This window comes from Thalassophryne amazonica, chromosome 6 (assembly GCF_902500255.1).
Source record: "Thalassophryne amazonica chromosome 6, fThaAma1.1, whole genome shotgun sequence".
NCBI lineage: Eukaryota > Metazoa > Chordata > Actinopteri > Batrachoidiformes > Batrachoididae > Thalassophryne > Thalassophryne amazonica.
Window position 1 is genome coordinate 13,706,449 of NC_047108.1, and position 134,124 is coordinate 13,840,572.

The following is a 134,124-nucleotide window of genomic DNA, read 5'->3' on the forward strand; positions in this document are numbered from 1 at the left end:
ATTTAATTTTAAAGCATCTGTCTTCCTCAGTGAATGTGAGGTGAGGCAGTCATAAGGTTTTGCTGCCCCCTAGTGGTTACTAGAGCTAATTAATTTTTTTTACTGTGGGTTTGATTTCTGTAAAAACACCCAAACTGCAACATGCATCGAAATCCATCTTAATTACCCCAAAGGACGTCCAACAGGGAGATTACAGCTTTTACACATTGAACATCAAAATATATCATGTGAACTGAAAAGTTGTTTGTCAAAAGCTTTATGCACTAATCATTAAAAAAGCTTAATTATTCCTATGACGCACAGAATCAGTAACCCCCCCATACTTACCCCATAGGTATACCTATACACTTTATATCATGCTATATATTAACACTATGAATATCACTCATTCAATGAGAATTTATTTTTGTGTGCATCCAAAAAGTCATAAATAAAATGATGACCTTAAAACAAACTATTCATCCACTGCAGTTGAGAATGATTCTGATCATTGCACTTTAAGTACAATTTTAAAATATGCATAAACAAATAATCAGAACATTTAATAAAATGTCTAAAGTTATTGCACAAATAATTTATTTCATATACAGTGGGGCCAAAAAGTATTTAGTCAGTCCCTGATTGTGAAAGTTCTCCTACTTAGAAAGATGAGAGAGGTCTGTAATTTTCAACATGGGTACACTTCAATTATGAGAGACAAAATGAGAAAAAAAAATCCAGGAAATCATATTGCAGGATTTTTAAAGAATTTATTTGTAAATTATAGTGGAAAATAAGTATTTGGTCAATAACAAAAATTCCACTCAGTACTTTGTAACATAATCTTTGTTGGCAATGACAGAGGTCAAACCTTTCCTGTAAGTCTTCACCAGGTTTGCACACACTATAGCTGGTATTTTGGCCCATTCCTCCATGCAGATCTCCTCTAGAGCAGTGATGTTTTGGGGCTGTTGCTTAGCAACATAGACTTTCAACTCCCTCAACAAATTTTCTATGGGGTTGAGGTCTGGAGACTGGCTAGGCCACTCCAGGACCTTGAAATGCTTTTTATGGAGCCACTCCTTCGTTGCCCGAGCGGTGTATTTGGGATCATTGTCTTGCTGGAACACCCAGCCACGTTGCATCTTCAATGCTCTCACTGATGGAAGGAGGTTTTGGCTTAAAATCTCACGATACATGGCCACGTTCATTCTTCCCTTAACACTCGTCCTGTCCCGTTTGCAGAAAAACAGCCCCAAAGCATGATGTTTCCACCCCCATGCTTCACAGTAGGTATGGTGTTCTTGGAACGCAACTCTGCATTCTTCTTCCTCCAAACACGACGAGTTGAGTTTTTACCAAAATGTTCTATTTTGGTTTCATCTGAAGACATGATATTCTCCCAATCCTCTTCTGGATCATCCATATGCTCTCTGGCAAACTTCAGACGGGCCTGGACACGTACTGGCTTAAGCAGGGGGACACGCCTAGCACTGCAGGATTTGAGTTCCTCTCTGCGTAGTGTGTAGCCTTTGTTACTTTGGTCCCAGCTCTCTGCAGGTCATTCATCAGGTCCCTCCGTGTAGTGCTGGGATTTTTGTTCATCGTTCTCATGATCATTTTGACCCCACGGTATGAGATCTCGCATGGAGCCCCAGATCGAGGGAGATTATCAGTGGTCTTGTATGTCTTCCATTTTCTTACAATTGCTCCCACAGTTGATTTATTCACACCGACCTGCTTAACTATTGTAGATTCACTCTTCCCAGCCTGGTGCAGGTCTACAATTTTCTTCCTGGTGTCCTTCGACAGCTCTTTGGTCTTGGCCATGGTTGAGTTTGGAGTCTGACTGGTTGAGGCTGTGGACAGGTGTCTTTTATACAGATAACGAGTTCAAACAGGTGCCATTAATACAGGTAACAGGTGGAGGACAGAAGAGCTTCTTAAAGAAGAACTTACAGGTCTCTGAGAGCCAGAACTCTTGCTTGTTTGTGGTTGACCAAATACTTATTTTCCACCATAATTTACAAATAAAGTCTTTAAAAATCCTACAATATGATTTCCTGGATTTTTTTTTTTTTCTCATTTTGTCTCTCACAGTTGAAGTGTACATATGATGAAAATTACAGACCTCTCTCATCTTTCTAAGTAGGAGAACTTGCACAATCAGGGGCTGATTAAATACTTTGTACCCCACTGTAATGAAATTAAAAAAATACTGATAAAATGTCTGCATGTCATAGTCTCTGAATACATCTTGGACTTCAACCTTGAAGACATTCTAACAGTGTGATATAAAGTTCTGCTGATTATCTGGGTCAGGTCACTGTGGCAGCTTGGTCTACACCTCACCATCCCTGACCAAGTCCTCTGACTCTTCTCTGGGATCCCAAAGCATTCCCAAGCCAGCTGGGAAACAAAACAGAGTGGGTCCTGGTTAGTACTTGGATGGAAAACCTCTTTGAAAATCCAGTGTGTGTGTGTGTGTGTGTGTGTGTGTCTGTGTGTCTGTGTTCTTGATACGTTGAAGTCTCTCTGCAACTTCTGTTGAAAAAGGGTTCATTTCTTGAGGATTTGAATACACACTTGAGACCCCTCCCTCCATCACAATAACTATATATTGTAAAATCCAGGCGGCTTTTGATGGCTTTCAGTGGAGTGAGTATATGAGAAATTGTTTATCAGCTGGAGATGTTCCAACTTGTCCTCAAGGCTTCCAACAGAGGTGTTTTTCCTGTGGCGGAGCGTCGCAGCGGCTGCGAGCCGACGCTGCAATCCGCCCGCACGTCTTTCATTAAAAAATCTCCTTTAACAGTGGAATATCCGGATAAAATGCTGAAACCGACTTCTTCTGAAACTTCTCTGTTCTCTCACGACGTCCTGGATCAATAAAGCCTGAAATGTGCACGACGTCTCGCACCGTGAAAAGTCCTTAAAGCGACAGAATCACCTCAAAATCTCTCATCAGCTGTTAAAATTTTCACTGAAGACCAGCTTAATTTTTCGAACCATGTCCACTTCGATGTGTCTCACAGGTTTAGAAAAAATTTTGATCAAACAAAGCTCCAGTCTCTCAGCAACTTCTCAGACAAAGGAATTCCGACAAGGGGCTGGACGACTCCTCCCACAAGGAGTGCTCACAGGCGAATGACGTCACCGACAGGCGTGGAAAAACTCACGCATGCGCACGAGGGTTCAAGCATGTCTGACGTAAAAACATATGAATGAAATCCATATAGTTTTTGAAAAAAATAAAAAGGACCTATACTTTACGGACAGCCCTCGTATATAAGCCGGACTGCAACTCCACCTCCCCGCCGAGAAATCGACTACCGAAGAGGTAATTTCTCTGCTGACTCAAATCTTTGAGTGATAATCTGAACTTCTTTTGCAGCCGTTATCCTGTGGTGTTCGTCCTTATCTGTGGGATTGGCGTTTGGTGTGACAGCGACGGCTTCGCCTCACACCCCAAACCAGATAAGTGGATTAAACAGGAGCTGCACGAGTGTGTGATTGGAGGTGGAGGTGCTCCCTCCTAACTGTGTACAGACTGTGGATTACTGAGTGTGCGGACTCACACTCATTCATCTTGTCTTTGCTTTCTGCCAGCAGTACCAGGGTCGACAGCCAAAGACAGAGGCCACCTGGGGACTCGGGACTTGGCAGCTCCGGTGTTCTTCAGACCGTTGGTGGTGGAAGCCGTGTGGGACGCGGCTTCTCTCTCGTCGGGGGTCTTCTATCTTCGAGCCTGCCCACACGTCACCTGGTGTTAATTGACTTTACAAATTTTGTGTATTTAGTTGTGTGTTGTCACAACATTAAATTGTTACTTTTTGGCTTATTCATTGTCCGTTCTTTAGCGCCCCCTGTTGTGGGTCCGTGCTACGACACCTTCCCAACAGGATTTCTCGGCCAATCATCATGGATTCCGAGGGGCGTCAACCCGAGCTTGAACGGCCAATGGAAGAGCCAGGAGCGCAGGCGTCAGCGGGAGGCGTGTTGAGTGAGCTGCAGCAAATCTTAACCGCCTTCATGGCTCGGCTGGATTTAGTGGCCGAGCAGAATGTTCTCCTTAACCGGAGGGTGGAGGCTCTCACCGCCAGGGTGGAAGCGCGCGATCAGGGCGCTGCTGCAGCCACTCCTCTTGCTGGTCCTGGGCCTGTAACAGACGTTCCACTGGTCGTTCAACGACCCCCCCCCCACCGTCCCCTGAAGCATACATAAGCCCTCCGGAACCGTACGGAGGCTGTGTTGAGACATGCGCAGACTTCCTCATGCAGTGGTCGCTCGTCTTTTCACAGCGTCCTGTCATGTACGAGTCAGACGCCAGCCGGGTGGCTTATGTTATTAATCTGCTTCGAGGAGAGGCACGCGCCTGGGCTACGGCGCTTTGGGAGCAGAATTCACGGCTCCTAACTTCTTATGCTGAGTTTGTACAGGAGTTCAAACAAGTTTTTGACCATCCCAACAGAGGCGAGACCGCTTTGAGCGTGCTGCTGTCAATGAGACAGGGGCGTCGCAGCGCAGCCGAGTATGCAGTCGACTTCCGCATCGCGGCAGCGAGGTCCGGCTGGAATAACGTTGCGCTCCGCGCCGCCTTCATAAATGGACTGTCTCCGGTCCTGAAGGAGCACCTGCTGGCTAAGGAGGAACCGCGGGATTTTGACGGGCTTGTCGATTTGGTTATACGCTTAGACAACCGTTTGAATGATCATCGTCGGGAGCAGGCCGGGGGGCGTGACCGGGCACGAGCCGTCCCTCCCCCTTCCGGTTCCGAAAGGGTGACGTCGTCCCCACGCTTCACTGCCAGAGAGCTCCGTGTGGCTACAGCTCCCCCTGCTGAGGAGGCTATGGACACGAGCAGGGCCAAAGTAAAAACAAACGTCAGACAAAGGAGGCTGGCCCGCGGGGAGTGTTTTGTCTGCAGCTCTTTTGAGCATATGCAGAAGGACTGCCCCAAAACGGTCAAACTACAACGCCCGTCCTTAGAAACTGGGCTAAGGGTGGGTCATAACACGCACGCGGGGAAATCCCGCAAATCTGCACGAATCCCAGTGACGATCCTTTGTGGGGATCTAACCCTTCACGCCCCAGCACTGGTAGACACGGGGTCGGAAGGGAATCTGCTGGATAGCAGATGGGCAAAGGAAGTAGGGCTCCCCCTGGTGACTCTGCCGGCACCATTGCACGTGCGAGCACTAGATGGCACCCTGCTTCCATTAATCACACATCAGACACAGCCAGTGACCTTGGTTGTGTCTGGAAATCACAGGGAGGAGATAGTGTTCCATGTAACACCTTCTATCTCCCGAGTGATTTTGGGATTTCCATGGATGGTGAAGCACAATCCCCGGATAGATTGGCCGTCCGGGGTTGTGACGCAGTGGAGTGAAACCTGCCACCGGGAGTGTTTAGGATCCTCGGTTCCTCCCGGCATGACGGCTAATGAGGAGGTTAAAGTCCCCCCCCAATCTATCGGCGGTGCCAAAGGAGTACCACGCTCTCGCTGACGTCTTCAGCAAAGATCTGGCGCTCACCCTTCCCCCGTACCGACCGTACGATTGTGCCATCGATTTGGTCCCGGGCGCTGAGTACCCGTCCAGTAGGTTGTACAACCTCTCACGTCCGGAACGCGAATCAATGGAGACCTACATCCGGGACTCTTTAGCTGCCGGGCTGATCTGGAACTCCACCTCCCAGATGGGTGCTGGTTTCTTTTTTGTGGGCAAAAAGGACGGCGGACTCCGTCCATGCATTGATTACAGAGGGCTGAACGAAATCACGGTTCGCAACCGATACCCGTTACCTCTGTTGGATTCAGTGTTCACGCCCCTGCATGGAGCCCAAATTTTCACAAAATTGGATCTTAGAAACGCGTACCACCTGGTTCGGATCCGGAAGGGAAATGAGTGGAAGACGGCATTTAACACCCCGTTAGGTCACTTTGAGTACCTGGTCATGCCGTTCGGCCTCACTAACGCCCCCGCGACGTTCCAAGCTTTGGTAATTGATGTCTTGCGGGACTTCCTGCATCGGTTCGTCTTCGTATATCTGGACGATATACTCATCTTTTCCCCGGACCCTGAGACCCATGTCCAGCATGTACGTCAGGTCCTACAGCGGTTGTTGGAGAACCGGCTGTTTGTGAAGGGCGAGAAGTGCGAGTTCCACCGCACTTCTTTGTCCTTCCTGGGGTTCATCATCTCCTCCAACTCCGTCGCCCCTGATCCGGCCAAGGTTGCGGTGGTGAGAGATTGGCCCCAACCAACAAGCCGCAGGAAACTACAGCAGTTCCTCGGCTTTGCAAATTTCTACAGGAGGTTCATTAAAGGCTACAGTCAGGTAGTTAGCCCCCTGACTGCCCTGACCTCCACCAAGGTCCCCTTCACTTGGTCGGATCGGTACAAAGCCGCGTTCAAGGAGTTGAAACGCCGATTCTCGACTGCACCAATTCTGGTGCAGCCTGATCCTGTTCGCCAGTACATAGTGGAGGTGGACGCCTCTGACTCAGGGATAGGAGCCGTGCTGTCCCAGAGTGTGGAGGCTGATAAGGTTCTCCATCCTTGTGCCTATTTTTCCCGCAGGTTGACCCCAGCTGAACGGAACTATGACGTCGGCAATTGGGAGCTCCTCGCGGTGAAGGAGGCTCTTGAAGAGTGGAGACACCTGCTGGAGGGGGCGTCGTTGCCTTTCACGGTTTTCACGGACCATTGGAACCTGGAGTACATCCGGACCGCCAAGCGGCTGAACCCCAGGCAAGCCCGCTGGTCTCTGTTCTTCGGGCGCTTTGACTTCCGGATCACGTACCGCCCCGGGACCAAAAACCAAAAATCGGATGCGCTGTCCCGGGTGCACGAAGAAGAAGCCAAGGCGGGGCTGTCGAACCCCACTGAGACCATCATCCCCGAGTCCACTGTCGTGGCCTCCCTCACCTGGGACGTGGAGAAGACCGTCCGGGAGGCCCTGGCAAGGAGCCCGGACCCGGGGACCGGCCCCAAGAACAAAATGTACGTCCCACCAGAAGCCAGAGCTGCCGTATTGGACTTCTGTCACGGATCCAAGCTCTCCTGTCATCCCGGAGTGCGTAGGACCGTGGCAGTGGTCCAGCAGCGCTTCTGGTGGGCGTCATTGGAAACCGACATTCGGGACTACGTCCAGGCCTGTACCATCTGCGCCAGGGGCAAGGCGGATCATAGGAAGACCTCGGGACTCCTCCAACCCCTGCCGGTGCCTCACCACCCCTGGTCTCACATCGGCCTGGACTTCATCACGGGCCTCCCGCCGTCCCAGGGCAACACCATCATTCTCACGATAATGGACCAGTTCTCCAAGGTGGCCCACTTCGTGGCCCTCCCGAAGCTCCCGACGGCCCAGGAGACGGCAGACCTCCTGGTCCACCACGTCATGCGGCTGCATGGGATACCATCGGACATCGTATCAGATCATGGTCCCCAGTTCTCTTCACAAGTTTGGAGGAGTTTCTGTAAGGAGCTGGGGGCCACCGTGAGCCTCTTGTCCGGGTACCACCCCCAGACAAACGGCCAGGCAGAGCAGGCTAACCAGGAGTTGGAGCAGGCCCTTCGCTGCGTCACCTCCGCACGCCCGGCAGACTGGAGTCACCATCTGGCCTGGATCGAGTATGCCCATAACAGCCAAGTCTCGTCTGCTACCGGCCTCTCCCCTTTTGAGGCATGTTTGGGGTACCAGCCCCATTGTTCCCGCTGGTGGAGGGAGAGGTCGGTGTGCCCTCGGTCCAGGCCCACCTCCGGAGGTGCCGCCGGGTGTGGCGGACCACCCGCTCTGCCCTGTTAAAGGCCCGGATGAGGGCCAAGACCCATGCGGACCGCTGGCGTTCCCCGGCCCCCACATACCAGCCCGGGCAGGAGGTGTGGCTTTCGACAAAGGACATCCCCCTCTGTGTGGACTCCCCGAAGTTGAAAGACCGATACATTGGACCATTCAAAATCGTCAAAATCATCAACCTGGCCGCAGTGAAGCTCCAACTCCCAGCTTCACTGCGGATCCATCCTGTGTTCCATGTGTCCCGCCTCAAGCCACACCACACCTCGCCCCTCTGTGCACCTGGACCTACGCCGCCTCCTGCCCGGCTCATCGACGGGGAGCCTGCTTGGACAGTCCGCAGGCTCCTGGACGTCCGTCGTAAGGGCCGGGGGTTCCAATATCTGGTGGACTGGGAGGGGTATGGACCTGAAGAACGCTCCTGGGTGAAGAGGAGCTTCATCCTGGACCCGGCCCTCCTGGCCGATTTCTACAAGAGACACCCAGACAAGCCAGGTCAGGTGCCAGGAGGTGCCCGTTGAGGGGGGGGGTCCTGTTATGTGGGCCGCTGAAGAGGAGGTACTGCTGGCCCACCACCACCAGAGGGTGCCCTGCTTGGAGTGCGGGTTCCAAGCACGAGAGGGCGCCAGACCCAGAAGAAGTGACAGCTGTCACTCATCGCACCAGCTGTCACTCATCTACAACACTATATAAGCCGGACTGCAACTCCACCTCCCCGCCGAGAAATTGACTACCGAAGAGGTAATTTCTCTGCTGACTCAAATCTTTGAGTGATAATCTGAACTTCTTTTGCAGCCGTTATCCTGTGGTGTTCGTCCTTATCTGTGGGATTGGCGTTTGGTGTGACAGCGACGGCTTCGCCTCACACCCCAAACCAGATAAGTGGATTAAACAGGAGCTGCACGAGTGTGTGATTGGAGGTGGAGGTGCTCCCTCCTAACTGTGTGCAGACTGTGGATTACTGAGTGTGCGGACTCACACTCATTCATCTTGTCTTTGCTTTCTGCCAGCAGTACCAGGGTCGACAGCCGAAGACAGAGGCCACCTGGGGACTCGGGACTTGGCGGCTCCGGTGTTCTTTAGACCGTTGGTGGTGGAAGCCGTGTGGGACGCGGCTTCTCTCTCATCAGGGGTCTTCTATCTTCGAGCCTGCCCACACGTCACCTGGTGTTAATTGACTTTACAAATTTTGTGTATTTAGTTGTGTGTTGTCACAACATTAAATTGTTACTTTTTGGCTTATTCATTGTCCGTTCTTTAGCGCCCCCTGTTGTGGGTCCGTGCTACGACACCTTCCCAACACCAATATTGACATTGGTATGAAAAACTTCAACCTTTCAGCTTTCTATCCAGCCATAAATTTATTTCCAAGACATATGATTTGACCATTTTCTTTGCTGATAAAATGTTGCATATTTTTTTGGGACACCTAATACGTGCTGTCCATTTTCTTGAGCCGCTTGGGTAGGTAGGGAGAGTTCCCATGGGATAAAAAAAGCTTTTCAACCTCCCATCCCTGGTTCTCAAGACCAGGCATCTAGTGGCTCTACTCTACTCTATTCTACTTTTCTATTTTTTATATTTAGTTATACCTTAGTATACACTAGCAGAGTTCTACCTTAGAATTGGAATGCATTATAAAAGACATACCTTACTGAATTTTCATATACTTGTTTTCATGACAACTCAGGACATTTTGATGATAACACACCAATATCAGGACACTCGGAAAAATGAGGACATTTTTCACATCCTCATTTTTCCGAGCACTCTAAAGCATACTAGACCCCCCCCCCCCCCCCGCCCACCCCCAACATGCTCCCAGACCAAAAATCTCTGATGTCCTTAAATATCACAAGTGCGTTTATCATTTTTGCTCTTCAATTTCACTGCCAAGTGGCCAGTTTTGGAACTTAACACACGTTTCACACACTTTCAGTGTGATGTTATTTTACTCATATAAACCTGACAGTGTCCTCATATGTAGCATAAAAATCTGGTTTGACCAAAATACGAGGTCTGTGATGAAAAAAGCGGTCCTTTTTATTTTTTTCAAAAAATAAATGGATTTGATTCATATGTTTTTACGTCAGACAAGCTTGAACCCTCGCGCGCATGCCTGAGTTTTTTCATGCGTCGGTGACGTCATTCGCCTGTGGGCAGGCCTTGAGTGAGGAGTGCTCCACCCCGCCCATCAGAATCTCTTTGTCTGAATAGCCGCTGCGGACGGCGCGCGTTGCTTTATCAATATTTTTTCTGGACCTGTGAGGAATATCCGAGTGGACACTATTCGAGAAATTAAGCTGGTTTTCGGTGAAAAGTTTAACAGCTGATGAGAGATTATGGGGTGTTTCTGTTGCTGTAAGGACTTCCCACGGAGCGGGACGTCGTGCAGCGCTTCCAGGTGCCGTCTTCGGCCTGTTTCGGCCTGAAAACATCCTAATTTAAGGCTTAATTCACCCAGGACGTCGTGAGAGAACAGAGAAGATTCAGAAGAGGCCAGCATGAGGACTTTATGCGGACATTCCACTGTTTAAGGACATTTTGTAATGAAAGACATGCGCGCAAATTCGCCGAGTCGTTTCCGTGATGACTCGGCGAATCTGTGTGTGCCGCGACAGGAAAAACACCTCCGTGTTGAAAACCATTTGTAAAATTCAGGCGGCTTTTGATGGCTTTCAAGTTCTCTGTTCTCTGACGACTTCCTGGGTCAACAGAGCCTGAAATGTGGAAGTTTTCATCTTGAAACGGCGAGACGCTGCCGCCTCGAAGCGCAGATCGCCGTCAGGCGCCGTGGCCGTCCTTACGGCGACACTACCCGGCCAAAATCTCTCATCAGCCATTAAAAGTTTTACCGAAAACCAGCTGAATTTATCGAATGGTGTCCACTCAGTTGTGCCTTACAGTTTTTGAAAAAAAATTTATCAAACAAAGCAGCAGTCTCTGAACCATTCCTAAACAATGTAAAAACGATGAGAGGGTGGGCGACTCCTCACTCAAAGACTGCCCACAGGCGAATGACGTAACCGACAGGCGTGAAAAAACTCTTGCATGCCCACGAGGGTTCAAGCATGTCTGATGTAATCACACATGATTCAAATCCATATGGTTTTTGAAAAAAATAATAAGGTCAGATACTTTTCTAACAGACCTCGTATAGTCCAAGCCAAAATCTCTATAGATGAACATATTCCTGTAAGCCAGGGTCACAATCAGTTTCACTCCCAAGCCTGTAGGACCTTGGGAAAGGCATGTTCCCATTGTTCACATTTCTGTCATATGTCCTGATATGTCATGAAAACAGGTGTGTGTGTGTGTGTGTGTGTGTTTGTGTGTGTGTCCAGGCAAAGCTGGATTTACTTCAGTGTAAAACTTGTGCCAAATCCCTATGCAGATTTGTGCTGGATCTGCTGTGATGACCCCCTACAAACAGGAGCAGACAATAGGACAACAAGACCATGTCCTGCATCTCCTCCCAGCTGGATGTGCCTGGAAGAGACGACCAGACCAGAAGTTCTTTCAGCTTCTCTCTTCTCACTCAGGGGGGGGCTCCAGTGGTTCCGACATGGATCATGGTACCATACGGTAAATGTATCTGGAGTACTGAATGGTCGTACAAGAAGGAACCAACTCTGAAGTGGTTCCAGACGTCTGTGGCTGTGATTGGATAAGCGCTTTATAGTGCAGGTTTTGTCCGTTGTATCAGCAGTTGTACAGTTTCAGGGTGGAACACAGAAGGACTTTCTTCAGAAGATGTGACAGTACAGCTGCAGTTTGCCAGAAGACTCGGGGGAACTCAAGCCTGGACGTTTTGTTTTCTCTGCTGCACTGCACCGTGAAGTTGTGTAACTGGTGATGAAACAGTGGAGCGGTTTGTGCAACTGAATCTACAGTAATGTGGTGGGAAAAAAGAGCCGAATTAGAAGATGAAGCATCAAATTTCCACATTTTCTCTGCACTCAAAGTGTGAAAGTGCAGCAGGACCAGCTGTGGTGAGGGGACACGAGCAGTTATTCAAATAATTAGTGTCTCTGCAGGCGAACGAGGAGGTGAGAGCTTTAAAACACGCCACAAACTGAGAGTCCAGTGAGGAAAAGTGGACTGAACCAGTGTGCCAGAGAGGGAAGAGAGCGCGGGAGGAATTAAGCATTTCCAGGTTCCTGCAGTGCTCAGTAGGATTGTGGTGACTGGTGGAGCTCCCGTGTAGACCTGTTTGTTAATCCGTCAGAAGGTTTTTGCAGTTTGCAGGTCGCTGGATCACATGGAACAAGAACACGTTAAGACTCAGTAAATAAAAGTACAAATCCAACATGAAAGCAAGTGGGTTTGAGCGGAGATCTTAATCCTTAAATCCTCACCGCCTCAGCGTCAGTGTTGACTGTGTGAGCTCCGCTTTCACCAGAAGACTTCTAATCGTCAGACTGCCAGTTTCTGCTTCAAAGTGACTGAAAAACGACTAAATACAAACCTCCTCAGGAGTCTGATTAATGTCGGTAATTATTATGTTTACATTTCCAGTTGATCACAAATTCCGTTAAAGGATTTAGAACATGTATGTGTTTCTATAGTTATTCTGAAATTTTAGAGATTTTAATTTCTATTGGTCACTTCCCTCCTGGACTGGGTCAATGCCAATGTGTCCCCACTATGGGCGTGTCCTCGAGTGACTGAACAAAATGGTCCTTGAGGCACACCAGTCCATCAACCAGAAGACACTTCCAATCCAGCTTCAGTGTACCAGGCCCTACCCAAACAGTATGGTGGCCATCCAGGGTGGTATGTAGCCAGGTAGGGGTCCACCAAAAATTGAAAAATGCACCAATCACTTTGAAAGGTACACTACATTATTTGACTGATCATAAAGACTACAAAAAAGTATAGTTTGTACTATCTTTGACTGAATGTTATGGATTTATGGTGTAAAATCAGCACAAATGGTGACAAAGGTCAGTGTCAGTTTGTACAGGGGTCAAAAGCTGAAGTTGCTCCAATTTTGGTTAAAAAAAAAAAAAAAAAAAAAAAAAAAGTTGTGCAAATCCCAAGCAGAAAAGCCATTTCTGCTTGGGACTTTGGCAAGGGCAGTCACCAAAGTCCTCCTCCTCCTCTCTCCTTTCCTCTGTGTTTTTCTATTTCTGCTCGAACCTTCAAAAGTCCCAACTTCACCAGAATGTGAATTCTTCAAGCTATATTTGGAATAACCATGGAATTGATCATCTGGTCTCTCAACACTATTGACACCATTTTTTCAACAAGAAAATCAGGGCTGGGGGACCCTGCATGCCCAGATGGAACCTATCCTGCAAGTTGGAAAACATGTCGGAGCAAATATGTGCCTTCCAAAGGAAAATGTTAGAGACCAAGGAATATTCATGAATTGGATTTTGACGGTCAGAGGAGCCGCAAATGGAATTTCTGTGTCTCTCTACCTAAACCAAAACATGGCAGCTTTATCAGCTAACCGAAGGTCAAAACGCTGCGCTTGTTGTCCTCCACAAGGATTTTTAGCGGCCTTGGTGAAGCATTCGGCTCTCCTCTTATCTTCCCTCCCTTACAGCCTGCTGTTGTCAAGGCAACTCCAGACAGAGACTGACACGAACTCCTTTGCAAGCATGATGCACACCTCCCACCCCACCCACCCCCCTTGTGTTTCTGTCCCTGTCCCCCCTCCACCACAGCCTCTGCTCTGCCAATCCTGGCTGCGCAGCACAAGCTGCGGCCTACACTCACCTTGCTTCAGTTTGGATGACAGACTGCTCCAAAGTTTAGCGCAGCACACATAAGCAGTATCAAATATATATGTGTGGTTGTTTTAATTCTGATGTGTGCCATTATTATGTTCAACTAGCAATAATTGTGAATTAATTGTTGTATTTTGTCTGAGGTAATTGGTGTGAAGATAATTGTTGTGTGGGCCGCTGAAGAGGAGGTACTGCTGGCCCACCACCACAAGATGGTGCCCTGCTTGAAGTGCGGGCTTCAAGCACGAGAGGGCGTCGGAGCGACCAGGAGTGACAGCTGTCACTCATCATCCGTACCAGCTGTCACTCATCCACTACTCATCACCACCACCATAAAGGCCGGACTGCAACTCCACCTCCCCGCCGAGAAATCAGCTACCATTCAGGTAACCTTCTCTGCTGTAATTATTGTTGTCCAAAACATTGTTCTGTGTGCAGCCGTGTTCCTGCGGGCTCTGTCGGAGGCTGGATTGGCGGACAGTGAGAGGACGACGTTCTTCGCCTCTCACTCCATCCAAGAAAGAGACCAACAGGAGCTGCACGGGTGAAATTGTTGCTGGAGGTGGAGGTTCTCCCTCCTAATTGTGTACAGACTGTGGGATTACTGAGTGTGCGACCTCACACTCATCAGGACTGTCTCTGTTCTCTGCCAGCAGTACCGGGTCTGACTGCTGAAGACAGCGGCCACCTGGGGCGCAGGGCTTGGCGGCTCCGGTGTTCTTCAGCTCCGTTGGCGATGGAAGCTGTGTGGGATCCGGCTCTTCTCTCGCCAGGCGTCTTCTATCGTCGAGCCTGCCCACACGTCACCTGGTGTATGATTGACAGTCACCATATTGTTATTGTCTGTACATCGTTGTGCGGTTCACAACATTAAATTGTTACTTTTGGCTTATCCATTGTCCGTTCATTAACGCCCCCTGTTGTGGGTCCGTGTCACGACACTTTCACAACAATAATTTTGTTGCACTTCTAGGTGTAATGACAATAAATCATCATCATCAAATTATTGATTCAGCTAATCCATTCAGCTGCTCCGTTTTTGTTCGGGGTCGCCACAGCAGATACAGTGAGGAAAATAAGTATTTGAACACCCTGCGATTTTGCAAGTTCTCCCACTTAGAAATCACGGAGGGGTCTGAAATTTTCATCTTAGGTGCACGTCCACTGTGAGAGACATAATCTAAAAAAAAAAGTACAGAAATCACAATGTATGATTTTTTTAATAATTTATTTGTATGTTACTGCTGCAAATAATTATTTGAACACCTGTGAAAATCAATGTTAATATTTGGTACAGTAGCCTTTTTTGCAATTACAGAGGTCAAATGTTTCCTGTAGTTTTTCACCAGGTTTTCACACACTGCGGCAGGGATTTTGGTCCACTCCTCCATACAGATCTTCTCTAGATCTTTCAGGTTTGGAGTTTTAGCTCCCTCCAAGGATTTTCTATTAAGTTCAGGTCTGGAGACTGGCCAGGCCACTCCAGGACCTTGAAATGCTTCTTATGGAGCCCCTCCTTGGTTGCCCTGGCTGTGTGTTTGGGGTCATTGTCATGCTGGAAGACCCAGCCATGACCCATCTTCAATGCTGTTACTGAGGGAAGGAGGTTGTTTGCCAAAATCTCGCAATACATGACCCCATCCATCCTCCCTTCAATACGGTGCAGTCGTCCTGTCCACTTTGCAGAAGAGCACCCCCAGAGTATGATGTTTCCACCCCCATGCTTCACGGTTGAGATGGTTTTCTTGGGGTTGTTCTCATCCTCTAAACATGGTAAGTGGAGTTGATTCCAAAAAGCTCTATTCTGGCCTCATCTGACCACATGACCTTCTCCCATGCCTCCTCTGGATCATCCAGATGGTCACTGGTGAACTTCAAATGGCCTGGACATGTGCTGGCTTGAGCAGGGGGACCTTGCTGCCCTGCAGGATTTTAAACCATGACAGCATCATGTCTTTCTAATGTAATCTTTGTGACTGTGGTCCCAGCTCTCTTCAGGTCATTGACCAGGTCCTCTTGTGTAGTTCTGAGCTTTGCTAGAATCATCCTTAACCCACAAAGTGAGATCTTGCATGGAATCCCAGACTGAGGGAGATTGACAGTCATCTTGTGTTTCTTCCACTTTCTAATAAATAATCATAACAGTTGTTGTCTTCTACCAAGCTGCTTGCCTGTTGTCCTGTAGTCCATCCCAGCCTTGTGCAGGTCTACAGTTTTGTCCCTGGTGTTGTTGTGGCTGGGGTGCCTGGCTGCTTTTTGTTTCTGTCTTCTGTTTCTGTCTTTTGTTTTTCCTTCCAGGTGGCACGCATTTAGGACTGAGTGGCTGTGTGGCTGAGTTATCAGGACCTCACCCTGATCACCTGAGGCTGATCATGTGCAGCTCGTCAGGACTCACAGCTGTGGTGCATCTACACGGATTGGAGCATGGTGGCATTTAAGTCTGGAGTACACAGTGTGTATTTGCCAGAGACTCAACCTTGTGACCAGACGGGTGAGATCGTCGTCTTGAGAGCCATCTCATCATTATGGATGCAGAGAACGTCCACGTTTGATGCCATGGTCTGTGAAAGAGGAGGGGGTGAGGTCTCACGCTCGTCAGCACACTTCCTGAGGTACGTCAGGTTTTGTGACTAACATTTGTACAGTCAGTAAATGTGGTGTCCCTCACACCTTATTATATTGAGCTGTTATGTTAGTCGTTTAATCAGCTTCCACTGCAGTGAGTAATGTGAACGGGGTGTTCCATGCCTGCAGGGTGGGAAGCTGATTAGTGATTAAGCCAGGAAGTGTTTGCTGTTTGTGTACACGTTTGAGCGGTCTCTCTGTGTGTGGAGTGTGGACTCACATGATGATTTCTTCTTTCACAGACTCGGTTTGTCGCGGCCACCTGGGGGGTGTCGGCGGGGTCCTTGGGTCTGAACTGTTTCTGGCTCCGGACCGTTTGTGCAGCTGGGAGCGCACCGTATACTGACCTCGCCAGTCCGCGCACTCATTTGTTATACTTTAGCACGTCACTGTTATGTTTATTAAATTCTGTTATCCTTTGTACCGTGCTCTGCTTATTTCATACTGGGTCCTTCAAACGCTGGTCGGTTCTCCGTCCTGCGTCCAACACATAACAGGTGTCCTTAGACAGGTCTTTGGTCTTGACTATGGTGGACAGGTTGGAGTGTGATTGATTGAGTGTGTGAACAGGTGTCTTTTATACAGGTAACAAGTTCAAACAGGTGCAATTAATACAGGTAAAGAGTGCAGAATAAGTGGGCTTCTTAAAGAAAAATTAACAGGTCTGTGAGAGCCAGAATTCTTGCTGGTTGGTAGGTGTTTTAATACTTATTTGCAGCAGTAACATACAAATAAATTATTTAAAAAATCATACATTGTGATTTCCAGATTTTTTTTTTTTTTTTTTTTTTTAGATTATGTCTCTCACAGTGGACGTGCATCTACGATGAAAATTTCAGATCCCTCCATGATTTCTAAGTGGGAGAACTTGCAAAACCGCAGGGTGTTCAAATATTTATTTTCCTCACTGTAGAGCCAGATCCGCATTGGTATTTGGCACAAGTATGCTCTTCCTGATGCAACTCCAGTTTTGCCTAGAGAAACACACACACAGCCACTGGTGTTCCAAAGAGGTCTCCGTTCCAAGTACTAACCAGATGCCGCACTGCTTAGCTTCTGAGATTGACAGGATCAGGCTAACACAGAGCAAACCAGCTGCTACTGAATGAGCTAATAACATGAATAAATGGAATAATTTTGGATGTGTTAAATATTAATCTCCAAAGTCAAGGTCAAACAAGGTCAACATCCAGTGGACTCTATGACGTGTTATTCTGTAACTTCATAACTAAACATGACAGATGATGCAAACTATTTTGTTCTAAAACCTTATTAACTCAACCAATAATTTGCATCACTTTTTATCATCTTTGGAGCAACTTAAACTTTTGACCCCTGAACAAAATTGACCTTTGTTACCATTTTTGCTGTTTTCACCCCATAACGTCAGCCACTGATGGTCTAAACTATACCTTTTTTGAATGTTTATGATCAGATAAATAATGAGGTGTACTTTTTACCCCTGTGCAATTCTTTATTGACCCCTACCTGGCTACAGCTACCACCCTACAATGGCCACCATACATTTTTGTGCAGGTCATGGAATACTGAGGGTGGATTGTACAACCCCAATTCCAATGAAGTTGGGACATTGTGTGAAATGTAAATAAAACAGAATACAATGACTTGCAAATCCTGTTCAACCTATATTCTATCGAATGTACCACAAAGACAAGATATATAATATGTTCAAACTGATAGACTTTTTTGTTTTTGTGCAAATATTTGCTCATTTTGAAATGGATAACTGCAACACATCAAAAAAGCTGGGACAGGGACAACAAAAGACTGGGAAAGTTGATGAATGCTCAAAGAACACATGTTTGAAACATTCCACAGGTGAACAGGTTAATTGGAAACAGGTGAGTGTCATGATTGGGTATAAAAGGAACATCCACAAAAGCCTCAGCCGTTCACAAGCAAAGATGGGGCGAGGATCACCACTTTGTGAACAACTGCGTGAAAAAAACAGTTTAAGAACGATGTTTCTCAACATTCAATTGCAAGGAATTTAGGGATTCCATCATCTACAGTCCATAATATAATCAGAAGATTCAGAGAATCTGCAGAACTTTCTATATGTAAGCGGCAAGACCGAAAACCAACATTGAATGCCCGTGACCTTTGATGCCTCAGGAGGCAGTGCATTAAAAACCGACATCATTGTGTAAAGGATCTTACCGCGTGGGCTCAGGAATACTTCAGAAAACCATTGTTAGTTGACACAGTTTGTCGCGACATCTACAAGTGCAAGTTAAAACTCTACCATGCAAAGTGAAAGCCATACATCAACAACATCCAGAAATGCCCCCACCTTCTCTGGGCCCGAGCTCATTTGAAATGGACAGACGCAAAGTGGAAAAGTGTGCTGTGGTCTGATGAGTCCACATTTCAAATTGTTTTTGGAAATCATGGACGTCGCGTCCTCTGGATAGGAGGAAAAAGACAATCCAGATTGTTACCAGTGCAAAGTTCAAATGCTGGCATCTGTGATGGTATGGGGGTGTGTTAGTGCCCATGGCATGGGCAACTTACACATCTGTGATGACACCATCAATGCTGAAAGGTACATCCAGGTTTTGGAGCAACACATGCTGCCATCCAACCAACGTCTTTTTCAGGGACGTCCCTGCTTATTTCAGCAAGACAATGCCAAGCCACATTCTGCACGTTACAACAGTGTGGCTTCGTAGTAAAAGAGTGCAGGTACTAGACTGGCCTGACTGCAGTCCAGACCTGTCACCCGTTGAAAATGTGTGGCACATTATGAAGCGCAAAATACGACAACGGAGACCCTGGACTGTTGGACAACTGAAGTCGGATATCAAGCAAGAATGGGAAAGAATTCCACCTACAAAGTTTCAACAATTAGTGACCTCAGTTCCCAAATGCTTATTGAGTGTTGTTTGAAGGAAAGGTGATGTAACACAGTTTTAAACATACCACTGTCCCAGTTTTTTTTTAAATGTGTTGCAGGCATCCATTTCAAAATGAGCAAATATTTGCACAAAAACAACAAAGTTTATCAGTTTGAACATTAAATATCTTGTCTTTGTGGTGTATTCAATTGAATATAGGTTGAAGAGGATTTGTAAATCATTGTATTCTGTTTTTATTTACATTTTACACAACGTCCCAACTTCATTGGAACTGGGGTTGTAAGTGTTGTTTAGTCCCCTTAAGTGGTACCAGAAACCTGCTTGACCTGTGGACGACACTGCCTACCACAAATGGTGCTCGGATAAATGGTGGCATCTTCATGGATGACACCACGCTTCTGTGATAACATTTATCTCTAGCAGGTTTGAAGCTGCCTCTGCTCGAAGGTGCTGACTGCAGACTTCAATGTAGAGCGCCTGTTGTGAAAGTGTAGTGACACAGACCCACAACAGGGGGCGCAAATGAACGGTCAATAGATGAGCCAAAAATTAACAATTTAATGTTGTGAAGGAGCACAACGAACATACAGACAATCTCAGAATAAGATTTCAGTCAATCCACAAAGGTGACGTGTGGGCAGGCTCGAGGATGGAAGACGTCTGTCCTGAGAAGAGCCGGAACCACACGATTTCCGCCGCCACCGAACCTGGTGAATACTGGAGCCGCCAAGTCCCGAATTCCCAGGTGATCACCGTCCCCGACTGTCGGATCTGGTACTGCTGGCGAAGAGCAAAGACAGTCAAGTGTGGGTGTGTGCACACCCAGTAACAACAACGGTGGGAATGCCACCTCCACCTCTCACTCAGAAAACAGGTACGTGCAGCAGCTGAGAGTACTTATCACAGAACAGCGTGGGGAGCGAAGACGTCAGCTCTCCACGTCTCTCACACTCAGCCTCCAGCTGCGAGCACTCACAGAACTGACTGCAAACACTGTGTAACAAACACTTGTCAGAAAAGACAAAAGCAACGGCTGAGAGTTTTACCTCCAATGAAGTACGATATCTCGGCGATGAGGTGGAGATGACGTCTGGGTTTTATGGAGTGCGATGATGAAGAATGAGTGACAGCTGTCACTCCCGGCTGTGTCCGTGGCGGCAGCGCCCTCTCGTGCCTGAAGCCCGCACTTCAGGCAGGGCGCCCTTTGGTGGTGGGCCAGCAGTACCTCCTCTTCTGGCGGCTCACTCAACAGCGCCAGCAAGGCTGGATCACAGCTGAGGTCACCCAGGTCCCGACACGGATGCTTTATGTCTTCTGCTGACCACCTTGATGGTGAATGTCATCCTGCAGCTTCACTGTGATGAAGAAGCACTCGGTGGCCCCACTGCCACCTCTCTCATGGACCTCAGTGTTCTCATGGACCTCAGTGTTGGACACCCAGTCTGGCAGCTGATATATTGATCATGCAGAATATAGACTGACTGGTTGTCTGGCTGGGTGACTGCCATCCAGGACCAAAGGCATGTGGCAAATCATGGCACCCTGAACTTGAGTGCTCATATAGAGCAATGTTATCTGAGGATACATACATTAAGAATACTGTAATTTTTGTGTTACCGTTTATACCTGTTGTCTGTAGGATGTTGTTGTTGTGTTTTTTTCTCTAATTTCATGTGTGTGTGTGTGTAAATTGCCTTCATTATTTGGTGCATGCAGTGTGCAAGTAAACACAACAGCAGCACGTGCACACTCATTTTTGCTCTTACAGTGTTTGTCAAGTGATTAATCACTTAAAGTAATTCAGCATTAAACATGAATAAAACATTTTATTGTAAAAAGAATTGTGAAGATTTTTATCTTGCAGAGACCTTTTCAAAACAAAAATATAAAGAACGCAATGCTGACGTTCCCTCTGCCATATGAGCGTGTAATCAATGAAAGGGTATGTAGAAGGAATGTGACCTTTTGACCTCTTAAAATAGGTCAAGGTGAGCCATCTCTGAACTTGTCCAAGGTCTGTGTCCCGAGAATGTTCCCTGTGAATTTGAAGACCTTGGCAGTAACAGGACTGGAGTTATGCTGAGCACGGATGTACAGATGGGCGGACAGACACAGTCTTCACAACACCCGGTGACCATATTTTGGCCTCAGGTAACAGCAAGAGGCTTAATAACTGCTGGAAACAGTACAGACATGAAGCATGTCTTTGATGTTTCTGTACTTCTTCTCTTCTCCATGTTGTGGCCAGTTGTTGTACTTTTTACTCCACTAACACAAAGTATCATAAGTCTTGATTTACAGATGACAACTGGACAGAAAAAGCGGCAGATCTGAACACAGCTGAAGTGAAGCACGTTTATCACAGACCAGGCGCTGTGCATGTGTTTGTCCGTGTCCGGCAGAGCTGTGTCCGGGGTGGAGTTTGTGCCAAATCCTAATGCCGATCTGCATGAAATCCGCATGCAAGCGGTAGCAGCCTAAAGCAAACAACAAGAATTTCAGGTAAAACCTTAACAGAATCTTCTGAAATATAAGTTCTTCTTATATAATCATCAACTAACAGGAATTAAAACTATTATTCATTGAAAACAGAACATTAAAATGCTGTTTTCCTGTTGATGAATCATTAATAAAGGTGCAGACTTTCACTTTTGATCATTTTTATGAAAGTACTTTCGCACTTTTAATAAAGAACATTTTTAAAAGGTTTTGCATGTAGGGAAAACTGTTTGCTGTATATCAGGGGCGGCCAAGTTCAGTCCTCGAGAGCCACCTTCCTGACACTCTTATTGTCTCCCTGCTCCAACACACCTGAATCCAATGAAAGACTCATTAGCAGACTTTTAATGAGTCTTTCATTGGATTCAGGTGTGTTGGAGCCGGGAGACAATAAGAGTGTCAGGAAGGCGGCTCTCGAGGACCGAACCTGGCCACCCTGCTCTATATATATTCAAGTCTTCCAAAATCACCAGTCATGCTCAAAAGTATTTGGACAGTTGCACTTTTTGTGATTTTGTTTCTGTGCAAGAGCACGTTGGAGCCAAGTTAAAACAATGATGATGTTCTTGTGTTGTTCACGTTTAGCTGTAATTCAGAGGGTTTAACAAAAATATCACATGAACCACTCACACACTCACACAGCCCTTCTGTTTTCAGACTTCATAAGCAATCGGACAAACTACATATCAGGGTTATTTTTTTAAAACAAATCATCACTTTTAGAGCCTGTTTTCTTTAGTTCAGTCAGGGGATGGATACATGAACTTTTCCAAGTCACTGAATGTTTTGGGCTTCATTCACTGCTGTGGTAATGGTGTAGGGCTGAGACAGCAAAAATGTAGGTGAGTGAGTGAGTGAGTGAGTGAGTGAGTGAGTGAGTGAGTGAGTGAGTGAGTGAGTGAGTGAGTGAGTGAGTGAGTGAGTGAGTGAGTGAGTGAGTGAGTGAGTGAGTGAGTGGTTAAATGCTTTCAAATCATGTAGTCTTAACATAACACACAACAACTTAAAAGTTAGCTTGTTCAGCGAACATAAAATTCTAGACAGTATTCCTACCCAAATAAACTGGGTTAACTTAGCCAGAAAAAATTTTGCTTAGCGACCAAAATGTAAATTTGTTGGGTCACCATGGTGAATTTGCGTTACTGTTACTTACTTACCATGGGCCAGGCTAAGTAGATTTGTAAGAGTAAATGGAACAAAAAAAGTAAGACCCTTCGGCTGCTCCCTTGTTTGCACTCAGAGACACCACAGCAAATCCAAGGTGGATCTGCATGTTGATTTGGCACAAGTTTTATGCCAGATGCCTTTCCTGTACTATTTTAACTACCCTAATAATTTTGGTAACTCGTGATCAGTGTTGTCAAAGTAACTTTGAAAAGTTATTTTATTAGTTACTTTTTTAGTTGCTTTATACAGTTACTTTATACAGTTACTTTGTTAACACTCGCAACTAATAAGTAATGGAACTAATAACGTAACTAGTAATGTAACTTGGTTACTCTTAAGATTGAGGAATCAGCAAGGGAACTAATAGTTACTTTTCTGAGTTCTCAATCTTGAAAATAACAAAGTTAGACTATGAGTTACTTTATTACTTACATTCAGCAGCTGCTGACAAGTTGTCCACAGCTGCTAATGAAGCAACTGTATAAAGTAACTAATAAAGTAACTTTTCAAAGTTACTTTGGTAACACTGCTCATAATTATATCAAACAAGTTTAAATGGCTCAAGGAAATTACATCAGTGTGTTATGTTTACTGTTACAGGGGCGGGGTGGTGACTACGTTTCCTGGTTTAAACCCTACCCCTGCCACATTTCTCTGTGTAATGTGGAGTTGTGTCAGGAAGGGCGTCCGGTGTAAAATCTGTGCCAAGTCAATAATGCAGATCCACCTTCAATTTGCTGTCGTGACCCTGAGTATAAACAAGGGAGCAACTGAAGGGACTTACTTTTTGTGGGGGGACTTACTTTTTTTTTTGTTACCCTTACAAATGTAGTTGGACAGTTCCATGGTAATTAAGTAACAGCAATGCAAATTCATCATGTTGACCCAACAAATTTACATTTTGGACACTCAGCAACATTGTTTCTGGCTACGTTAACGCTTTTCACTTGGGTGGAAATACTGTCCATAACTGTATGTTCACTGAGCAAGTTTTTTTATTATTATTTATTTATTTATTTTTGAGTGTGTGTAGACAATATTTCAAAAAACAATTAATCCTGTCAACTTGAACCTCCCCAAATGAATAAGAGCACATAACCATTAATAATTTATGGTTAACTTTGATACACTTTATCAACTGAAAAAACTAAAAACTAAATTTTGTCTTGTCAATGTTCTAAAGCTGTGTCTGCTCCGCCCCTCATGCCCACATCAGCTCACTACAACCATTTAAATAGCCAAAAGTCAAATGAGACAAACACTAAGACTTAATTCTAACTAAGCCAAAACTAAACCTGGACTAACTAACAAGTAAAAATAAAAATCTACTTTTCTGCATTTTGTTTCTTCATATTATGATTGTGGGGAAAACATTTCTAAACTTGTATTTGATGCATTTTAATTTTTTTTTCTACTAATGACACACTATCTTTTCCTCAGTCTACTTAAAACAACTTTACTGTGCAGATTATTAGTCACAAATTTAAATGAAAGTAAAATACTGTGACATGCATTTTTCCTCTGTGGTATTAATATTGTATTTACTGGATGAAATGATGCACAAAAAATTGCAATTTTTGACTCAAACAAAGCGAGTTTAACTTTAAAAAGACATTTCTCATTTTTTTAAACCATTATGTCAGAAATAATTATTCAAAATCTATCTTCAAGTGAAACTTTGATTTGGTAAAGTCGGATTCATACACACTTTACTTACTTATTTGTCATGTTAAAATGACAAAAATCACCACTGTCCAAATAATTATGGGCCTGACTGCCAGCTTTTCAGAGCTAAATATTTCTTGTTTATTCCGCTTTCTTTGCAAACATGAATAATGCAAATAAACTTTGGCACATTTACAAGTGTAACAGTTTCCGGTTTTGTTTATGAGCACATTTACACAGGGGTTTTAATACTATTATTTTCAACATACTTGCAATTGTTAATTTTAGGGATTTAAGTAATAATGTTTCATTTGATTTAATTAATTTCAACTACAATATTGTTTTGCACTTAACTGACAATGTTATGTGGAAAAAGTTACCTTAACTTTATCAATTAAATTCAACGTTTTATTTCTTAGTGTAGAAACACAAATTTCAGAGTTTCACTTACTAACCACGTCAGATTTTTGGTTAAAAAAAATAGGAATGCGAAAATGTGATCATAATTATTTTCAACACTGATTAATCTCTTTATTATAGTTATGTTTAATGAGTTTTTCATTTAATGTTTTTTTATTTTTGGACAAATGTCCTTTTAAAACTGTAGTACAGTATGTTCTGTTATTAATTATTATTATTATTATTATTATTATTATTATTATTATTATTATTATTATTATGCTCTTCTCTGACACCTGCGTCAGAATTCTGATGTGATTAAGTTTTTTTTTTTGTTTTTTAACCAATTATTTAGAACTAGTATTTCTGCTTTATGACGGTTTTAAAAAGTGATCAGGTTTAAAACGTGGTTTATGGTCGTTTTCAACGTTTAATTTTGATGAAAACAAACGTGTTGTTTGTTTGTTTTTTTGTTGTTGTTGTTTTTTTGTTTTTTTGTTTTTTTTCCTTGAGTAAGTCAGTGAATGAGGAAGAATCGTTTAATTGTTTCGGTTCCTCCTCCTCTCCGGAGGTCAGCAGCCGCAGCCTGCAGTTGGAGTTGCGCGCCGCCAAACAAACTTTACGCAGCTCTGCGGATTCTTGCACCGGATTAGCAGCGTTTGCAGGATGGATTAACGTTTTTACCGGGAACAGGGCTGGGATTTTCTAACTGTCTCTGCTGGTCTCCTTGCAAGAGACCCGATCCCACCTGGACGTCCTCCGTTCCGGTTCCGCATTCCCGCTGTGCGCACTGCAGGTGCGGAGGACACAGGTCTATGATCTCAGCAGAAAACCGGTTCCTCCGGCTCGTCTGCCTCGTCGCGGTTGACGTATGTTTCCAGGCAGGAGAGGAGCGAGCAGGAGGCTGGTACTACTGCTGTCCGAGTCCACGACCCGTTCCCGGAGGATTACCGAAGCCCGCAGCGCGTTCTACTGACGCGTCCTTCATGTCCCGGGATGGAGAGCTGCTGCCGCCGCTGTATGCCGTGTTTAAACCGGCTGTGGAACTGGATCTGGCCCGACATTCGCTACCCCAGCCACAACCACGTCATCGCCAACCCCGCGGCGGTGCAGGCGGCGGAGATCCAGACCGTGTCGACCGTCATCCGCGTCCCGTCGCCCAAGAAGCGTCCGGTGCAGCTTTACGCGGCGATCTACGACTTCGTGGCCCGCAGCGACAGCGAGCTGACGGTGAAGGAGGGCGACAAACTGTCGGTGATCGAGAGGCGGGGGGACTACGTGCTGGCCAAGAAGCTCACCGGGTCCCTGGAGTCCGGTTTGATCCCGGCCAACTACGTGGCTCTGCTGCAGGACGAGTTCGCCAAACACAAGTGAGTGCAGAGAGGATTTCCATCAGTCACAAATACCTTGACGGTCAGCGTGCGCTTTAGATCAGGGTTGTGCGGCGGTTAGCACTGTTGCCTCATAGCAAGAAGGGCATGGGTTCGATTCCCATGGGTGGAGTTTGCGTGGATCTCTTTCCACATTTAAAGAGCTTCGGTGAATTGGAAACTTTATTAATGTCCAGATCTCCCTTGTTAAATTAAATTAATCACGCTAGACTCAATGGGGTGCATTTTGTGATGAATTCACTGGGGGAGGATTATAAACGTGACGGGTCACAAAAAGCGTGAGACTGGGCTGATGTCTTCCTTGACCTTTGACCAAACTGCTTGAAAATCCAATTGCCTATAAATAGCCATCCAAGTAATATTCCCACCAGGTTTGAAGGAAATCTGTCCAGTCTTTTCTAAGTTATCTTGTCAGGACAAACTTATTTTGTGTGTTAAGCATAGAGACCCCAAGAAGTCCCTTTTTGGTTTATTTATTAAGGGTCAAAAGGTCAAGGTCGCTGGATTACTTTGTAAAAAATGTGGTGAGTGCAATAGCTTTTTTTTCCTAATTCCTGGACTGTCATCAAAGGTGTGGTGACCTCACAAAGCCAATTCATTTAGGGAGGTTCAAAAGTCAAAAAAATCTTTTCACTGTACTTTTTAAAAGCCTTCTACACTCTAAAACATTGCAGCTGTGTTTAGTTGTCAACTTGTAAAGTTGAGTTGAGTTGCAAAGTTGAGTTCAACATCCAAAACTTGTAAGAGCTCTTTATATTAAAGAGAGGTAGCAAGTGGACATAACTAAACACAGCTGCATGTTTTAGAGTGTGCAGAAAAGCGTCACTTGTCAATGATAAGCTTATCAGCGTTTTCCCAGGGCGGCATGGGCAGCTGGAGTGCTTCACCTTCGACCGATGGCGAGATAAGATGTCTGGCCAATGAGTCAAAGCAGTGTTTTTGTGATGTGTGCTGCTGCTGCACTTCATAGTTAGTTGGTTGAATTTTCCGCCGTAGTTGTGTGACCAGCTTGAGATGCAACAAAATAACTGAGCAGGTGCTCGACGTTTACATCAAGCATCAACAATTACCAATGAATTTCATCACGTACTGTTTTGATGTAGAGGCATCTGGTGCTGCCCCTAATGGTAGTGCAGATTTGTAAAACTGAGCAGCCAACCACCTGTCGGTGAAAGTTTGTCAAGCTATCAGGGCGGACCATTATAGGAATAAACCCCCTCTGCACTCCCCCCCCATCCCTCTGAGCTCAGTTTTGGACTTGAATATGTTCTGCAGCTGCAGCTTGTCCATTATTTATTGGGACTGAAGAGAATCATCATGTTACAGCTCTGTGTCCACACTCACCAAACATGTCCCAATGTCCTCATGTCTCCTGCTGTTCTCAAATGCATGTCATACTGTCACCATATGTCATTGTCTTCCATCTTTCTACTGTCCTCACATGTCCTACTGTTCTTGCACATCTCCTGCTGTGCTCAGACCCACATCCCAACGTCCTCAGACATTCTATTGTCCTGCCTTTGGACTCATGTCTTAATGTTCTTGCATGTCTCATGCTGTCCTCAGAGGCATGTCCAGCTGTCTTCAGACCACTGTCCCAATGTCCTCTGAGGTCCTGATGCTCTGTCTTTGGACATATGTTTCAACATTGTAACGTCTCTCACTGTCCATCAGAAGCATGTCCCGATGACCTCTGATGTGCCATTGTCCAGTCCTTGGACCTCTGTCCCTTAGGTTCTCATGTATTCAGTGTCCTCAGGCCCACATCCTAATGTCCTTAGACATCCCAATGTTTTGCTGCTGGAGTCATGTTCTCACATGACTCACACGGTCCACAGAAGCATGTCTGGCTGTCTTCAGACCAATGTCCCAATGTCCTCATAGGTCCTGCTTCCCTGTCCTTGGGCATTTGTTCCAACATTGTCACGCCTTTCACTGTCCATCAGAAGCATCCTCAGATTTGCCATTTCTTATGTTCTAATGTCTCCCAGTGTCCTCAGACTCATTTCCTTAGTCCTCAGATGTCCCATTTTCCTGTGCTTGGACACACGTCTCTGTGTTCTCACATAATTCCCACAGTCCTTAGAGAAGCCTCCCCCATCCTGAGACCCACATCTTAATGTCCTATTGTCCTCTTCTTGGACACAAGGCCTGATCTCTCCATGTTCTGTGCTTGTGTAATCATGTCCCGTTGTCCTCAGAATACAACACTAAAACTGTCCAGTGTCTGTTTGTCCAGCAAACTGCTGAGAGCAGATGGACAAACAGGGTTTTCTCGTTTGAAGACAATCTGCTGAGTTGAGCTTAAAATTTGAGTGTTGGTCACATTTTCTCGTCTTTATCAGGTGACAACATTTGAATGGACAATGTATTCTCAGACAGTAGCAGATGAACGAATCCTTGTGACTCCCGGAAGAGAATGACTCTACTGCACTTGTGTAGTAGTACACAAATGTGTAGTATTGTAGTTACGATTTCAATGAAAGTGCATCAAGCTGCAGAGTTTAGAGATTCCTCCACAGGCTCATATCTGATGTTTTCTGCTTGTTGATAGTTTCAGTGAAATCTGAACGTTGTGGATCTGACCCGCCCTCCTGACAGTAAATACAGGTCCGTCTCAGATCATCTCAGCAAACAGCAGCACTCCCATCTCAAAACAAACATTTTCTTTGTGCATTTTAACAGTTGCAAAGTTGTTTGTGGATGATTTTACTCGGGTCTGCCGAGGTGTCATCATCCATGTGGATCCAAGCAGGATCACCCTGTTGATCATCAGTAAACCAGTATTGATCAGTATGTGTATTTATATTGCAAACTGTTTTTTCTTTTTTTCACTTTCACTTTTGATACTCTGTGGGCTTCTTACCCTGTGTGTTGCTGGAACCCCAATTTCCCTGAGGGAGTCTTCCCAAGGGATCAATAAAATTCTATCTAATCTAATCTAATTGTGTGTTCATGAAAAGTAAAGGGACTTTGTTGCCTGACATGATCTAGAGGACAAAAGCAGATATTCTGTTTGTACACGGGGCTAAATGGAAGAGAAGGAAGCCCAGAAACATGGGAGGTGGGTTCAAAGTGTTGTATCATGGTGGATACCACAAGAAATTGTGTCAGGTGAAGCAAGTCATGGAAATTTTAGGAGAGTTTTGCAGTGGAGTGTCTAACCAGATTTTCATAAAATCTTGGAAAGTGAAAGGATGCCTGAGGAGTGGAGACAAAGTGTGCCGGTTCCTATTTTTAAGAACAAGAGTGATGTATAGAGCTGTAGTAACTACAGAGGCATACAATTGATTAGCCACAGCATGAAGTTATGGGCAGTAGTAGAAGTGAAGAGGTGAAGCTCTGTGAGCAGAAATATGGTGTGCCAATAAATAGCACTACAGATGCAATGTTTGCTGTGGGGGTGCTGATGGAGAAGTATAAAGTCAGAAGGCGTTACATTGTGTGTTTTGTGGATTTGGAGAAAGCCAGTGTTGTATAAAGTACCGGAAAATCAGACGAAAGTAAAAGTACAGATACCCATTAAAAAACATGACTTTGGTAGAAGTTCAAGTCACTGATTGAAATGCTACTCAAGTAAAAGTCTTAAAGTATCTAGTATTTATTGTACTTAAGTATGACAAGTAATGTACAACTAAATGTACTCAAGTAAAGTAAAAGTACAAGTAAATGTTAATAATCAAAAACGGACTGATTTTTTTAATATTACAAAGTTTATCTAGGCTTGTAAAGGTTTCAAAACCTAAATGAGAGTAGGCTACTCACAGGAAACAGTTATTTATTTCTATTTATTTCTATATGTATTTATTTATTTTCATTGTTACATGGTTTTATCTTTTCGGTTGTGTTTTGTTTCATTAGGTTCTTTTTGTCTCTTTCTCTAAAATTGTATTGTAACATTATTATTATGTAGGCTATTATTGTTGTTGCTATTATTATTAATATATTAATAAAAATTAATTACAAAAATTACAATTTGACTCTTTTACAACAACAAATGCTGAGCCATTAATTATACAGAAAACAAATTAACACAAACGTGCTGATCTGAACAGCTTAATGCTAACTTTAACATTGAAAACGCTATACACATGCTAACGTGTTAGCATCGGTCCCGTTTTTAAGTTATAAAATACATCTATCAACTGTTTCAGAAGACCATAACAGGTCGGTTTAACATAAAAATATGAAATATTACTCACAGACATATGCTCTTCAGGGTTTTAGCAGGGAAAAATTAGGATAAAGCGAAATAAAACAATGACTCCATGAATCATAGTTTAAAGCACTGCTTCGACCTGCGAATCACTGCTTCAGTTGGTTCAAGGTTCAAAGCAAAGCCGCGCTGCAGAAAAGTTGATTACAGGCCTGCTGCAGGTCTGTAATCAATGTAGAGAAATGATCATTTTCCTGACAAACACCCCCCAAGTGCGCAACTGCAAAAAAGCCTACTGGACATGCCTCATGACAATCGGCCTGACTCCTTGCAGTCACTAGTAATCAGTGGTGTCTCTGGGTGAAAACACAAAGTTTTTTCATGTGTGTGTGTTTGTTGTTTGTTTGTTTGTTTGTTTGTTGTTTTTTTTTTGTAACGAGTAACGGCATGGCGCATAGAAAATGTATCGGAGTAGAAGTATGCAATTAAGGTTGGAAATGTAGTGAAGTAAAAGTGAAAGTAAGCTGAATTAAAAAAAAAACTCAAGTAAAGTACAAAGTCTCCCAAAATGTACTTAAGTACAGTAGTGAAATATTTTTACTTCATTACTATACAACACTGGACAAATTTAATGATAAGACAGTCTAAAAAAGTGGGTCTTCAGTCTTGATTTAAAAGTCTCCACCGTGTCAGACTGCCTAATAACTGCAGGTAGATCGTTCCAAAGAGTAGGACCACGGTAGGAGAAGGTTCTGTACCCCACAGACTTCTTGTTCACTTCTTGTTAACAGATTCATTCAAGGTGGAAGTGGGATTACACCAAGGATCAGTTCTGAGTCCTTTCTTATTTGCAATGGTGATGGACAGGTTGACAGACGGAGCAGGTTGAGTCTAGCCTGGAAATGTGGAGATATGCTCTGGAGAGAAGGGAAATGAAGTTCAATAGGAGCAAGACTGAGTCCATGTGTGTGAATGAGAAGGAGTTTGGTGGAATAGTGTGTTACAAGGAGTAGAAGTTTTGAAAGTAGATGAGTTTAAATATTGGGGTCAACAGTCCAAGTAATGGAGAATGTGGTTAGAGAGGTGAAGAAGAGAGTGCAGGCAGGGTGGAGTGGTGGAGACAGGTGGCAGGAGGGATTTGTGACAGAAGAATGTCTGCAAGAGTGAAGAGGAAAGTCTACAAGACAGTAGTGAGACCAGCTATGTTGTATGGCTTAGAGACGGTGGCACTGACAAAAAGACAGGAGGCAGAGCTGAAGATGTTGCGATTCTCTTTGTGAGTGATGAGGATGGACAAGATTAGGAATGAACATATCAGAGGGACAGCTCAGATGGGACTGTTTGGAGACAAAGTCAGAGAGGCGAGATTAAGATGGTTTGGGCATGTGCAGAGGAGGGACCCAGGGTATATAGGGAGAAGGATGCTGAGGATGGAGCTACCAGGTAGGAGGAGAAGAGGGAACAGCTGAAAGTAGTCAAAGAATTCGTTATGACAGGATTTCATGTCCTGTTATGCAGAACAGGCTCTGGATCTGTTATATTTTTAAAGGAGGTGATGTTTATGAAGTTACTGTGCTGGAAAAAAACAGAAATAAAACATGAAATAATCTTCATCTGAAAGCAAATTTGCAGGATTGTTTGGCAGAGATATGCACTCTAAGAAGGTGCCTCTTTATTTTTGTCTTATTATTTCATTGACTGTCCTGTTCCATCATTCTTTCATCTGTATTTATTTTGTTGTATTTGCACACAGGTGGTATTATGGCAACATAAACCGTATGAAAGCTGAGAAGCTGCTGCTCGCCTCCCAAAACAAAGATGGCTCCTTCTTGGTTCGCATCAGTGAGAGTCACAGTGACGAGTACACCATCTCTGGTAAGGACCACTGTTCTCCATCCATCCATCCATCCATCCATCCATCCATCCATCCATCCATCCATCCATCCATCCATCCACCCATCCATCGATTCTTCAGGTCTATTATCCATCTCATTCATCCACTCCTCAGTCTCTCTCTGCTGTTGTAATTTTTAACAACATAAAATGTTGTTTGTGAGGTGAAGACTATGAAAAATACATGAAATTGGGGTTAAATTATTTATTAATCCCCACCCCCCTTTAATTTTACAGCTAAGTTTAATAAATAAAGGCATAATTGACACTTTTGGAATGTTGATTTTTGTATGTTTTATTAATGTGAAATCAAAAATAAACTCTGCTCATTAAATAGTGAGATAATAATGTACCTCTGAAGCCGTATTCGTCAGTGGTTTTTAGTTCTGTGCAAATGTGTCGTTTCAGTCAGTTTTCATTTTTATGTTATTTACGTATTTTTATTTATTTATTTATTTATTTATGGAGTGCATGTTCATGAGTCAGTAAAGATTCCAGCGCCTTTTATCTTCTGTAAAATGACCTGCAGAAATGACTTTAGGTTATATTAATCCTGTGCAAATAGACACATGAGTAATATTCTCTGGAAAAATACTTTTCTGCTGTTTATTTCATGCATGGAAGCGCATAAGAGGTGTTTTGAAGATGATTGCTGTGCCAGCAACAGAGATTTTACATTTATGTTTGAGCTTGAATAAGCAAATAAATATGACAGATGTCCTGTGGTAAAATTACAATAATGCACCTGTGTCAATGAAAATTTCATCTTATATTCCCACTTATAAACTAAATGTTTTAATGATGAACCTTCACATTGTGTTTTGTGCTTTTGTCTGTGGGAAATGATAAAAGTATGTAGTTCAACACAAAGTAACCTCCCCTCCCCCTGTTGACAGTCCGGAGCGAGGGGAAGGTGTACCACTACCGAATCCAGCGCTCCATCATTGGCGCATACTTTGTGTCAGATAAGATCTCCTTTGCCACGTTGGGAGAGCTGATCTCCTACTACCAGAAAAACTCTCACAACCTGGGCGTCCTGCTGGGGGAGCCGTGTGCACAGCAGGTAGGTCTCGGGTTTGGTTTGGGTTTTTTTTTTATGATCCCATGTGGACATCTTTGTTTCAACCCAATGGCTGAGTTCCTTGAGGAGGTCATTGGTTCGACAGTCCTGCATCAGTCACAGAACAGTGGTATTGAGAGTCCGAGGCTAAAAACTGCATTTTGAACATCAGTCACTGAAGTCTCTGATGGTGTTAGAGTGAGGCTACTGGAACTGTTGGCGGGGGGGCTACAGCCCGTTAATGCCCACCCTAGAGCCGTCAACATTCAGTGTATTTTAGTTACTGTCTGAGCGATATGATAAAAGGTGGAGGGAAGGGTAGAGGAGGTGAACGACAACAGGTGGTTTTTCTTTTTCTGTTTCTGGATGAGTTTCGGGCACCTTTGCTCTCTATCACCACCAAAAGGTGATACTGTGGTGCGCAGTCTTCATGAAGGAATGCAAAAACAATGAGCACCATGGCACATCAGGGGCGCATCTGGATTGCACCTCTACTCGGGGTATTCATGCCCCCCCCCCCCAACTCAAAAATATTGAAAACCTCTATCATTTTTTTTAATCTGCATTTTGAGGCTGTCTGATAAGCTGAATACAGCCTCTGGAGTTATCGTTTTAAATGCACAATTTTTATTTAAAATACTGGAAATCGTCAGTTTCATCTGTGAGCGTTTGATTGTGTTAGACTGCTACCGTATTTGATCACAGCTCTTTTGTTCCTAATGGTGTCAGTGCTGATACTTGGGAACAGGGTGTCTTCAGTACTAAAAGGGGGAGGAGCTTGATATTTGAAACGGGTAAACATTGAAGACAAAACTAAAGTGACACAGATGAACAGTTTACTGCTAATCTGACCTCGTGATCTTCACCTTTTGGAGCCTAATGCAGCAACTATTGGACTTCTCACACCACACTAGATATTTCAGGAACCCAGGAAAGTCTCCAGAACCAGAGTACTCCAGGCTCAGTATTCTGACAGTCCAGAAACTATTGCTGACTGGTCAGATGCAGCCTTCCATCAGTTTGAGCAGAACAGTGTTGCAGTGGTTAGCACAGAGGTTGTGGGTTCGATCATACGGCCTTTCCATATATTCTCTGTGCCAGTGCAGGTTCTCTGGGTTCCTCTAATGTATGTGGAGCTCCGCTCTGCTGGTGATATGATGTACTTGTGGGTAAGTGTTGTAGCTGGGGTTGTCAAAAAAAATGGCAATGTTCAGACACTTAAAATTGGGATCATATTTAATACTCATTTGCAACAGTGTCGATATCAACATCATACACACAACTGCACAGAGCACCTCCCCTCGCTCATTTAACTGCTGTAAAATTCCAAACACACACACGGGTCTGACAGGGCTCCTATTGGTTCAAAGTGGAAGAAGAACCAATGCTTTGTAGCACCCGTAATATCTCAGTAGCCCGTACAGTGGCTTCAGACACAACCAGCCGCAATGCAACTATTGTTGGTAATAAAAAAGAAAGCTGGCCAAAGACAAAACATCACAGAGCGACATTAGATATGACAAGGTTGCATTGTCTCCTTTAACCCCTTAACGCCTGAATTTATATAGCTGTATATAAAAAAATGTTTTGTGTGTGTTTTTGCCTTTACGTAGATGGTAAATAATGTTGAGATTATTAATTACACTTTTGCACAAAAAATAAATAGTAATTTTGGTATTTTGGTAATAATTTAAGTTATGTTATAATAATAATAATGGTATGTTGCAAATTTGCGACAACAGGCATACTGGTCAATTTGGTATGTTGCATATTTGAGTCAAATATTGTAGCATATATATGCGACAACAGTCGTTAAGGGGTTAAGTGTCATTTGGCGTTAAAGCCATGACTCACACATCTGCCAACAGCTTCATATTTGTGTTATACTATTGCTGCATTAAAGGCTGCTCAGAAACCCCAAGTTGGTAACTTCTGAAAACTGTTGGCTTGCAAAACTGTGAAAATGGTACGGATGTGTTATGTTTCGGACGCGGTTGGAGCACCGACCCAGCGTTTGAAAGGACCCAGCATAAAATAAGCAGAGCACGGTTCAAAAGATAACAGAATTTAATAAACATAACAGTGAGTGATGATAAACAACCAAAAATGTCCGCGGTCTGGTGAGGTGAAAACACGGCGCGCTCTCAACAGCGCAAACGGTCCGGAGCCACAGCAGTTCGGACCCAGGGACCCCGCCGACACCCCCCAGGTGGCCGCGACAAACCAAGTCTGTGAAGAAAGAAAACATGAGGTGAGTCCAACTCCACACAGAGAGACACAACTCAAAGGTGCACGCAATCAGCAAACACTTCCTGGCTTAATCTATACATCAGCTTCTCACCCTGCAGGCACGGAACAACTCAGTTCAAATCTCCACTGCAGCAGAAGCTGATTAGACAATTAGCATAACGTGACAGCTCACTAACACAAGGTGTGAGGGACACCAAATCCACTGTCATTACTTCATAAAAGTCACCAAAACCAAATTACCTCAGGAAGTGTGCTGAAGAGCATGAGACCTCACCCAATCCTCCTTCACAGACTGTGGCATCAAACCTGGAGCGGTCTCTGCGTCCGTGATGGTGAGATTGTTCTCCTGACGTCGATCTCACACGTCTGCTCACAAGGTCGAGTCTCTGGCCATCACACACTGTGCATTCAAGGTTTAAATGCAGCAATCTCTGATCAAGACAAAATACACCACAGCTGTGAGTCCTGATGACCTGCACGTGAAAACAAGCCTCAGGTGTTCAGGGTGAGGTCCTAATGCCCAGCCACTCAGTCCTGAATGCATACCACCTGGTGGGAGAAACAGAAAACAAAAACCAAGCCAGCCAAACACCCCAGCCCACAACAGGATGTATGAAATAACATATTCAAGCTTTGTTTTCTTTGCAGTGAATATATAAGTTAAAAAGTTATTTTGGGGGATTTTTATGCACTAGCTCATAAAACATAAATACTTTGTTTTGTTTTATAAATTGCATTATAAAAGCTTTGTGGTTTTTCATAGTTATCTATTTTTGTTTTTCACTATGTCAGACACATTAAAATAGCAATGTTATTGTTTGCATTGATGTATATATATATATATATATATATATATATATATATATATATATATATATATATATACAGTGAGGAAAATAAGTATTTGAACACCCTGCGATTTTGCAAGTTCTCCCACTTAGAAATCATGGAGGGGTCTGAAATTTTCATCTTAGGTGCACGTCCACTGTGAGAGACATAATCTAAAAAAAAAATCCGGAAATCACAATGTATGATTTTTTTAATAATTTATTTGTATGTTACTGCTGCAAATAAGTATTTGAACATCTGTGAAAATCAATGTTAATATTTGGTACAGTAGCCTTTGTTTGTAATTACAGAGGTCAAACGTTTCCTGTAGCTCTTGACCACGTTTTCACACACTGCAGCAGGGATTTTGGTCCACTCCTCCATACAGATTTTCTCTAGATCTTTCAGGTTTGGAGTTTCAGCTCCCTCCAAAGATTTTCTATTGGGTTCAGGTCTGGACACTGGCCAGCCCACTCCAGGACCTTGAAATGCTTCTTACGGAGCCCCTCCTTAGTTGCCCTGGCTGTGTGTTTGGGGTCATTGTCATGCTGGAAGACCCAGCCATGACCCATCTTCAGTGCTCTTACTAAGGGAAGGAGGTTGTTTGCCAAAATCTCGCAATCCATGACCTCATCCATCCTCCCTTCAATACGGTGCAGTCGTCCTGTCCCCTTTGCAGAAGAGCACCCCCAGAGTATGATGTTTCCACCCCCATGCTTCAAGGTTGGGATGGTTTTCTTGGGGTTGTTTTCATTCTCTAAACATGGTAAGTGGAGTTGATTCCAAAAAGCTCTATTCTGGTCTCATCTGACCACATGACCTTCTCCCATGCCTCCTCTGGATCATCCAGATGGTCACTGGTGAACTTCAAATGGGCCTGGTCATGTGCTGGCTTGAGCAGGGGGACCTTGCTGCCCTGCAGGATTTTAAACTATGACAGCATCATGTCTTTCGACATGATGCTGACATGACATTTTGAAGAAAATAAGAACAACCCCAGGTTTCTTTTCAGCACTGTAGCCAGGCTGACAAAGAGTCAGAGCTCTATTGAGCTGAGTATTCCATTAACTTTAACTAGTAATGACTTCATGACTTTCTTTGCTAACAAAATTTTGACTATTAGAGAAAAAATTACTCATAACCATCCCAAAGATGTATCGTTATCTTTGGCTGCTTTCAGTGATGCCGGTATTTGGTTAGACTCTTTCTCTCCGATTGTTCTGTCTGAGTTATTTTCATTAGTTACTTCATCCAAACCATCAACATGCTTATTAGACCCCATTCCTGCCAGGCTGCTCAAGGAAGTCCTACCATTATTTAATGCTTCAATCTTAAATATGATCAATCTATCTTTGTTAGTTGGTTATGTACCACAGGCCTTTAAGGTGGCAGTAATTAAACCATTACTTAAAAAGCCATCACTTGACCCAGCTATCTTAGCTAATTATAGGCCAATCTCCAACCTTCCTTTTCTCTCAAAGATTCTTGAGAGGGTAGTTGTAAAACAGCTAACTGATCACCTGCAGAGGAATGGTCTATTTGAAGAGTTTCAGTCAGGTTTTAGAATTCATCATAGTACAGAAACAGCATTAGTGAAGGTTACAAATGATCTTCTTATGGCTTCGGACAGTGGACTTATCTCTGTGCTTGTTCTGTTGGACCTCAGTGCTGCTTTTGATACTGTTGACCATAAAATTTTATTACAGAGATTAGAGCATGTCATAGGTATTAAAGGCATTGCGCTGCGGTGGTTTGAATCATATTTGTCTAATAGATTACAGTTTGTTCATGTAAATGGGGAATCTTCTTCACAGACTAAAGTTAATTATGGAGTTCCACAAGGTTCTGTGCTAGGACCAATTTTATTCACTTTATACATGCTTCCCTTGGGCAGTATTATTAGACGGTATTGCTTAAATTTTCATTGTTACGCAGATGATACCCAGCTTTATCTATCCATGAAGCCAGAGGACACACACCAATTAGCTAAACTGCAGGATTGTCTTACAGACATAAAGACATGGATGACCTCTAATTTCCTGCTTTTAAACTCAGATAAAACTGAAGTTATTGTACTTGGCCCCACAAATCTTAGAAGCATGGTATCTAACCAGATCGTTACTCTGGATGGCATTTCCCTGATCTCTAGTAATACTGTGAGAAATCTTGGAGTTATTTTTGATCAGGATATGTCATTCAAAGCGCATATTAAACAAATATGTAGGACTGCCTTTTTGCATTTACGCAATATCTCTAAAATCAGAAAGGTCTTGTCTCAGAGTGATGCTGAAAAACTAATTCATGCATTTGTTTCCTCTAGGCTGGACTATTGTAATTCATTATTATCAGGTTGTCCTAAAAGTTCCCTAAAAAGCCTTCAGTTGGTTCAGAATGCTGCAGCTAGAGTACTGACGGGGACTAGCAGGAGAGAGCATATCTCACCCGTGTTGGCCTCCCTTCATTGGCTTCCTGTTAATGCTAGAATAGAATTTAAAATTCTTCTTCTTACTTATAAGGTTTTGAATAATCAGGTCCCATCTTATCTTAGGGACCTCATAGTACCATATTACCCCATTAGAGCGCTTCGCTCTCAGACTGCGGGCTTACTTGTAGTTCCTAGGGTTTGTAAGAGTAGAATGGGAGGCAGAGCCTTCAGCTTTCAGGCTCCTCTCCTGTGGAACCAGCTCCCAATTCAGATCAGGGAGACAGATACCCTCTCTACTTTTAAGATTAGGCTTAAAACTTTCCTTTTCGCTAAGGCTTATAGTTAGGGCTGGATCGGGTGACCCTGGACCATCCCTTGGTTATGTTGCTTTAGACGTAGACTGTGTTTCATAATTATTGTATGGCCTTGCCTTGCAATGTGGAGCGCCTTGGGGCAACTGTTTGTTGTGATTTGGCGCTATACAAGAAAAAAGTTGATTGATTGATTGACTGTGGTCCCAGCTCTCTTCAGGTCATTGACCAGGTCCTCCTGTGTAGTTCTGAGCTTTCTCAGAATCATCCTTACTCCACAACGTGAGATCTTGCATGGAATCCCAGACCGAGGGAGAGTGACAGTCATCTTGTGTTTCTTCCACTTTCTAATAAATAATCATAACAGTTGTTGTCTTCTACCAAGCTGCTTGCCTATTGTCCTGTAGTCCATCCCAGCCTTGTGCAGGTCTACAGTTTTGTCCCTGGTGTCCTTAGACATCTCTTTGGTCTTGGCTTTGGTGGACAGGTTGGAGTGTGATTGATTGAGTGTGTGAACAGGTGTCTTTTATACAGGTAACAAGTTCAAACAGGTGCAATTAATACACATAAAGAGTGCAGAATAAAAGGGCTTCTTAAAGAAAAATTAACAGGTCTGTGTGAGCCAGAATTCTTGCTGGTTGGTAGGTGTCCAAATACTTATTTGCAGCAGTAATATACAAATAAATTATTAAAAAATCATACATTGTGATTTCCAGATTTTTTTTTTTTTTACATTATGTCTCTCACAGTGGACGTGCACCTAAGATGAAAATTTCAGACCCCTCCATGATTTCTAAGTGGGAGAACTTGCAAAACCACAGGGTGTTCAAATACGTAATATATATATATATATATATATATATATATATATATATATATATATATATATATATACGGGGTCTGTCCGTAAAGTAATGGTCCTTTTTATTTTTTCAAAAAATATATGGATTTGATTCATATGTTTCTATGTCAGACATGCTTGAACCCTCGTGCGTGTGAGTTTTTCCACGCCTGTCGGTTGCGTCATTCGCCTGTGAGCACACCTTGTGGAAGGAGTGGTCCAGCCCCTTCGTCGGATTTTCATTGTCAGGAAATGGCGGAATGATTTGGTCTTTTTTCCATCAGAATTTTTTCAGAAACTGTTAGAGACTGGCAGCTGGAAACCATTTGAAACATTTATCTGGCTTTCGGTGAAAGTTTTACGGGCTTCACAGAGAATAAGGACTGTTACTGTCGCTTTAAGGACTGCCCACAATGGTGCTCGGTGCGCCATGCTCCGTGCCGCCTTAGAGAGGTATGAATCACCATATTATTTCTAAACTGATGGCTCTATCAATCCGAGACCATCGTGTGCACTGTCTCTGGTTATCACAAGAGCTGGACATCAGCCATTTTCCGGCAGATTTCACTTTTAACGAGATTTTGTCATGGAAAGCCGCGCGGAGGCTTCGTGCGTCACAACCGATTCGCTGATCGAGCGAGACAAAGGAACACCTCTGTTTCGGTGTGTCAGAGGACAAGTTGGGGCATGCCTATCTCGGCTTTCAATGCTTACCAGTCCAGTGAGTATCAGAAAAATTGTGGAGAGATAGGCATGTTCAACGCAGCGCAAGCTCCGAAACCATTACAACACGTTTATATACATTTTATATTTTTACACAATTATACTTTATTGAACGAGTTTCATTCATGAAGTCAGTGGTGTGGATACACGTCTCTATGTGTGGGTGTGACTGTGAGCGGCACAGCATGGGTCATTATAATCTCATTATTTTAAGGTGCAAATTTAAAAAAAAAATCCCGTCTTGTCGAACAATTTTAAACACTAACAAGTATTTTAACTGGAAAATATCAACTAGACATAAGTGAAGAGTTAATGGTCCGTGTCATCGGGCGACACGGCAGGAAACATCAGCTGTTTATCATCCAAATATCACAGACAAAGTGACAAGAAGAACCAAAACCACTTACTTATGGAAGGAAATATTGTCTCCCTTGTTCCTCCGTTTGTGGCTTTGCCAACATGCGGAGCTTTCCGCCATATTCCACCTGTTTCTTGAACTTCTATGCACGCAAATCACTAACTTGCCCGGAATTAAAGTGGCGACCACGCCTCCTTACTGACAGGATTTACTTAATGGTTTTCATTATGCTTTTGTTCTTATTTTGAAAGTTCAATAAGTGGACTGATATGTTAAACATGGTGCAAATGCTACGTGAAAGACTAAAGTAAGATAATTTTATGTTTACTGAACAAGTAGCAGACTTTTTTTGTTTTGTATATTGTTCTGCAAGCCACTTTTAATTACAAATTCATCCACCCACCACCTGAGTTTTCATTATCCTTCATTTGTTTGGCATTTTTTGTTGAAAATTTAGCAGGTGAACGCTGGGTGTGTTTAAAACAATATTGTGGTGCTCTTAATTCATAATGTGAAGTAAAACAGAGCATGCCATGTAAAAGAAACAGTTTTATTTTTGCTTAATAAACTGTACTATGTGGTCAAGACTATTTATATTTAGTTTCTTTTGTCTGTATTAGCATATTTGATATTGGAGTAGAAGTAACTAAAAGTAATCAAGTTACATTACTTTAATATTATGGTACTTGGATTACGTTACTGATTACATTTTTCAACAGGTAACTAGTAACTGTATCGGAATACATTTTTAAAGTAACCCTCCCAACCCTGTGTTTATATATATGTATATATATATATATATATATACATATATATATATATATATATATGTATATATATATATATATATATATATATATATATATGTATATATATATATGTATATATATATGTATATATATATATATATATATATCCCCTGCCCCCCCCCACCACCACCACCACCACCACCACTACCACTAATAGAGTATTTTCCTTGTCACTGGTGTTGAGTAAATTATAGTATCAACACAACCATAGTTGTAACAACAGTAGCATCAAAGTAAAATGTCCACAAGGGGGCAGCATGATTTGGACCCGGAGTCAGCATTTGCTCTTTCAGAGGTCACTCAGTGACTCCTCCCTCTTCTCTCTTCCTTTTCAGAGGAGGCTGTGACCCCACGGACACACTGAGGCAGATCAAACACGGACGAGTACGCGCTAACAGATACGCACTCTCCATGTGCCGTCGTGTTCAGCAGAAACTCGAACCTCATTCGCATTACAGGCTGAAGTGGCTCACATCAGTCTGTTACTACGGCAACAGAGAACAGCTGTGCTTGCAGTTTTTGTAATCAGACTTATCTCGAGATCACAAGTTAATTATTTCATGATCTCAAGATGGCAGAACTTGATTTCTCGTGATAACATCTTTCTCACTGTTTCCAGAAAACAAAAGGCTGATTTTTTTTAAGCTGCAGTGCAGTTTCTGCCTGTTGATGTAGAAACAATGTCTACGTGCAAAAATAACATCCCCCCCCCCCCCCCACACACACACACACACACACACACGTGACCTGGAATTTATGAGGAGGAACATGTTTTGGGAATGTGTGAACGTCACGTGCACTTCAGATCACAAATGCACAATTGATAATGCTCCCATTAAAAAAAAAAAGGGCTTAATTTTTGCAGGCTCTGGTTAGCTGTGTAGACTATTTACCGACACGATCTCTCACATTCACCTTGTCTTCCCTTCTCCACTGGGAACTGAAAAAAACGCACTTCTCACGACTGCTTCGGTGATTGCAGACGAAAACAAAACAATACACCATTTTCCCGATAGAACTGACGCTATTTGTGGAAAGAGACTAATACCCAGGCGGAGTTTGAGAGTGTCGACACAAACCGTTCAGAGGACAGGGGTTCCAGTGGAAACCATTTCAAACCGGTAGGTCCGCTAGGTGACAGCGAGTATGCTTTTTTAAGTTTCCCGAGCGGGGCTGAATGGTTTGTGCTGAAACTCCCACACAGCGCCCGGGATTCTCTGTGGTGTTCATGCCAGCTGTCCCTAGATATGGTTAAATCCCACGATATCACGTAGGGGTTAAAAGAGACTGCACTGCTCTATTGTTTTAGTCCTTGATCAGATCTCTTTACCCAACCCTGAATTGGAATAAGCAGATACAGAACATAAATAAAGGAATGAGAGCTCTTTTGAAACTTAAAGGGAAAATTATTACATTTCAACTTAAAATAAATCTCTTTACACCTTAAACACTTTTATATTACATATTTAATCATTTTTATATTGTAAACTGAAATTGTTTTAATACTTTGAATCATTTATAACATTTTAGTTTAAATTTTTTATGCTTTAAACTGTTACGTATGTATTATTTTTATTTATTTGTAATCATTTTTATTTTGTACCTACTAATTATATTTTACACTTCCAATCATATTTCACATTGCAATGTAAAATATTTTTCTTTACACCTTAAATATTTTGTATTACATATTTAATCCTTTTTAAATTGTAAACTGGAATTGTTTTTATACTTTGAATCATTTATGACATTTCTGTTTAAATTATTTTCTTCATGCCTTAAATGTTATTTATTTATTTATTATTTCATATTCTAATCATTGTGTTTTGTATCTTCTAATTCTGTTTAATACTTCCAAAGATGTTTTACATTTCAACTTTACTTTTACACTTCATGTTTTTATGTTTGGATTTTAAATTATTTTCTCTCTTCCTTATGATTTCTGTGTGTATAAACATTTTCCAGATTTTACACACAACATTGATATTTGGCATTTCTACACTTTTTTTTAATTGTTTAAATGTCTGTTCCGTAAATCAGTTGCTGTTGTTAAAAATGTTATCAGAACATTTTAGGAATCGGAGTTTAAACCAGACTCTTCATGCAGTTTGCAATGGAGGGGTTTTTATTTGTTTGAAGAGCTGCACATCTCAGTGGCATAACATAAATATTCAATGTGATATTTATCAGTTCACATATTTTAAGATTTAGCAGAGTTAGTCATCGACCTGCAGGAGGCGTTCTGTTGCGTTATTTTTCTCTACGCTTGTTGCGTAGAGAAAAATATCATTGACTTTATGATAAGAGCCGTTCTGACGTCATCATGCTCACAAATGTGCCGTTTCCCTCTCAGATGCCACAGCAGCTGTCTCAAGAAACTAATTGTTTGTTTGGATATCAAATAAAAGGAAACTTTTTATGGTTACAAGAATTCTCATTTTATTGACTGAACAGCTGAAATGAAGGTGAACTCAAATATCGTTTATTTTCAAATTAATACTGAGTGTTGTTTGTTTTGACTATAAATTGCCTAACATTTGCTTTTGTGGATTTTTCATTTTTTAGTACAAGTTGGTTTTAGTTGCATCTTTAAGACATGCTGTCAATCAATATTTTGCCTAATTTTATTTATTTTATGATTAAGACAGTGAAGCTGAAGAAACTGAACACTGGCCATTAGTTTAATTTGTGCATCAATAAGTCAACTTTGAGATGCTAACAATATGTGTATACAGTAGTGTTCAGAATAATAGTAGTGCTAACGTGAATAAAAAGATTAATCCAGGTTTTGAGTATATTTCTTATTGTTACATGGGAAACAAGGTACCAGTAGATTCTGTAGATTCTCACAAATCCAACAAGACCAAGCATTCATGATATGCACACTCTTTTTTTTTTTCCAACTTTATTCATTGAACATTTTTAAATTGAACCCAACATATAGCACAGAACAATTTAAACATTCATTCAGTTTACAAAAATTGCTACATGTCAAAACCTACCCACCCACTTCCCCCTTCTAAGGGCCAAATAGACACCCATCGCAAAAAAAAAAAACATCCATTCTAATCATTCTCCAAAACGTATACAATATTCAGTGAGTCAATATATTGTAAAAAAGGATCCCAGGTGTTATGGAAAGTTTTAACAGAGCCATTAATTGAAAACCTGGGGCAATTTCCAATTCAAAAGAATCAGCCTCTGGGCCAGAAGCGTAGTGAACGCCAGGGCCCGTTTAAGTGCTTTTGGCAGGCCCGAAATATGGGGAATATCAAAGATTGCCGAAATGGAATTGGGGGTAATAGTGCAGTGATAGGCCCTACTCAGCACATCAAAAATGTATGTCCAGAATGGTCCCAGCTTGGAACATAGCCAAAACATATGTGTGTGTGATTTGCTGGTGTCATATTGCATTTGTCACAAGTATCGCTAACAGAGTGAAACATTTTTGCTAATCTCGCCTTCGTATAATGAACCCTAAATAGACCTTGCATTGAATCAATCTATGACGGGAACAAATAGATGATGCATGAATAAGAGACAAAGCAGATTTCCACTGTTGCTCAGTAAGTATAATATTAAGGCTTTCCTCCCATGCATTCTTGATTGCATTGAGGGACGCTGAAGATGCTGACCAGATGACTTATATAAAACCGAGATACATCCTGTAGCTATCGGATCTGTAGAGAGTAGGGCTTCTAATAAGGTTTCTGGAGGACGGTTCGGAAATGTGGGAATATTTTTTTAACAAAGGCCCTGATCTGAAAAAAATGGAAAAAATGACTATTTGGGAGGTTATAAGTAGTAGACAGTTGTTCGAATGATGAAAATATATTGCCTATGTATAAGTCATTCACTGAATTTATACCATTACTGTGCCAGGCTCGGAATGCTGGATCAGTTCTAGATGGTTCAAAGACACAATTTCTGTATACAGAAGTTAGAACAGAGGGGCCTACAAGCCCAAATTGTTTCCTTAATTGGTTCCAAATTTTTAAGGAGGTCAACACTACCGGACAGCCAACCAACCGCGAGAGTGGAACTGGAAGTTGAGAACACAAAATCAAGTGCAAAGAAATGGGCATGAGCTCTTCTCCAAATGTATCCAACCAGGCACTTGATCTTTCTCATCGCACATCCAAAACAAAAGCTTCTGCACATTGGCTGCCCAGTAGTAATATCTGAAAACGGGCAAGGCAAAACCCCCTTTGTCCCTTGGAGACTGCAAAACTGACTTTCGAATTCTGGCTGGCTTGCCTCCCCAGAGAAAGGCTGAAATCAGTCTATCCAACTTATCAAAAAAAGATTTATTAAGAAGAATAGGAAGGTGTTGAAATAAATAAAGAAATCTTGGGAAGGTCACCATCTTGACCAAATTTATACAACCCACAAGTGAGAGCGGCAGGGACGACCAGCATGTGAAGTCTCGCTCTGTCTTGTCAATCAAAGGGACAAAGTTGGCACGAAACGGATCAGAAAGAGAAGCAGAAATTTGGATCCCCAAGTATCGAAGTCACTGATTGACCAATGAAATGGGACTATGGTGGGAGAGATGGCTTTAGCAGAATCATTAATAGGGAACAACTCACTTTTTTGATAATTGAGTTTATAGACTGATACTCTACTATATGCATTTAAAATGTTCAAAATTGTGGGAAAAGAGGGTAGTAGGATCCGAAACATAAAGGAGAAGGTCATCCGCATATAAAGAAACCTTATGAACAGTACCTAGCCAGGGGTGGCCAAGTTCGGTCCTCGAGAGCCACATTCCTGACACTCTTAGTTGTCTCCCTGCTCCAACATACCTGAATCCGATGAAAGGCTCATTAAAAGTCTGGTAACGAGTCTTTCATTGGATTCAGGTGTGTTGGAGCAGGGAGACAACTAAGAGTGTCAGGAATGTGGCTCTCGAGGACCGAACTTGGCCACCCCTGACCTAGCCGATTTATACCCTTAAATTTGGCTTTTGAACATAACCAGAGAGCTAAAGGTTCAATCACTAAATAAATAACAAGGGGGAAAGTGGACAACCCTGCCTTGTACTGCGGCCTAGAGGAAAATAAGGTGATAAAGTGTCATTCGTCCGAACTGAAGTCTTGGGGAGGAGTACAACAACTTAACCCAGTCCACAAAAGCCCCGCCGAGTCCAAATCTGGCCAATACATTGTACAGGAACCTCCAATCGACCCTGTCGAAGGCCTTTTCAGCGTCAAGGGGCACAATAAACTCTGATGTTACAGAGTCAGGAGAAGTTATAATATTAAAAAGACGTCTAGTATTAGATGATGATTGGCGACCTGGCATAAAGCCTGTCTGATCCAGTCCGATAATGTCCGGCAGCACATGTTGTAGTCGAGTGGCAAGAATCTTGGAAAGGATTTTTAAGTCTACATTTAAAAGCGAGATAGGCCTATAACTTCGGCAAAGCAGGGAGTCTTTGTTCTTAAGAATCAGAGAAATAGTGGCCTCAGACAGAGTGTCTGGAAGATGGCCAAGAGCAAACGCTTCATTATACATATCCTTTAAAGTGGGACTGAGTAAAGTGGAAAAGGCCTTATAGTATTCGGACGAAAAACTGTCGGGTCCAGGGGGTCCGCTCTGAAGTGCAGCAATAGCCCCCTGGACCTCCACCACTGTGATGGGGGCTCCCAGACCTTCCACCGCCTCATTGCTAATGCAAGGGAAATCAATGTTATCTAATATATCATCAGGAGAATGCGGCGCATCCAAAGTATAAAGAGTTGCATAAAACTCTGCAAAGGTATTGTTTATCTCCACCGGATCTGTCAGGGTTTCGCCTGAGTTAGACTTTATTGCTGGAATCAGTCGAGAGGAAGCCTCAGCCCTAGCTTGATGTGAAAGGAGCTTTCCAGCCTTGTCACCAGATTCATAAAAGCACTGTCTGGACTTTAATAGTAAGGTTCTAACCTTTGTGGTGGAGGCAAGATCAAACTCTAACTGCAAAGAGACATGTTTATTATAAAGTATAGGATCCGCGTTAATGGCATATTGATCATCAACCTTTTTGATATCCCTAAGAAGACCAATAATATGGGAAGCTTCAACATTCTTTCTATTAGAAATAAAGGAAATTAGTTGGCCCCTTATATAAGCCTTGGATGCCTCCCAAAGAATACCTTTGCTAGTACCAGGTAAATCGTTCAATTCAAAAAATAATGAGATCTGAGATTGTATATATTCTTTATAATGTTCCTCTGCTAAAAGGACTGAATTGAACCTCCATATTTTCAGTGGACTGTGTCGAATAAACAGCGCCAGGTCAAGAGAAATCGGAGCATGGTCTGAAATTGCTATACTGTGATAGTCAGCCGTAACAATTTTTGAAAGTAGCCTAACATGCAAAAGAAAAAAATCTATACGGGAGTATGTGCGGTGAACATGTGAAAAAAAAGAAAATGCTCTACCTCCTGGGAATTTATGTCACCAAGGATCTGTAAGGCCATACTGCAGTGAAAGCTTGAGCAAGGTTTTTGCCGAGCAAGTCAGTGGGACACTTTTAGTAGATGAATGATCCAGCACCGGGTCCTGCACAAAGTTGAAATCACCTCCCATAATTATATAATGGTTTTGAATTTCTGGAAAAGACACAAAGTTTTGTGACAAATGCACTATTGTCCCAGTTGGGACCATAAACGCATACAAAGAGAATGGGTATGTCCAGGAGCGATCCAGAAACAATCACATTTCTTCCATTTGGATCTGAAAAAGATCTGTTTGTTGTAAAAGAAATGCCTTTTCTGATAATTATAGCAGCGCCTCTTGCTTTAGTATTAAACGTAGAATGGTAAACCTCCCCAACCCAATTCTTTTTAAGCTGTACAACATGCTTATTAAGCATATGTGTCTCCTGAATGAAATACGAGGTCTGTTAGAAAAGTACCTTATTAAAATCTTATTTTTTTCAAAAAACCATATGGATTTGAATCACGTGTGATTGCATCAGCCAAGCTTGAACCCTCGTGCGCATGCGTGAGTTTTTTCATGCCTGTCGGTTGCTTCATTCGCCTGTGAGCAGGCTTGAGTGAGGTGTGGTCCACCCCTCTCATCTATTTTTTATTGTGAATAAATATCTGAACGATTTGGAGCTTTGCTGCATCAATTTTTTTCCAGAAACTGTAAGAGAACCTCCAGTGTGGACAACCGTTCAAAAAATTAATATGGCTTTCCAGGGACGATTTTATGGGGATTAAACAGATTACGGGTGTTACTGCCCCTTTAAGGACTGCCCACACTGCTGAGAGCGCAGCGCGCTCCCAGCGCCGATGGACAGGCTGACACCCCGCACAAAACAACCAGATCATTTCCAACGTGAAAGCTTGTTGATCTGGGACCATCGTCTGACTTTCACAAAAAGGCAGAAGATGTGGACATCAGCACTTTTTCCAGCACATTCCACCATTACAGGAGGTTTTTTTCATGGAAAAAGAAGCCGAGGGACGCGCCACGGAGCCGTTCATTACGCGGGAACAAAACCACCTCAGTGTTTGTCTCACAGGACGGCTTAAAGGTGGATTCAGAGGGATTCCGGTTGCTTTCCAGTCGTGTGAATATCCGATTGTGATTGTGCATGAGCTGGACATGCCAGAACATGTCCTGTGAGGCTTCATCACGGTGTTTCTTTTCGCCATGCAGCTCCGCCACGACGCGCGGAATTCCTCCGCCTTTGTTCCTCTTTCCATGACAGAAACTCCTGTAACAGTGAAATGTGCCGTTCATTTCTAAACTGGATGCTGTCTTGATCTGGTATGTCCTCTGACTAGCACAGGAATTGTGAAAAGACGTGGACATCAGCACTTTTTCAGCACATTAAGACAGACGTGGGGAGGAGTTTGGCGCGTCGTGGTGCAGCTGCTCGGCGCAAAAAAACACCGTGATGAAGCCTCACAGGACATGTTGGGGCTTGTCCAGCTCAAGCTCAATTTCTCGGATATTCACACGACAGAAAAGCCTGAAAGTCTGAAAGCCGTCCTGAGAGACCAACACCGAGGTGGTTTTGTCCCGCGTCAAGAGCGGCACGGTGGCGCGCCCCTCGGCTTCTTTTTCCATGAAAAAAAACTCCTGTAACGGTGGAATGTTCCGGGAAAAGTGCTGATGTCCACGTCTTTTCACAATTCCTGTGCTAGTCAGAGGACATACCGGATCAAGACAGCGTCCAGTTTAGAAATGAACGGCACATTTCACTGTTACAGGAGTTTTTGTCATGGAAAGAGGAACAAAGGCGGAGGAGTTCCGCGTGTCGCTGCGGAGCTGCATGGCGTAAAACACCGTGATGAAGCCTGACATGACATGTTCTGGCATGTCCAGCTCATGCACAATCACAGTCGGATATTCACACGACTGGAAAGCAACCGGAATCCGTCTGAAATCCACCTTTAAGCTGTCCTGTGAGACCAACGCCGAGGTGGTTTTGTCCCGCGTAATGAACGGCTCTGTGGCGCGTCCCTCGGCTTCTTTTTCCATGAAAAAAAAACTCCTGTAATGGTGGAATGTGCCGATAAAGTGCTGATGTCCACATCTTCTGCCTTTTTGTGAAAGTCAGACGAGGTCCCGGATCAACAAAGCTTTCACGTTGGAAATGATCTGGTTGTTCCAGCGGGGTGTCAGCCTGTCGATGGGGGCTGGGAGTGCGCCGCGCTCTCAGCAGTTGTGGGCCATCCTTAAAGCGGCAGTAACACCCTGTAATCTGTTTAATCCCCATAAAATCGTCCCTGAAAGCCATATTAATTTTTCGAACGGTGTCCACCTGCAGGTCTCTTACAGTTTCTGGAAAAAAATTAATGCAGCAAAGCTCCAAATCATTCAGGCATTTATTCACAATAAAAAATAGAAAAAAGGGGTGGACCACACCTCACTGAAAGCCTGCTCACAGGCGAATGACGCAACCGACAGGCATGAAAAAACTCACGCATGCGCACGAGGGTTCAAGCTTGGCTGATGCAATCACACCTGATTCAAATCCATATGGTTTTTGAAAAAAATAATAAGGTCGGATACTTTTCTAACAGACCTCGTATATATCCCCTTTAAGCTGATTCAGGTGAGCCATCACTCGCCCAAATTTTGTAGCACTCCCCGTCTCCTTCACATTCCACGATACAAATCTAACCATACTGTATATGGGTCATACATCAGCTATGAGGTTTTATTAACACTAACTGGATAAACACAGTTGAGATCCTGGGCAACTGAAATTAACAAGGTAGATGAAAAGGGAACAAGAGGAGGGGAAAAAAAAACAACAAAAAGCACACACAAGAGAAAAAAAAAAAAAAAGAACCCTTGGCCTAACAAGAACCCCAAAATATGTTTAAGAACAAAAGTGTCCATTGCACAAAGGTGTCCAAAACACCAACCTAAGGACTTCCATCTTTGGTCCATGGTTCCAAACTCCCACATCGTAAGGTGCTATATTTATGAGCATTCCACCATTACAGTAAAAATTAAAGTAGAATCGGGATATAGAAGTCTATCTAATATGTAAACGTAAACTGAAAAATAACTCAAAATACATTAGTAAATTAACCTGTAAACGTTGTCAGTATTTGTAAACAAAATAACACTGCAAACAAAACAAGTCGTATACGTACATAAAAATGTAAAGGTGTAAAAAAAAAAATAAGTTTTAACTACTAATAATCATTAGTTGCATTTTCAAATGTATCACATGCAAAACGGTCTAATGTATGAAAAAAAAAAAAGAAAGAAAAACTCTGAACAAGGATGAGGTCAAAATAGGTGAATGATCAAAAAGAAGTTATGAAAGTTCCGGAGCACTAACAAACACGTCTACTCCATAGGGCGGGACCGGGCGATATGCACACTCTTAAGGCTATGAAATTGGGCTATTAGTAAAAAAAAAAAAAAGTAGAAAAGGGGGTGTTCACAATAATAGTAGTGTGGCATTCAGTCAGTGAGTTTGTCAATTTTGTGAAACAAACAGGTGTGAATCAGGTGTCCCCTATTTAAGGATGAAGCCAGCACCTGTTGAACATGCTTTTCTCTTTGAAAGCCTGAGGAAAATGGGACGTTCAAGTCATTGTTCAGAAGAACAGCGTAGTTTGATTAAAAAGTTGATTGGAGAGGGGAAAACTTTAAAATGGACAAAAAAAAAAAACAGAGACGCGTGGAAGAAAACTGAATACAACCATCAAAATGGATAGAAGAAAGATAGAAGAAACTCTTCTAAGAGTTTGATAATCCTCTCCTTTGTTTCAATTGACATCTCTCATGTTGGAGCCATGATTCATGTCAGTCCACTTGGTGCAACAGCTCTCCAAGGTGTGATCACTCCTTTTTAGATGCAGACTAACGAGCAGATCTGATTTGATGCAGGTGTTAGTTTTGGGGATGAAAATTTAGAGGGTGATTCCATAATTTATTCCTCAGAATTGAGTGAGTCCATATTTTTTTTCCTCTGCTTGGTCTAAAAAAGTAACCGTTACTGCCACAATTATTTTTCCTGATTTCTTATAGTGTTTTTTAAAGCCAGAAAGTTGCCATTTGAAATGACTTTAGTTTTGTGTCATGTCTGTGATCTGCTTTTTTTTCTACAAAATTAAACAACTGAATGAACATCCTCCGAGGCCGGTGATTCCATAATTATTGCCAGGGGTTGTAGATTATAACTTAAAAGGTCAAAGGTCACATCCGGGTTCAAAAATGTTTAAAAAGGTCAGATTTCCTAAAAGTGGACTTGAAATGTCTCACAAAACAACTAGAAAGTGATTGGTTTGCCCTGTCGAGAATGTCTTGCTGGTGATAGCATGAAAGGGGGTCAACGCCCTTTGGACCAAACTGACTGTGAGCTAGTTTATGATCTTTTACATGTAACAAGTCACAGATGGTGGATAACGTTCTCTTATTGAATCAATCTTGCAAAAATCAACAGTTTTAAACCAGTTTCATCAAAGTCCAAGCATTTTCCCCCCAGATGTTGACCCTGCTGTGACCTTTTCATTTATAACCCAAGAACCGATATTTTTACATGCGCCAAGGATGTAATGAAATCATCTGTGTTTATTTATTATTTGTCTGCCTGTTAGCAGGATTACATCAAAACTACTTCATGGATTTTGACAAAATTTTCACCACAGATACGTATTAGACCACCAATGACTGCTTTATATTTTGGAGATGATCTGGATCTGGATTCTGGATCAAGTTTCACTTTATAGAGGCTTTGAATGATTACTTTTAGCAGAATTATGTCAAAACTACAAAACAGATTTTGACAAAATTTTCACCACGGATACATTAGTGTTCAGAATAATAGTAGTGCTATGTGACTAAAAAGATTAATCCAGGTTTTGAGTATATTTCTTATTGTTACATGGGAAACAAGGTACCAGTAGATTCTCACAAATCCAACAAGACCAAGCATTCATGATATGCACACTCTTAAGGCTATGAAATTGGGCTATTAGTAAAAAAAAAAAAAAAAAGTAGAAAAGGGGGTGTTCACAATAATAGTAGTGTGGCATTCAGTCAGTGAGTTCATCAATTTTGTGGAACAAACAGGTGTGAATCAGGTGTCCCCTATTTAAGGATGAAGCCAGCACCTGTTGAACATGCTTTTCTCTTTGAAAGCCTGAGGAAAATGGGATGTTCAAGACATTGTTCAGAAGAACAGCGTAGTTTGATTAAAAAATTGGAGAGGGAAAACTTATACGGGGGTGCAAAAAATTATAGGCTGTTCATCTACAATGATCTCCAATGCTGTAAAATGGACAAAAAAAAAAAAAAAAAAAACAGAGACACGTGGAACAAAACGGAAAACAACCATCAAAATGGATAGAAGAATAACCAGAATGGAAAGGCTCACCCATTGATCAGCTCCAGGATGATCAAAGACAGTCTGGAGTTACCTGTAAGTGTTGTGACAGTTAGAAGACACCTGTGTGAAGGTAATTTATTTGCAAGAATCCCCAGCAAAGTCCCTCTGTTAAATAAAAGACATGTGCAGAAGAGGTTACAATTTGCCAAAGAACGCATCAACTGGCCTAAAGAGAAATGGAGGAATATTTTGTGGACTGATGGGAGTAAAATTGTTCTTTTTGGGTCCAAGGGCCGCAGACAGTTTGTGAGACAACCCCCAAACTCTGAATTCAAGCCACAGTTCACAGTGAAGACAGTGAAGCATGGTGGTGCAAGCATCATGATATGGGCATGTTTCTCCTACTATGGTGTTGGGCCTATATATCGCATACCAGGTATCATGGATCAGTTTGGATATGTCAAAATACTTGAAGAGGTCATGTTGCCTTATGCTGAAGAGGACATGCCCTTGAAATGGGTGTTTCAACAAGACAATGGCCCCAAGCACACTAGTAAACCAGCAAAATCTTGGTTCCAAACCAACAAAATTAATGCCTCACAGATGTGAAGAAATCATGAAAAACTGTGGTTATACAACTAAATACTAGTTTAGTGATTCATAGGATTGCTAAAAAAAAAAAAAAAAGCAGTTTGAACATAATAGTTTTGAGTTTGTAGCATCAACAGCAGATGCTACTGTTATTGTGAACACCCCCTTTTCTACTTTTTTTTACTAATAGCCCAATTTCATAGCCTTAAGAGTGTGCATATCATGAATGCTTGGTCTTGTTGGATTTGTGAGAATCTACTGAATGTACTGGTACCTTGTTTCCCATGTAACAATAAGAAATATACTCAAAACCTGGACTAATCTTTTTAGTCACATAGCACTACTATTATTCTGAACACTACTGTATATATACAGGTGCTGGTCATTTACTGAGAATATCATGAAAAAGTTGATTTATTTCAGTAATTCCATTCAAAAAGTGAAACTTGTATATTATATTAATTCATTGCACACAGACTGATACATTTCAAATGTTTCTTTCTTTTAATTTTAATGATTATAACCGACAACTAATGAAAATCCCAAATTCAGTATCTCAGAAAATTAGAATATTACTTGAGACCAATACAAAAAAAAGGATTTTTAGAAATGTTGGGCACCTGAAAAGTATGAACATGAAAAGTATGAGCATGTACAGCACTCAGTACATAGTTGGGACTCTTTTTGCCTGAATTCCAGCAGCAATGCGGCGTGGCATGGAGCCGATCAGTCTGTGGCACTGCTCAGGTGGTATGACAGCCCAGGTTGCTCTGATAGTGGCCTTCAGCTCTTCTACATTGTTGGGTCTGGCGTGTTGCATCTTCCTCTTCACAATACACCATAGATTTTCTACGGGGGTTAAGGTCAGGCGAGTTTGCTGGCCAATTAAGAACAGGGACACCATGGTCCTTAGACCAGGTACTGGTAGCTTTGGTACTGTGTGCAGGTGCCACGTCCTTTTGGAAAATGAAATCTGCATCTCCATAAAGTTGGTCAGCAGCAGGAAGCAAGAAGTGCTCTACAACTTCCTGGTAGATGGCTGTGTTGACCTTGGACCTCAGAAATCACAGTGGACCAACACCAGCAGAAGACATGGCCCCAAACCATCACTGACTGTGTAAAATTTACACTGGACCTCAGGCAACGTGGATTCTGTGCCTCTCCTCTCTTCTCCAGACTCTGGGACCTTGATGTCCAAAGGAAATGCAAAATTTACTTTCATCAGAGACCATAACTTTGGACCACTCAGCAGCAGTCCAGTCCTTTTTGTCTTTAGCCCAGACAAGACGTCAAGTCAGCAGTCTTCCCCGTGATTGTGTCGCCTACAGAACTAGACTGAGAGACCAGTTAAAGGCCTTTGCAGGTGTTTTGAGTTAATTAGCTGATTAGAGTGTGACACCAGGTGTCTTCAATATTCAACCTTTTCACAATATTCTAATTTTCTGAGATACTGAATTTGGGATTTTCATTGGTGTCACTTATAATAGTCAAAATTAACAGAAATAAACACTTGAAATATATCAGTCTGTGTGGAATGAATTAATATAATATACAAGTTTCACTTTTTGAATAGAATTACTGAAATAAATCAACTTTTTTGTGATATTCTAATTATATGACCAGCACCTGTATATGCTAAACTGATTTCTTAATAACTAATCTAATTTATACATACATGGCTGATGAACATATTTTTTAATAAATCTTTTTTCTTGATTTATTCCTCTCATTAAGTGTTCAATCATAATAACAAGTGTTTGTTACACATAATTAATGTTGTTTAATACATTTCTTCTACAAATCTGATCATTTTGTCATTCCTTTAAACAAACTCTTTGTTTTCATTTATTCATCTTTCACTCATTCTTTACCACAGTGGCTCAGAGTTGTTGAGTGCTAATTCAGAAAAACCCAAAACCTGTTGGACACGTTCTGGTTCCAGGTTTGGTTTCAGTGTATTTCATTTCTGGCTTGAGGGTTCAGTCTTCATTCAACTATTCCGTGCAGTAAACCTTTACAGTGATCCCTCGCTATAACGCGGTCCACCTTTCGCGGCCTCGCAGTGTCGCAGATTTTTTTTAGTGCAATTTTGCATGCTTTTTTTTTTTAACAGTGCATTGTGTTCTGCATCCTTATCAGGCGGGCCGGTCGCAGCACCGGTCGGGATCACCACGATTGCTCTCACTGCCGATGCGCTTACTGAGTCTACGGGCTCGGTAAACGCAGCAGCGGGCCACTCACACCACCCTCCTGTCTGCTGTGCGGAGCTGCACCAAATCTGGCAACAGGTCCAGAGACTACGCTCACTGTTTTGATGTGGATGTTGATCGCAGCCGCAGAGCTCCGTGGCCATGACTTGGATTCTTTGCGGGTCCCGCATCCGTACCTCCGGAGGCAGTTAGCGAAGGGAGAGCATGCGCATTGTGTTCTGTGTGTGTCTGTTTATAATCTTCTCGCCCAGAAGAAAAAGTGAGTGTTTACACAGGAGAGAAAAGTGAGAAAATGTTCATTCCTGTTTGAGAAAAGTGTATAAAGTGTGTAATGAGGGGTTTTACAGCCTTAAAACATCTATAATAATTGCAAAAAATAGCGCTGACTACTTCGCAGATTTTGCTTATTGCGGGTTATTTTTAGAACGGAACTCCCGCAATAAACGAGGGACCACTGTACATGGAACACTGACAGAAAATCACAAGCTGATGCTACAGAAGGAAATGTGGCGCGCGTGTGGGTGCACCTCGATGGTTGTTATCCAGGGCCCAAGGATGTATATCATTTAACTCCCTTCGGCTGCTCCCTTGGTTTTTGACAGGAACTGTGGTCAGTGTATCACTCGTAAAGCACTTCCGCAACAAGCTGCTCATTTAAACCAAATCACCAGTCGAGCCGCTAGATCTTGTCTGCATCGATTTTCTCTCACTCTGGCCTGACTCTCGAGGTTATGCCAAGATTTTACTAGTGACGGATCACTTTACGTGGTATGCCACAGCAAATCCAAGGTGGACCTGCATGATGATTTGGCACAGGTTTTACACCGGATGCCCTTCCTGACGCAACTCTACATTACACACATGTGGCTGGAGTGGGGTTTGAACCGGGAACCTTCCACACTGACCCAAGCACACTAACCACTTGTCATCTTCAGGATAGTGGGTCCAAGTGAACAATTTAATGGTAATGGATTAAAAAGACAAGTAGCATATTTATCATGAGGCACAATTTGCAACAACATGCCAAACGTGAAATGTTGGTTTAATTTCACAGTTAATGCCTACTTTAAGTACAGGTTCTATCCTTATATTCATTCAGTCTAACTGAAGCTTGCTGGGATATATTTTTTTAAGTAGTCTAAGAATTCCTCAGCAGTAAATGGCCAGTGTTGTGCAGAGTGTTGTCCTTGAATAAATTTGGCCACATTGTCAAATAGGAATTTTGAAAGCCAATAACTTCTGTTTGCACTCCAATATGCCGTCATGCCAGATGAGATGAAAAACTTGTAATTAAGAGCGACGGCATTTATGTTTGTTATCGTGGGAGTTGGTTAAACCAAAGCGTTTGCAACTTGAGGAAACAACATTTTAGACGACGTACAGGCCTTCGGTCTCATCGGGCAGGATGATGATACTGCAGATGTGTTGAGTGAATAATCCAAAACTGCTAAAGCAACAGAGGCTACATCAACATCTGAAGTAGCAAGATCCAAGATCCAGGACTAAATCCAAAGTAGGACCACTGCAGTGGGTCGATACTGAATATTTGTCTTCCTTTACTGTAAAATGTTTTGCCGTTTGGACTGTTCTTGGGGTGGTCATATGATGCAGCATGTTTTTCCTGGACACAGTATTTTGTGCATTCACAGCAGCAAGGTGGTTCAGAGGTTCACGCACTTGCATCACAGGTCTAGGGTTTGATTCCACTCATGCCCAGTTCCTTTCGATGTGGAGTTTGCATGTTCTCCCCATGTCTGAGGTCAAATCCCACCACCATGAAAAACATGCTCCTTTCTCTGCCTCTGACCAACGCAGCGTCTCATCATCTGGAGTTGAGTACCGGGTGCCAGACTGTGGCTGCCCGCCGCTCCTCGTGCTTGGATTGTGTCTAACTGTAATTAGGATGGTTTAAGACAGATGATGCATTTCATTGTGTGTACATTGATGACAAAGGTTGTTCTTTTTGTACCGTGTTGTTTGTGTAGCGGGAACTCTTCGACATGGAGCCGTGGGAAAGACCTCGAGAGGAGTTCAAACTCATCAAGAAACTGGGTGAGGGCCACTTTGGGCAAGTGTGGGAGGCCGAGTGGACCACGGAGAACAGGAGAGTGGCCATAAAGATGCTGAAACAAGGTACAGATCCACGACACAGGATATAGTTTGTGATTTTTACAGATGCATTTAGACTTACTGTGTTTTCTGGACTACAAGTCTTTCTTTTTTTTACTAGTTTGGGAGGTCCTGTGGCCTGCGGCATGACTTATGTACAAAAGTCACATGTTTGTTGTTGTTGTTGTTGTCATTATGGTTGCCGTTATCAAGGGCGTAATTTATAACTAGAAATTGGAGAGGACAAATGCGAGGCCCGCAGGGCTGAAGCCCATAGGCCGGGGGTCTGGGGGCCGCTTTAGGCCCCCAGAAGCCAACAGTTTCTAGATAAGCTCAGATGCATTCTGAGCATCCAGAACAGTAATTTTAATGTTTGAGAAGACCATAAAGTGGACACCATTTGACTTATACAATTTGAAACTGTGGATATAAGTACTTTATTCTGAGAATAGCCAGCATTGATTTTATTAACATCCTGGTGTAAATAAGATATCACCACATGTGTAGAACTCAAAAAGAATGATAGGTTGAATTTTCATTAAAAAAACAACTGTAATGTGGTAAAATGTATTCATAAATATGAAATAACAGGCTCTTAATGATTATTAACTATCACATACTGTATTTTTTCTCAAGATTTGTTTTTGCATAAGTTTGAAAAAACAACAGATCATAAGTTTAGGATAAATTACTTATCATGAATTTAATTTTCGAAGTGGCACTAATGACAACACTCATACTGAACATAATTTCGCTTGCATAGACTGATTTTGGAGATCAAGCAATAATTGCAGATGGGCTTTCTGAGGTTCCAGATAGCTTTTCTGATTTCCTTTTATAACTTTCAGAATTTAGTAAATTAACATATGGTCCATTGATACTTATGTGAAGACACTAGTCCCTAGAGGCAACTATTTTTGGTTTCAAATCTCGACAAATGCAGTCCCAGAAAATTCAGAATGTGACATACAAGAAACAGGTGTTGCAAACAAGTCAATGCTGCTAAAATACAAACTTGCAGAAACAAAGATACTATTCCGACATGGTTTGCACATTAGTCTGGCATAGCATGTTTCAATTACACACATATATGTCAGAAGCTGGAGGGGGGCATACCATATTCTGCTCCCCCTGGTGGAAAAGGTGGGGGGGACATGTCCCCCCCATCCCCCACCAAATTGCACCCATGGCTGTTATTATTACCTCCACCAGCAAAGATGGCAGAGGTTATGTTTTCATCCCTGTTTGTTTGTCTGATTCTGAACGGCCTGGAGCCCACAATTTTTCATATATAGTTATGAGACTTTTACTGAAGATTCATATTGTGATAGGCAAGAACTGATTAAATTTTCAAGGTCATAAGTCAAAGGGTAAAGTCAGGAAAAATCTTGGAAAAATGTAAAAATCCCTCTTTTTAACATTGAACAAATTTTCAAAAATTCATAACTCTGTCAAAAGATCAATTTATTTTATATTTGACACCATTATTTAGGATCATGTCCTTTTTTGACTGACAAAGTCTGATCCAGATTACAGATTTTGTGGCCATTTAAATTTAACATTGAAATTGAATGTATATTTTACATTATATCTTAATCAAAAGTGCCCCAATCACTCTCATATTTGAAAGTGAGGTGCATACTGGTACTCACTATCACCTGACAAAGGTTGATCCAGATCTGATCCGGATTGTGGATTTTGTGAACATTTGAATTTAATATTGAAAAGTCCATCTGGTGTACATTCTACATTATATCTCAATCAAAGTGCCTCAGTCACTCTCATTTGTGAAAGTGAGGTGCAAACTGGCACTCTCGATGAATAGACTAAATTTGATCTGCATCTGATCCTTTTGGTGAATTTAGTGGATATTTGATTTTAACATTGAAAAGCCCTTTTGATCTATATTTTGTATTATATTTTAGTTTATGAAAAGCCACTTCTACCAGGACTTTGACCTTGAACATTTTTTCCAAGGTAAAAATTTGTGGAATTGGAAACTAGTGTTGGCAGAGGTTTGTGCTCTACGAGCACGGAGCTCTACTTATCATCATTATTATTATTATTATTTAAAAGTACACTTACCATTTCACAAAGACTCCAATTAAATTGGAAAAAAAAAATCAAGTGGACTCACATCTTAAATGTAGATTTTCCAACTCTGTGAATCAGCAAGCCATGTCCATCTGTTTCAAATATTATTAATATGTTCTCCTTCACACATTTATTTGTCCCTCTGACTTATTTTGGTAAAATAAAAATTCTTATGTTAAGTAACAGCACATGCTGCAGTGTGCACATGTGCTATACCGAGTTCCTGTCTGATATATTTTTAAAAATAATTTTGGATTGAGCAAGAAGGTGTTTGACCGCTGCCTTTGTCGTCCTCCAGAGGACACCAAGCAGGACGAGTTTGTGAAGGAGGTGCATGCGCTGAAGAGCCTCCATCACCCGAAGCTGATCCAGCTGCTGGCAATGTGCTCCAGAGGAGAACCAGTCTACATCGTCACCGAGCTCATGACCAAAGGAAGCCTCAAGTCCTACCTCGCCTGTGAGTCCTCGCACACGTGTCCAAAAGTATCCAGACACAGCATAAATAAATGACTCTGCTATAACTTTTTTTGCATCAGTGGGTTGACTTTTGGTTTACAGTACTTGTGCTTTGTCCTGTTATTAAGAGGAGAGCAGTAATTGGACAAACTTGTATCATAATTATAGTACTATGACGTAAATAGTTTGCAGTCAGTTTGTAAACTGAAAAGAGCCTGACTGATGTGGATTCTTTTGGGAGGAGCTGATTCTAATTTTTGGGAAACCACTTGCCTCTTCTTGTTGTTGTAAAAACGCCAACTCTGATTGAAAATGAATGACAGCTGGTGCATGGACTCTGTCGCTTGTAACTAAGGTGACCAACCTTTTGGGATTTGGGCACCACTACGGTTCTGGTGCTGCTCGATCTCAGTGCTGCATTTGATACCATGGATCATCATATTGTACTTGATGGGCTGGAAAATCATTTTCGGATTACTGGGAGTCTCCTTGCATGGTTGACATCATACTTGACTAGTCATTCTCACTGTGTTTTGTATAGTAACACTATCTCTAACCTTAGTGACATGAAATTTGCGGTTCCACAGGGGTCCGTCTTAGGCCCCCTGCTTTTCTCCCTTTATATAGCACCCCTTGGGCACATATTGCGGTATTTTGGGATTACCTTTCACTGCTATGCTGATGATACTCAGTTATACATGCCGATAACTGCCGGTAATCTCATTCACATAAAATCATTAAAAGATTGCCTTGCATCAGTGAGAATTTGGATGTCTAGAAACTTCCAACTTTTAAAACTCTGATAAGACTGAAATGATGGTTCTTGGTCCAGTGAGACATCGGCATCAATTTGACTAGTTAACGCTTGGCCTAGGCTCATGTGTCATACATTACACTGACAAAGTGAGGAACCTTGGGGTCATTTTTGATCCTACATTGTCCTTTGACCTCCACATTAGAAATATTATGACTGTTTTATTCCACCTGCGAAATATAGCGAAGATTTGTCCCATCCTGTCTCTGGCTGATGCTGAGACCCTGATCCATGTGCTTATCTCTTCCAGATTGGGCTTATGCATTGTTCTATTTTCTAGTTTACCGCAGTCTAGCATTATAGGGCTCTCCAATTGGTTCAAAATGCTGAAGCCAGACTTTTGACACGAATCAGAAAGTTCGACCACATTGCACCCATTTGACATCCCTTCACTGGCTTCCTGTCCCAGTGAGATCAGATTTTAAGGTTCTGCTACTAGTCTATAAAATTGTTCATGGACTGGCATCTCCCTACCTAGCTGACCTAATTAAACCTTACGTACCGGCCCGGGCTTTGCATTCTCACGGCGCAGGACTACTTTGTGTCCCTAGGGTGAATAAGAAGTCTGCAGGTCATAGAGCTTTCATGCCCCTGTTCTGTGGAATGATCTCCCTGCATCAATAAAACAGTCAGATTCTGTGGAGACTTTCAAGTCCAGACTTAAGACGCACTTATTTTCCCTTTCGTATGGCTAGCATACTGGTACAGTATAGTTCTACGCTTTTTACTCTTTTAATTCATTTTATTAGGAAACGGAGCGTGCCACAGCCTCAACTTTACCTAAATTCTGGGTCTTTTAGTGAAGCTTATGGCTAGTGGCTAGCAATCACCTTAGTATTTCCTGTTTTTCTTGCTGACAAATTATACTGTATTCTTGTCTTTCTGATGCCTAATTCTGTTTTTTTCTCTGTTTAAGGTGCAGCTCCATCCAGAGATAGGGTGTGGTATTTGTGCTGGAGACCCTCCTGTCCTGTGCACCAACAGCATTTCTTGTATATTTGCTTTGTGAATTGTTCTGTAATTTATGTCTGTAGCATGACCCAAGCAGAGGGTCACCCCTTTGAGTCTGGTCTACTTGAGATTTCTTCCTCATAGGGAGTTTTTCCTTACCACTACTGCTCTGGAGGTTAGTAAGGTTAGACTTTACTTGTGTGTGAAGCACCTTGAGGCAACTCTGTTGTGATTTGGCGATATATAAATGAAATAAATTGAAATTGAATTGAACCAACAGGTGATGAGGGTCCCAGCCATGCTTGACAGCATTATAAACAGTGTTGTCAGAGAGCCTCTGCTGCACAAATTATGTAATGACTAAGTTTTTGGTTGTTTGTTTGTTTTGTTTTTTTGTTTTTTGTTTTTTTGCTGCTACTGACATAACCTTTCATGAATATGTCAGTATCAGCTGATACTTTCATGAAAGGGTCATATCGGCCAACACTATCTGCCAACTGTTATATCAGTCGGGGTCTCGAACTGAATCCAGAGACTTAATTAGAGTCGGGGATCCTTCCTCTGTTTGGATTCCGCTGCAGTCATCCTCACTTCTAGTTCGATGATGGCACACTCACAGTGATACTACAGGACATGTTTTTTCATGGTCTTCAAACATCCTGGATTGTTTTTGACAGCAGAGCACGAGATCGAAGAGTTGGTTTTCACACCTCTGGATACAGAACAGTTTCTGGCCTTTTTGTCGTCCCCCCATTATGTCGTTGCTTACTGTGGGCAAATTTTTTCACTGCACGTGCAAGTCCTGCATCTGTAATGGAAGCTGCACAAACATGGCTGGAAGGAGGAGGAATTCAGAATGTTTTTGTGTACAATAAAGCTCTTATGTCATAAACTATTATATTAATAATTAATTATAGCACACATGCGCACACACACACACCACACAGGCTCTATGAGCAATGGAAGGAGGGAGGGAGAGGATTAGTGAGTGTCATATATATATATATATATATATATATATGGAGGGTAGGCTGAAAAGTTCTAAGGCTCCCCATGAAGGAGTAATGCATAACTGCATTATAGTGAGCGTATATATCATCTTCAACCGCTTATCCGCGAGCGGGTCGCGGGGGCAGCAGCTCCAGCAGCAGACCCCAGACTTCCATTTCTTGGGCCACATTAACCACCTCTGACTGGGGGGATCCCGAGGCATTCCCAGGCCAGTGTAGAGATATAATCTCTCCACCTAGTCCTAGGTCGTCCCCGGGGTCTCCTCCTAGCCGGACATGCCTGGAACACCTCCCTCGGGAGGTGCCCAGGGTGCATCCTTACCAGATGCCTGAACCACCTCAGCTGACTTCTTTCAATGTGAAGGAGCTCCCCACGAATGGCCGAGCTTCTCACCTTATCTCTAAGGGAGACACCAGCCACCCTCCTAAGGAAGCCCATTTTGGCTGCTTGTACCTGCGACGTAGTTCTTTTGGTCATGACCCAAACCCTCATGACCATAGTGAGAGTAGGAATGAAGATTGAGCAGTAGATCGAGAGCTTCACCTTTGGGTCAGCTCCTTTCGTCACAACAGTACGGTAGAGCAAATGCAACACCACCCCTGCTGCCACCGATTCTCCGGCCAATCTCACGCTCCATTGTCCTCTCATTCGTGAACAAGACCATGAGGTACTTGATCTCCTTCACTTGGAGCAAGACCTCATTCCCTACCCGGAGTAGGCAATCCATCGGTTTCCTGCTGAGAACCATGGCCTCAGATTTAGAGGTGCTGATCCTCATCCCAGTCGCTTCACACTCGGCTGTGAACCGATCCTGTGAGTGTTGGAGGTCAGAGACCGATGAAGCCATCAGGACCACATCATCTGCAAAAAGCAGTGATGAGACCCTGAGCTCACCAAACTGGAAACCCTCCTCCCTGACTACGCCTTGATATCCTGTCCATGAATATCAAAACAGGATTGGTGACAAAGCGCAGCCCTGGCAGAGCCCAACCCCCATCGGAAACAAGTCTGATTTACTACCGAGCACCTGAACACAGCTCTCGCTGTGTGAGTACAGAGATTGGATGGTCCTGAGAATGGACCCCCTCACTCATAACCTGCAAGCACCTCCCACAGTATATCCCAGGGTACCCGATCATACATTTTCTCCAAGTCCACAAAACACATGTAGACTGGATGGGGTGCTCCCAGGCACCCTCCAGAGCCTTGTGAGAGCGACGAGCTGGTCAGTTGTTCCATGACCAGGACGGAACCCGCATTGTTCCTCTTCAAGCAGAGGATCGACTATCGGCCAAATCCTCCTTTCCAACACCCTGGGGTAGACTTTACCAGCGAGGATAAGTTTGTGTGATGCCCCAGTAATTGGCACACACTCTCTGGTCCCCCTTTTTAAATATGAGGACCAACACCCCAGTTTGCCACTCCTTAGGCACTGTCCCAGCCCTCACTGCAATGTTGAAGAGACGTCTCATCCTAGACAGTCCCTCCATACCTAGAGCCTTCAGAATTTCTGGATGGATCTCATCAACCCCCGGGGCTTTGCCAAGGTGGAGTTGTTTTACTACCTCAGGACTTCCACCAGGGAAATTGATGAGATTCCCCATCAGCTTCCAGCTCTGCCCCTACTATAGAGGGCGCTATGGTCTGATGCAGGACTTCCTCAAGTGTTACCTTCCAGGACATAAGTGATTCAGTCTTGGAGGTGATCTGAAAAAAAAAATTGGAACTGAGATCCAGAAGACACATCACAGCATTGATTAGTTCAAAAGGTTATTCCGCCCACCCAAATCTGAGTTGTGTAAATGGATTACATTTGGAAAATTAAAAAGAGCACATGTAGAAATGTCACTATTACTATTGTAAGGTTAGATTTGGTTGTTTTTACTCACAGATGCGTTTAAGGCACATGAGTAGTTTAAGACCTTTGGAAATTTGGCCATCTGCTGCTAACTTCTATTGTTACATTTGAGCTGTGATAACTGGTGTAGGTTTGTCCTTTTTATAAGGGACATGTAGCACCAAATCATAACAATTAGATTTAGGCTTTTAGTAAACATCCGATGATCCACTGGAATTACTTTGTGCACTTCCATGACCGGTTCAAAGTATACGGCATTCGCAACAAACAGCTATGGAGACATCCAAAAACAAGCACTCGTGAGTACTGGGGTGTTTCAATTGAAGTCGCAAACTAGAAGATCCCAGTGTGTGCTTCAGTGGAATGCAGCTGATAACGTTAAGAACGGAGGCACGGGCCAAAGTTCATGTAAGTGTGATGTCGTGTTATGATGACTTGTTTTTAAGTGATCACTGTTAATTTTGCTGCAGTCATGGTAAAAGCTGCAGCTCCAAGAAAGTTTCTGTGCAACTGCAGCCACGAGTCACAAACACAGCCTGTCGGTAACAATCTCTGCTCCAGGATCAGTTTTGTGCACGATTAATTATGAGTGTTGTCAATAAAATCTAAAAAAATACATCTGCTGCCAGGGAAAAACAAGCATCTCATCAGCTGCACAGTGCACATGCGCACGCGCGCGCACGCACACACGCACACACAGCGAGCTTCTCAGCACACACACATTCCAGCTTCAAATTTACACTCTCAAAGTTAAAAAAAAGATAGAAATCTCGCCACAAAACACAAAAGGGGTAACATTCTGAACATGCCAGACGCACTGTCGTTTTGTGGATTAATTTCCAAATGTAAACTTCACCCAATCAAAGAAGCACGCACGCGTGAGATCGCAGAGGCTCCAGCTCTGCCTCTCTCTCGACCGTGGCATGTAAAATAACATCCATGAACTCCTGGAAATAATGTATTCTGACTTTTTCCAATGTAACAAATCCATCTGTGTGTCCAGGCAGTCTGTTAAAAACAGTGTCAGATATCTGTTATGGATTGGATGCGGGTTTGAAGCCCGACCCAAAGTTTGACCGGATCCAAACGCAACAGAAGCAGAGAAGGAGAAGTGAATAACTGAGATTTAATAACACACAGTGAGCAGAATAAATTATAATGTCAAATGGTCTGTGGAGTGGAGGACACGGCCCGCTCCAGGCAGTTGAACAACAGGAAGCCACAGCGTCAATTGGACCAGGAGAAGAGCCGGCACCAGGTGACCGCGACGGAGCTGAGTCTCTGAGGAGGTGTGCTGTCTGACGGCAGACCTCAAGGATTCCTCAGCAATTTCTCCTCTTCACCAGAGACATAATCGTCAACCACGAGTCGGCTTCAGCATCCATGTAACATCATCAGATCTCAAAATGTCAAGATATCAAGATGTCAAGTCTCTGGCCATGAACAACTGCATAATCAGGCTTTAAATGCAGCAGCTCCTGATCAGGTGGAAACGAGCTGCAGGTGTGGTTCCTGATCAGGAGAAACAAGCTGCACGTGAGGTCTCCAGATGCTCAGCCACCTGGTGGGAAACACAGAAAACACAGCCAGCCAAACAGCCCAGTCCATGACAATATCTCCACGTCCATGTACACATCAGCTTCAGTAACCAGCATCCACACAAACAGTGCATCACTTTCAGCTCCAAAATCCGACACTCTGAAAAAGTTAAGAGTTTCGGGGTGAAGCAGGTTGTCTTCTCTCAGTAAATCTGAGCCATCACTTTCGAACAGCAGCTCAGAAGCTTTGTTTTTGGACAGAGCAGGTTAGTTTCCCTCTGTCTGTCAGTCATTGGGATGCTTCTGTTTTGCTAATAAGGACATCACACAAAAATGCCGAGAATTGAAATGTTTTCCGGAAATGCACCTGCTAACGCTCAGAGTGCGAGGAATAAAATACATCAGAGAGCACTAATTATTAGCACGTGTGCAGAGACACTTACAGTCATGAGTACTTTTATGTTGTCTTACTAACTGGGATGTTAAAAACGTGACATGACCTTTAAAGAATACCCACCTTTCACACTGTCTGCTGGGGGTGTGGGCTGTAGAGTATCTATAGGCCCTCTGTGTATGTGAGCAGGTAACCCTCTGCTGCCACTTCATCCATAAACACAGGTGGAACTGGTTCCACTGGCAGCCGCCCGTGTTCACACTGTAACGTGACGTCCACCAGACATCACAAAGGCGACGGTTGCCTCACCCCATGAGTCGTTCCTTCCATTCACATTCTTTTTCTCTTTGTTTTATCTTTTGCAGGATGTCCCAGAAATGTGCACGGTGTTTGGGTTGTTTTTGTTTGTTTGTTTGTTTTTTAATCAAACTGAGGTTTTTGATTTTCTGAGTTCAGAAGTCTTTATTTTTCCTTTTTTTATGGAGCAGCTGGTTCATTTAGTCACGCCTCTCTGTGACGGGTTCATTTTTGATTTGATGAGGCCTGGCTTCGCTGGATCAGCAACTTTTCAGCAACAAAGGCAAGATAAAATCAGTACTCAATTTTTTTATCATTAAATTCGGGGAGAAGCAAACAGCTGGCAGTCAAAGAGCTTGACAGCAGCCTGTCCCGTTACTTTTGGACCTTTGCACATTGGACACTGGACAAAGTCTTGAGTTCAAACTGTTTATATGTAAATCCCGCCTCCTTGCTCACTCTGATTATTTTGTCAGCATTTAACTCCATTACTGTGGCATCAAGAACAACTCCCAAATACTTATGGACCCCACTTTGAATTTTGAAGAATCCATCAGAAACTCAACATAACATCAGTGTCACTTCAAAATGAGAAAATGCTTCCTGATTCTGACATGCAGACGTATGGTTTTACTTATTATGGGGGGGGGGGGAGCCCTTACTTCAAACATTTTCTGCCTCGGTATTTAAAGCGAGTGACGTTAAACCCGAATGGAATTCTAATCTGTGTTGTGGCAGCGAAGAAACATTCTGACACATTACAGGAGCAACGAGGCTCCAGTCGGATATTTTTCAAAACCGCTGATCTGCGTCTTTATCTGCATTCTGCAGAGAATTAGCAGCACAACTGGAGTGAGACGTTTCTGCACTGAAAGCCACAAAAACAAGACAGAATTATTTTCCACAAGGCATTCCTCTACAGAGGCCACAACAAAGTCACATTTTACAAAATAAACCCTTATTTAGGAATTTCATTAGTAAAAGAAAGACCCTTCGGCTGCTCCCTTGTTTACACTCAGCGTCGCCACAGCAGGTCCGAGGTGGATCTGCATACTGAATTGGCACAAGTTTTACATCAGATGCCCTTCCTGACGCAACTCCACATTGCATGGAGAAATATGTCAGGGGTGGGGTTTGAACCGGGAACCTTCAGCACTGAAACCAAGCCCACCAACTTCTTGGCCCCCACACGTGCAGGAATTTCATTAAATTCTTTAAATTTAAACTGATGCAGTGTTTAGTACTTTTGGGTCACATCAAAAAGGTTCTGAGTTCAGGTTTGCGTGATTTTCCCATGTTTTCCCTCCCACCATCAGGAATGTGCACATTAGGTCTTCGTGGATCCGGAATCTCTTCAGGAAAGGAATCCAGATGCTAACCCACTGCGTGAGTCTGAGTGAAAGGGAGCAGCTCAAAAACAAACTAAACAAATCATTTTAACTAAAATGCTGCATTTACTAAAACATGTATTTGAAGTTCCCACAGTTAACTATTTTTTGAACTATGTGTCACAGCAGAGGATGAGAAGCATCCATCCAGAAATGCATCAGGAAGGGGGAAAAATATAAGTCACACCAGTTTATAAGTCAGATTTATTTTTTAAACATGATGCTGCCACTTCATGCAACTAGAAGCAAACTGAATTTAATCTGTGCATTATTTATTTAAATTGAAAACACTGCATTAGCAAGCAGAAGCTAACAAGCTAGTTCATGTTATGCGGTACAAGGCACAAAACATGAGTAAACTACTACTTGCCAGCAGTGAACAGACAGCCATAGTTGAGGTAAACGTTTAAATAAACGTTTGAAAACCCAGTGCACTATTTCTTTATTATGCAGCACTTTGTTAGATAGCAGATGTTAATGAGCTAATTAATGTTAAAAGTGTTCCGTTTGCACCCACATTTGATTTGGCACAAGTTTTAACCCCGGGATACCCTTCCTGACACAGCTCCAAATCTACACTGAGATGGGCCTGAACCAAGGACCTTCTGTTTTGGAAGCAACAACAAAATAACAATGATGTAAAAGTTTTTCAAAGTATCAGATTAAAAAAAAAAATAGCTGTGTAGTAGTAAAAGTCAAACCAGCTGACTGTGTGGATGTTGAGTCTGTGTTTTTGTTTTTAGCTGCTGAGGGTCAGGCGCTGACGTCGGCTCACCTCATCTACATGGGCAGTCAGGTCGCAGAGGGGATGGCTTACCTGGAGGACAGGAACATCGTGCACAGAGACCTGGCTGCCCGGAACATCCTGGTGGGAGACGATCTGGTCTGCAAGGTGGCGGACTTTGGACTGGCTCGGATTATAAAGGTCAGGGCGGCATCTACACGTCATGGCAAAAACTCTCATGAGGTGGTTTTTCAGGCAATTCAATAAAGTGTAATTTTCTGCTATTATAGGTCACATGGACAACGTTAAACATTATAAGAGATGATGTTACAGTGATATTGCATTTTTTTTTATTTTTCTTACATTGAAATGACTACTTAGTGGGCCTCACCCTTCCATTGAAGTGTCTGTAATTACAGTTCTTACAGGAGAAGAAAACCCAGCACCGGGATTCAATAACTCAGTGGAAATGATGTCATGCTGCAAACAGGTTTTTAATCAACATTCTGAAAATAAACTTTTGTGCAAATTTCAAATGGAAACCCCACCAATGTCAGAGAATCTGTTGGGGGCACCTGAAAATGTGCAAATGAAAAGGCGAGGTTAATGCAAATCAAAAAACAGTGGGCAGGGTTAGTGCAAATGAAAGAAAATCAGTGGCCAGTGTGAGTGCAAATAACTATGGTTAGCAAAAAAAAACAGAGTATGGGATTAGTGCAAACGAGTGACAAACAAACAGAGGGCGGGGTTTGTGCAATAAAACAACAGTGGGTGGGTATAGTGCAAATGAGAAAATCAGTGGCCGGCGTGAGTGCAAATAACTATGGTTAGTACAAATAAAACAGAGTATGGGATTAGTGCGAACGAATGACAAACAGTGGGTGGGGTTTGTGCAAATAAAGCAACAGTGGGCGGGGTTGTGCAAATGAAAGAAAATCAGTGGCCAGCATGAGTGCAAATAACTACAGTTAGCACAAATAAAACAGAGTAAGGGATTACTGACACAGTCACCCAGCAGGCCGACTGGGTGACTGTGAGGAGGAAGCGTAGCCCTAAACAGAAGCCCCGTATACACCGCCAACCCGTTCACATCTCTACCCGTTTTTCCCCACTCGGCGACACACGCCGAGGATCAAGCTCTGGTTATTGGCGACTCTGTTTTGAGAAATGTGAAGTTAGCGACACCAGCAACCATAGTCAATTGTCTTCCGGGGGCCAGAGCAGGCGACATTGAAGGATATTTGAAACTGCTGGCTAAGGCTAAGTGTAAATTTGGTAAGATTGTAATTCACGTCGGCAGTAATGACACCCGGTTACGCCAATCGGAGGTCACTAAAATTAATATTGAATCGGTGTGTAACTTTACAAAAACAATGTCGGACTCTGTAGTTTTCTGGGCCCCTCCCCAATCGGACCGGGAGTGACATGTTTAGCCGCATGTTCTCCTTGAATTGCTGGCTGTCTGAGTGGTGTCCAAAAATGAGGTGGGCTTCATAGATAATTGGCAAAGCTTCTGGGGAAAACCTGGTCTTGTTAGGAGAGACGGCATCCATCCCACTTTGGATGGAGCAGCTCTCATTTCTAGAAATCTGGCCAATTTTCTTAAATCCTCCAAACTGTGACTATCCAGGGTTGGGACCAGGAAGCAGAGTTGTAGTCTTACACACCTCTCTGCAGCTTCTCTCCCCCTGCCATCCCCTCATTACCCCATCCCCGTAGAGACGGTGCCTGCTCCCAGACCACCAATAACCAGTAAAAATCTATTTAATCATAAAAATTCAAAAAGAAAAAATAATATAGCACCTTCAACTGCACCACAGACTAAAACAGTGAAATGTGGTCTATTAAACAATAGATCTCTCTCTTCTAAGTCCCTGTTAGTAAATGATATAAAAATGGATCAACATATTGATTTATTCTGCCTTACAGAAACCTGGTTACAGCAGGATGAATATGTTAGTTTAAATGAGTCAACACCCCCGAGTCACACTAACTGCCAGAATGCTCGTAGCACGGGCCAAGGCGGAGGATTAGCAGCAATCTTCCACTCCAGCTTATTAATTAATCAAAAACCCAGATCAGCCTCTGGCCAGAAGCGTAGTGAACGCCAGGGCCCGTTTAAGTGCTTTTGGCAGGCCCGAAATATGGGGAATATCAAAGATTGCCGAAATGGAATTGGGGGTAATAGTGCAGTGATAGGCCCTACTCAGCACATCAAAAATGTATGTCCAGAATGGTCCCAGCTTGGAACATAGCCAAAACATATGTGTGTGATTTGCTGGTGTCATATTGCATTTGTCACAAGTATCGCTAACAGAGTGAAACATTTTTGCTAATCTCGCCTTCGTATAATGAACCCTAAATAGACCTTGCATTGAATCAATCTATGACGGGAACAAATAGATGATGCATGAATAAGAGACAAAGCAGATTTCCACTGTTGCTCAGTAAGTATAATATTAAGGCTTTCCTCCCATGCATTCTTGATTGCATTGAGGGACGCTGAAGATGCTGACCAGATGACTTATATAAAACCGAGATACATCCTGTAGCTATCGGATCTGTAGAGAGTAGGGCTTCTAATAAGGTTTCTGGAGGACGGTTCGGAAAATGTGGGAATATTTTTTTAACAAAGGCCCTGATCTGAAAAAAATGGAAAAAATGACTATTTGGGAGGTTATAAGTAGTAGACAGTTGTTCGAATGATGAAAATATATTGCCTATGTATAAGTCATTCACTGAATTTATACCATTACTGTGCCAGGCTCGGAATGCTGGATCAGTTCTAGATGGTTCAAAGACACAATTTCTGTATACAGAAGTTAGAACAGAGGGGCCTACAAGCCCAAATTGTTTCCTTAATTGGTTCCAAATTTTTAAGGAGGTCAACACTACCGGACAGCCAACCAACCGCGAGAGTGGAACTGGAAGTTGAGAACACAAAATCAAGTGCAAAGAAAATGGGCATGAGCTCTTCTCCAAATGTATCCAACCAGGCACTTGATCTTTCTCATCGCACATCCAAAACAAAAGCTTCTGCACATTGGCTGCCCAGTAGTAATATCTGAAAACGGGCAAGGCAAAACCCCCTTTGTCCCTTGGAGACTGCAAAACTGACTTTCGAATTCTGGCTGGCTTGCCTCCCCAGAGAAAGGCTGAAATCAGTCTATCCAACTTATCAAAAAAAGATTTATTAAGAGAATAGGAAGGTGTTGAAATAAATAAAGAAATCTTGGGAAGGTCACCATCTTGACCAAATTTATACAACCCACAAGTGAGAGCGGCAGGGACGACCAGCATGTGAAGTCTCGCTCTGTCTTGTCAATCAAAGGGACAAAGTTGGCACGAAACGGATCAGAAAGAGAAGCAGAAATTTGGATCCCCAAGTATCGAAAGTCACTGATTGACCAATGAAATGGGACTATGGTGGGAGAGATGGCTTTAGCAGAATCATTAATAGGGAACAACTCACTTTTTTTGATAATTGAGTTTATAGACTGATACTCTACTATATGCATTTAAAATGTTCAAAATTGTGGGAAAAGAGGTAGTAGGATCCGAAACATAAAGGAGAAGGTCATCCGCATATAAAGAAACCTTATGAACAGTACCTAGCCCAGGGGTGGCCAAGTTCGGTCCTCGAGAGCCACATTCCTGACACTCTTAGTTGTCTCCCTGCTCCAACATACCTGAATCCGATGAAAGGCTCATTAAAAGTCTGGTAACGAGTCTTTCATTGGATTCAGGTGTGTTGGAGCAGGGAGACAACTAAGAGTGTCAGGAATGTGGCTCTCGAGGACCGAACTTGGCCACCCCTGACCTAGCCGATTTATACCCTTAAATTTGGCTTTTGAACATAACCAGAGAGCTAAAGGTTCAATCACTAAAATAAATAACAAGGGGGAAAGTGGACAACCCTGCCTTGTACTGCGGCCTAGAGGAAAATAAGGTGATAAAGTGTCATTCGTCCGAACTGAAGTCTTTGGGGAGGAGTACAACAACTTAACCCAGTCCACAAAAGCCCCGCCGAGTCCAAATCTGGCCAATACATTGTACAGGAACCTCCAATCGACCCTGTCGAAGGCCTTTTCAGCGTCAAGGGGCACAATAAACTCTGATGTTACAGAGTCAGGAGAAGTTATAATATTAAAAAGACGTCTAGTATTAGATGATGATTGGCGACCTGGCATAAAGCCTGTCTGATCCAGTCCGATAATGTCCGGCAGCACATGTTGTAGTCGAGTGGCAAGAATCTTGGAAAGGATTGTTTAAGTCTACATTTAAAAGCGAGATAGGCCTATAACTTCGGCAAAGCAGGGAGTCTTTGTTCTTAAGATCAGAGAATAGTGGCCTCAGACAGAGTGTCTGGAAGATGGCCAAGAGCAAACGCTTCATTATACATATCCTTTAAAGTGGGACTGAGTAAAGTGGAAAAGGCCTTATAGTATTCGGACGAAAAACTGTCGGGTCCAGGGGGTCCGCTCTGAAGTGCAGCAATAGCCCCCTGGACCTCCACCACTGTGATGGGGCTCCAGACCTTCCACCGCCTCATTGCTAATGCAAGGGAAATCAATGTTATCTAATATATCATCAGGAGAATGCGGCGCATCCAAAGTATAAAGAGTTGCATAAAACTCTGCAAAGGTATTGTTTATCTCCACCGGCTCTGTCAGGGTTTCGCCTGAGTTAGACTTTATTGCTGGAATCATCGAGAGGAAGCCTCAGCCCTAGCTTGATGTGAAAGGAGCTTTCCGCCTTGTCACCAGATTCATAAAAGCACTGTCTGGACTTTAATAGTAAGGTTCTAACCTTTGTGGTGGAGGCAAGATCAAACTCTAACTGCAAAGAGACATGTTTATTATAAAGTATAGGATCCGCGTTAATGGCATATTGATCATCAACCTTTTTGATATCCCTAAGAAGACCAATAATATGGGAAGCTTCAACATTCTTTCTATTAGAAATAAAGGAAATTAGTTGGCCCCTTATATAAGCCTTGGATGCCTCCCAAAGAATACCTTGCTAGTACCAGGTAAATCGTTCAATTCAAAAAATAATGAGATCTGAGATTGTATATATTCTTTATAATGTTCCTCTGCTAAAAGGACTGAATTGAACCTCCATATTTTCAGTGACTGTGTCGAATAAACAGCGCCAGGTCAAGAGAAATCGGAGCATGGTCTGAAATTGCTATACTGTGATAGTCAGCCGTAACAATTTTTGAAAGTAGCCTAACATGCAAAAGAAAAAAATCTATACGGGGAGTATGTGCGGTGAACATGTGAAAAAAAAGAAAATGCTCTACCTCCTGGGAATTTATGTCACCAAGGATCTGTAAGGCCATACTGCAGTGAAAGCTGAGCAAGGTTTTGCCGAGCAAGTCAGTGGGACACTTTTAGTAGATGAATGATCCAGCCCCGGGTCCTGCACAAGTTGAAATCACCTCCCATAATTATATAATGGTTTTTGAATTTCTGGAAAAGACACAAGTTTTGTGACAAATGCACTATTGTCCCCAGTTGGACCATAAACGCATACAAAGAGAATGGGTATGTCCAGGAGCGATCCAGAAACAATCACATTTCTTCCATTTGGATCTGAAAAAGATCTGTTTGTTGTAAAAGAAATGCCTTTGCTGATAATTATAGCAGCGCCTCTTGCTTTAGTATTAAACGTAGAATGGTAAACCTCCCCAACCCAATTCTTTTTAAGCTGTACAACATGCTTATTAAGCATATGTGTCTCCTGAATGAAATACGAGGTCTGTTAGAAAAGTACCTTATTAAAATCTTATTTTTTTCAAAAACCATATGGATTTGAATCACGTGTGATTGCATCAGCCAAGCTTGAACCCTCGTGCGCATGCGTGAGTTTTTTCATGCCTGTCGGTTGCTTCATTCGCCTGTGAGCAGGCTTTGAGTGAGGTGTGGTCCACCCCTCTCATCTATTTTTATTGTGAATAAATATCTGAACGATTTGGAGCTTTGCTGCATCAATTTTTTTCCAGAAACTGTAAGAGACCTCCAGGTGGACACCGTTTCAAAAAATTAATATGGCTTTCAGGGACATATTTTAATGGGGATTAAACAGATTACGGGGTGTTACTGCCCCTTTAAGGACTGCCCACAACTGCTGAGAGCGCAGCGCGCTCCCAGCGCCGATGGACAGGCTGACACCCCGCACAAACAACCAGATCATTTCCAACGTGAAAGCTTTGTTGATCTGGGACTCGTCTGACTTTCACAAAAAGGCAGAAGATGTGGACATCAGCACTTTTTCCAGCACATTCCACCATTACAGGAGGTTTTTTTCATGGAAAAAGAAGCCGAGGGACGCGCCACGGAGCCGTTCATTACGCGGGACAAAACCACCTCAGTGTTGGTCTCACAGGACGGCTTAAAGGTGGATTTCAGAGGGATTCCGGTTGCTTTCCAGTCGTGTGAATATCCGATTGTGATTGTGCATGAGCTGGACATGCCAGAACATGTCCTGTGAGGCTTCATCACGGTGTTTCTTTTCGCCATGCAGCTCCGCCACGACGCGCGGAATTCCTCCGCCTTTGTTCCTCTTTCCATGACAGAACTCCTGTAACAGTGAATGTGCCGTTCATTTCTAAACTGGATGCTGTCTTGATCTGGTATGTCCTCTGACTAGCACAGGAATTGGTGAAAAGACGTGGACATCAGCACTTTTTCAGCACATTAAGACAGACGTGGGGAGGAGTTTGGCGCGTCGTGGTGCAGCTGCTCGGCGCAAAAAACACCGTGATGAAGCCTCACAGGACATGTTGGGGCTTGTCCAGCTCAAGCTCAATTTCTCGGATATTCACACGACAGAAAAGCCTGAAAGTCTGAAAGCCGTCCTGAGAGACCAACACCGAGGTGGTTTTGTCCCGCGTCAAGAGCGGCACGGTGGCGCGCACCCTCGGCTTCTTTTCCATGAAAAAAAAACTCCTGTAACGGTGGAATGTTCCGGGAAAAGTGCTGATGTCCACGTCTTTTCACAATTCCTGTGCTAGTCAGAGGACATACCGGATCAAGACAGCGTCCAGTTAGAAATGAACGGCACATTTCACTGTTACAGGAGTTTTTGTCATGGAAAGAGGAACAAAGGCGGAGGAGTTCCGCGTGTCGCTGCGGAGCTGCATGGCGTAAAACACCGTGATGAAGCCTGACATGACATGTTCTGGCATGTCCAGCTCATGCACAATCACAGTCGGATATTCACACGACTGGAAAGCAACCGGAATCCGTCTGAAATCCACCTTTAAGCTGTCCTGTGAGACCAACGCCGAGGTGGTTTGTCCCGCGTAATGAACGGCTCTGTGGCGCGTCCCTCGGCTTCTTTTTCCATGAAAAAAAAACTCCTGTAATGGTGGAATGTGCCGATAAAGTGCTGATGTCCACATCTTCTGCCTTTTTGTGAAAGTCAGACGAGGTCCCGGATCAACAAAGCTTTCACGTTGGAAATGATCTGGTTGTTCCAGCGGGGTGTCAGCCTGTCGATGGGGGCTGGGAGTGCGCCGCGCTCTCAGCAGTTGTGGGCCATCCTTAAAGCGGCAGTAACACCCTGTAATCTGTTTAATCCCCATAAAAATCGTCCCTGAAAGCCATATTAATTTTTCGAACGGTGTCCACCTGCAGGTCTCTTACAGTTTCTGGAAAAAAATTAATGCAGCAAAGCTCCAAATCATTCAGGCATTTATTCACAATAAAAAATAGAAAAAAGGGGTGGACCACACCTCACTGAAAGCCTGCTCACAGGCGAATGACGCAACCGACAGGCATGAAAAAACTCACGCATGCGCACGAGGGTTCAAGCTTGGCTGATGCAATCACACCTGATTCAAATCCATATGGTTTTTGAAAAAAATAATAAGGTCGGATACTTTTCTAACAGACCTCGTATATATCCCCTTTAAGCTGATTCAGGTGAGCCATCTCTCGCCCAAATTTTGTAGCACTCCCCGTCTCCTTCACATTCCACGATACAAATCTAACCATACTGTATATGGGTCATACATCAGCTATGAGGTTTTATTAACACTAACTGGATAAACACAGTTGAGATCCTGGGCAACTGAAATTAACAAGGTAGATGAAAAGGGAACAAGAGGAGGGGAAAAAAAAACAACAAAAAAGCACACACAAGAGAAAAAAAAAAAAAAAGAACCCTTGGCCTAACAAGAACCCCAAAATATGTTTAAGAACAAAAGTGTCCATTGCACAAAGGTGTCCAAAACACCAACCTAAGGACTTCCATCTTTGGTCCATGGTTCCAAACTCCCACATCGTAAGGTGCTATATTTATGAGCATTCCACCATTACAGTAAAAATTAAAGTAGAATCGGGATATAGAAGTCTATCTAATATGTAAACGTAAACTGAAAAATAACTCAAAATACATTAGTAAATTAACCTGTAAACGTTGTCAGTATTTGTAAACAAAATAACACTGCAAACAAAACAAGTCGTATACGTACATAAAAATGTAAAGGTGTAAAAAAAAAAATAAGTTTTAACTACTAATAATCATTAGTTGCATTTTCAAATGTATCACATGCAAACGGTCTAATGTATGAAAAAAAAAAAAGAAAGAAAAACTCTGAACAAGGATGAGGTCAAAATAGGTGAATGATCAAAAAGAAGTTATGAAAGTTCCGGAGCACTAACAAACACGTCTACTCCATAGGGCGGGACCGGGCGATATGCACACTCTTAAGGCTATGAAATTGGGCTATTAGTAAAAAAAAAAAAAAAAGTAGAAAAGGGGGTGTTCACAATAATAGTAGTGTGGCATTCAGTCAGTGAGTTTTGTCAATTTTGTGAAACAAACAGGTGTGAATCAGGTGTCCCCTATTTAAGGATGAAGCCAGCACCTGTTGAACATGCTTTTCTCTTTGAAAGCCTGAGGAAAATGGGACGTTCAAGTCATTGTTCAGAAGAACAGCGTAGTTTGATTAAAAAGTTGATTGGAGAGGGGAAAACTTTAAAATGGACAAAAAAAAAAAAACAGAGACGCGTGGAAGAAAACTGAATACAACCATCAAAATGGATAGAAGAAAGATAGAAGAAACTCTTCTAAGAGTTTGATAATCCTCTCCTTTGTTTCAATTGACATCTCTCATGTTGGAGCCATGATTCATGTCAGTCCACTTGGTGCAACAGCTCTCCAAGGTGTGATCACTCCTTTTTAGATGCAGACTAACGAGCAGATCTGATTTGATGCAGGTGTTAGTTTTGGGGATGAAAATTTAGAGGGTGATTCCATAATTTATTCCTCAGAATTGAGTGAGTCCATATTTTTTTCCTCTGCTTGGTCTAAAAAAGTAACCGTTACTGCCACAATTATTTTTCCTGATTTCTTATAGTGTTTTTTAAAGCCAGAAAGTTGCCATTTGAAATGACTTTAGTTTTGTGTCATGTCTGTGATCTGCTTTTTTTTTCTACAAAATTAAACAACTGAATGAACATCCTCCGAGGCCGGTGATTCCATAATTATTGCCAGGGGTTGTAGATTATAACTTAAAAGGTCAAAGGTCACATCCGGGTTCAAAAATGTTTAAAAAGGTCAGATTTCCTAAAAGTGGACTTGAAATGTCTCACAAAACAACTAGAAAGTGATTGGTTTGCCCTGTCGAGAATGTCTTGCTGGTGATAGCATGAAAGGGGGTCAACGCCCTTTGGACCAAACTGACTGTGAGCTAGTTTATGATCTTTTACATGTAACAAGTCACAGAATGGTGGATAACGTTCTCTTATTGAATCAATCTTGCAAAAATCAACAGTTTTAAACCAGTTTCATCAAAGTCCAAGCATTTTCCCCCCAGATGTTGACCCTGCTGTGACCTTTTCATTTATAACCCAAGAACCGATATTTTTTACATGCGCCAAGGATGTAATGAAATCATCTGTGTTTATTTATTATTTGTCTGCCTGTTAGCAGGATTACATCAAAACTACTTCATGGATTTGACAAAATTTTCACCACAGATACGTATTAGACCACCAATGACTGCTTTATATTTTGGAGATGATCTGGATCTGGATTCTGGATCAAGTTTCACTTTATAGAGGCTTTGAATGATTACTTTTAGCAGAATTATGTCAAAACTACAAAACAGATTTTGACAAAATTTTCACCACGGATACATTAGTGTTCAGAATAATAGTAGTGCTATGTGACTAAAAAGATTAATCCAGGTTTTGAGTATATTTCTTATTGTTACATGGGAAACAAGGTACCAGTAGATTCTCACAAATCCAACAAGACCAAGCATTCATGATATGCACACTCTTAAGGCTATGAAATTGGGCTATTAGTAAAAAAAAAAAAAAAAAAGTAGAAAAGGGGGTGTTCACAATAATAGTAGTGTGGCATTCAGTCAGTGAGTTCATCAATTTGTGGAACAAACAGGTGTGAATCAGGTGTCCCCTATTTAAGGATGAAGCCAGCACCTGTTGAACATGCTTTTCCTCTTTGAAAGCCTGAGGAAAATGGGATGTTCAAGACATTGTTCAGAAGAACAGCGTAGTTTGATTAAAAAATTGGAGAGGGAAAACTTATACGGGGGTGCAAAAAATTATAGGCTGTTCATCTACAATGATCTCCAATGCTGTAAAATGGACAAAAAAAAAAAAAAAAAAACAGAGACACGTGGAACAAACGGAAACAACCATCAAATGGATAGAAGAATAACCAGAATGGAAAGGCTCACCCATTGATCAGCTCCAGGATGATCAAAGACAAGTCTGGAGTTACCTGTAAGTGTTTGTGACAGTTAGAAGACACCTGTGTGAAGGTAATTTATTTGCAAGAATCCCCAGCAAAGTCCCTCTGTTAAATAAAAGACATGTGCAGAGAGGTTACAATTTGCCAAAGAACGCATCAACTGGCCTAAAGAGAAATGGAGGAATATTTTGTGGACTGATGGAGTAAAATTGTTCTTTTTGGGTCCAAGGGCCGCAGACAGTTTGTGAGACAACCCCCAAACTCTGAATTCAAGCCACAGTTCACAGTGAAGACAGTGAAGCATGGTGGTGCAAGCATCATGATATGGGCATGTTTCTCCTACTATGGTGTTGGGCCTATATATCGCATACCAGGTATCATGGATCAGTTTGGATATGTCAAAATACTTGAAGAGGTCATGTTGCCTTATGCTGAAGAGGACATGCCCTTGAAATGGGTGTTTCAACAAGACAATGGCCCCAAGCACACTAGTAAACCAGCAAAATCTTGGTTCCAAACCAACAAAATTAATGCCTCACAGATGTGAAGAAATCATGAAAAACTGTGGTTATACAACTAAATACTAGTTTAGTGATTCATAGGATTGCTAAAAAAAAAAAAAAAAAAGCAGTTTGAACATAATAGTTTTTGAGTTTGTAGCATCAACAGCAGATGCTACTGTTATTGTGAACACCCCCTTTTCTACTTTTTTTTACTAATAGCCCAATTTCATAGCCTTAAGAGTGTGCATATCATGAATGCTTGGTCTTGTTGGATTTGTGAGAATCTACTGAATGTACTGGTACCTTGTTTCCCATGTAACAATAAGAAATATACTCAAAACCTGGACTAATCTTTTAGTCACATAGCACTACTATTATTCTGAACACTACTGTATATATACAGGTGCTGGTCATTTACTGAGAATATCATGAAAAAGTTGATTTATTTCAGTAATTCCATTCAAAAAGTGAAACTTGTATATTATATTAATTCATTGCACACAGACTGATACATTTCAAATGTTTCTTTCTTTTAATTTTAATGATTATAACCGACAACTAATGAAAATCCCAAATTCAGTATCTCAGAAAATTAGAATATTACTTGAGACCAATACAAAAAAAAAGGATTTTAGAAATGTTGGGCACCTGAAAAGTAGAACATGAAAAGTATGAGCATGTACAGCACTCAGTACATAGTTGGGACTCTTTTTGCCTGAATTCCAGCAGCAATGCGGCGTGGCATGGAGCCGATCAGTCTGTGGCACTGCTCAGGTGGTATGACAGCCCAGGTTGCTCTGATAGTGGCCTTCAGCTCTTCTACATTGTTGGGTCTGGCGTGTTGCATCTTCCTCTTCACAATACACCATAGATTTTCTACGGGGGTTAAGGTCAGGCGAGTTTGCTGGCCAATTAAGAACAGGGACACCATGGTCCTTAGACCAGGTACTGGTAGCTTTGGTACTGTGGTGCAGGTGCCACGTCCTTTTGGAAAATGAAATCTGCATCTCCATAAAGTTGGTCAGCAGCAGGAAGCAAGAAGTGCTCTACAACTTCCTGGTAGATGGCTGTGTTGACCTTGGACCTCAGAAATCACAGTGGACCAACACCAGCAGAAGACATGGCCCCAACCATCACTGACTGTGTAAAATTTACACTGGACCTCAGGCAACGTGGATTCTGTGCCTCTCCTCTCTTCTCCAGACTCTGGGACCTTGATGTCCAAAGGAAATGCAAAATTTACTTTCATCAGAGACCATAACTTTGGACCACTCAGCAGCAGTCCAGTCCTTTTTGTCTTTAGCCCAGACAAGACGTCAAGTCAGCAGTCTTCCCCGTGATTGTGTCCGCCTACAGAACTAGACTGAGAGACCAGTTAAAAGGCCTTTGCAGGTGTTTTGAGTTAATTAGCTGATTAGAGTGTGACACCAGGTGTCTTCAATATTCAACCTTTTTCACAATATTCTAATTTTCTGAGATACTGAATTTGGGATTTTCATTGGTGTCACTTATAATAGTCAAAATTAACAGAAATAAACACTTGAAATATATCAGTCTGTGTGGAATGAATTAATATAATATACAAGTTTCACTTTTTGAATAGAATTACTGAAATAAATCAACTTTTTTGTGATATTCTAATTATATGACCAGCACCTGTATATGCTAAACTGATTTCTATAACTAATCTAATTTATACATACAGTGGCTGATGAACATATTTTTTAATAAATCTTTTTTCTTGATTTATTCCTCTCATTAAGTGTTCAATCATAATAACAAAGTGTTTGTACACATAATTAATGTTGTTTAATACATTTCTTCTACAAATCTGATCATTTTGTCATTCCTTTAAACAAACTCTTTGTTTTCTTTAGTCCTCTTTCACTCATTCTTTACCACAGTGGCTCAGAGTTGTTGAGTGCTAATTCAGAAAAACCCAAAACCTGTTGAGACACGTTCTGGTTCCAGGTTTGGTTTCAGTGTATTTCATTTCTGGCTTGAGGGTTCAGTCTTCATTCAACTATTCCGTGCAGTAAACCTTTACAGTGATCCCTCGCTATAACGCGGTCCACCTTTCGCGGCCTCGCAGTGTCGCAGATTTTTTTTAGTGCAATTTTGCATGCTTTTTTTTTAACAGTGCATTGTGTTCTGCATCCTTATCAGGCGGGCCGGTCGCAGCACCGGTCGGGATCACCACGATTGCTCTCACTGCCGATGCGCTTACTGAGTCTACGGGCTCGGTAAACGCAGCAGCGGGCCACTCACACCACCCTCCTGTCTGCTGTGCGGAGCTGCACCAAATCTGGCAACAGGTCCAGAGACTACGCTCACTGTTTTGATGTGGATGTTGATCGCAGCCGCAGAGCTCCGTGGCCATGACTTGGATTCTTTGCGGGTCCCGCATCCGTACCTCCGGAGGCAGTTAGCGAAGGGAGAGCATGCGCATTGTGTTCTGTGTGTGTCTGTTTATAATCTTCTCGCCCAGAAGAAAAAAGTGAGTGTTTACACAGGAGAGAAAAGTGAGAAAATGTTCATTCCTGTTTGAGAAAAGTGTATAAAGTGTGTAATGAGGGGTTTTACAGCCTTAAAACATCTATAATAATTGCAAAAAATAGCGCTGACTACTTCGCAGATTTTGCTTATTGCGGGTTATTTTTAGAACGGAACTCCCGCAATAAACGAGGGACCACTGTACATGGAACACTGACAGAAAATCACAAGCTGATGCTACAGAAGGAAATGTGGCGCGCGTGTGGGTGCACCTCGATGGTTGTTATCCAGGGCCCAAGGATGTATATCATTTAACTCCCTTCGGCTGCTCCCTTGGTTTTTGACAGGAACTGTGGTCAGTGTATCACTCGTAAAGCACTTCCGCAACAAGCTGCTCATTTAAACCAAATCACCAGTCGAGCCGCTAGATCTTGTCTGCATCGATTTTCTCTCACTCTGGCCTGACTCTCGGAGGTTATGCCAAGATTTTACTAGTGACGGATCACTTTACGTGGTATGCCACAGCAAATCCAAGGTGGACCTGCATGATGATTTGGCACAGGTTTTACACCGGATGCCCTTCCTGACGCAACTCTACATTACACACATGTGGCTGGAGTGGGGTTTGAACCGGGAACCTTCCACACTGACCCAAGCACACTAACCACTTGTCATCTTCAGGATAGTGGGTCCAAGTGAACAATTTAATGGTAATGGATTAAAAAGACAAGTAGCATATTTATCATGAGGCACAATTTGCAACAACATGCCAAACGTGAAATGTTGGTTTAATTTCACAGTTAATGCCTACTTTAAGTACAGGTTCTATCCTTATATTCATTCAGTCTAACTGAAGCTTGCTGGGATATATTTTTTTAAGTAGTCTAAGAATTCCTCAGCAGTAAATGGCCAGTGTTGTGCAGAGTGTTGTCCTTGAATAAATTTGGCCACATTGTCAAATAGGAATTTTGAAAGCCAATAACTTCTGTTTGCACTCCAATATGCCGTCATGCCAGATGAGATGAAAAACTTGTAATTAAGAGCGACGGCATTTATGTTTGTTATCGTGGGAGTTGGTTAAACCAAAGCGTTTGCAACTTGAGGAAACAACATTTTAGACGACGTACAGGCCTTCGGTCTCATCGGGCAGGATGATGATACTGCAGATGTGTTGAGTGAATAATCCAAAACTGCTAAAGCAACAGAGGCTACATCAACATCTGAAGTAGCAAGATCCAAGATCCAGGACTAAATCCAAAGTAGGACCACTGCAGTGGGTCGATACTGAATATTTGTCTTCCTTTACTGTAAAATGTTTTGCCGTTTGGACTGTTCTTGGGGTGGTCATATGATGCAGCATGTTTTTCCTGGACACAGTATTTTGTGCATTCACAGCAGCAAGGTGGTTCAGAGGTTCACGCACTTGCATCACAGGTCTAGGGTTTGATTCCACTCATGCCCAGTTCCTTTCGATGTGGAGTTTGCATGTTCTCCCCATGTCTGAGGTCAAATCCCACCACCATGAAAAACATGCTCCTTTCTCTGCCTCTGACCAACGCAGCGTCTCATCATCTGGAGTTGAGTACCGGGTGCCAGACTGTGGCTGCCCGCCGCTCCTCGTGCTTGGATTGTGTCTAACTGTAATTAGGATGGTTTAAGACAGATGATGCATTTCATTGTGTGTACATTGATGACAAAGGTTGTTCTTTTTGTACCGTGTTGTTTGTGTAGCGGGGAACTCTTCGACATGGAGCCGTGGGAAAGACCTCGAGAGGAGTTCAAACTCATCAAGAAAACTGGGTGAGGGCCACTTTGGGCAAGTGTGGGAGGCCGAGTGGACCACGGAGAACAGGAGAGTGGCCATAAAGATGCTGAAACAAGGTACAGATCCACGACACAGGATATAGTTTGTGATTTTTACAGATGCATTTAGACTTACTGTGTTTTCTGGACTACAAGTCTTTCTTTTTTTTACTAGTTTGGGAGGTCCTGTGGCCTGCGGCATGACTTATGTACAAAAGTCACATGTTTGTTGTTGTTGTTGTTGTCATTATGGTTGCCGTTATCAAGGGCGTAATTTATAACTAGAAATTGGAGAGGACAAATGCGAGGCCCGCAGGGCTGAAGCCCATAGGGCCGGGGGTCTGGGGGCCGCTTTAGGCCCCCAGAAGCCAACAGTTTCTAGATAAGCTCAGATGCATTCTGAGCATCCAGAACAGTAATTTTAATGTTTTGAGAAGACCATAAAGTGGACACCATTTGACTTATACAATTTGAAACTGTGGATATAAGTACTTTATTCTGAGAATAGCCAGCATTGATTTTATTAACATCCTGGTGTAAATAAGATATCACCACATGTGTAGAACTCAAAAAGAATGATAGGTTGAATTTTCATTAAAAAAAACAACTGTAATGTGGTAAAATGTATTCATAAATATGAAATAACAGGCTCTTAATGATTATTAACTATCACATACTGTATTTTTTCTCAAGATTTGTTTTTGCATAAGTTTGAAAAAACAACAGATCATAAGTTTAGGATAAATTACTTATCATGAATTTAATTTTCGAAGTGGCACTAATGACAACACTCATACTGAACATAATTTCGCTTGCATAGACTGATTTTGGAGATCAAGCAATAATTGCAGATGGGCTTTCTGAGGTTCCAGATAGCTTTTCTGATTTCCTTTTATAACTTTCAGAATTTAGTAAATTAACATATGGTCCATTGATACTTATGTGAAGACACTAGTCCCTAGAGGCAACTATTTTGGTTTCAAATCTCGACAAATGCAGTCCCAGAAAATTCAGAATGTGACATACAAGAAACAGGTGTTGCAAACAAGTCAATGCTGCTAAAAATACAAACTTGCAGAAACAAAGATACTATTCCGACATGGTTTGCACATTAGTCTGGCATAGCATGTTTCAATTACACACATATATGTCAGAAGCTGGAGGGGGGCATACCATATTCTGCTCCCCCTGGTGGAAAAGGTGGGGGGGACATGTCCCCCCCATCCCCCACCAAATTGCACCCATGGCTGTTATTATTACCTCCACCAGCAAAGATGGCAGAGGTTATGTTTTCATCCCTGTTTGTTTGTCTGATTCTGAACGGCCTGGAGCCCACAATTTTTCATATATAGTTATGAGACTTTTACTGAAGATTCATATTGTGATAGGCAAGAACTGATTAAATTTTCAAGGTCATAAGTCAAAGGGTAAAGTCAGGAAAAATCTTGGAAAAATGTAAAAATCCCTCTTTTTAACATTGAACAAATTTTCAAAAATTCATAACTCTGTCAAAAAGATCAAATTTATTTTATATTTGACACCATTATTTAGGATCATGTCCTTTTTTGACTGACAAAGTCTGATCCAGATTACAGATTTTGTGGCCATTTAAATTTAACATTGAAATTGAATGTATATTTTACATTATATCTTAATCAAAAGTGCCCCAATCACTCTCATATTTGAAAGTGAGGTGCATACTGGTACTCACTATCACCTGACAAAGGTTGATCCAGATCTGATCCGGATTGTGGATTTTGTGAACATTTGAATTTAATATTGAAAAGTCCATCTGGTGTACATTCTACATTATATCTCAATCAAAAGTGCCTCAGTCACTCTCATTTGTGAAAGTGAGGTGCAAACTGGCACTCTCGATGAATAGACTAAATTTGATCTGCATCTGATCCTTTTGGTGAATTTAGTGGATATTTGATTTTAACATTGAAAAGCCCTTTTGATCTATATTTTGTATTATATTTTAGTTTATGAAAAGCCACTTCTACCAGGACTTTGACCTTGAACATTTTTTCCAAGGTAAAAATTTGTGGAATTGGAAACTAGTGTTGGCAGAGGTTTGTGCTCTACGAGCACGGAGCTCTACTTATCATCATTATTATTAGTATTATTAAAAGTACACTTACCATTTCACAAAGACTCCAATTAAATTGGAAAAAAAAATCAAGTGGACTCACATCTTAAATGTAGATTTTCCAACTCTGTGAATCAGCAAGCCATGTCCATCTGTTTCAAATATTATTAATATGTTCTCCTTCACACATTTATTTGTCCCTCTGACTTATTTTGGTAAAATAAAAATTCTTATGTTAAGTAACAGCACATGCTGCAGTGTGCACATGTGCTATACCGAGTTCCTGTCTGATATATTTTTAAAAATAATTTTGGATTGAGCAAGAAGGTGTTTGACCGCTGCCTTTGTCGTCCTCCAGAGGACACAAGCAGGACGAGTTTGTGAAGGAGGTGCATGCGCTGAAGAGCCTCCATCACCCGAAGCTGATCCAGCTGCTGGCAATGTGCTCCAGAGGAGAACCAGTCTACATCGTCACCGAGCTCATGACCAAAGGAAGCCTCAAGTCCTACCTCGCCTGTGAGTCCTCGCACACGTGTCCAAAAGTATCCAGACACAGCATAAATAAATGACTCTGCTATAACTTTTTTTGCATCAGTGGGTTGACTTTTGGTTTACAGTACTTGTGCTTTGTCCTGTTATTAAGAGGAGAGCAGTAATTGGACAAACTTGTATCATAATTATAGTACTATGACGTAAATAGTTTGCAGTCAGTTTGTAAACTGAAAAGAGCCTGACTGATGTGGATTCTTTTGGGAGGAGCTGATTCTAATTTTTGGGAAACCACTTGCCTCTTCTTGTTGTTGTAAAACGCCAACTCTGATTGAAAATGAATGACAGCTGGTTGCATGGACTCTGTCGCTTGTAACTAAGGTGACCAACCTTTTGGGATTTGGGCACCACTACGGTTCTGGTGCTGCTCGATCTCAGTGCTGCATTTGATACCATGGATCATCATATTGTACTTGATGGGCTGGAAAATCATTTTCGGATTACTGGGAGTCTCCTTGCATGGTTGACATCATACTTGACTAGTCATTCTCACTGTGTTTTGTATAGTAACACTATCTCTAACCTTAGTGACATGAAATTTGCGGTTCCACAGGGGTCCGTCTTAGGCCCCCTGCTTTTCTCCCTTTATATAGCACCCCTTGGGCACATATTGCGGTATTTTGGGATTACCTTTCACTGCTATGCTGATGATACTCAGTTTATACATGCCGATAACTGCCGGTAATCTCATTCACATAAAATCATTAAAAGATTGCCTTGCATCAGTGAGAATTTGGATGTCTAGAAACTTCCAACTTTTAAACTCTGATAAGACTGAAATGATGGTTCTTGGTCCAGTGAGACATCGGCATCAATTTGACTAGTTAACGCTTGGCCTAGGCTCATGTGTCATACATTACACTGACAAAGTGAGGAACCTTGGGGTCATTTTTGATCCTACATTGTCCTTTGACCTCCACATTAGAAATATTATGACTGTTTTATTCCACCTGCGAAATATAGCGAAGATTTGTCCCATCCTGTCTCTGGCTGATGCTGAGACCCTGATCCATGTGCTTATCTCTTCCAGATTGGGCTTATGCATTGTTCTATTTTCTAGTTTACCGCAGTCTAGCATTATAGGGCTCTCCAATTGGTTCAAAATGCTGAAGCCAGACTTTTGACACGAATCAGAAAGTTCGACCACATTGCACCCATTTTGACATCCCTTCACTGGCTTCCTGTCCCAGTGAGATCAGATTTTAAGGTTCTGCTACTAGTCTATAAAATTGTTCATGGACTGGCATCTCCCTACCTAGCTGACCTAATTAAACCTTACGTACCGGCCCGGGCTTTGCATTCTCACGGCGCAGGACTACTTTGTGTCCCTAGGGTGAATAAGAAGTCTGCAGGTCATAGAGCTTTCATGCCCCTGTTCTGTGGAATGATCTCCCTGCATCAATAAAACAGTCAGATTCTGTGGAGACTTTCAAGTCCAGACTTAAGACGCACTTATTTTCCCTTTCGTATGGCTAGCATACTGGTACAGTATAGTTCTACGCTTTTTACTCTTTTAATTCATTTTATTAGGAAACGGAGCGTGCCACAGCCTCAACTTTACCTAAATTCTGGGTCTTTTAGTGAAGCTTATGGCTAGTGGCTAGCAATCACCTTAGTATTTCCTGTTTTTCTTGCTGACAAATTATACTGTATTTCTTGTCTTTCTGATGCCTAATTCTGTTTTTTTCTCTGTTTAAGGTGCAGCTCCATCCAGAGATAGGTGTGGTATTTGTGCTGGAGACCCTCCTGTCCTGTGCACCAACAGCATTTCTTGTATATTTGCTTTGTGAATTGTTCTGTAATTTATGTCTGTAGCATGACCCAAGCAGAGGGTCACCCCTTTGAGTCTGGTCTACTTGAGATTTCTTCCTCATAGGGAGTTTTTCCTTACCACTACTGCTCTGGAGGTTAGTAAGGTTAGACTTTACTTGTGTGAAGCACCTTGAGGCAACTCTGTTGTGATTTGGCGATATATAAATGAAAATAAATTGAAATTGAATTGAACCAACAGGTGATGAGGGTCCCAGCCATGCTTGACAGCATTATAAACAGTGTTGTCAGAGAGCCTCTGCTGCACAAATTATGTAATGACTAAGTTTTTGGTTGTTTGTTTGTTTTGTTTTTTTGTTTTTTGTTTTTTTGCTGCTACTGACATAACCTTTCATGAATATGTCAGTATCAGCTGATACTTTCATGAAAGGGTCATATCGGCCAACACTATCTGCCAACTGTTATATCAGTCGGGGGTCTCGAACTGAATCCAGAGACTTAATTAGAGTCGGGGATCCTTCCTCTGTTTGGATTCCGCTGCAGTCATCCTCACTTCTAGTTCGATGATGGCACACTCACAGTGATACTACAGGACATGTTTTTCATGGTCTTCAAAACATCCTGGATTGTTTTTGACAGCAGAGCACGAGATCGAAGAGTTGGTTTTCACCCTCTGGATACAGAACAGTTTCTGGCCTTTTTGTCGTCCCCCCATTATGTCGTTGCTTACTGTGGGCAAATTTTTCACTGCACGTGCAAGTCCTGCATCTGTAATGGAAGCTGCACAAACATGGCTGGAAGGAGGAGGAATTCAGGAATGTTTTTGTGTACAATAAAGCTCTTATGTCATAAACTATTATATTAATAATTAATTATATGCACACATGCGCACACACACACACCACACAGGCTCTATGAGCAATGGAAGGAGGGAGGGCGAGGATTAGTGAGTGTCATATATATATATATATATATATATATGGAGGGTAGGCTGAAAAGTTCTAAGGCTCCCCATGAAGGAGTAATGCATTAACTGCATTATAGTGAGCGTATATATCATCTTCAACCGCTTATCCGCGAGCGGGTCGCGGGGGCAGCAGCTCCAGCAGCAGACCCCAGACTTCCATTTCTTGGGCCACATTAACCACCTCTGACTGGGGGATCCCGAGGCATTCCCAGGCCAGTGTAGAGATATAATCTCTCCACCTAGTCCTAGGTCGTCCCCGGGGTCTCCTCCTAGCCGGACATGCCTGGAACACCTCCCTCGGGAGGTGCCCAGGGTGCATCCTTACCAGATGCCTGAACCACCTCAGCTGACTTCTTTCAATGTGAAGGAGCTCCCCACGAATGGCCGAGCTTCTCACCTTATCTCTAAGGGAGACACCAGCCACCCTCCTAAGGAAGCCCATTTTGGCTGCTTGTACCTGCGACGTAGTTCTTTTGGTCATGACCCAACCCTCATGACCATAGGTGAGAGTAGGAATGAAGATTGAGCAGTAGATCGAGAGCTTCACCTTTTGGGTCAGCTCCCTTTTCGTCACAACAGTACGGTAGAGCAAATGCAACACCACCCCTGCTGCACCGATTCTCCGGCCAATCTCACGCTCCATTGTCCTCTCATTCGTGAACAAGACCATGAGGTACTTGATCTCCTTCACTTGGAGCAAGACCTCATTCCCTACCCGGAGTAGGCAATCCATCGGTTTCCTGCTGAGAACCATGGCCTCAGATTTAGAGGTGCTGATCCTCATCCCAGTCGCTTCACACTCGGCTGTGAACCGATCCTGTGAGTGTTGGAGGTCAGAGACCGATGAAGCCATCAGGACCACATCATCTGCAAAAAAGCAGTGATGAGACCCTGAGCTCACCAAACTGGAAACCCTCCTCCCCTGACTACGCCTTGATATCCTGTCCATGAATATCAAAAACAGGATTGGTGACAAAGCGCAGCCCTGGCAGAGCCCAACCCCCCATCGGAAACAAGTCTGATTTACTACCGAGCACCTGAACACAGCTCTCGCTGTGTGAGTACAGAGATTGGATGGTCCTGAGAATGGACCCCCTCACTCCATAACCTGCAGCACCTCCCACAGTATATCCCAGGGTACCCGATCATACATTTTCTCCAAGTCCACAAAACACATGTAGACTGGATGGGGTGCTCCCAGGCACCCTCCAGGATCCTTGTGAGAGCGACGAGCTGGTCAGTTGTTCCATGACCAGGACGGAACCCGCATTGTTCCTCTTCAAGCAGAGGATCGACTATCGGCCAAATCCTCCTTTCCAACACCCTGGGGTAGACTTTACCAGCGAGGATAAGTTGTGTGATGCCCCAGTAATTGGCACACACTCTCTGGTCCCCCTTTTTAAATATGAGGACCAACACCCCAGTTTGCCACTCCTTAGGCACTGTCCCAGCCCTCACTGCAATGTTGAAGAGACGTCTCATCCTAGACAGTCCCTCCATACCTAGAGCCTTCAGAATTCTGGATGGATCTCATCAACCCCCGGGGCTTTGCCAAGGTGGAGTTGTTTTACTACCTCAGTGACTTCCACCAGGGAAATTGATGATGATTCCCCATCAGCTTCCAGCTCTGCCCCTACTATAGAGGGCGCTATGGTCTGATGCAGGACTTCCTCAAAGTGTTCCTTCCAGGACATAAGTGATTCAGTCTTGGAGGTGATCTGAAAAAAAAATTGGAACTGAGATCCAGAAGACACATCACAGCATTGATTAGTTCAAAAGGTTATTCCGCCCACCCCAAATCTGAGTTGTGTAAATGGATTACATTTGGAAAAATTAAAAAGAGCACATGTAGAAATGTCACTATTACTATTGTAAGGTTAGATTTGGTTGTTTTTACTCACAGATGCGTTTAAGGCACATGAGTAGTTTAAGAACCTTTGGAAATTTGGCCATCTGCTGCTAACTTCTATTTTTACATTTGAGCTGTGATAACTGGTGTAGGTTTGTCCTTTTTTAAAGGACATGTCGCACCAAAATCATAACAATTTAGATTTAGGCTTTTAGTAAACATCCGATGATCCACTGGGATTACTTTGTGCACTTCCATGACCGGTTTCAAAGTATACGGCATTCGCAACAAACAGCTATGGAGACATCCAAAAACAAAGCACTCGTGAGTACTCGGGTGTTTCAATTGAAGTCGCAACTAGAAGCATCCCAGTGTGTGCTTCAGTGGAATGCAGCTGATAACGTTAAGAACGGAGGCACGGGCCAAAGTTCATGTAAGTGTGATGTCGTGTTATGATGACTTGTTTTTAAGTGATCACTGTTAATTTTGCTGCAGTCATGGTAAAAGCTGCAGCTCCAAGAAAGTTTCTGTGCAACTGCAGCCACGAGTCACAAACACAGCCTGTCGGTAACAATCTCTGCTCCAGGATCAGTTTTGTGCACGATTAATTATGAGTGTTGTCAATAAAATCTAAAAAAATACATCTGCTGCCAGGGAAAAACAAGCATCTCATCAGCTGCACAGTGCACATGCGCACGCGCGCGCACGCACACACGCACACACACAGCGAGCTTCTCAGCACACACACATTCCAGCTTCAAATTTACACTCTCAAAGTTAAAAAAAAAGATAGAAATCTCGCCACAAAACACAAAAGGGGTAACATTCTGAACATGCCAGACGCACTGTCGTTTTGTGGATTAATTTCCAAATGTAAACTTCACCCAATCAAAGAAGCACGCACGCGTGAGATCGCAGAGGCTCCAGCTCTGCCTCTCTCTCGACCGTGGCATGTAAAATAACATCCATGAACTCCTGGAAATAATGTATTCTGACTTTTTCCAATGTAACAAATCCATCTGTGTGTCCAGGCAGTCTGTTAAAAACAGTGTCAGATATCTGTTATGGATTGGATGCGGGTTTGAAGCCCGACCCAAAGTTTGACCGGATCCAAACGCAACAGAAGCAGAGAAGGAGAAGTGAATAACTGAGATTTAATAACACACAGTGAGCAGAATAAATTATAATGTCAAATGGTCTGTGGAGTGGAGGACACGGCCCGCTCCAGGCAGTTGAACAACAGGAAGCCACAGCGTCAATTGGACCAGGAGAAGAGCCGGCACCAGGTGACCGCGACGGAGCTGAGTCTCTGAGGAGGTGTGCTGTCTGACGGCAGACCTCAAGGATTCCTCAGCAATTTCTCCTCTTCACCAGAGACATAATCGTCAACCACGAGTCGGCTTCAGCATCCATGTAACATCATCAGATCTCAAAATGTCAAGATATCAAGATGTCAAGTCTCTGGCCATGAACAACTGCATAATCAGGCTTTAAATGCAGCAGCTCCTGATCAGGTGGAAACGAGCTGCAGGTGTGGTTCCTGATCAGGAGAAAACAAGCTGCACGTGAGGTCTCCAGATGCTCAGCCACCTGGTGGGAAACACAGAAAACACAGCCAGCCAAACAGCCCAGTCCATGACAATATCTCCACGTCCATGTACACATCAGCTTCAGTAACCAGCATCCACACAAACAGTGCATCACTTTCAGCTCCAAAATCCGACACTCTGAAAAAGTTAAGAGTTTCGGGGTGAAGCAGGTTGTCTTCTCTCAGTAAATCTGAGCCATCACTTTCGAACAGCAGCTCAGAAGCTTTGTTTTTGGACAGAGCAGGTTAGTTTCCCTCTGTCTGTCAGTCATTGGGATGCTTCTGTTTTGCTAATAAGGACATCACACAAAAAATGCCGAGAATTGAAATGTTTTCCGGAAATGCACCTGCTAACGCTCAGAGTGCGAGGAATAAAATACATCAGAGAGCACTAATTATTAGCACGTGTGCAGAGACACTTACAGTCATGAGTACTTTTATGTTGTCTTACTAACTGGGATGTTAAAAACGTGACATGACCTTTAAAGAATACCCACCTTTCACACTGTCTGCTGGGGGTGTGGGCTTTAGAGTATCTATAGGCCCTCTGTGTATGTGAGCAGGTAACCCTCTGCTGCCACTTCATCCATAAACACAGGTGGAACTGGTTCCACTGGCAGCCGCCCGTGTTCACACTGTAACGTGACGTCCACCAGACATCACAAAGGCGACGGTTGCCTCACCCCATGAGTCGTTCCTTCCATTCACATTCTTTTCTCTTTGTTTTATCTTTTGCAGGATGTCCCAGAAATGTGCACGGTGTTTGGGTTGTTTTTGTTTGTTTGTTTGTTTTTTAATCAAACTGAGGTTTTTGATTTTCTGAGTTCAGAAGTCTTTTATTTTTCCTTTTTTTATGGAGCAGCTGGTTCATTTAGTCACGCCTCTCTGTGACGGGTTCATTTTTGATTTGATGAGGCCTGGCTTCGCTGGATCAGCAACTTTTCAGCAACAAAGGCAAGATAAAATCAGTACTCAATTTTTTTATCATTAAATTCGGGGAGAAGCAAACAGCTGGCAGTCAAAGAGCTTGACAGCAGCCTGTCCCGTTACTTTTGGACCTTTGCACATTGGACACTGGACAAAGTCTTGAGTTCAAACTGTTTATATGTAAATCCCGCCTCCTTGCTCACTCTGATTATTTTGTCAGCATTTAACTCCATTACTGTGGCATCAAGAACAACTCCCAAATACTTATGGACCCCACTTTGAATTTTGAAGAATCCATCAGAAACTCAACATAACATCAGTGTCACTTCAAAAATGAGAAAATGCTTCCTGATTCTGACATGCAGACGTATGGTTTTACTTATTATGGGGGGGGGGGGGGCCCTTACTTCAAACATTTTCTGCCTCGGTATTTAAAGCGAGTGACGTTAAACCCGAATGGAATTCTAATCTGTGTTGTGGCAGCGAAGAAACATTCTGACACATTACAGGAGCAACGAGGCTCCAGTCGGATATTTTTCAAAACCGCTGATCTGCGTCTTTATCTGCATTCTGCAGAGAATTAGCAGCACAACTGGAGTGAGACGTTTCTGCACTGAAAGCCACAAAAACAAGACAGAATTATTTTCCACAAGGCATTCCTCTACAGAGGCCACAACAAAGTCACATTTTACAAAATAAACCCTTATTTAGGAATTTCATTAGTAAAAGAAGACCCTTCGGCTGCTCCCTTGTTTACACTCAGCGTCGCCACAGCAGGTCCGAGGTGGATCTGCATACTGAATTGGCACAAGTTTTACATCAGATGCCCTTCCTGACGCAACTCCACATTGCATGGAGAAATATGTCAGGGGTGGGGTTTGAACCGGGAACCTTCAGCACTGAAACCAAGCCCACCAACTTCTTGGCCCCCACACGTGCAGGAATTTCATTAAATTCTTTAAATTTAAACTGATGCAGTGTTTAGTACTTTTGGGTCACATCAAAAAGGTTCTGAGTTCAGGTTTGCGTGATTTTCCCATGTTTTCCCTCCCACCATCAGGAATGTGCACATTAGGTCTTCGTGGATCCGGAATCTCTTCAGGAAAGGAATCCAGATGCTAACCCACTGCGTGAGTCTGAGTGAAAGGGAGCAGCTCAAAAACAAACTAAACAAATCATTTTAACTAAAATGCTGCATTTACTAAAACATGTATTTGAAGTTCCCACAGTTAACTTATTTTTTGAACTATGTGTCACAGCAGAGGATGAGAAGCATCCATCCAGAAATGCATCAGGAAGGGGGAAAAATATAAGTCACACCAGTTTATAAGTCAGATTTATTTTTTAAACATGATGCTGCCACTTCATGCAACTAGAAGCAAACTGAATTTAATCTGTGCATTATTTATTTAAATTGAAAACACTGCATTAGCAAGCAGAAGCTAACAAGCTAGTTCATGTTATGCGGTACAAGGCACAAAACATGAGTAAACTACTACTTGCCAGCAGTGAACAGACAGCCATAGTTGAGGTAAACGTTTAAATAAACGTTTGAAAACCCAGTGCACTATTTCTTTATTATGCAGCACTTTGTTAGATAGCAGATGTTAATGAGCTAATTAATGTTAAAAGTGTTCCGTTTGCACCCACATTTGATTTGGCACAAGTTTTAACCCCGGGATACCCTTCCTGACACAGCTCCAAATCTACACTGAGATGGGCCTGAACCAAGGACCTTCTGTTTTGGAAGCAACAACAAATAACAATGATGTAAAAGTTTTTCAAAGTATCAGATTAAAAAAAAAAAATAGCTGTGTAGTAGTAAAAGTCAAACCAGCTGACTGTGTGGATGTTGAGTCTGTGTTTTTGTTTTTAGCTGCTGAGGGTCAGGTGCTGACGTCGGCTCACCTCATCTACATGGGCAGTCAGGTCGCAGAGGGGATGGCTTACCTGGAGGACAGGAACATCGTGCACAGAGACCTGGCTGCCCGGAACATCCTGGTGGGAGACGATCTGGTCTGCAAGGTGGCGGACTTTGGACTGGCTCGGATTATAAAGGTCAGGGCGGCATCTACACGTCATGGCAAAAACTCTCATGAGGTGGTTTTTCAGGCAATTCAATAAAGTGTAATTTTCTGCTATTATAGGTCACATGGACAACGTTAAACATTATAAGAGATGATGTTACAGTGATATTGCATTTTTTTTTTATTTTTCTTACATTGAAATGACTACTTAGTGGGCCTCACCCTTCCATTGAAGTGTCTGTAATTACAGTTCTTACAGGAGAAGAAAACCCAGCACCGGGATTCAATAACTCAGTGGAAATGATGTCATGCTGCAAACAGGTTTTTAATCAACATTCTGAAATAAACTTTTGTGCAAATTTCAAATGGAAACCCCACCAATGTCAGAGAATCTGTTGGGGGCACCTGAAAATGTGCAAATGAAAAGGCGAGGTTAATGCAAATCAAAAAACAGTGGGCAGGGTTAGTGCAAATGAAAGAAAATCAGTGGCCAGTGTGAGTGCAAATAACTATGGTTAGTAAAAAAAAACAGAGTATGGGATTAGTGCAAACGAGTGACAAACAAACAGAGGGCGGGGTTTGTGCAAATAAAACAACAGTGGGTGGGTATAGTGCAAATGAGAAAATCAGTGGCCGGCGTGAGTGCAAATAACTATGGTTAGTACAAATAAAACAGAGTATGGGATTAGTGCGAACGAATGACAAACAGTGGGTGGGGTTTGTGCAAATAAAGCAACAGTGGGCGGGGTTTGTGCAAATGAAAGAAAATCAGTGGCCAGCATGAGTGCAAATAACTACAGTTAGCACAAATAAAACAGAGTAAGGGATTACTGACACAGTCACCCAGCAGGCCGACTGGGTGACTGTGAGGAGGAAGCGTAGCCCTAAACAGAAGCCCCGTATACACCGCCAACCCGTTCACATCTCTACCCGTTTTTCCCCACTCGGCGACACACCCGCTGAGGATCAAGCTCTGGTTATTGGCGACTCTGTTTTGAGAAATGTGAAGTTAGCGACACCAGCAACCATAGTCAATTGTCTTCCGGGGGCCAGAGCAGGCGACATTGAAGGATATTTGAAACTGCTGGCTAAGGCTAAGTGTAAATTTGGTAAGATTGTAATTCACGTCGGCAGTAATGACACCCGGTTACGCCAATCGGAGGTCACTAAAATTAATATTGAATCGGTGTGTAACTTTACAAAAACAATGTCGGACTCTGTAGTTTTCTCTGGGCCCCTCCCCAATCGGACCGGGAGTGACATGTTTAGCCGCATGTTCTCCTTGAATTGCTGGCTGTCTGAGTGGTGTCCAAAAAATGAGGTGGGCTTCATAGATAATTGGCAAAGCTTCTGGGGAAAACCTGGTCTTGTTAGGAGAGACGGCATCCATCCCACTTTGGATGGAGCAGCTCTCATTTCTAGAATCTGGCCAATTTTCTTAAATCCTCCAAACTGTGACTATCCAGGGTTGGGGACCAGGAAGCAGAGTTGTAGTCTTACACACCTCTCTGCAGCTTCTCTCCCCCTGCCATCCCCTCATTACCCCATCCCCGTAGAGACGGTGCCTGCTCCCAGACCACCAATAACCAGTAAAAATCTATTTAATCATAAAAATTCAAAAGAAAAAATAATATAGCACCTTCAACTGCACCACAGACTAAAACAGTGAAATGTGGTCTATTAAACAATAGATCTCTCTCTTCTAAGTCCCTGTTAGTAAATGATATAAAAATGGATCAACATATTGATTTATTCTGCCTTACAGAAACCTGGTTACAGCAGGATGAATATGTTAGTTTAAATGAGTCAACACCCCCGAGTCACACTAACTGCCAGAATGCTCGTAGCACGGGCCAAGGCGGAGGATTAGCAGCAATCTTCCACTCCAGCTTATTAATTAATCAAAAACCCAGACAGAGCTTTAATTCATTTGAAAGCTTGTCTCTTAGTCTTGTCCATCCAAATTGGAAGTCCCAAAAACCAGTTTTATTTGTTGTTATCTATCGTCCTCCTGGTCGTTACTGTGAGTTTCTCTGTGAATTTTCGGACCTTTTGTCTGACTTAGTGCTTAGCTCAGATAATCAATCAATCAACTTTTTTCTTATATAGCGCCAAATCACAACAAACAGTTGCCCCAAGGCGCTCCATATTGCAAGGCAAGGCCATACAATAACCATGAAAAACCCCAACGGTCAAAACGACCCCCTATGAGCAAGCACTTGGCCACAGTGGGAAGGAAAAACTCCCTTTAACAGGAAGAAACCTCCAGCAGAACCAGGCTCAGGGAGGGGCAGTCTTCTGCTGAGACTGGTTGGGGCTGAGGGAAAGAACCAGGAAAAAGACATGCCGAGAAGGGGGGCAGAGATCGATCACTAATGATTAAATGCAGAGTGATGCATACGGAGCAAAAAAAGAAAGAAACAGTGCATCATGGGAACCCCCCCACAGTCTACGTCTAAAGCAACATAACCAAGGGATGGTCCAGGGTCACCCGATCCAGCCCTAACTATAAGCCTTAGCGAAAAGGAAAGTTTTAAGCCTAATCTTAAAAGTAGAGAGGGTATCTGTCTCCCTGATCTGAATTGGGAGCTGGTTCCACAGGAGAGGAGCCTGAAAGCTGAAGGCTCTGCCTCCCATTCTACTCTTACAAACCCTAGGAACTACAAGTAAGCCCGCAGTCTGAGAGCGAAGCGCTCTAATGGGGTAATATGGTACTACGAGGTCCCTAAGACAGGATGGGACCTGATTATTCAAAACCTTATAAGTAAGAAGAAGAATTTTAAATTCTATTCTAGAATTAACAGGAAGCCAATGAAGAGAGGCCAACACGGGTGAGATATGCTCTCTCCTGCTAGTCCCCGTCAGTACTCTAGCTGCAGCATTCTGAACCAACTGAAGGCTTTTTAGGGAACTTTTAGGACAACCTGATAATAATGAATTACAATAGTCCAGCCTAGAGGAAATAAATGCATGAATTAGTTTTTCAGCATCACTCTGAGACAAGACCTTTCTGATTTTAGAGATATTGCGTAAATGCAAAAGGCAGTCCTACATATTTGTTTAATATGCGCTTTGAATGACATATCCTGATCAAAAATAACTCCAAGATTTCTCACAGTATTACTAGAGATCAGGGAAATGCCATCCAGAGTAACGATCTGGTTAGACACCATGCTTCTAAGATTTGTGGGGCCAAGTACAATAACTTCAGTTTTATCTGAGTTTAAAAGCAGGAAATTAGAGGTCATCCATGTCTTTATGTCTGTAAGACAATCCTGCAGTTTAGCTAATTGGTGTGTATCCTCTGGCTTCATGGATAGATAAAGCTGGGTATCATCTGCGTAACAATGAAAATTTAAGCAATACCGTCTAATAATACTGCCCAAGGGAAGCATGTATAAAGTGAATAAAATTGGTCCTAGCACAGAACCTTGTGGAACTCCATAATTAACTTTAGTCTGTGAAGAAGATTCCCCATTTACATGAACAAACTGTAATCTATTAGACAAATATGATTCAAACCACCGCAGCGCAGTGCCTTTAATACCTATGACATGCTCTAATCTCTGTAATAAAATTTTATGGTCAACAGTATCAAAAGCAGCACTGGGGTCCAACAGAACAAGCACAGAGATAAGTCCACTGTCCGAAGCCATAAGAAGATCATTTGTAACCTTCACTAATGCTGTTTCTGTACTATGATGAATTCTAAACCTGACTGAAACTCTTCAAATAGACCATTCCTCTGCAGGTGATCAGTTAGCTGTTTTACAACTACCCTCTCAAGAATCTTTGAGAGAAAAGGAAGGTTGGAGATTGGCCTATAATTAGCTAAGATAGCTGGGTCAAGTGATGGCTTTTTAAGTAATGGTTTAATTACTGCCACCTTAAAGGCCTGTGGTACATAACCAACTAACAAAGATAGATTGATCATATTTAAGATTGAAGCATTAAATAATGGTAGGACTTCCTTGAGCAGCCTGGCAGGAATGGGGTCTAATAAGCATGTTGATGGTTTGGATGAAGTAACTAATGAAAATAACTCAGACAGAACAATCGGAGAGAAAGAGTCTAACCAATACCGGCATCACTGAAAGCAGCCAAAGATAACGATACATCTTTGGGATGGTTATGAGTAATTTTTCCTCTAATAGTCAAAATTTTGTTAGCAAAGAAAGTCATGAAGTCATCACTAGTTAAAGTTAATGGAATACTCAGCTCAATAGAGCTCTGACTCTTTGTCAGCCTGGCTACAGTGCTGAAAAGAAACCTGGGGTTGTTCTTATTTTCTTCAATTAGTGATGAGTAGAAAGATGTCCTAGCTTCACGGAGGGCTTTCTTATAGAGCAACAAACTCTTTTTCCAGGCTAAGTGAAGATCTTCTAAATTAGTGAGACGCCATTTCCTCTCCAACTTACGGGTTATCTGCTTTAAGCTACGAGTTTGTGAGTTATACCACGGAGTCAGACACTTCTGATTTAAAGCTCTCTTTTTCAGAGGAGCTACAGCATCCAAAGTTGTCTTCAATGAGGATGTAAACTATTGACGAGATACTCTAGCTCCCTTACAGAGTTTAGGTAGCTACTCTGCTCTGTGTTGGTATATGACATTAGAGAACATAAAGAAGGAATCATATCCTTAAACCTAGTTACAGCGCTTTCTGAAAGACTTCTAGTGTAATGAAACTTATTCCCCACTGGACGGTAGTCCATCAGGGTAAATGTAAATGTTATTAAAAATCGTCAGACAGAAGGGAGTTTTCAGGGAATACTGTTAAGTCCTCTATTTCCATACCATAAGTCAGAACAAGATCCAAAATATGATTAAAGTGGTGGGTGGACTCATTTACTTTTTGAGCAAAGCCGATAGAGTCTAATAATAGATTAAATGCAGTGTTGAGGCTGTCATTCTCAGCATCTGTGTGGATGTTAAAATCGCCCACTATAATTATCTTATCTGAGCTAAGCACTAAGTCAGACAAAAGGTCTGAAAATTCACAGAGAAACTCACAGTAACGACCAGGTGGACGATAGATAATAACAAATAAAACTGGTTTTTGGGACTTCCAATTTGGATGGACAAGACTAAGAGACAAGCTTTCAAATGAATTAAAGCTCTGTCTAGGTTTTTGATTAATTAATAAGCTGGAATGGAAGATTGCTGCTAATAAGCTAAGCTAAGATAAGATAATTATAGTGGGCGATTTTAACATCCACACAGATGCTGAGAATGACAGCCTCAACACTGCATTTAATCTATTGTTAGACTAGATTGGCTTTGCTCAAAATGTAAATGAGTCCACCCACCACTTTAATCATACCTTAGATCTTGTTCTGAATTATGGTATGGAAATTGAAGACTTAACAGTATTCCCTGAAAACCCCCTTCTGTCTGATCATTTCTTAATAACATTTACATTTACTCTGATGGACTACCCAGCAGTGGGGAATAAGTTTCATTACAGTAGAAGTCTTTCAGAAAGCGCTGTAACTAGGTTTAAGGATATGATTCCTTCTTTATGTTCTCCAATGCCATATACCAACACAGGGCAGAGTAGCTACCTAAGCTCTGTGAGTGAGATAGATTATCTCGTCAATAGTTTTATATCCTCATTGAGGACAACTTTGGATGCTGTAGCTCCTCTGAAAAAGAGAGCCTTAAATCAGAAGTGCCTGACTCCGTGGTATAACTCACAAACTCGCAGCTTAAAGCAGATAACCTGTACGTTGGAGAGGAAATGGTGTCTCACTAATTTAGAAGATCTTCACTTAGCCTGGAAAAAGAGTCTGTTGCTCTATAAAAAAGCCCTCCGTAAAGCTAGGACATCTTACTACTCATCACTAATTGAAGAAAATAAGAACAACCCCAGGTTTCTTTTCAGCACTGTAGCCAGGCTTACAAAGAGTCAGAGCTCTATTGAGCCGAGTATTCCTTTAACTTTAACTAGTAATGACTTCATGACTTTCTTTGCTAATAAAATTTTAACTATTAGAGAAAAATTACTCATAACCATCCCAAAGACATATTGTTCTCTTTGGCTGCTTTCAGTGATGCCGGTATTTGGTTAGACTCTTTCTCTCTGATTGTTCTGTCTGAGTTATTTTCATTAGTTACTTCCTCCAAACCATCAACATGTCTATTAGACCCCATTCCTACCAGGCTGCTCAAGGAAGCCCTACCATTATTTAATGCTTCGATCTTAAATATGATCAATCTGTCTTTATTAGTTGGCTATGTACCAAAGGCTTTTAAGGTGGCAGTAATTAAACCATTACTTAAAAAGCCATCACTTGACCCAGCTATCTTAGCTAATTATAGGCCAATCTCCAACCTTCCTTTTCTCTCAAAAATTCTTGAAAGGGTAGTTGTAAAACAGCTAACTGATCATCTGCAGAGGAATGGTCCATTTGAAGAGTTTCAGTCAGGGTTTAGAATTCATCATAGTACAGAAACAGCATTAGTGAAGGTTACAAATGATCTTCTTATGGCCTCAGACAGTGGACTCATCTCTGTGCTTGTTCTGTTAGACCTCAGTGCTGCTTTTGATACTGTTGACCATAAAATTTTATTACAGAGATTAGAGCATGCCATAGGTATTAAAGGCACTGCGCTGCGGTGGTTTGAATCATATTTATCTAATAGATTACAATTTGTTCATGTAAATGGGGAATCTTCGTCACAGACTAAAGTTAATTATGGAGTTCCACAAGGTTCTGTGCTAGGACCAATTTTATTCACTTTATACATGCTTCCCTTAGGCAGTATTATTAGACAGCATTGCTTAAATTTTCATTGTTACGCAGATGATACTCAGCTTTATCTATCCATGAAGCCAGAGGACACACACCAATTAGCTAAACTGCAGGATTGTCTTACAGACATAAAGACATGGATGACCTCTAATTTCCTGCTTTTAAACTCAGATAAAACTGAAGTTATTGTACTTGGCCCCACAAATCTTAGAAACATGGTGTCTAACCAGATCCTTACTCTGGATGGCATTACCCTGACCTCTAGTAATACTGTGAGAAATCTTGGAGTCATTTTTGATCAGGATATGTCATTCAATGCGCATATTAACAAATATGTAGGACTGTTTTTTTGCATTTGCGCAATATCTCTAAAATTAGAAAGGTCTTGTCTCAGAGTGATGCTGAAAAACTAATTCATGCATTTAATTCCTCTAGGCTGGACTATTGTAATTCATTATTATTAGGTTGTCCTAAAAGTTCCCTGAAAAGCCTTCAGTTAATTCAAAATGCTGCAGCTAGAGTACTGACAGGGACTAGAAGGAGAGAGTATATCTCACCCATATAGGCCTCTCTTTATTGGCTTCCTGTTAATTCTAGAATAGAATTTAAAATTCTTCTTCTTACTTATAAGGTTTTGAATAATCAGGTCCCATCTTATCTTAGGGACCTCATAGTACCATATCACCCCAATAGAGCGCTTCGCTGTCAGACTGCACGCTTACTTGTAGTTCCTAGGGTTTGTAAGAGTAGAATGGGAGGCAGAGCCTTCAGCTTTCAGGCTCCTCTCCTCTGGAACCAGCTCCCAATTCAGATCAGGGAGACAGACACCCTCTCTACTTTTAAGATTAGGCTTAAAACTTTCCTTTTTGCTAAAGCTTATAGTTAGGGCTGGATCAGGTGACCCTGAACCATCCCTTAGTTATGCTGCTATAGACTTAGACTGCTGGGGGGTTCCCATGATGCACTGAGTGTTTCTTTCTCTTTTTGCTCTGTATGCACCACTCTGCATTTAATCATTAGTGATTGATCTCTGCTCCCCTCCACAGCATGTCTTTTTCCTGGTTCTCTCCCTCAGCCCCAACCAGTCACAGCAGAAGGACTGCCCCTCCCTGAGCCTGGTTCTGCTGGAGGTTTCTTACTGTTAAAAGGGAGTTTTTCCTTCCCACTGTCGCCAAGTGCTTGCTCACAGGGGGTCGTTTTGACAGTTGGGGTTTTTCTGTAATTATTGTATGCTTTGCCTTACAATATGAAGCGCCTTGGGGCAACTGTTTGTTGTGATTTGGCGCTATATAAATAAAATTGATTTGATTTGATTTGATTAGTGCAAACAAATGGCAAACAGTGGGCTGGGTTTGTGCAAATAAAACAACAGTGGGTGGGTATAGTGCAAATGAGAAAATCAGTGGCTGGCGTGAGTGCAAATAACTATGGTTAGTACAAATAAAACAGAGGGTGGAATTAGTGCGAACGAATGACAAACAGTGGGTGGGGTTTGTGCAAATAAGCAACAGTGGGCGGGGTTTGTGCAATGAAAGAAAATCAGTGGCCAGCATGAGTGCAAATAACTACAGTTAGCACAAATAAAACAGAGTATGGGATTAGTGCAAACGAATGGCAAACAGTGGGCTGGGTTTGTGCAAATAAACAACAGTGGGCGGGTATAATGCAAATGAGAAAATCAGTGGCCGGTGTGAGTGCAAATAACTATGTTTAGTACAAATAAAACAGAGGGTGGGATTAGTGTAAAAGCGTGAAAAACAGTAGGCGGGGTTTGTTCAAAAGAGAACCAAAACAGTGGGCGGGGTTTGTGCAAAAGAGTGGGTGGGGTTTGTGCAAAAGAGAGCAAAGAGTGGGTGGAGTTTGTGGTTAGCACGGTGGCTTAGTGTTTATTTACGGTCTCTCTTCCTTTCTCTTGCCCTGACGAAGGCAGCGTTTGTACATCTAGAGTTGGTCCTCAGGTGCCTGACTGTGGCTTTACACTGCCCCTAGTGGTTGGATTGTATCTAAGTGTAATTGCGGAGAGTTAAATGCAGAGGGGGAAGCACGGTGGCTTAGTGGTTAGAACTGTTACCTCACAGCAAGAAGGTCACAGGTGAGAATTGATCCCATGAACCTTTCTGTGTGGAGTGTGCATGTTCTCCCCATGTTTGTGTGGGTTTCCTCCGGGTGCTCCGACTTCCTCCCAGATCCAAAAAATGCAGGTTAGGTGGATTGGAAACTATAATTGTCCATAGGTGTGCGTTGCAGGTGTTTTGTTTGTCTATATGTGGCCTTGTGACTGACTGGCGTCCTTCCAGGTTGTACACCGCGTCATGCCCTATGACTGCTGCCCTAACGTGACCTTTAATTGGAGTAAGGGCTTGAAGATGAGTGAGTGAGTAATGCAGAGAGGACAAATTTTGTTGCATATATGTACAATGGCAGTAATAGCTGCGTTTCTACGTATAATGTGGAGTTGCATCAGGAAGGGCATCCGGACTCCTGCATGGAGTCCAGGGGACGTCCAAGACAGAGCTGGCCTTCCTAATCACTTTGTCAAGTCTCCTCTTCTCAGCACTTGTGCTGCTCAGCAGACCCACTCTGTAAAAAATGGCTGATGCCACTACAGAGGTCAAAGAAGGTCTTCAGGAGCGCCCCCTGCAGTCCAAGGACCTGAGTCGCCTCAGCAGGTAGAGGTCTGCTCTGGCTTTCTTACTAAATGCAGTAGTTGTTGTTGGACCAGTCCAGTTTATTGTTTAGGTGAACACCAGGTACTTTGTAAGAGTCCACTCTCAGTATCCGTTCCCTGGATCTTCACCAGTGTCAGTGGGAAAGCACCTGTGGAAATCTACCACTAGCTCTTTGGTTTTCTCCGCACTGATCTGGAGGCGGTTCCACTGACACCAATCCACAAAGTCCTGGGTCACCACTCTGTACTCTCTGTTATCCTCATCAGGGATGAGACCGGTGATCAGAGAACATTTGCAGGTGACACTTGACAGAGTTGCACATGAACTCTGCACTGTAGAGAGGGAAGAGAAAGGAGCCAAGATCCACCTCAGATTTGCTGTGGCAACCATGAGTGCAAACAAGGGAGCAGCCGAAGGGACTTCTGATATGTACCAATGACAATAAAGGTCGCTTGGTCTTCTTCTTCTAAAAGAAAGCAAAACAGTGGGTGGAGTTTGCGCAAATAGAAAGTTGCAGACTGTAGCTAGGCCGCTCAGTAGAATGTACGCACCTACCAAGTCCTATGGATTTTTTTCAAACTGATGAAAATACCACAAAATTTTTTCACAATTTTGTCAAGTTAAAAAAAAAATCCGTTGCCGATCCGGGTTTGTTTCCCCAATCGCAGCCAAAGCATCAACCTTTGCAGGGTAAAGTTTGATGCTGATGCACAGTCTCAGTGCACACTGATGAAATGTTCCTGCAAGACAACTGAATAAGGAGCGTGACCGCCACCTGCTGTCTTTGCACCAGGACAGAAACAATTTGAGAAACATCAGATCTCACAGTGCATCTGGAAAACGTGCACCAACTTGTGGACGTTGTGTGTCTCTGCAGGACAGCGTGTACAAGGCGAGCCGTACCACAAAGATCCCCGTGCGGTGGACAGCGCCTGAAGCAGCCCTTCACCAGCAGTTCTCTGTCAAATCGGACATCTGGTCGTTCGGGGTGCTGCTCTATGAAATTATGTCACGCGGCAAGATGCCGTATGAAGGTAGGCGAGGACAACATGCAAGTTTGAGTCTGTTTTGTTGTGTCCACTTAGAGCCATTTTTAAGTTAAGAATTGGTGCCAGTTATCAGGTGTCACGTTGACTTAGTGCAGTCAGTCTGTTACAATAAAAAGTTCATTTCAATGTCCATGTTTAACTGACTTGTTTTGGGCAAAATGTCAATAGATTTCAGGTGATGTTCTGTTTGTCCAATATAGTGATTTTAGGGCCCTGGATTTGCGCATGAAATGAGGAGACAAAAGCTGAGCGTCCGCAACAAAGGTGGGCGGAAAGACAAATGTCCCGGGGTGGATCAGCGAATACATGAGGAAGAAAAGCGGATATAACAGGAACAGAAGCGAAGGCGACCACGGAGGCGCCCCCATGAGGGGGCACAGCGGCCGTGATGCACTCGCTTCATCCGTGCCCACGCTGTCTGCATGCGCGACATACCATTTGCGACCGTGATGTGGCCGTGCCTGGCACGTGTCATATCTGTTTGTGCATGCTGTCCCGGTCGCTGCCAAGCCGCGCCAAACCCGTCGGTTGCGGATATCAGCGGATGACAGGGGATATGCGGCGCGTCGGTTGTGTATGTCCTGCGTATGTCTTCAGTATTGTTTCAGGCAGTGATGCGGATCTCATCCGCAGCAGGATTTTGAGCCGCTCAAAATCCTGCTGGCGGACATGCGTGCCTCTGCGGATGATCACGGACATGTTCGGATGGCGGCCGACTCATACAGGAATGTTACACGGTTATTGCGGTTGTTTGGTGGACGTGGGCCACTTTTGTGCTCATTCCAGCCGCAAATCCTCCTAAACGCCAGTGGGACAAGGCCATTAACATCTGATTAAATCAGTTTGTGATTGGTTAAAAATGATAAGCTAACTATGATTGTATAAATGGATATATTTTGATGTTGATTTTAAAGGATTCCACAGTTGTGGACTTTCAAATGTCCACAAACAGACTGATCCACAAGACTGGAGTATGATATGCAAAAGCTCTGTGACCTGCTGACTTCTTCTTAACCCCAGGAACACAACCCTGCAAATTATCTCCCACATTTACATGGAGTTTGTGAAGTAAAACCAACACGAGTGGCTCTACTCTACTTTTTTCTACTCTTCTATTTTACTCTTCCTTTTTAGATATTTAGATATACTGTTGTATACTAGCATAGTTCCACCTTAGAAATGGACTATATATATAAGATATACCTTACTGAATTTTCATGAAATGTGGTCAAATCTCCTGGTTCTCATTCAAATTCTATCAGTTGTATTATGAATCAAATTTGTCATCTTTATTGACACAGGTTGGAGGACCTGTTGGCATGACCACAGTATGGGCTACAGCTATACGACATTTGACCCTAATGACTAGATCCCGGCCGATATGGATGTTTGTTGGGGATTACCAATAACACTAATGTACATATCTCTCAATATTGGCATGGAAAACGCCAATGATTCCATCCATCCATTTTCTATACCCGCTTACTCCACTTAATGTAAGCATTAACATCTTGCTTGCCTCTACTGGTGGTTGGCTCTCACTGCGGTATTGTATCACTTCCTGTTCCGGAGCACAGCGGTGTTTTTCTGTATCTGTTAGCTGTTTAATCTGCGCAGTTAGATTGATCTAGTTATCTAGATTACGATTTGTTTCCCAGTGTAATCTTTACGTGCCTTAACTAAAGCACTCCTTCTGCTGAATCACCTCTAAATTATTTACACATTATTCACTTTGCGTGTTTTTAGGAATCCGCTAGCTTAGCGTAGCTACTAGCTCTTAGCCGATTTAGCATGGCGGCTTCTCCTGTCTCTCCCGCACTTTCTGCTCTGGTGTGAAATGTTTAGTTATTCCTCGGCCTCCTTTAGCAGTAATGGTACTTGTAATAAGTGTAGCTTATTCGTAGCTTTGGAGGCCAGGCTGGGCGAATTGGAGACTCGGCTCCACACCGTGGAAAATTCTACAGCTAGCAAGGCCCCTGTAGTCGGTGCGGACCAAGGTAGCTTAGCCGCCGTTAGTTCCCCCTGGCAGATCCCGAGCAGCCGGGAAAGCAGGCCGAGCTGGGTGACTGTGAGGAGGAAGCGTAGCCCTAAACAGAAGCCCCGTGTACACCGCCACCCGTTCATATCTCTAACCGTTTTTTTCCCACTCGACGACACACCCGCCGAGGATCAAACTCTGGTTATTGGCGACTCTGTTTTGAGAAATGTGAAGTTAGCGACACCAGCAACCATAGTCAATTGTCTTCCGGGGGCCAGAGCAGGCGACATTGAAGGAAATTTGAAACTGCTGGCTAAGGCTAAGCGAAATTTGGTAAGATTGTAATTCACGTCGGCAGTAATGACACCCGGTTACGCCAATCGGAGGTCACTAAATTAACATTAAATCGGTGTGTAACTTTGCAAAAACAATGTCGGACTCTGTAGTTTTCTCTGGGCCCCTCCCCAATCGGACCGGGAGTGACATGTTTAGCCGCATGTTCTCCTTGAATTGCTGGCTGTCTGAGTGGTGTCCAAAAAATGAGGTGGGCTTCATAGATAATTGGCAAAGCTTCTGGGGAAAACCTGGTCTTGTTAGGAGAGACGGCATCCATCCCACTTTGGATGGAGCAGCTCTCATTTCTAGAAATCTGGCCAGTTTTCTTAAATCCTCCAAACCGTGACTATCCAGGGTTGGGACAGGAAGCAGAGTTGTAGTCTTACACACCTCTCTGCAGCTTCTCTCCCCCTGCCATCCCCTCATTACCCCATCCCCGTAGAGACGGTGCCTGCTCCCAGACTACCAATAACCAGCAAAAATCTATTTAAGCATAAAAATTCAAAAGAAAAAATAATATAGCACCTTCAACTGCACCACAGACTAAAACAGTTAAATGTGGTCTATTAAACATTAGGTCTCTCTCTTCTAAGTCCCTGTTGGTAAATGATATAATAATTGATCAACATATTGATTTATTCTGCCTAACAGAAACCTGGTTACAGCAGGATGAATATGTTAGTTTAAATGAGTCAACACCCCCGAGTCACACTAACTGTCAGAATGCTCGTAGCATGGGCCGGGGTGGAGGATTAGCAGCAATCTTCCATTCCATCTTATTAATTAATCCAAAACCCAGACAGAGCTTTAATTCATTTGAAAGCTTGTCTCTTAGTCTTGTCCATCCAAATTGGAAGTCCCAAAAACCAGTTTTATTTGTTATTATCTATCGTCCACCTGGTCGTTACTGTGAGTTTCTCTGTGAATTTTCAGACCTTTTGTCTGACTTAGTGCTTAGCTCAGATAAGATAATTATAGTGGGCGATTTTAACATCCACACAGATGCTGAGAATGACAGCCTCAACACTGCATTTAATCTATTATTAGACTCTATTGGCTTTGCTCAAAAAGTAAATGAGTCCACCCACCACTTTAATCATATCTTAGATCTTGTTCTGACTTATGGTATGGAAATAGAAGACTTAACAGTATTCCCTGAAAACTCCCTTCTGTCTGATCATTTCTTAATAACATTTACATTTACTCTGATGGACTACCCAGCAGTGGGGAATACGTTTCATTACACTAGAAGTCTTTCAGAAAGCGCTGGTAACTAGGTTTAAGGATATGATTCCTTCTTTATGTTCTCTAATGCCATATACCAACACAGTGCAGAGTAGCTACCTAAACTCTGTAAGGGAGATAGAGTATCTCGTCAATAGTTTTACATCCTCATTGAAGACAACTTTGGATGCTGTAGCTCCTCTGAAAAAGAGAGCTTTAAATCAGAAGTGTCTGACTCCGTGGTATAACTCACAAACTCGTAGCTTAAAGCAGATAACCCGTAAGTTGGAGAGGAAATGGCGTCTCACTAATTTAGAAGATCTTCACTTAGCCTGGAAAAAGAGTCTGTTGCTCTATAAAAAAGCCCTCCGTAAAGCTAGGACATCTTTCTACTCATCACTAATTGAAGAAAATAAGAACAACCCAGGTTTCTTTTCAGCACTGTAGCCAGACTGACAAAGAGTCAGAGCTCTATTGAGCTGAGTATTCCATTAACTTTAACTAGTAATGACTTCATGACTTTCTTTGCTAACAAATTTTAACTATTAGAGAAAAAATTACTCATAACCATCCCAAAGACGTATCGTTATCTTTGGCTGCTTTCAGTGATGCCGGTATTTGGTTAGACTCTTTCTCTCCGATTGTTCTGTCTGAGTTATTCTCATTAGTTACTTCATCCAACCATCAACATGTTTATTAGACCCCATTCCTACCAGGCTGCTCAAGGAAGCCCTACCATTATTTAATGCTTCGATCTTAATATGATCAATCTATCTTTGTTAGTTGGCTATGTACCACAGGCTTTTAAGGTGGCAGTAATTAAACCATTACTTAAAAAGCCATCACTTGACCCAGCTATCTTAGCTAATTATAGGCCAATCTCCAACCTTCCTTTCTCTCAAAAATTCTTGAAAGGGTAGTTGTAAAACAGCTAACTGATCATCTGCAGAGGAATGGTCTATTTGAAGAGTTTCAGTCAGGTTTTAGAATTCATCATAGTACAGAAACAGCATTAGTGAAGGTTACAAATGATCTTCTTATGGCCTCGGACAGTGGACTCATCTCTGTGCTTGTTCTGTTAGACCTCAGTGCTGCTTTTGATACTGTTGACCATAAAATTTTATTACAGAGATTAGAGCATGCCATAGGTATTAAAGGCACTGCGCTGCGGTGGTTTGAATCATATTTGTCTAATAGATTACAATTTGTTCGTGTAAATGGGGAATCTTCTTCACAGACTAAAGTTAATTATGGAGTTCCACAAGGTTCTGTGCTAGGACCAATTTTATTTACTTTATACATGCTTCCCTTAGGCAGTATTATTAGACGGTATTGCTTAAATTTTCATTGTTACGCAGATGATACCCAGCTTTATCTATCCATGAAGCCAGAGGACACACACCAATTAGCTAAAACTGCAGGATTGTCTTACAGACATAAAGACATGGATGACCTCTAATTTCCTGCTTTAAACTCAGATAAAACTGAAGTTATTGTACTTGGCCCCACAAATCTTAGAAACATGGTGTCTAACCAGATCCTTACTCTGGATGGCATTACCCTGACCTCTAGTAATACTGTGAGAAATCTTGGAGTCATTTTTGATCAGGATATGTCATTCAAGCGCATATTAAACAAATATGTAGGACTGCTTTTTTGCATTTACGCAATATCTCTAAAATCAGAAAGGTCTTGTCTCAGAGTGATGCTGAAAAACTAATTCATGCATTTATTTCCTCTAGGCTGGACTATTGTAATTCATTATTATCAGGTTGTCCTAAAAGTTCCCTAAAAAGCCTTCAGTTAATTCAAAATGCTGCAGCTAGAGTACTGACGGGGACTAGAAGGAGAGAGCATATCTCACCCATATTGGCCTCTCTTCATTGGCTTCCTGTTAATTCTAGAATAGAATTTAAAATTCTTCTTCTTACTTATAAGGTTTTGAATAATCAGGTCCCATCTTATCTTAGGGACCTCGTAGTACCATATCACCCAATAGAGCGCTTCGCTCTCAGACTGCAGGCTTACTTGTAGTTCCTAGGGTTTGTAAGAGTAGAATGGGAGGCAGAGCCTTCAGCTTTCAGGCTCCTCTCCTGTGGAACCAGCTCCCAATTCAGATCAGGGAGACAGACACCCTCTCTACTTTTAAGATTAGGCTTAAAACTTTCCTTTTTGCTAAAGCTTATAGTTAGGGCTGGATCAGGTGACCCTGAACCATCCCTTAGTTATGCTGCTATAGACGTAGACTGCTGGGGGGTTCCCATGATGCACTGTTTCTTTCTCTTTTTGCTCTGTATGCACCACTCTGCATTTAATCATTAGTGATCGATCTCTGCTCCCCTCCACAGCATGTCTTTTTCTTGGTTCTCTCCCTCAGCCCCAACCAGTCCCAGCAGAAGACTGCCCCTCCCTGAGCCTGGTTCTGCTGGAGGTTTCTTCCTGTTAAAAGGGAGTTTTTCCTTCCCACTGTAGCCAAGTGCTTGCTCACAGGGGGTCGTTTTGACCGTTGGGGTTTTACATAATTATTGTATGGCCTTGCCTTACAATATAAAGCGCCTTGGGGCAACTGTTTGTTGTGATTTGGCGCTATATAAAAAAATTGATTGATTGATTGATTGATTAACTGGAGGAGCAACAGGGGGGCTGGAGATTATCCCAGCAGTCATACAGTGTAAGGCGGGGTTCACCCTGGACAGGACACCCATCTGTCGCAGGGCTACATACAGACAAACATTCACACTCACACCTACAGTTAAGTTAAAGTTTTTAGTCCATCTGTGGGAGGAAGCCAGAGCACCCGGAGGGAACCCACACAAACACGGGGAAACAAAGTCCACACAGAAAGACCCCAGGAATCGATCCCACAACCTTTTTGCTGTGAAGCAACAGTGCTAACCACTAAACCACTCACTGCGCTACCTGGCAATGATTCCAAAAATTTCAATATCAAACCCTTATGACAAAGAAATATAATTAAGTCTTGATGTTTTACAGTTTAATCATTATTATTTTTTAATATTTATCATAAATAATTATAAATAAAACCAACAACCAACTGACATTCATCAGTTGGATTAGCAGTAGCTGTGTTGCATCGCTCAGCTTTGGATAAAACGTACTCCTCATCTAGTGCTGCTCTGCCAAGCTGGTGGTGTAACGCCCACTTGTGTCTCATTGTTGTAAAACACCCACTCTTACTGAAAAATAAATGGCAGCTGGTCACTTTGCCTCTGTCTCTTGTAGCCAGGGCTTAATTTTAGGGGGGGAGCAAGCCGGAGCGCGCTCCGGAACCTCGGACGTGCGCTCCGGAAGCTCTGACGTTGGCTCCGCCAGCTATTTATACTTAATCCGGTGATCCGCCACCTCTCTTAACTAACAAAATATTTTTAAAAAAATCACCGCAATTGCTCTCACTGCCACTCATACCGCCCTGTCTGCTGTGCGGAATTGTGCAAAATCTGGCAACAGGTCCAGAGGCTACGGGCGCTGTTTTGATCCAGATGTTGACACCGCAGCCGCAGAGCTCCGTGGCCACCGAGAGAGGACTTGGATTCTTTGCGGGTCCCGCATCCGTACTCCCGGAGGCAGTGAGCGAAGGGAGAGCCGCGCATTGTGTTCTGCGTGTGTCTGTTTATAATGTTCTCGCACAGAAGAAAAAAGAGAGTGTTTACACAGGAGAGAAAAGTGAGAAAATGTGATGGATTTCGTTTATCGCAGGTTATTTTTAGAATGTAACTCCCGCGATAAACAAGGGATCACTGTACATCATTAAACAGGAATTTGTACTCTATCTGGATTTGGTGTGACTAGTGTTATTAGGCCTACAATACATGCCCAGTTTATTTTCGGTGTGGCGCACAGCGTTGTTCGCAAGCCCCCCCGCCCTTCTTTTTTTTCTGCACCGGAGCCACCCATCCTCTGCGCTCCGGGACCTCCCACTTTACAAATTAAGCACTGCTTGTAGCTAATGTGATTGAGGGATGAACGGTGTCCCAGTCATGCTTGACAGCATTGTAAACAATGCTGCTGGAATACCCTCTGCTGGACAAATTATGTAATGACACCATTTCCAACAGCCAAATTATTTTCTGTTTATTTGTTACGAGTAAAATAAAAAAGTTTTCATATCAGCCAAAATAAAGTACATAGATACAGTCAGTGGTGGGCACAGCTAACCGAAAAGTTAGCTTTGATAACCGCTAGTCCCCTAACTGAAATGTTATCTTTATAACGCTAAACCAATAAACTGCTATAAAATTTAACAGAAATTACAGCTAACCACTAACCGCTAACTTTTAGTATTCACTAAAAGTTTTTGTTGGCTACTGATAAGCCAGTTTTGAGTTTAAACACCGCCAGGGCTTCTGACTACATTCAAAGGTGACCACAAACCCAAAATGAACAACAAGCCAGAGCTTTTGTCTTCATGCATCCCGCTAACAAAAAAGTTAGCTTTACCAATTAGCGGATTAGCGGAACTGTGCCCACCACTGGATACAGTCGTGGGCATTAACCGATATATTGGTCGGGTTCAATGAATGGCATTGACCTTCACCCAAATATTTGTCTTCTGACTGACCACACTAGAACACTTCTGGAATCCATCTACATGTCGGGTTGAAAATCAGATTCCTTGGCCTTGACCTGTGCCAAAATGAAGTCAGCAGGTTTTAGAGGCTTTGCTTACTGTGCTCCTACGCTTTGTCTATTGACATTTGAAAGTCCAGTTCAACTGAATCTTTTAACGCAAATCTTAAAACTTATTTATTTCCTTCAGTTTATCATTATTTTGTTCATGGTCTGAATTATATTTACTGTTTTTAATTTCTTTCTTCTTGGCAGTCTATATGAACTGGTTTTAACTGGTTTTATTATGTTAAATACTATATACGTTTTGAGCTAAAGTGCTGTATAAAGGAATGTTAGTATTACTTATTTATTTATTTAGGGCAGTTTTGTAGCCACCTGGGAGGAGTAAACAGGCAGACATGACCTTGACCCCAATGGCTGACCTTTTGCAAATGTGACATTGCTGGACAACCCTAAAGCTCCCCTGCATGCGTGTAACAAAGTTGATGCAAATCAGAGTGAAAACCTTCAATTTTGACCTTTGACTCTGATGACCTTGATCCCAATGATTGACCTTTGGCAAATTTGTCATTCTGCCCCTTAGGGCAGAATGTGGTTACACATCGTGCAGCTGCTGTGAAGAAAAAATACATTTAAAAAAATACATGTTCTGACGGTTTTGTGCATGTGGGAACACAGCAGCTTTTCACAGCAGCTGCACTGCTGAAAATAAAAAACAAACAAAAAAATTACATGCCACCCACGGGACTCAAACCCACACCTTTCAACAGCTCTGACTGCCAGTCAGAAACTTTACCACTGAGCTAAATGGACTGCATTTAAATGGACTGCATTTATATAGCACTTTTCCATCTGCATCAGATGCTCAAAGCACTTTACAATAATGCCTCACATTCACCCTGATGTGAGGCTGCTGCCCTACAAGTCATTCACTACACACCGGGAGCAACTAGGGGATTAAGGACCTTGCCCAAGGGCCCTTAGTGATTTTCCAGTCAGGCTGGGATTTGAACCGAGGATCTTCTGGTCTCAAGCCCAATGCCTTAATCACTAGACCATCACCTCCCCTACAATCACAGTCCTGTGAAAGCTGCGGGAACCTGTCTGATATGAGGAAGGAGAGGGACATATTTAAAATGAAATAAACCCACACACTATATAAAACAGCGCATTTATCAAGCAGGCAATACAAATGTGATCCGTCTGTTCCTCTGTAGATGACCCATGGTCACAGACATACAGTCATGAAGGGGCTGTTAAATAACCCTGGTTAAATAAAAATAATAATAAAAAAGCGCCACAGGATTCAAACCCACACACTCTGATTACCAGACGGAAACTTAACTATTGCACTACAATTACTCTCTTGTAACAGGAGAGTGAAATGGCTAAAATCAACAAGCAGATAAATATATTTTCTTAAAAAAAAATACGCTGTGATAACTGATCAAACATTGTTTGGTATGGTATAGTTCTGCTGATATGTGACTGAAAGTGGTGTATTTGTCGTACTGTTAGCTTGTCCTGGTCGTGTGGCGCGCTGCTCATGGCCCAACACGTGTCCTGTCAGACGTTACATTCAGATAGCCTGCTGCTTGTCCAAACAGAGTGACGGCCGCTTTTCTCCTCCCATCTCAAAAGCATTATATGTGTTTATGTATTTCCACACAAGCACACACACACGCGCGTGTACGTTAAAACATGGGACGTGCTGCAGCTGTGATGTCCAGAACCGGAGATGTCTCAACAGCTGTGGTTAGCCAGCCACGCCCCCTGTCCTGTCAGCGCACAGACCAAGATGTCACTCTGTGATCAGATGAGAGATGCCTCACCTATGGGGGGGGGGGGCAAACCACATGCACAGATGTGTTGTGGGGTGAGGGTGCGGGGGGACACACAAAACACATGCACACATGTTGTGGGGGGAGCCGACACTCTGGCACGCCACATGTACACGCGACAATTTCACAGTCGTAGGGCACTTAGACACATTTCACCTCCAGCTTGAAAGTGATCGTCTCCTGACTGTGTTTGTGATGATAGCATGAATGGCCACACACTTTCTAAGTGCCAAGCGAGTGGTGTAACATGTTTGTATGTATCACCTGGAATTTGGCTGACATCTGCCGCAAGAGGGTTTGATGGGCTCCCACAGCACACACTCTGTCTTTCAGCTGCTGGTGTGCGCAAATAGTTGCAGCAACAGGTGTACGAGGCGTTGGAGGCAGCTACAAATTTACACGTTTTGCTCACAATTCCTGTTTCATGTGCAATTTCTAAGCAAATCGACCAAATGTGTGAAGGGGCCCTTACTCATATTTTAGGACTTTGACAGTTTCTGTATTTGTTAAAGAACAAGTTAAATAAGATGTTATTGTCCCCCCACCCCTTCACATGTTTTCTAGGAAAAAGCAATAAGGAGGTGTTGGATCTGCTGGCGTCAGGGTTCCGGCTGCCGTGCCCCACCCGCTGTCCTCAGAACATTTACCGCATCATGATTGATTGCTGGGCCCCTGAGCCCTCCAAGAGGCCGTCCTTCCATGCACTGCACAGCCAGCTGGACTCCATATATGCCAAGATATACTTCAAGACCATTGAGGTGTAGAACAACAGTGGCAAGGACAATATGGCCTCCAAACAGAGATCAAAAATCTACAGCTGAGCAGAACGAGGAGTCCACAGAGGGAGAAACACCAGCTCAGGAGACACAATGCGGGGTGGACAGAAAATTCCTCCTGAATGCACTCTACATCGACAACAGGGTATTTAAACTATAACACCACTGAGGTGTTAAAACAGAACTTAAAACAGAGAGAGAGCACTCTTCGAGGCGATGGAGGAACTGTGAGCCAAACCTGAGAAAGAATAAGGCTGGAAGGGATGAGAAGGAGTAAGGCTGGAAGGGATGAGAAGGAATAAGGTTGGACGGGATAAGAAGGAGTAGGCTGGACGGGATGAGAAGGAATAAGGCTGGACGGGATGAGAAGGAAGAAAGTTGGACGGGATGAAAATGAATAAGGCTGGACAGGATGAGAAGGAATTCAACTGGACGGGGTGAGAAGGAATAAGTCTGCATGGGATGAGAAGGAATAACCTGGACGGGATGAGAAGGAATTAGACTGGACGGGATGAGAAGGAACAAGGCTTGATGGGATGATTGCTGCCCTTCAGCAAAAATAAAGAGCGAACAAATGCACCGTGAGGACTGAAAGTAGGAAATGTTGGTGTGAAACTAAAACCCTCAGCACGTTAACAGCACCAACAGTTTTTAACTTTATACCCTTTTGTGGGTTTTTTGAAAAATGGTTTATTATTTCTGCTTGTGCCACATGTGCATGGACTCTCTATGACATCACAGGTCAGGGTATAAAAGACTCGAACACCATCTGACCACAGAGTCAGCGCTAAAATCGAGCTTATGTGCAATAACTTGGCACTTGTTGGGCTTTTAACCGCAGCGTCATGGTGGGTCACTGTGGACTGTGGGTATTTTGGGGGGCAGGGACTCAATAAACGAAGCACGGGTTGTCGTTTTGGCACAACTCCTGGTTATGCAGCATCTGCTGGTACACATACACCAGCTATGAAGCTAATGGTTCCACTTCTGTTTACAAGCCGTCCCACAATCAACAAATTTTTTGGTACTGATCAGAATTACTGATAATTAAAAATATATTTCATAAAAATATGTTTGGAAATAAATGCAAATGAGCCAATTTTGTACAATCACAATATTTAATAAAAATGTCCAAAGTCATTATACTAAAAAAGCTTATCACTGAAATAAAAAATACATGTAAAATGTACTTATGGCACAGTTATTGGCACCCTTAAATTTACAGTAAATAATCTTATATATTAGACAAGTCAAACAGTATGGTTCTGTATGGTAAATCTGTCTGGAGGAGGGCAGTTCTCATAAACTGGGTGACCATGCAAGAACGAAGAGAGTGAGGGAAGCCACCCAGACACCCAAGACAACTCAAGCATACGCTTCTGTGGTTGTGATCGGAAGAAGTGTGCAGAGTGCAGCTGTAGTCTGTCACATCATCAGTTATTGAGCTTCATCTTGGAGTGGAACAAAAGGATTTTCACACAAGAAAATGAACTGGAATGAAGCACAAGTCTTCCGTGTACCCTCTGCCAAACCTTAGCAGAAATGTCATGTGTTCTTTTTAAGACATCTGTTCTCTCATCCATCATTAAACCATATCTGCGGAGATACAGTTTGCTGTGTCAAAGCCACAGAATTTGATGCCACCTCCAAAGTTGTCTTGATGTTTTGGTGGCTTCCCTCACTAATCTCCATGCACATGCACAAAAACACAACCATTGTGTTTTGTGCATGTGCATGGAGATTATTTAGATTATTTAGATTAGTTAGATTAGTTAGATTATTTTGTTAGATTAGATCATTTAAATTCTGTACTTGGGTCAATAATTCTGACGAGGACTCTGTTACAGCTGTACACGTACTTGGTTACAAATCAGGAAGGGTTTTATTTTATTTATTTATTTTTCATTCAACCTCGGTACATAAAAGATGGTTTTATGTTTGCACTGAAGTGAAGAAGTGACCCTGCAGCCTTTTCTCCTCTCGTTTTGCGACACAAACCACTCCAGATACAGTTGTATGTAAAAGTTTGGGCACCCCTGATGATTTCTGTGATTTTCCTTTATAAATCATTGGTTGTTTGGATCAGCAATTTCAGTTAAATATATCATATAGCAGACAAACACAGTGATATTTGAGAAGTGAAATGAAGTTGATAGGATTTACAAAAGTGTGCAATAATTCTTTAAACAAAATTAGGCAGGTGCTTAAATTTGGGCACCCCAACAGAAAAAAAAAATACATTAATATCTCCTTTTGCAGGAATAACAGCCTCTAAACACTTCCTATAGCTTCAAGTGAGAGTCTGGATTCTGATTGAAGGTATTTTGGACCATTCTTCTTTACAAAACATCTTAGGTTTGTTAGTTTCTGAGCATGGACAGCCCACTTAAAATCATACCACAGATTTTCAATAATATTTAGGTCTGGGGACTGAGATGGCCATTCCAGAACATTGTACTTGTTCCTTTGCATGAATGCCTTAGTAGATTTTGAGCAGTGTTTAGGGTATTTGTCTTGTTGAAAGATCCAGCCCCGGCGCAACTTCAACTTTGTCACTGATTCATGAACATTGTTCTCAAAAATCTGCTGATATTGACTGGAATCAACTTTAACAAGGTTCCCAGTACCTGCACTGTCCACACAGCCACACAGCATGATGGAACCACCTCCAAATTTTACTGTAGCAAGCAATTTTCTTGGAATTCTGTGTTCTTTTTCAGCCACACATACTGCCCCTTTTTATGTCCAAATAACTCAATTTTAGTTTCATCAGTCCACAACACCTTATTCTAAAATTAAGCTGGCTTGTCCAAATGTGCTTTAGCATACCTCAAGTGACTCTGTTTGTGTCATGTATGCAGAAAAGGCTTCCTCTGCAATACAGCATCATACAGCACCTCTTTGTGCAAAGCGCGCTGTATAGTTGAACAATGCACAGAGACACTATCTGCAGCAAGATCATGTTGTAGGTCTTTGGAGCAAGTCTGAGGGCTTACTATGACTGTTCTCACTGTCCTTCACTTCAGCTTATCTGAGATTTTTTTGGCCTGCCACTTCAGGCCTTAACTAGTACTGTGCCTGCGGTCTTCCATTTCCTCACTATGTTACTCACATTGGAAACTGACAGCTGAAATCTCTGAGATAGCTTTTTGTATCCTTCCCTTAAACCATGATGTTGAACAATCTTTGTTTTCAGGTCATTTGAGAGGTGTTTAGAGGCTCCCATGTGGCCACTCATTAGAAGAGATGCAAAGAGGGGAAACATTTGCAAATGGCCACCTTAAATACCCTTTCTCATGATTGGATTCACCTGTGTAAGGAGGTCAAGGGTCAGTGAGCTTACCAAACCAATTTTCTGTTCCAATAATTAGTGCTAAATGTATTCAAATCAATAAAATGACAAGAGTGCCCAAAGTTATGCACCTGTCTAATTTTGTTTAAATAATCAATCAGTCAATCAATCAATCAATTTTTTATATAGCGCCAAATCACAACAAACAGTTGCCCCAAGGCGCTTTATATTGTAAGGCAAGGCCATACAATAATTATGTAAAACCCCAACGGTCAAAACGACCCCCTGTGAGCAAGCACTTGGCTACAATGGGAAGGAAAAACTCCCTTTTAACAGGAAGAAACCTCTAGCAGAACCAGGCTCAGGGAGGGGCAGTCTTCTGCTGGGACTGGTTGGGGCTGAGGGAGAGAACCAGGAAAAAGACATGCTGTGGAGGGGAGCGGAGATCAATCACTAATGATTAAATGCAGAGTGGTGCATACAGAGCAAAAGAGAAAGAAACAGTGCATCATGGGAACCCCCCAGCAGTCTACGTCTATAGCAGCATAACTAAGGGATGGTTCAGGGTCACCTGATCCAGCCCTAACTATAAGCTTTAGCAAAAAGGAATGTTTTAAGCCTAATCTTAAAAGTAGAGAGGGTGTCTGTCTCCCTGATCTGAATTGGGAGCTGGTTCCACAGGAGAGGAGCCTGAAAGCTGAAGGCTCTGCCTCCCATTCTACTCTTACAAACCCTAGGAACTACAAGTAAGCCTGCAGTCTGAGAGCGAAGCGCTCTATTGGGGTGATATGGTACTACGAGGTCCCTAAGATAAGATGGGACCTGATTATTCAAACCTTATAAGTAAGAAGAAGAATTTTAAATTCTATTCTAGAATTAACAGGAAGCCAATGAAGAGAGGCCAATATGGGTGAGATATGCTCTCTCCTTCTAGTCCCTGTCAGTACTCTAGCTGCAGCATTTTGAATTAACTGAAGGCTTTTTAGGGAACTTTTAGGACAACCTGATAATAATGAATTACAATAGTCCAGCCTAGAGGAAATAAATGCATGAATTAGTTTTTCAGCATCACTCTGAGACAAGACCTTTCTAATTTTAGAGATATTGCGTAAATGCAAAAAAGCAGTCCTACATATTTGTTTAATATGCGCTTTGAATGACATATCCTGATCAAAAATGACTCCAAGATTTCTCACAGTATTACTAGAGGTCAGGGTAATGCCATCCAGAGTAAGGATCTGGTTAGACACCATGTTTCTAAGATTTGTGGGGCCAAGTACAATAACTTCAGTTTTATCTGAGTTTAAAAGCAGGAAATTAGAGGTCATCCATGTCTTTATGTCTGTAAGACAATCCTGCAGTTTAGCTAATTGGTGTGTGTCCTGTGGCTTCATGGATAGATAAAGCTGGGTATCATCTGCGTAACAATGAAAATTTAAGCAATACCGTCTAATAATACTACCCAAGGGAAGCATGTATAAAGTGAATAAAATTGGTCCTAGCACAGAACCTTGTGGAACTCCATAATTAACTTTAGTCTGTGAAGAAGATTCCCCATTTACATGAACAAATTGTAATCTATTAGACAAATATGATTCAAACCACCGCAGCGCAGTGCCTTTAATACCTATGGCATGCTCTAATCTCTGTAATAAAATTTTATGGTCAACAGTATCAAAAGCAGCACTGAGGTCTAACAGAACAAGCACACAGATGAGTCCACTGTCCGAGGCCATAAGAAGATCATTTGTAACCTTCACTAATGCTGTTTCTGTACTATGATGAATTCTAAAACCTGACTGAAAATCTTCAAATAGACCATTCCTCTGCAGATGATCAATTAGCTGTTTTACAACTACCCTTTCAAGAATTTTTGAGAGAAAAGGAAGGTTGGAGATTGGCCTATAATTAGCTAAGATAGCTGGGTCAAGTGATGGCTTTTTAAGTAATGGTTTAATTACTGCCACCTTAAAAGCCTGTGGTATATAGCCAACTAACAAAGATAGATTGATCATATTTAAGATCGAAGCATTAAATAATGGTAGGGCTTCCTTGAGCAGCCTGGTAGGAATGGGGTCTAATAAACATGTTGATGGTTTGGATGAAGTAACTAATGAAAATAACTCAGACAGAACAATCGGAGAGAAAGAGTCTAACCAAATACCGGCATCACTGAAAGCACCCAAAGATAACGATACGTCTTTGGGATGGTTATGAGTAATTTTTTCTCTAATAGTTAAAATTTTGTTAGCAAAGAAAGTCATGAAGTCATTACTAGTTAAAGTTAATGGAATACTCAGCTCAATAGAGCTCTGACTCTTTGTCAGCCTGGCTACAGTGCTGAAAAGAAACCTGGGGTTGTTCTTATTTTCTTCAATTAGTGATGAGTAGAAAGATGTCCTAGCTTTACGGAGGGCTTTTTTATAGAGCAACAGACTCTTTTTCCAGGCTAAGTGAAGATCTTCTAAATTAGTGAGACGCCATGTCCTCTCCAACTTACGGGTTATCTGCTTTAAGCTACGAGTTTGTGAGTTATACCACGGAGTCAGGCACTTCTGATTTAAAGCTCTCTTTTTCAGAGGAGCTACAGCATTCAAAGTTGTCTTCAATGAGGATGTAAAACTATTGACGAGATACTCTATCTCACTTACAGAGTTTAGGTAGCTACTCTGCACTGTGTTGGTATATGGCATTAGAGAACATAAAGAAGGAATCATATCCTTAAACCTAGTTACAGCGCTTTCTGAAAGACTTCTAGTGTAATGAAACTTATTCCCCACTGCTGGGTAGTCCATCAGAGTAAATGTAAATGTTATTAAGAAATGATCAGACAGAAGGGAGTTTTCAGGGAATACTGTTAAGTCTTCTATTTCCATACCATAAGTCAGAACAAGATCTAAGATATGATTAAAGTGGTGGGTGGACTCATTTACTTTTTGAGCAAAGCCAATAGAGTCTAATAATAGATTAAATGGAGTGTTGAGGCTGTCATTCTCAGCATCTGTGTGGATGTTAAAATCGCCCACTATAATTATCTTATCTGAGCTAAGCACTAAGTCAGACAAAATAATTATTGCACACTTTCTATAAATCCTAGAAACTTCATTTCATTTCTCAAATATCAGTGTGTTCATCTGCTATATGATATATTTAAATGGAAATTCTGATCCAGACAACCAATGATTTATAAAGGAAAATCATGAAAATTATCAGGGGCGCCCAAACTTTTGCATACAACTGTAATTAGGAATTTGGTTTTACTGACCACATTTTCTTTTTGCCCCAAATTAATCTTGGTCAATAATTGTTGTTCAGGCTGTTTGAAAAATAATTTTATTTTCCACAGAACTGACCACCAAGAACTGGTTACAAATTTTTAAATCCATCAGAAACATATGTGTGAGTTAAGAGTTACTGATTTCTCTGATCGGTCCCTTTGAGTTTTTCAAACTGCACCTTGAAGCCAGGAAAACATAGACACTGAAAACCTCTGCAGAACTTTGTTGTTTTTCCACACAGAAAATAGACCAGAAGTAAATAAGAGAATGGAAAGAAAATCATAATGTTTAGAATTGATATTGATGAAATCAAATCAGTTCCCATTCCAGCTGCTGAGTATGTGGAGCACAAATGCAGCAGCTTGGCAGTGTTATTTTCTGCATGCACAGGAGTGAAGCTCAGTCACGTCTGCAGCAGCTGCAGTGACTCACAGCAGCTCTCGAATGCAAATATCCAGAATTAATAACAAAAACAAAACAAAATTTTTTTAAAAACCCAGCTTTTATTTATGGCTTCAGCTGTGGACATCCCCACCATCAGCAGGGTTTTAAATGTCAGCACTCAGGAAGAACTTACATGTCATACAGCATACGTGGAGGGGCGGGGCCTCATCGGTCAGGTGTGGGCGTCACATACAATCAATACCTGTTCACTTTGAGCAGTAATCATAAATATCGTCTACTCTGTCTGACTAATCTGAAAAGTGATGCTGCAATTTTTTTTTATTTTTTTTTTTTATGATTTTGGAGTCAAATGACCAGAGTGATATTTATTCAGGTGTGAACATTCAAACAGATCAAATAAACATACTAAAATATTCCTGTCATAACAATTCAGAAACAAGAGCAATCAGAGATTTCTGACATCCGCCAATCCGGATCTGGATCACCTCGAAAATTCAATGAGGTCTTCTGTGTCCTGATACGTATCCGTGGTGCAAATTTGGTGAGAATCCGTGGAGTCTTCCATGGCCTGATATGTACAGTAGTGTTCAGAATAACAGTAGTGCTATGTGACTAAAAAGATTAATCCAGGTTTTGAGTATATTTCTTATTGTTACATGGGAAAGAAGGTACCAGTAGATTCAGTAGATTCTCACAAATCCAACAAGACCAAGCATTCATGATATGCACACTCTTAAGGCTATGAAATTGGGCTATTAGTAAAAAAAAAAGTAGAAAAGGGGGTGTTCACAATAATAGTAGCATCTGCTGTTGATGCTACAAACTCAAAACTATTATGTTCAAACTGCTTTTTTAGCAATCCTGTGAATCACTAAACTAGTATTTAGTTGTATAACCACAGTTTTTCATGATTTCTTCACATCTGCGAGGCATTAATTTTGTTGGTTTGGAACCATGATTTTGCTCGTTTACTAGTGTGCTTGGGGTCATTGTGATGTTGAAACACCCATTTCAAGGGCATGTCCTCTTCATCATAAGGCAACATGACCTCTCAAGTATTTTGACATATCCAAACTGATCCATGATACCTGGTATGCCAGTGGTGGGCACACTTCCGATAATCTGATAATAGATAATTATCGAAGATAAATAATGTTTTCATTATCGGATTATCTTTTTAGATAAATTTAAAAACCATCATCGGACTAATTATCTAACGATGAATTACTGTCCGATAATTTTTAGACCGATAACGTACTAAACTAAGCTGAACAGTGAAAAACATTTTTAAAACTGTTAAAGCTGTTGAGACCTACCTGTTAAAAGTTTCCTAATAGGCATGTTGTTCTATCCTCTGCAATCAGAAACCACTCTATCATCTATAAACAAAGGAGAACTGGTGACCAAAAAAAAAGTCATTTCTTTTAACACCATACTAAAATAATCGCATTCACCAAGTCATCCAGAGGCATACATGTTTAACTTATGGTTCAAATTTTAACCACTCATTTTAGACAAGTTATTTAAAATTATTGTCATGTCTGAAGTTTATAAAGTGAAAATATCCGATATATGTTTTCGTTTTAAAGTAATGTGCTAATTTTTAAGGTTTTGTGAGCACATGCTGTGCCAGGCAGCAATGCATTATGGGTAGCATAAGGTAATCTCAGAAGTTCACGACAGGACAAATGCATTTCAGACACTCTGTTCAGGGTGCACAGATAACAGTATTAAACTCTAGTGCCTAAAACTCTCGTGAATATATTGTCTGGGTTTATAGACGTTAGTGTATTTGCGTTTGTTAAATTCCACGCATCTTAAATGTAGCAGACACGGATTATCTGGAATTTTGTTTGACATTTTTTCAAGGCCGCTACTGCCATCTACTGGCCAGGAGTGTTCATGGCAGTATTAAACGTCTGGGTACATGGCTGCTCTCAAAGTGTTGGTATTGTCCATTGTCCAGGCACTTTTTGTGTGCATATATTTGTTAACTTTGTATTCTAAAACTACGGTTAGAAGTAATTCCGACTCATCGGTCCACACGAATGAGGTTGGCACCATGTTTTTAGTTTTTGTGGAAGTGACGACAAGAGAATAAGGCTCCTGATTGGATAGAATTTTAATCAGTACCGTCACCCAAAGGTTTGGCAGACTAATTACAACACATTTATACGGTTCGATGTGGATGGATTTTTTTTTTTAAACAACGTAGTGTGGATGAAGTTTTTTCCCCAAACTGAAAGGGTAAGATATTCCGTTTTACAAATACCCGACAACGTGTGTACATGGCCTTATGTCTGTGAAAGGCACTATATGAATAAATTTACTTACTTACTTACTAATATTGAGTGCACATTTTACAACATCATAAAAGTTTTAAAACATGCAATTGCGATGACACTTCCAGGGCTCCGTAAAAATGCCTGTTTTTACAAATAAAAATGGAATATTTTACAAAAGCACATTTATCTTTAAACCAACACACGACACACGTCACATTAACGTGTTGGTTTACATAATGGATTACTGAACCAATCACTGTTTAGCACTTTTACCCAGAATGCTTTACGGTCTGTGTTTGTTACAAAACCTCAGAATTAGTGCCTTATTCAACATTAAATGATATATGTTATATTTTAACTTTGTACAAATGACAGAATTGACATTAATGGAGTTATTCTATCAGTATTTTCAAAAAACCATAAGTTAGTATGACTTTATTTTTCAAGACCTCCGCCTGACCGGGGTGTTGAAATTGATAGGGAGCGGGCTGCTCTTGGTATGCCTCTGTTTTGGGACTGCTGTTGTAAGTAAGAGCTTCCAACAGGGGCAGAATGTTGAAAGAAAAATGATTATCATTAGTAAAGAGTTGATTACATGGGTGCTCTCAGGATTTGTCTGTGCTGCTTCCTGTAGGGAGCAGCATGGTCTCACATTTATTGCTTATTCTTCAGGTCTTTTACCACTTTTGATGCTTTCAAAAGCGGTCGTGTTAAAAATCAATTTCAGCTCTTTAGTAACTGCAAATGTCCCATAGACAACACTGGAATTTATCGGTTATCGATTATCTGTAACTTCTGATACATTTTTGGGTGGTTTATCGGTTTATCTTTATCAAAGATAACTTTTCAGTTATCTTATTATCTGTTATCGAAGTTAATTTTTGGTTATCTGTGCCCACCACTGTGGTATGCGATATATAGGCCCAACACCATAGTAGGAGAAACATGCCCATATCATGATGCTTGCACCACCATGCTTCACTGTCTTCACTGTGAACTGTGGCTTGAATTCAGAGTTTGGGGGTCGTCTCACAAACTGTCTGCGGCCCTTGGACCCAAAAAGAACAATTTTACTCCCATCAGTCCACAAAATATTCCTCCATTTCTCTTTAGGCCAGTTGATGTGTTCTTTGGCAAATTGTAACCTCTTCTGCACATCTCTTTTATTTAACAGAGGGACTTTGCTGGGGATTCTTGCAAATAAATTAGCTTCACACAGGTGTCTTCTAACTGTCACAGCACTTACAGGTAACTCCAGACTGTCTTTGATCATCCTGGAGCTGATCAATGGGTGAGCCTTTGCCATTCTGGTTATTCTTCTATCCATTTTGATGGTTGTTTTCTGTTTTGTTCCACGTGTCTCTGTTTTTTTTTTTTTTTGTCCATTTTACAGCATTGGAGATCATTGTAGATGAACAGCCTATAATTTTTTGCGCCCGCATATAAGTTTTCCCCTCTCCAATTTTTTAATCAAACTAAGCTGTTCTTCTGAACAATGTCTTGAACATCCCATTTTCCTCAGGCTTTCAAAGAGAAAAGCATGTTCAACAGGTGCTGGCTTCATCCTTAAATAGGGGACACCTGATTCACACCTGTTTGTTCCACAAAATTGATGAACTCACTGACTGAATGCCACACTACTATTATTGTGAACACCCCCTTTTCTACTTTTTTTTGTTACTAATAGCCCAATTTCATAGCCTTAAGAGTGTGCATATCATGAATGCTTGGTCTTGTTGGATTTGTGAGAATCTACTGAATCTACTGGTACCTTGTTTCCCATGTAACAATAAGAAATATACTCAAAACCTGGATTAATCTTTAGTCACATAGCACTACTATTATTCTGAACACTAATGTATCCGTGGTGAAAATTTTGTCAAAATCTGTTTCGTAGTTTTGACGTAATTCTGCTAAAAGTAATCATTCAAAGCCTCTATAAAGTGAAACTTGATCCAGAATCCAGATCCAGATCATCTCCAAAATATAAAGCAGTCATTGGTGGTCTAATACGTATCTGTGGTGAAACTTTCGTCAAAATCCATGAAGTAGTTTTGATGTAATCCTGCTAACAGGCAGACAAATAATAAATAAACACAGATGATTTTATTACATCCTTGGCGCACGTAAAAATATCGGTTCTTGAGTTATAAATGAAAAGGTCACAGCAGGGTCAACATCTGGGGGGAAAATGCTTGGACTTTGATGAAACTGGTTTAAAACTGTTGATTTTTGCAAGATTGATTCAATAAGAGAACGTTATCCACCATCTGTGACTTGTTACATGTAAAAGATCATAAACTAGCTCACAGTCAGTTTGGTCCAAAGGGCGTTGACCCCCTTTCATGCTATCACCAGCAAGACATTCTCGACAGGGCAAACCAATCACTTTCTAGTTGTTTTGTGAGACATTCCAAGTCCACTTTTAGGAAATCTGACCTTTTTAAAAATTTTTGAACCCGGATGTGACCTTTGACCTTTTAAGTTATAATCTACAACCCCTGGCAATAATTATGGAATCACCGGCCTCGGAGGATCTTCATTCAGTTGTTTAATTTTGTAGAAAAAAAAGCAGATCACAGACATGACACAAAACTAAAGTCATTTCAAATGGCAACTTTCTGGCTTTAAAAAACACTATAAGAAATCAGGAAAAATAATTGTGGCAGTAACGGTTACTTTTTTAGACCAAGCAGAGGAAAAAAATATGGACTCACTCAATTCTGAGGAATAAATTATGGAATCACCCTCTAAATTTTCATCCCCAAAACTAACACCTGCATCAAATCAGATCTGCTCGTTAGTCTGCATCTAAAAAGGAGTGATCACACCTTGGAGAGCTGTTGCACCAAGTGGACTGACATGAATCATGGCTCCAACACGAGATATGTCAATTGAAACAAAGGAGAGGATTATCAAACTCTTAAAAGAGGGTAAATCATCACGCAATGTTGCAAAAGATGTTGGTTGTTCACAGTCAGCTGTGTCTAAACTCTGGACCAAATACAAACAACATGGGAAGGTTGTTAAAGGCAAACATACTGGTAGACCAAGGAAGACATCAAAGCGCCAAGACAGAAAACTTAAAGCAATATGTCTCAAAAATCGAAAATGCACAACAAAACAAATGAGGAACGAATGGGAGGAAACTGGAGTCAACGTCTGTGACCGAACTGTAAGAAACCGCCTAAAGGAAATGGGATTCACATACAGAAAATCTAAACGAAAGCCATCATTAACACCTAAACAGAAAAAAACAAGGTTAAAATGGGCTAAGGAAAAGCAATGTGGACTGTGGATGACTGGATGAAAGTCATATTCAGTGATGAATCTCGAATCTGCATTGGGCAAGGTGATGATGCTGGAACTTTTGTTTGGTGCCGTTCCAATGAGATTTATAAAGATGACTGCCTAAAGAGAACATGTAAATTTCCACAGTCATTGATGATATGGGGCTGCATGTCAGGTAAAGGCACTGGGGAGATGGCTGTCATTACATCATCAATAAATGCACAAGTTTACATTGATATTTTGGACACTTTTCTTATCCCATCAATTGAAAGGATGTTTGGGGATGATGAAATCATTTTTCAAGATGATAATGCATCTTGCCATAGAGCAAAAACTGTGAAAACATTCCTTGAAAAAGACACATAGGGTCAATGTCATGGCCTGCAAATAGTCCGGATCTTAATCCAATTGAAAATCTTTGGTGGAAGTTGAAGAAAATGGTCCATGACAAGGCTCCAACCTGCAAAGCTGATCTGGCAACAGCAATCAGAGAAAGTTGGAGCCAGATTGATGAAGAGTACTGTTTGTCACTCATTAAGTCCATGCCTCAGAGACTGCAAGCTGTTATAAAAGCCAGCGGTGGTGCAACAAAATACTAGTGATGTGTTGGAGCGTTCTTTTGTTTTTCATGATTCCATCATTTATTCCTCAGAATTGAGTGAGTCCATATTTTTTTCCCTCTGCATGGTCTAAAAAAGTAACCGTTACTGACTGCCACAATTTTTTTTTCCTGATTTCTTATAGTGTTTCTTAAAGCCAGAAGTTGCCATTTGAAATGACTTTAGTTTTGTGTCATGTCTGTGATCTGCTTTTTTCTACAAAATTAAACAACTGAATGAACATCCTCCGAGGCCGGTGATTCCATAATTTTTGCCAGGGGTTGTAGAATCCATCATTACAGACAGAGTATGTTATACTGTCTGAGTCATTATGACAAGAGCCCGACCAGTATGGATGTTTGGTCAGCCGATACTGGTATATATATATATATATATATATATATATGTATATATATATATATATATATATATATATATATATATATATATATGTATATATATATATATATATATATATATATATATGTATATATATATATATATATATATATAAATGGCCATGATTTCTAAACATTTTGTTATCAGACTCTTATGACAAAGAAATGTAATTGAGCCTGGATGTTTTCCACTTTAAAAATGAGCTTTATTATAAAACTGTACATATAACCAAAAACCAACCAGTATAAGTCAGGCTGCCTTCACTCAGATTGGCAGTTGCCGTGTTGCCTCACTCAGTATTTGCATAAAACAAACTTCTCGTCTATTTTAGACACACCTAGCTGGCGGCACAGTAACCACTTGTCTCTCGTTGTTGTAAAATGTCTACTCTGATTGAAAATGAATGGCAGCTGGTCACTTTGCCAGTTTCTTGTAGCTAATGTGACCAAGGGGTGATGGGGTCCCAGCCATGAGTGAAAGCATTGTAAACAATGCAGTCAGAGGACCCTCTATGGGACAAACCATGTAAAGACACCATTTCCAGCAGCCAATTTTTTTTTTTTGGTGAAATAAATGTTTTTATACAGGCAAAAATAATGCAAATCCCAATGTGATTGTGAAAGGCTCATATCAGCCAATATTTTTGGCCAGTTGATATATCGGTCAGACTCCAGTTATAACAAAAGGAACATGTTGATATTGTTTTGAACAAGATCTCACCAGTTTCTAAGCTTGACTCCTGCTTGAACCCTATAGGTCAACAGAAAAAAATAACCTTCAATGTTCTGGTTATTAGGACCAAGTAGAATATATTTATAGGTGTTGCCAAATATTAATGCGCATTGCACATTAAAATACATTGTTGGCTCTTCAACGAATAGACACAAACTCTGACCTAAAATAAACTTCCAGCAAATCCTTGAAAAAGCTAAAAGTGTCCAGATCCACTTTCACGTGTTTCAGGACTTTAGTACTTAACTTTTCCTTTAGCGATTACAAATACAGTCCAATATCTTCAAGGTGTCATGATGTCCAAAAGTGAGATTCCCATCAGCTGCAACTCTGCATTAACAATAATACTAATTATTATTATTTATATTTAGCATGATAAAGTCATAACAGGGAAAATTCATTTTTAATTTTGTAATACAAAAATTATAGGCAAAATGTGCCTCTGATATTAATTTGTTGCAAAAGATACAGTTATTCAGTTTATAATTATTCTGGAGAATGGTACACTACAAAAAAAACTAAATCTTTAACAATTTCCTATTTTAAATATATTTCTATAAAATAAATAAATAAAAATGCACAAAATGTTTCAAATAAATCAGATGATACCAAAAACAAAATAATAGCAACAAACATCTGTATCGTGCGTGCCAACCTTGAAAAGCTGCCATAATTATTACAAATTACTTTAGTGTGAGTTCATATCAGCAATTACAATATATTTAACCAGGATATTACAGGACGACGAAAGCTTTATTTTAGTTATTTTTTAGTGGTTTGAATTCATGTCTTATTTATTGTTCCACAAGCTCTTGAGGGAATCCGATTTTGTTGTTTTATTTGTTGGGATGCTGCGTTTGAAAAGCACCAACAGTAGAGGGCGATAGTGCTGCTTGCACAGGCCTTAAGTTATGTTTACAGTACAACATGTGTACTCTGCAAAATAGTAAGTCCCTTCGGCTGCTCCCTTGTTTGCACTTGGGGTCGCCACAGCAAATCCAAGGTGGATCTGCATGTTGAATTGGCACAAGTTTTACGCCGGATGCCCTTCCTGACGCAACTCCACATTACATGGAGAAATGTGGCAGGAGTGGGATTTGAACCCGGACCCTTCTGAACTGAAACCAAGCGCATTAACCACTTGGCCACCACCCCTGCACTGTAAATAAAATAAAATAAAAATAAAAAAAATAAAAAAAAAAACTCAGAAACTGAAGGATGAGAGAACTACAGACACAATCAGCCACATGCACAATTTTTTTTTAAACAGTATGCTGGTCAGGATTTCTGCACCAAAATGTACA

General features: G+C 42.1%; 1 protein-coding gene across 1 annotated transcript; it reads left to right on the forward strand.

Annotated features, from left to right (window-relative positions):
• Nucleotides 1–25,398: 25,398 nt before the first annotated feature.
• zgc:194282 (tyrosine-protein kinase Srms) lies at nt 25,399–119,602 on the forward strand. Its single transcript, XM_034171772.1, has 8 exons — nt 25,399–26,121; nt 32,052–32,173; nt 33,088–33,254; nt 58,377–58,524; nt 60,893–61,051; nt 97,174–97,355; nt 107,623–107,779; nt 118,328–119,602. The coding sequence occupies exons 1-8, from the start codon at nt 25,748–25,750 to the stop codon at nt 118,525–118,527; spliced, it is 1,509 nt and encodes a 502-aa protein (XP_034027663.1). The 5' UTR covers nt 25,399–25,747; the 3' UTR covers nt 118,528–119,602.
• The last annotated feature ends 14,522 nt before the right edge of the window (nt 119,603–134,124 follow it).

Bases quoted from the DNA above. Each gene is read 5' to 3' on its own strand.
- zgc:194282 (XM_034171772.1), top strand. From the start codon at position 25,748: ATGGAGAGCTGCTGCCGCCGCTGTATGCCGTGTTTAAACCGGCTGTGG. The intron at 58,525-60,892 runs GTACAGATCCAC...GTCGTCCTCCAG, and splicing joins CATAAAGATGCTGAAACAAG to AGGACACCAAGCAGGACGAG. The intron at 97,356-107,622 runs GTCAGGGCGGCA...GTGTCTCTGCAG, and splicing joins GACTGGCTCGGATTATAAAG to GACAGCGTGTACAAGGCGAG.